The sequence below is a fragment of the Martes martes genome (assembly GCF_963455335.1).
Source record: "Martes martes genome assembly, chromosome: 3".
Taxonomy (NCBI): Eukaryota; Metazoa; Chordata; class Mammalia; order Carnivora; family Mustelidae; genus Martes; species Martes martes.
The window spans coordinates 23,279,035-23,423,213 of record NC_137890.1 but is presented as its reverse complement, the minus strand read 5'-3'; positions in this window follow the sequence as shown (position 1 = coordinate 23,423,213).

The window sequence follows — 144,179 nt, the reverse complement described above, 5'->3', positions numbered from 1 at the left end:
GATGTGGAGGAGGAAGCTGTAAAAGTTCTGTTTTGAGCTGTAACACAATGTGAGAGTAGTTTACATGACATAATACTGAGCATTTTGCCCATCTCACTGACATATTGAACACTAATGTATGGTCTTCAGATGAACACTACAATCACTTTAAAATTATTAATTCCTACTATATAAAGAGATAAATGCAAAGAATGAAAACTCCAAACTTATGCCAAATATGTACTTGTTTATTTTCATTGTTCTCTATGACTATCATTTGCAAGCTTGTATATGCTCTAAAGTTGGATGATTATATTTTACCAACAAAAAAGTTATATTTTCCAGTCTAAAGTACTTGGGGAAGATATAATAGCTACCTTAAAACCAAAGTCAACATGAGTACAGTCTACTTAGTGGTCATATTTAAGTATAAAATGGTAAAAAATACCCAGTGGTTTTTTTTCCCCCAGTGGGAAATCATATGCAATTTTCTTAGATGATCAGATGAGACAGTTGGTTTCTCAGAAGACTGCTTATCTGAACTGATGGTGGATATTACTGGAAAAAATACTGTACTTAAGACTATCCTATTTGTGGAGAAATGTAGCTTCTTCACATATTATAAATTTTTCTGGTTGATATTTTCCCAAATAGCTTAAGAAGTTTAGTTAAAAATTGACATTGAGTTGTACTCTAGAAAATTAAGCATTTTAAATTCCCTTTATTTTTTAAATAGTATGTCATGATGACTATTTTAATCTAAATGATATGTTGTCATGTTCTCTATCAAAAAACTACCCAAATCAGGTAATACACTTTGAATAGTAACTGATAAAAATAAATATTTAGAATTAATTGATTAAGGGAAGCCTGAGTGGCTCAGTCAGTTAAGTATCCAACTCTTTGTTTAGGCTCAGGTCACGATCTCAGAGTCATGAGATTTGAGCCCCACTTCTGGCTTCGCACAGGGTAAGGATTCTCTCTTCCTCTCTCTCAGCCCCTCTCACCTCCGCACTGATCCCTCATGTCTGCTGCTGCTTGCATGCATGCTCTCTCTCTAAAAAAATAAAAAAAATAATTAATTGATTAAAAGAGAGCAAAATGTGTAAAGTAATTTTGTCATTTTTTTGCAAGTATACATTTAAAAATATTTTCTTTTCAAGTACCAATATACAATCCTCAGTTATACATTCTAATATATAGGTATTTTAGTACCTCTGGATTTTTGCTTGCTTTTAATTCCAGGAATACTTCAAATTAGGTAAAGCTTCTCTTTAGGAAATTGATTTCTGACCTACACCTTCAGACATCTTGATCATCTTTTAGTGGCTCTTGTATTAATACCACCACTCCCTCTCTTATTCCCATAGGTTAGGTACTCCTTATTCATCTCACTTGTATTTTTGCCACTTTAAGAAACTGTTGAATGATTACAAATGTGCTTGTTATGGGGCAAAGAAAAGTTATGTAACTTGTTTAAATAGAGTCTAGTGGTATGATAATGTAGTGGTATGACAATGTCTATACATTTCTATAGTAAATGAAGGTAGACATACTGAAAATTTAAAAACTGAAATGCAATGGATTAGGAGCGTGGATCACTTCTTATTACATACAACATACTCCTCATAATTTACAACCTACTAAAGTAGTGATCCAGAAGGCAGATGACCAACAGCACATTCCAGCATTACAATATAAGAAGACCATCTAACAATTTTTCTTCCTTGACATTGGGAAGAAGCAAAGGCTGGGTAGTGCTCACACTTCCATTTTCAGGCTGTGCACCAGAAGATGCTCATATTGTTGTTTGTTGCATTTCACTGGGCAGAATTTTGTCACTCCATGGAACAAATCAGCTGGAAAGGAAAATATCAAATAAGTAGGACATGTATCCAGCTAAAACTTGGCTGTATTAAATTTAATAAGAGGAGTTTGGATGTTGGTGAGCATCTACCTGACTTGCCAGAGTAGAAGCTGAGAAAAAAATTCAGATCCATGTAATTCAAAATGTTATTTATTTAACTTCTGTACTATGCTAATCTCACTTACTTCTTTGCCCTCCTATCACAGCTGGTTCAATTGGTTCTTATATCATTTATCATATATTACTTAATAGTAGTTTTCTTCAAACTATTTTTCTCCCCTCTAATGTTCAATTTTCTTGAGTATAAGTTTAGCTTTTTATGCATATTTAATATTTCCTGAACCTGAGGAAGATAGGTGCTTAAATAAACTGTGTTGAGAGAATGAATACTCCATTTGCTGCAATAATCACATTCTTCAGTTTTTGCTGTTATTGTTCATTGGTAATTAGAGTAGGTTAGAAAAATAGCCATTTGTGCTTACAATACTTTTGAACTCACATTGCATGTTCTTTCGTGTAAAAAACGTTTTGGTGAATTTTAATACAATGTGTATGTTAGTGATTTTTAAAAATAATTGTTTGGATAATTTCTAGTTATTATGCAAATTGTTTGCATTATTGTTGATTTCATTTCCTGCCTAATATTTTATTAGAAATTAGTTTGCTATTTCAGAAGCTAGCGAAATGATTTTTGTGGAGTTATACATCTATCTGATGACAAATTTTTTTCTTTTGTTTCCTGTTGCCCTTAGTTTCTGCAGTTTCCAATGAATAAAACATTTTTCTAGATGATTTATTTTCTGGCTGAATTATTTTTTGATGCTCTGTAGCCATGGTTCTTAACACTGGCTACATATCAGTTCCACTTGGAAACTTTTTGTTACTTGTTTATTTAAAAAGACTTCTGTTTATCACCCCTGAGGATTGAGATTTCATATTTTGAGGATAAAAACTGAGCAACATGATTTTTAAGCAGGCTCAAGGTTGATCTTTATTTAGAACCAGGCTTAAAAGCAACGTATTAAATATGAGGCAGGATGGGATAGTGGTTACTAACTTAGGTTCTAAAATCAGAAACAGGGAAAAATGTTTCAACTCATTAACTATGGATATAGAGCAGTCATCTAACATAAAATAATGTACAGACGTCCTTACTGCAACACTAGATGTGTAAGAAGGAAAACAAAATGCTGTCTGTATTATTATTATTAATTACTTATTAGAAATATTTCAAGAGTTTTTCATGGTACACTACCCTTTCTCTAATCTATCCCATTTGTTACTATCCCCCTCACTTTTAAAAATTGTAATTAATTTTTATTCTATCTCAATTTTTGTTATTAAAGTAATATCCAGGGGTGCCTGGGTGGCTCAGGCTGTTAGGAGTCTGACTTTGGCTAAGGTCATGATCATGATCTCAGGGTCCTGGGATGGAGTCCCATATCGGGCTCCTTGCTCAGCAGGGAGTCTGCTTCTCTTGCTGCCTGCTGCTCACCCCGCTTGTGCTCTCTCTCTCTGACAAATAAATAAAATCTTTTAAAAAATTAAAATAATCTCCAATGGTGGAGAAAATGGTGAATTTGTATAATCTCTAATTCAGTCATTTATTAAAAATTATTCATTTTATGTATTAGGCACTCCATCTAGGCATTAGTCTTACATCCAAGAGTAAAACAGGAGATAAATATTGGCCCTCATGTAACTTACATGTAACAGAGTGCTGAATGAAAACAATCTAAAAAATAAGTTTTGATAATAAGAGTTACATAGAAAAGGGAGACAGGATATAAATGACAACCAATTATAATTTCCATAGTCCCAGAAGACCTCGCTATGAAGATGCCAGCTGAACAAAGACTGAAGACATCACCTGAGTGAGACTATATAGATATGAAATGTATAGATTTCTAGTGAGACATATAGATATCTGGGCAATAGTATTTGAAGTGAGGAAAACAGCTTTCACAAAAGCCCTTAGTCAAGAAAATGTCTGGTATTAGAGAAAAATCAAAAAGGTTAATCTGAAACCTAATGCATGAGGAGGAAAGTTAGAGGAGGTAAGGTCAAAATAAAACCAGGAAAAGTTTTTGTAGATGATTACAGGATCAAATAGACTTCTCTCTTGTGAATACGCTGAAAAATGACAAGTGTGGAAACAGGGAGACCTCTCAGGAGATGACTACAGCAATGCAGGTGAGAACTATTTGTAGCTTTGTCCAAGGTGATAGTAAAGGAAGTGAAAAGAAATTGTCCATTTATAAAAGATTTTAAAGATAGATCACATGTTTTGTTGATGAATTAGGTGCTCAAATATACAGTGGGAGAGAGAGAAGTCAAGAGTATCTGGAGAATTGAAGTTTTATTCTTAAGATGGGAAATTGTTGGGGTGCCTGGGTGGCTCAGTCAGTTAAACAGGTGCCTTTGGCTGAGGTCATGATCCCAGAGTCTTGGGATCAAGCCCCCTGCTTTGGGCTCCCTGCTTAGCCAAGAGCCTGCTTCTCCCTCACCCTCTGTCTGCCACTCTGCCTACTGGTGCTCTCTCTCTCTCTGTCAAATAAATAAATAAACTCTTTAAAAACAAAACAAAACAAAAGATAGGAAATTGTTGATTCTCAGCTAAGAAGTATTTGGCATAATTAAATTTGTGTTGCTATAGCATTGAAAACATTCAATCTGTTCATTCAAGTTAATGGTTAATGGATGAAATGCATAATAAATCAATTCTTTAATGAACCTTTCTTCTGTGCAAACTAAAGTTTATTTTTGGGGTCAGAAAAAAATCCAGCCAATAGAAGGATAAGAAAAAAACATGTTTTTCTCTCTTTTTAGGAGAAAAGCCTGTCTGAGATTATGTTTGTTAAATGGAGGTTTGGATGTGAGAATGGGAAGGCATCCATTGTTCTCCTTTCTTCTTGGTGTTCCTAAGATTTGTGGCCAGGATTTTAGATAGGAAGGATATGTGTGAGGATAATATTGGCAACAAAGGCCAGGGAAACAGAAGGGTGAGAAAATTCTAGAGAGGTAGTTGACCTATGTGACAGGTATCAGTCAGTATCATAACTACACTAATCACTTTCTCTCACCAGGTTGTAATTCTACCATAACTAAATTTCAGCAAAACTTTGAAAATGTTACAATTTATATAAGATGTGCCTTGGAGATTTAATAAATACAAGAGAATGCTGTGAAAGGCTTTAGGGAGAGATAAAGTGGCTTATAAGTCACCAGTCCTGTGATTTTTATAAAATACACTGAGGAGTTGCAGCCATCAAGTGCTCATTCACTGAATAAGGTGACAGGTGGGCATGCAGTATAGTTTTGTGATGCCTGTAAGCATAGCTAACGGACTCCCATATCTACATGGACACGTTAACTGGAAGAAAACTTGAGTTCTCAAGGTCAAGAAAGATGAACTTCAGACTAATATTACTCAACTAATTTTAGGAAGGGAAATTAAAGTCTAGGATTATCAAAGACCAATAGCTTAAAGAAAAAAATACATACTTAATTTCTATCATCTAAGGATATAATTACATTTCTAGTATTTCTCTGTTAAAACTATACCTTACATGATGTAAGTTGTTCATCTACTTACCTAATTTTTGTGCAGCCCATATAGATATAATTAAGAAGAAAACAATGAGATACAAGAGAAGAGGGATTCCAGTCTCCTTCAAAGAGCCCTGCTCTTTCTGTAGAAAGTTTTTTTTACCTGACAAGTACCATAGTATGTCTATGGAAATAGAAATCTCTGATTTATAGGTAGGATATCTGATCCTAGAAATAGTTTAAGAAGGCCAAACTTTCTTTCCTTTAAATTTACCATTTTCCTGTGATTAAGAAGGTGTGTAAGACATTGTACATTATTCTCAATAGGACTCCACTGGCTGTGTACAAGGATGTCAGTAGCCCAGATTCTAGTATTAGATTGTACACCAAGTACTTTTTTAAAGTAATGAGGCTTAATTTTCTGCATTGTTAATTCAGTGGAAATTTGTGAGTCTGTCATCAGATAATGTTTTACATGTTAATAATAAAGATTCCTTGTAAGAAAAAGTGTATTTAGATTAAAATTCTACAATCCCAAAAGTTTGCTCATTGTAATGTTAATTCTATGAGCAACTAATATGGTATTATTCTCACAGAAAAAGTGTTTTCTAGTTGACTTTTTATATTTTTATCATATAGGATATAAATTATGAAATGAAAGATTTATGTCACACAATCTGATATACAGCCTGTTGTACCTAGTTTCACAAAAAACAAATAAATTAAGAAAAAAGAAAATAAATTTAGTATAAGAATGAGAAAATATAAAAAAGAGGTCAGTGTAATTTTGATACATAATGACATTTTCATTTTAGGGTTTTGCTTTTTCCCTCCATTACATTTATTGATTGATGCATGTATTTATGTGTTATCTAATTATAACATTTCATTTTGAGTTGGAAGCCCATTTTCATATATTTTTACATATCACAGAATCTTATAAAAATTTGGGCTTCATCATCCTCAGATTCATTTTTGAAAATAGTGTACAAGTAAAAAAAAAAATTATGCTGTGTGTGTCAGGTATCTAGATGAATGCCAACAGCTTCTTATTTAATTACATTAAATTTTGGATTCCAGATTAAGTTTCAGTATTGTGAAACAGAGCTTAGATGAAAGTGTTATGTATAGAGGTATATTAAGCAATCCAAAATCTGAGGAACTGACTTCATCAGGCTTCTTAGTCTGCTGGCATCATCATTATCATCATCATAATTATCATCATAAATTTTAATGTCTGAGGAAGTTTCAGGATACCTAAGGAGGTACTAAATCCCATAGTGATTCCAAGACAGACAGGTGAAAAAATAGGATACATATGCCTTTTGGAAATTTCTTTTTCTTAAAAGATTTAACTTATTTATTTGACAGACAGAGATCACAAGTAGGCAGAGAAGCAGGTAGAGAGAGAAGAGGGAAGTGGGCTCCTTGCTAAGCAGAGAGCCAGATACGGGGCTCCATCCCTGGACCCTGATATCATGACCGAAGCTGAAGGCAGAGGCTTAATAAACTGAGCCACCCAGGCGCCCCAATGTTTTGGAAATTTCTAACTGTAATTTTATCCTTTTTTCCCCCCGCAGTGATATCTTTTTGTCCCAGCTGCAATCCTAGTGTCCATTTGCTGACACTTCCTTGAAATCTCTATTTCCTACCATTTTCACTTTTACCCTTGCAATTTACCAGATTCTCTTTCAGAGATAGATTCTTTAAAGATTTAAAACTGTGAAGCTTTCTTTTGAAATATTCTTGCTAATGGATATTGTCCAAGCAATTTGTGTAACATTACCAGCTCACTTGTGTAAAAGCTGTAAAAGCATTTGCTTTTCTGTTTCAATTCATTGTAGAACATACCCAGAATCAATACAAAGTGTGGAAAACTAGTACCTTAGGGAAGATATCCCTGTTTAGCAATGTTTGTATATGTTTATTGACAGAAGGGTCCGTAAAAATATGGGTATTATGTTGTACTTTCCTTTTTTTTTTTTAAGATTTATTTATTTGAGAGAGAGAGCATAGGGGGAGAGAGAAAATATCAAGCAGACTCCCTGTTGAATGCAAAGCCTGATGGAGGGCTTGATCCCATGACCCTGTGATCATGACCTGAACTGAAATCAAGAGTCAGCCACTTAATTTTTCAAAGAGCTGGAACAAACAATCCTAAAACTTGTATGGAACCAGAAGAGACCCCAAATTACTAAGGAAATATTGGAAAAGAAAAACAAAACTGAGGTCATCATGTTGCCTGATTTCAAGTTTTACTGCAAAGCTGTGATCACCAAGACAGCATAGTACTAGCACAAAAACGGACACATAGACTAGTGGAACACAGTAGAGAGTCCAGATACAGACTCGATGATCAAATAATCTTCAACAAAGCGGGAAAAAATAAACAGTGGAAAAAAGACAGTCTCTTCACTAAATGGTGCTGGGAAAATAGAACAACTATGTATAGAGGAATGAAACTCGACCATTGTCTTACACCATACACAAAGATAAATTCAAAATGGATAAGAGACCTCAACGTGAGGCATGAATCTATCAAAATCCTAGAGGAGAACATAGGCAGTAACCTTTTCAACATTGGCCACAGCAGCTTCTTTGGAGGCATATCTCTAAAGGCAAAGGAAACAAAAGTGAAAATGAACCTTTGGGACTTCATCAAGATCAAAAGCTTCTGCATAGCAAAGGAAACAGTCAATAAAACAAAGGCAACTCACAGAATGGAGAAGATATTCGCAAATGACACTACAGACAAAGGGCTGATATCCAAGATCTATAAAGAACTCCTCAAACCCAACACACACAAAACAGATAATCACATCAAAAAATGGACAGAAGACATGAACAGACACTTCTCCAAAGAAGACATACAAATGGCTAACAGACACATGAAAAAATGTTCATCATCATTAAATATCAGGGAGATTCAAATCAAAATCACATTGAGATAACACCTTACACCAGTTAGAATGGCCAAAATTAACAAGACAGGAAACAACAAGTGTTGGAGAAGATGTGGGGAAAGGGGAACCCTCTTACACTGTTGGTGGGAATGCAAGTTGGTACAGCCACTTTGGAAAACAGTGTGGGGATTCCTTAAGTTTCAGTATGATCCTGCAATTGCACTATTAAGTATACCCCAAAGATACAGATGTCGTGAAAAAAGAAGAGCCATCTGTATCTCAATGTTCATAACAGCAATGGCCACAATCGCCAAAATGTGGAAAGAGCCAAGATGTCTTTCAGCAGACGAATGGGTAACGAAGATATGGTCCATATATACAATGGAGTATTATGCCTCCATCAGAAAGGATGAATGCCCAACTTTTGTATCAGCATGGATGGGACTGGAAGAAATTATGCTGAGTAAAATAAGCCAAGCAGAGAGAGTCAATTATCATATGGTTTCACTTACTTGTGGAGCATAAGGAATAACATGGAGGACATTGGGAGTTGGGAGGAGAAGTGAGTTGGGGGAAATCAAGAGGGAGACAAATCGTGAGAAAGTGTGGACTCTGAGAAACAAACTGGGGGTTTTGAAGGTGAGGGGTGGTTGGGTGAGCCTGGTGGTGGGTATTAAGGAGGGCAGGTATTGCATGGAGCACTAGGTGTGGTGCATAAACAATGAATCTTGGGACACTGAAAAAAAAAATAAAATCACCAAAAAAAAAAAAAAAAGTGTCAGCCACTTAATCAACTGAGCCACCCACACATCCCTGCTTTGCTTTTAAAGGTTTACAGGAAAGCTATGTCAAATGAAAGTTCTCACCAGGCAAAGACTAGATCACACAAACATGAAGTCAAAGGAATATGCATTAAAATATGTTATTTATTATATTAAATATGAAAATCATATTGCAAATTATGTGTTTAATTGAAAAATATTCATTTTCTAAAGTTTCAGTTTTATTTTGAAATTTGAATAGTGAAGTTAGTAGTCTTTATTATCCTGAGACTATGACAATCACATGTAACTTTGCTGCTTAATTAATTAGTTCAATATTTCATATTAGTTTCTGTTTAACCTCATGAGCAAAGCACTTCTCGATATTGTTTCTGTTCATTTCCTTTTAAAATTTTCTCCTATTTACTTAAAACAATTTAATATTCAAAAGGCCATTCAAAAACCTATACAATATAAATATATACTATATGGTAGATATATCTCCAGATTATAAAAATTGTATGTATGAGTTACCTAAATTAATCCAATTTACAACTCTGTGAAGAATATTTCCTCTTCATATTATAGATGGGGCCATAAAGTTATCCAGAAATTTTGTTCAGGTAGAAATTTAGAGAGCTTTAAGTGGAATGAGAAGATTTATCGTCAACATTTTTCATCACCTGAGAATTTACTCATCAATATATTTTCAAACCTCTTGTCAATTCCAGAAATAGCAAAATTAAAACCATCAAATCAACAAATAGTAAGATTTTATTGTTCATGTGAGAACTGTTGATGAACTGGGAGTTTTCTAATTTAAAACTGGTATGAAACACAGGGACATGAAGTTACAGAATGGCTTATAAAGTGAAAGGGAGGAAGTTGTTTAGCCTTTACAATGATTAGCTACTACAATGGAGATTTCTAGGTGGCATATAATTGGTTAAATGAGATTATCATACACCACTTTTAGGTAAGCGAAATTTAAGTTTTTTCTTCTTTAGCCCAATGCAGGGCTTGATGTCATGACTCTGATTTCCTGACCTGAGCTGCAACCAAGAATTAGAAGCTTAACCCACTAAGCTACCCAAGCAATCTGAAAATTAAATTTCTTTTATTATTTTCAGAAGCGTTTATGAAATAACCTAAGTTTTACTTCTATTCTTGAAATAGGGCAGATTTCGTTTGGCTTACATGGCTAAAATGATTTTGTCTTTGTGCAACTGGGTGGCTCAGTCAGTTAAGCATTCAACTCTTGATTTTGGCTCATGACCCTCTCAGGGTCATGACATCAAGCCCCAAGTCAGGCTCTGTGTTGAGCATGGAGCCTGCTTAAGATTCTCTCTCCCTTTCCCTATGACCCTCCCTACCCTCCTCTGCCCCCCTCAAAAATACATACATACATAAATACATACATACATACATACATGGATTTTTCTGCTTAGGGAATTTTCAAGTCCAGTTTCCATTATGTATTTAATTTTAACACACTGCTTTACAGAGGCTCTCTTAGCTTAACAAACTAATTAGGAAATACAAAGTCCTTCACCCCATTATTAAATGGAGATTGGTGAATGTAGAGGGGAATGTAAATACAGAACATCTTTGTGGTGGAATTGGCTGAGAAAGAATAGAAAAGGATTTGAATAGAGAGAAGCAGATAAAACGGTTGAGAGAAGTAATTGTGGAGTTTTTAAAAGCTATATAAGTCCTTGATCCACTCATCCTTAATGTGTCCCTGAATTCCATAAAGTCACACTGTATATTAACCTTCCAACTGCAAGATTAGTACATTCTGGAGATCTGATTTCAATACCATGCTTATAGTCAATAGTACTGTATTACATACTTACAGTTTGCTAAGAGAGTAGATCTTAAGTGTTCTCACCACATGCATACAGAAATGGATAACTATGTAAAGTGACAGTTTGTTAATTAATTCAATTTCTGTAATCATTTCACAATGTACTTCTAATTTTACATTTATATTTTACATTAAAAGTAAGACAAAATAAGATATTCCTATTTTATATGTAGTTACTTGAAGTTGACTTCTGTAAGTTGCAACCTCAACAATCCAGAAAAGACAATCAGGATATAAAGAAACAAATAGAGAAGAATCATGAATTTCTAGTCAGTGATGAATTTCTAGTCAGTCAAAGAAGTTAATTACAAAGTAATCTAAATGCCTTGCAAATGATGAACAACTTGCAATGCTATAAAAGCAGGAAAAGAGGTAGAAAGGGAACAAATAGGCATTGACCAGCGAATGTGGAAACAGCAGTAAAGATATAAGCTTTATTAGAGTATTAACCCACTATCTTAACACTTACTTTATCATTCCCAAATGATGCCTGGGTAATAATTGCTGAATAAACTTGATCTAAATATAATTGATCTAATATAATATAAATATAATATAAATGTAATATAATATAATATAATATATATAAATATAATAAAGTATATATATTTATATATATAAATATAATAAAGTTAATCTTTGTGAGTGAATTAATTAATTAATGCAATTGATTCAATCAAAATTTATGGACTGCCACCAAAATATTGTGTCTAAGCTTCATGTTAGAAATGAAATATTAAAAAAAAAAGATTAGTTCCTGGTTTTGTGGGGACTGTGTACTGATTAAATTATCATAAAAAACAACAATCTGCCATTGCAATGATGGCAAATGCTGCTAAGGAGAAATATTAGTGCTAAGATTTTTCTGAGATAAGAATGTCAGGAAAGAAAGAAAAAAAGAATGTTAGAAAAGAATTTCTTCCTGCCATTAAAAGAAAAAAAAATAACTTGTTTTCTAGGTGACGTGGAATGGGAGAAGTACTCTATTTGGTGGGCAAATGTGTAACTATTTGCAAAAGGGAGTATAATAAGTAGGTGAGCTCATGAAAAGCCAACATAACTAAGAGATGTAGAGAAATGAGAATCATGGGACAAGTTAGGACTAGGAATATTAGTAGGAGTCAAACCAAACAGCAGCTTGTAAGCTTCATAACAAGAAAGTATTGAAAATTTTACAGATAGGGATATGGATAATTTGGTGAAAACCACAAAACAGTCCAGTGGAGAGACAGTGGTAGCACAAACAAGATATTTAATATTAGAAATGGAGAAATCTATACAGAACAGAGATATATGGGAGATACAGTTAATAGAGAACAATAGGGGCAAATCTTCCATACAGACTCATTCCAAGCAATAAATGTAGGTAGTTCCACCCTCTATGAGGTGAAGATTAAACCCTTCCTCCACACTATGAGCATGAGCCAGACATAGTGATGCATTTCCAGAGAATAGAGTATGGAAATGGAAAATGGTAATTTTACAGTAGAGAAATTGGGCTGACACCATCTTAGCCAAATGACCAAAGTAGGCATCCTTAGTGGTATATCATGTTAACCTCATTCCTTGATATTATTAGAGGAGGAATTGAACCTTTCTAGTATTTTTTCCCCTAAGAGCACATAGCTGCTGTTTAATCATGAGAAGACACCAAACAAATCAAATTAAGGAACATTTTATAAATTAATCTGGCCAATACTCTTTAAAAATGTCAAGGCCATGAAAAACAAGAAAATAATGACTTCAAAAGTGTCAAGGTCATGAAAAACAAGAAAAACAACAGAATGTCATTTGATTTCTTTGATTAAGTGAGGAAAAATTCTTAATCCAGTTTGCAATGTGTTGAGAACTGCATATGAACTAAGTAATTGGATACCATAAGTGACAACAATTCCTTAGCCAGGAACAGGAGAATAGGAGTAGAGGAAGTACTCAGCTTAACATTTGCTATCCTATAAATGAGGGGATTTTTTCCTAGCTGTTGGGTGGAATATCTCTACGGGGATAATCAGTGGAGAGAAAAACTTTCAAGGGGCATTAGGAGAATGGAAAATTTAGTTGCAGTTTCTATGATCTGTTTGAAATTTCTGGCTTCAGAAGTATACTGGGACCCATTTTCCATGCTCTTTTTGTAAACAATGCTTTGGTCCTATGATGTGAGCAGAAAAGGAACAGACACCTGTGCTCACCCATGCCCACGGTGATGTGCAGCCAAGTGAATGTAACAAATAGACTAGTCAAAAGAAATCAGGCTTTTGGCTAATTTGTAATGAAAATTATATAACATAGAACCCGAGGTAGTCATGAAAAAGAAAAAGCAAAACAAACAAAAAAGCTGGTTGGATTTGGCAATTAATTGGTCATTAGCTACTTACAAAAAAATAGTTTAAATAACATGGTTTTGTCTTGTGAGTTTGAGGAATGGAGACAATAGTTTTAGACAATAATCAATCATCCTTTTTACACTATAAGAAAGGAGAGAGATGTTTCTTTAAAGGTAGTGGTTTAAAGCTATAGCTAATTTAACAATTTTTATGTAACTGGATGTTCAACAAAATGTTTACTGTTTTACTGCAATTATCACTAAGCTGAAAACAGGGGGAAAACTCATATTCTAAAGATCACAAATAGATAAATCCTAATAGGATGTAGTAATGGCCAAATAACCCTGCAACCACAACAGTTACTTTGCTCTACCACTACCCTTAATACATACAGAAGATAACCCTTGGATAATTGAGTGGATAAACTTGTAGTTTTCAGGAAGAAAGTGTTCATGATGAAAGGCTCTTTTTCCACACAGAAGGAAGATTAATATTCCCCCAGACTTTGGGAGGAGAGTCCAAGAGTTTTGAAAACAGTTTGGAAGTACCTACAAAAAGAAATGTTATATAATTGTCTCCTTGAACCCTGCTGAATCAAGTGATATGCCAATTGGCATCATGTGCCTATTTTTGTACAAGATAATAAAGCAAAGGAAGACATCAAAGAGGAAGGAGAGAATTCATTAGAAAGGGCTCTTTTACTTGGGAAAAATATGTTATTTGTTTGAAAGTCCAAGTGTACAGCAAGAAAGCTGGCTAGGCTTGAATACAAAAGATGGCATCTTCCATAAGGAAACCACAAGAATTAGAAAATTGCCACAGAGGAGGTTATAGAGGGGACATCTTTTTACAGTGAAAGCCCCATTGCTGACGAAAGAACAGGAATTTGAGCATGGACAGTCAGGCAAGGCCTGCAATAATACCACCTTTAGGTAGGGAATTTGTCCCCCCCCCCCCCATCCTTTCTTTCTCCCTTCTTTTGACCACTGTGAATCGAAGACCCAAAGGAGAAAATATGACCAAACAGAGGTAGATTGAATAAACAGACTATATTATTACCCTATATCCAGTCATTAATACCAGAACTATCTGCCCCTGGGATGATAGGAAAAATACATGCTCAAAGGTTAAATAAGACTAAACTTGATGATTCTATGTTATACATATTAAGTAGATAGTAATAAATGAGATTGCCAAGTATGCTGTAATGGTACTTAAAAAAACGTAGTTGGAAACAGTGACAAAAATATTATTTCACACTGATATCTTACTGAATTTAGACTGTGCAATAAATCAGTTTCATTTGTAAGGTTTTAAAAAGAGGAATAAAAAGTCAAAATTTTAAAAGGTAACAAAACTTTATAACACAGTACCAGAAGAAGTAAGAATGATGACATTAAAAGAATAAGTATAAAAACATGATTTGGATAGAAGAATCACTTTTAATGGAAAATAATTTAAAAATAAAATATCATGAAATTGTGAGAAAAATACAAAAGTATCTGGGTTAGAACTTCTGTGCAGCTAATAAATTCATCATATTCCTAAGATACGGAGCTAATAATTACATTAATTATAAACCATATTTTACTGGGGGAAAGCATTGGAAAATTCTAATATGCAAAGCCACTATCTCTTTCAGGGCCAGAGATATGTTGAGAAGTGGACTTTATCGCTTTCTTAGGTTTCTACAACAGTATAAAGAAAACCATATCTCTATACCAGATATCCGCTTGTTATTCTGAAGTGGGTGATAAAGGGCACTGTCAACCCATGGGACAGCTTTGGACTGTCATGCACTATTTGCACCAATAGTATTAGTAAACCAGGAATTACCTTTATAAAAATACAAGAAATATAATACTCTTTCCAAAGAATCTTGTCTATAAAATTAATCCCTACTGTATTACCTCATGAAGACCAATTATCCCTGTCTAACTTTCTGTGTCAGGGATAATAATCTGGTGTGTCTGTCACCAACAGAGTACTAAAGACTCAGAACAATTGTCAAACATTATGTTCCCCCTCATCTGGGTAAACATTGCTAACAATCAACATTAGATAATCATAGATCATTCCTGTTTTATTTTTTAGCATTAATCTGCATTAACATTAATGACTGGCAGTCTTATAATTGTTAACCATGTTTTCATGTTTTCTTCCTACAGCCAGAATCACATCACTGTATTACAGATATTGGGTATATCGCTTACTTTGTAGATGGTGTCAAATATCATTAATGCTTCATGTGTAAGATTTCTACAGCTGAGATCCTTGAAATTCCTGGGATGCAGCTGAACTGCCATTCCATATTTTTAGCCACACAATGTTGTAGAATCAGATCTTTCTTCCTCTCGTAGTATAGTGTCTATAGCAGACCTAAGCCTCTTTTTTGGGGGAGGGGCTCCAGTTTTTTGAGTATATTTGGTAAAGCTTTACATATGATTTTTTTAGGATTAACACAGTCTTACATATTATTTTGTGTATTAAAAATCATAATTTGTATATATTTTAAATATCATTTGAACATTACCATTTTGTTTTAAATCTGGGGCTAGTCTTCCACAACTTTCTTATCTGTTCTACATTTCTTAGCAAGAGGTAAATCTAAGGCAACATGCTGACAGTAGGCCAGACTGTAAAGGACACAGAACATGAGAAATTCTGTTTGATTTTAATTTGTCAAGTTTTCTCATATGATTACCATAACATACTGTTTGGATACAATGAAAAGCCAGGATATCTCCCAAAGCTAAAATAAGGTGCAGCTGGAAAGAAAAAGAAAAAACAACAACTCAGTCTTGTATTAGCTAAATATCTAATCTTATCTGTGAATATCATAAAAGAATCTTAGATTTGGGGGGGAGGAGTCAAGATGGCAGAGAAGTAGCAGGCTGAGACGACATCGGGTAGCAGGAGATCAGCTAGATAGCTTATCTAACCATTGTGAACACCTACAAATCCAACGGGAAATCAAAGAGAAGAAGAGCAACAATTCTAGAAACAGAAAATCGATCACTTTCTGAAAGGTAGGATCTGCGGAGAAGTGAATCCAAAGCGACGGGAAGATAGACCCCGGGGGGAGGGGCCGGCTCCCGGGAAGCGGCGGAGCAATGGAGCACAAAATCGGGACTTTTAAAAGTCTGCTCCACTGGGAGACATTGCTCCAGAGGCTAAACCGGGGGGAAACCCAGGTGGGGTCAGCATAACCTCAGGGCCCGCGGGGTCACAGAAGGACTGGGGGTTTCTGAGTACCACAGAGCTCACAGGTATTAGAGTGGGGGAGATGGCTACAGCGACAAAGCCGAGGAGCGAGCTCTCAACCCGGGGTTACCTTGTGCCGGTCGCAAGCTGGGTGGGCTTGGAGCGCGGCCGGAGGCCACGGAGACGGAAGCGACAGGGCGCTTTTCTCCAGGTTTCAGCAATTGACTGCTTTCCTCAATGCGTGACCACAGGCCAGGGAGGCGGGGCAATTGGGCGCTTTTCTCTGAGGGAGCACTGAGGAGCAGAACCCCAAGCTCTCGGCCCCTCTGGGCCGAGAGATTGGGAGGCCACCATCTTCATTCCCGTCCTCCGGAACTCTATGGAAAGCGCTCAGGGAACAAAAGCTCCCGAAAGCAAACCCGAGCAGATTACTTAGCCCGGCCCCTGGCAAGGGCGGTGCAATTCCGCCTGCGGCAAAGACACTTGAGAATCACCACAACAGGCCCTTCCCCAGAAGATCAACCAGAAACCCATCCAAAACCAACTTCACTCACCAAGAAGAGTGGAATTCCACAGCAGGAGAAAGCAAACTTATCTGGAAAAAATGACAAGGTGGAAAAACTCATCTCAAAAAAAAGAACAAGAGGCCGTACCGAAGGCTGGAGACCTAATCAATACGGACATAGGTAACATGACAGATCTAGAGTTCAGAATGACAATTCTCAAGGTTCTAGCCGGGCTCGAAAAAGGCATAGAAGATATTAGAGAAACCCTCTCCGGAGAGATAAAAGCCCTTTCTGGAGAAATAAAAGAACTAAAATCTAACCAAGTTGAAATAAAAAAAAGCTATTAATGAGTTGCAATCAAAAATGGAAACTCTCACTGCTAGGATAAATGAGGCAGAAGAAAGAATTAGTGACATAGAAGACCAAATGACAGAGAATAAAGAAGCTGAGCAAAAGAGAGACAAACAAATACTGGACCACGAGGAGAGAATTCGAGAGATAAGTGACACCATAAGACGACACAACATTAGAATAATTGGGATTCCAGAAGAAGAAGAAAGAGAGAGGAGAGCAGAAGGTATATTGGAGACAATTATTGGAGAGAATTTCCCTAATATGGCAAAGGGAACAAACATCAAAATCCAGGAGATGCTAAGAACGCCCCTCAAAATCAATAAAAATAGGTCCACACCTCATCACCTGATAGTAAAATTTACAAGTCTTAGGAACAAAGAGAAAATCCTGAAAGCAGCCCAGGAAAAGAAGTCTATAACATACAAGGGTAAAAACATTAGATTGGCAGTGGACCTATCCACAGAGACCTGGCAGGCCAGAAAGAACTGGCATGATATATTCAGAGCACTAAATGAGAAAAACATGCAGCCAAGAATACTATATCTGGCTAGGCTCTCATTGAAAATAGAAGGAGAGATAAAGAGCTTCCAAGACAAACAAAAGCTGAAAGAATTTGCAAACACCAAACCAGCTCTACAGGAAATATTGAAAGGGGTCCTCTAAACAAAGAGAGACCCTAAAAGGAGTAGATCAGAAAGAAACAGAGACAATATACAGTAACAGTCACCTTACAGGCAATACAATGGCACTAAATTCATATCTCTCAATAGTTACCCTGAATGTTAATGGGCTAAATGCCCCAATCAAAAGACACAGGGTATCAGAAAGGATAAAAAAACAAAACGCATCAATATGCTGCCTACAAGAAACTCATTTGAGGCCCGAAGACACCTCCAGATTTAAAGTGAGGGGGTGGAAAACAATGTACCATGCTAATGGACATCAGAAGAAAGCTGGGGTGGCAATCCCTCTATCAGATCAATTAGATTTTAAGCCAAAGACTATAATAAGAGATGATGAAGGACACTATATCATACTCAAAGGGTCTGTCCAAAAAGAAGACCTAACAATCTTAATTATCTATGCCCCTAACATGGGAGCAGCCAACTATATAAACCAATTAATAACAAAATCAAAGAAATACATAGACAGTAATACAATAATAGCAGGGGACTTTAACACTCCCCTCACTGAAATGGACAGATCATCTAAGCAAAAGATCAACAAGGAAATAAAGGCCTTAAATGACACACTGGACCAGATGGACATCACAGATCTATTCAGAACCTTCCATCCCAAAGCAACAGAATATACATTCTTCTCTAGTGCACATGGAACATTCTCCAGAATAGACCACATCCTGGGTCATAAATCAGGTCTCAGTCGGTACCAAAAGATTGAGATCATTCCCTGCATATTTTCAGATCACAATGCTATGAAGCTAGAACTCAATCACAAGAGGAAATTTGGAAAGAACCCAAATACATGGAGACTAAACAGCATCCTTCTAAAGAATGAATGGGTCAACCAGGAAATTAAAGAAGAATTGAAAAAATTCATGGAAACAAATGATAATGAAAACACAACGGTTCAAAATCTGTGGGACACAACAAAGGCAGTCCTGAGAGGAAAATATATAGTGGTGCAAGCCTTTCTCAAGAAACAAGAAAGGTCTCAAATACACGACCTAACCCTACACCTAAAGGAGCTGGAGAGAGAACAACAAAGAAAGCCTAAACCGAGCAGGAGAAGAGAAATCATAAAGATCAAAGCAGAAGTCAATGAAATAGAAACTAAAAAAACAATAGAACAAATCAACAAAACTAGGAGCTGGTTCTTTGAAAGAATTAATAAGATTGATAAGCCCCTGGCCAGACTTATCAAAAAGAAAAGAGAAAGGACGCAAATAAATAAAATCATGAATGAAAGAGGAGAGATCACAACCAACACCAAAGAAATACAAACAATTATAAGAACATACTATGAGCAACTCTATGGCAACAAATTTGACAATCTGGAAGAAATGGATACATTTCTAGAGATGTATAAACTACCACAACTGAACCAGGAAGAAATAGATAATCTGAACAGACCCATAATCAGTAAGGAGATTGAAACAGTCATCAAAAATCTCCAAACAAACAAAAGTCCAGCACCAGACGTCTTCCCAGGGGAATTCTACCAAACATTTAAAGAAGAATTAATTCCTATTCTCCTGAAACTGTTCCAAAAAATAGAAATGGAAGGAAAACTTCCAAACTCATTCTATGAGGCCAGCATCACCTTGATCCCCAAACCAGACAAGGATCCCACCAAAAAAGAGAATTACAGACCAATATCCTTAATGAACACAGATGCGAAAATTCTCACCAAAATATTGGCCAATAGGATCCAACAGTACATTAAATGGATTATTCACCACGACCAAGTGGGATTTATTCCAGTGCTGCAAGGTTGGTTCAAGATCCGCAAATCCATCAATGTGATACAATACATTATATAAAGAAAGAGTAAGAACCATATGATACTCTCAATAGATGCTGAAAAAGCATTTGACAAAGTGCAGCATCCCTTCCTGATCAAAACTCTTCAAAGTGTAGGGATAGAGGGCACATACCTCAATATTATCAAAGCCATCTATGAAAAACCCACCGCAAATATCATTCTCAATGGAGAAAAACTGAAAGATTTTCCGCTAAGGTCAGGAACACGGCAAGGATGTCTGTTATCACCACTGCTGTTCAACATAGTACTAGAAGTCCTAGCCTCAGCAATCAGACAACAAAAAGAAATTAAAGGCACCCAAATCGGCAAAGAAGAAGTCAAACTATCACTCTTTGCAGATGATATGATACTATATGTGGAAAACCCAAAAGGCTCCACTCCAAAACTGCTAGAACTTATACAGGAATTCAGTAAAGTGTCAGGATATAAAGTCAATGCACAGAAATCGGTCACATTTCTTTACACTAACAACAAGACAGAAGAAAGAGAAATTGAGGAGTCAGTCCCATTTACAATCGCACCCAAAACCATAAGATACCTAGGAATAAATCTAACCAAAGAGGCAAAGAATCTATACTCAGAAAACTATAAAGTACTCATGAAAGAAATTGAGGAAGACACAAAGAAATGGAAAAATATTCCATGCTCATGGATTGGAAGAACAAATATTGTGAAAATATCTATTCTACCTAAAGCAATCTACTCATTTAATGCAATCCCTATCAAAATCCCATCCATTTTTTTTAAAGAAATAGAACAAATAATCCTAAAATTTATATGGAACCAGAAAAGACCTCAAATAGCCAAAGGAATATTGAAAAAGAAAGCCAAAGTCGGTGGCATCACAATTCCACACTTCAAGCTCTATTACAAAGCTGTCATCATCAAGACAGTATGGTACTGGCACAAAAACAGACATATAGATCATTGGAACAGAATAGAGAACCCAGAAATCGACCCTCAACTCTATGTTCAACTAATCTTTGACAAAGCAGGGAAGAATATCCAATGGAATAAAGACAGCCTCTTCAACAAATGGTGCTGGGAAAATTGAACAGCCACATGCAGAAAAATGAAATAGGACTATTTCCTTACACCACACATGAAAATAGACTCAAAATGGATGAAGGGCCTCAATGTGAGAAAGGAATCCATCAATATCCTTGAGGAGCATGCAGGCAGCAACCTCTTTGACCTCAACTGCAGCAACTTCTTCCTAGGAACATCGCCAAAGGCAACAGAAGCAAGGGTAAAAATGAACTATTAGAATTTCATCAAGATCAAAAGCTTTTGCACAGCAAAGGAAACAGTTAACAAAACCAAAAGACAACTGACAGAATGGGAGAAGATATTTGCAAACGACATATCAGATAAAGGGCTAGTATCCAAAATCTATAAAGAGCTTATCAAACTCAACACCCAAAGAACAAATAATCCAATCAAGAAATGGGCAGAGGGCATGAACAGACATTTCTGCAAAGAAGACATCCAGATGGCCAACAGACACATGAAAAAGTGCTCCACATCACTCGGCATCAGGGAAATACAAATCAAAACCACAATGAGATACCACCTCACACCAGTCAGAATGGCTAAAATGAACAAGTCAAGAAATGACAGATGCTGGCGAGGATGCGGAGAGAGGGGAACCCTCCCACACTGCTGGTGGGAATGCAAGCTGGTGCAACCACTCTGGAAAACAGTGTGGAGGTTCCTCAAAAAACTGAAAATAGAGCTACCCTGTGACCCAGCAATTGCACTACTGGGTATATATCCTAAAGATACAAACGTGGTGCTCCGAAGGGGCACGTGCACCCGAATGTTTATAGCAGCAATGTCCACAATAGCCAAACTGTGGAAAGAGCCTAGATGTCCATCAACAGATGAATGGATAAAGAAGAAGTGGTATATATACACAATGGAATACTATGCAGCCATCAAAAGACATGAAATCTTGCCATTTGCGACAACGTGGATGGAACTAGAGGGTATCATGCTTAGCGAAATAAGTCAATCGGAGAAAGACAACTATCATATGATCTATTTGATATGAGGAAGTGGAGATGCAAGGCGGGGGGTGTTGGGGGGAGGTAGGAAAAGAAAAAAATGAAAAGATGGGATTGGGAGGGAGACAAACCATAAAAGACTCAATCTCAAAAAACAGACTAAGGGTTGCTGGGGGGAGGAGGACGGGAGAGGGTGGTGGGGTAATGGACATGGGGAGGGTATGTGCTATGATGAGTGCTGTGAAATGTGTAAACCTGGCGAATCACAGACCTGTACCCCTGGGGATAAAAATACATTATATGTTTATTAAAATAAAAAAAATTAAAAAATAATGGAAAACTGATCGCTTCCCACCTAAAAAAAAAAAATCTTAGATTTGATGATCTATGTGAAGATTGTGAAGTGCCTAGTAAAACATTCTAAACAGTCCAGTTGATATTATTTTATAGAAAGGGACTAAAAATACTAATGATAATTAAAGAGTTAGAATTCTGAGTCCAGGACAATTCCTAAATCTTAGCATGTATAATCATAAAGAAACCATTTCTACTATTCAGATATTGTTTCTTTTTTAGTATAAAACAAATGAGTCACCACTCCAGAAATGTTAACTCCAGTGCTAGGAACTCTGTGCAATTGAATGCTGAACAAAGATACTATAGGAAATAAAATGATGAAGTATAAAGAAAGAATATTAGAGAACACAAATAGTTAAGATAAGGATGATATAAGACGAATGCAAACTGAAGTTGAAATATAGCTATCTTAAATGATCAAAATATTTTTAAAAATTTTATTTATTTTTTGAGAGAAAGAGCATGAGCGGAGGGATAGGCAGAGGGAGAAAGATGGAAACTCAGCAGGATCTACACTCAGCATAGAACTCAACATGGGGCTCCACCTGATGACCCTGATATCTGTACCTGAGCCTAAATCAAGGCTCGGGCACTCAACCAACTGAGCCACCCAGGTGCCCCTAAATAATTAAAAAGATGTTCTTGTTATTTTTTTTTAAAGTCACATATTTTAGTATTATTTTTGCAAATTAGAGCTTATCCAAACAGGAAAATAATCTCCTTTCCGGTGTCTAACTGTTAAAAAAAATATTTAGAAAGTATCTGTCAGAGCTCAGCAAGAAACAGATCATGCACCAAATGTGGATTTTCATGGCAGTTTAATAAAGGGACTAATTATAAAAATTGGTCAGAATTTAGGGTTCCAAAATATTTAAGCACATCTAGGAACTTCCTAAATGATGAAGGGGAGGAAGTGATAACATAGAAAGAGTAGTTGTATCAGGAGGGTCCCCTGAAACCTGTGACACTGGTAAAGGTTACAATTACTAACACATGGCCTGCATTGGGAAACTGGCTTATTAATATTCTGAACAACTTCTACTTCATCTTGAAATCTCATGCAAGGTCTTCCCACTGAGGAAAATCATCTGGAAGCCCAAGGCTAAGGAAGCCTATTGACATAGTCTGTGTTCATTAATCTATCAGAGTACAGGCCAGGGTGGAGAATGGTTATGATGAGATGCATTGAAGACTATCAAGCAATGATAAAGAAATATCAACCTCTTTACAATTTGTATGAAAGACAAAATCTGGTCATCTTTCAAGCAAGAATAAGATGCAACTGAAAATAAAGTTTATGCCTATAAATATTATACAGAGATCAGAATGTTGAGCATATATCTAAATTGCATAATAAAATTGTCTTGGAAGACAGGATAAATGCTGTGGTCATCCTGTGGAGATGAGATGGATCCTTTAACTCCCACCAAAATTTGGTTCAAATGTTGAGACTGATGACATCACACACACACACACACACACACACACACACACACACACCCCAGTAGGGTAGAAAGAAATTTATCATGTACATAATAAGTCTTTCTGGGGAAAGCAAGCAGGCTCTCAAGCAGGTCCAAAAACGGCTTTTTGGGAAAATGAGTAACTATTTTCAAGTTTTATGGTGATTAGAACTGGGGACTGGAATGGACATTTCCATGCCCCTGGCCAGAGTTTGCATTGGTTTGAACATCCTCTATCAAGGAGAGAGGAATCAGGTTTTCTTATCATCTTGCCCAGATTTTAGGCAGAGGAAAAGAGAGAGTGGTGGAGCATTTGAACTACCTGCGGTCAAACAGCAAAACAGAGTCATGTTTAGTAAAGGATATAAAAAAAAAAATTCACAGGAAAACCATAAATAATTAAAATAAGAACAATCAACGTTCTCAGAAAAAAAAAAAGGCAAATATATTTTAGAACACATACAACGTCTATTCCTTCTCCCTGATTTAGCTTTCACTGCTCATCAGCTAACTTAGTATTACTTTTGTTTACTTACTTTGCCTAAATCTTCTTACACTCAAAAGTGTGTTCCTTTAGGCAATGTTCTGTATCTGTTCACTAGTGTTTATATAACTTGAATCTATACAGTGTAGGACACAGTAGGAGCTGTCAGTAGATGATAAATGAAAAAGTTGTTACTTAGTTATCTCTCAAAGTATTACACCTCTCTGCATTTTTGTATAAACAGCTTTCAAAGCATTTCCCCCAAAATTGTTAGCAACAGGTAATATTAAAAGAGATATTTATTCTACATGTTTTGGTGTTGATTTTTATTAAAATATTTACTTACATGTTACCATTGTAATTAGAAAAGTCTTATTTTATAAAAGTCTGCTTTTTTATGTCTGCTTATTTAATTAGAGGAGTTGATAAATGCTCAATATTTTTACACAAATAAATTGTAAAAATTTGCGAGTTATCTTGCGGTAAACTTACAAATAAGTAGTGTGCAAAGGAGTGAATAATTCTGTAGGAAGATTTGTATAGCTATCTGGACATATTTTTGTTCCTCAACCCTTTTAAATGTTGTCAAGTTGTCAACTAGGAGTCATAGTTTATTGAGAAAAAGATGAGAAATATTTTTACATAAATATAAAAATATACATTAGTCAAGCTCTAACTGCCTTAGTAGATAACAAAAGATTTCTGAATTAAGTAGTATAGAGATACACTAAGGTAACAAAAAATTAGTATGGTATAGCAATTTTGTCTCTGAATAAAATTCTAAGCAACAGGTATACTGAAATGAAAATCATTTCAGTTAAACTAGTACTCTTACCCAAAAATATGAGAACATTAAGTAACATATCTACGGAGACATGTTGCTACATAAGTATTATTTTTTTAAAAGATTTTATTTATTTGACAGACAGAGATCACAAGTAGGCAGAGAGGCAGGGCAGAGAGAGAGGGGGAAGCAGGCTCCCTGCTGAGCAGAGAGCCCCCGATGCGGGGCTCAATCCCAGGACGCTGGGATCATGACCTGAGCCAAAGGCAGAGGCTTAACCCACTGAGCCACCTAGGTGCCCCGCATAAGTATTATTTTTAAAAAGTTTGAAGAGCTTCCTAATAGCATGGTTTAATTAACAAGTTCTTTAGATATTTGCAGTTATGTAAAATATGTATATTTAATATTAGGTTACATTTTAAAAATAGTATCAATACCATGAAATGTAATACAATGTATAGTTGTATTATTATATAATTAAGAAAAATATATTTTAAGTTAAAAGATATATTTTTAGCTTTTATGCTAACTTTTATGGGACACTCAAAATGTAGAATTTCTTTCAACATCATCAAATATTACTAGGAAATCTAACATATTTTAAATCATACAGACTGTGGTAATACAGCAGCTTCTTTTTCCTAATTTTTTATTATCATCTAAAAATATATCTAATAAATTTTAGTGTGTGATTCTAAATTTCTATTTGATATTACATAAAGTTAAGTAACTTCAAATTCTACAAATGCTTCCCACATTCTGTAGGGCTTAACATAACTGATAAAAAAGATAATGTACAACAGTCAAAAGTGGTTTAAAACTCAATGGTTTGCTCTCACTATTTTACTTAATAGGTGTCTGTTACATATTAATATATTCAACTTTAGTGATATATTTTTGTGCTTGTTCTTCTTTATAGATGATGTAATTACAATATAATGCATTTTAAGTAAAAATGTGTAATATCAGTTGTGTCATAACAAAGAGAGAATGAAGGAAAATTTTATATAATGTTGGCTGATTATGTGTCCATTCATTTCAAAGGCTGACTCTTGATCAATGGAAAACATAAATATGATTCCTTTGCCAAAATTAGCACCTATAACCTCTCTCCTAGAGTGGGCATCTTAAACTGCATGCAAGATTTAAATTCTAACATTTGATTTTTTAATGCGACTTGGATTTAATATCAAAACATGTACTTCCCCTGATGCAGAATCCAAGAAATAGAGGAAAAAATAGGTGTGTTGACTCTTGTGAAAAGAACACAAACACCACAAACAACCACACATAGAGGCATACACTTGATAGTCAATTTAAGGAATTTTCAAACTATGTTTGATAAAATTTAATTCTTGCTTAATCACAGATTTAAAACCTAACTTCTATGCATATATCAGTTGAAGTGACCATATTTTCTAAGAAAAAAATGCAATTTTATGTCCTAAGTTAAAACTTTGTACTTGTAATCAATTATGTCTTGAAAATCTAGTACAATTTATATTATAATTCTTCCAATAGTCATAAATGATGCTAGTTTTGAGGTGAATAATAAAGATGAGACATCTATAAATTAAAATAATGGTAGAGTCCTATCACATTTTGGTTACAAGTTCAGAGATAAACATGAGATCAATATAAATTTTGCTTACTTTCTTGATTCCAAAGTTTAGAGATTTATTTTAAAATAAAATTTTAATATTTTAAGTAATTATAAAAATGCACATTTTCTTTATTTTAAAATTTTAATTACTGAAGTATAGTCGACATAAAATGCTACATTAGTTTCAGTTGTACAACATAGTAATTCCACAATTCTATACCTTATGCATTGCTTACCAAGATAAGTGTAGTTACTATACAACAGTATTACAACATATTGGCTGTATTCCCTATTGGCTATATTCTCTATACTTTCATCCCCATGACATTTATTTATGACTGGAGGATTGTTATTAGTCCCCTTCATTTAATATGCTCTTCCCCACTCCTTTCCCCTCTGACAGCACCACTTTATTCTCTGTATTATTATATATTCTCAGTCTGTTTCTATTTTTGTTTGTTTTCTCTTCTAGATTCTGTGGAAGGATGCGTATTTTCTATTGATTTTGCTTCTGATATTTTCTATGATTCAGAGAAGTGAATGCATAGTGACAATTCTGGTTTTTTTTTTTTTTATTTTTTCAAGATTATTTATGAGACAGAGAGAGTCAGAGTGCCAGCATGAGTGGGGGAAATGACAGAGGGAGAGAATCCTCAGGTGGACTCCATCCTGAGCCCAGAGCCTGACATGGGGCTCAGTCCCACAACCCATTAGATCAGGACCTGATCCGAAGCCAAGAGTCGACACAACTGACTAAGCCACCCAGGCACCCCCACTGTGACAATTTATGTTTCTTTCTTTCTTTCTTTCTTTTTTTTTTTTTTTTTTTTTTTTTTTTTGTCCTGTATATTTATAGACTTGCACGGATCTCAGATTTGGGAATAAAGAAAAAGGAAACAGGATTACATTTAAATGTTTGAAGGTTTTTTTTTTTCCCCTTAAAGTGACTATTTATTTCTATTTAACTATTTTGTTTGTCTGGCATAATCTGCCACATACAAGTAGATTCAAAAACAGTACTATTAGAGGACATGGGGAGATGGAGAGGAGAAGGGAGTTGAGGGAAATTGGAGAGGGAGATAAACCATGAGAGACTATGGACTTTGAAAAACAATCTGAGAGTTTTGAAGGAGTGGGGGGTGGGAAGTTGGGTGAGCCTGGTGGTGGGTATTATGGAGGGCATGTATTGCATGGAGCACTGGGTGTGGTGCATAAACAATAAATTCTGGTACACTGAATAGAAATTAAAAAAATTAAAAAATTAAAAAAAAGAACAGACAGCAAAAAAAAAAAATAGTACTATTAGACTGGAGTTTCTTTGTATTAATATTGATGCTCTATGATTAAATTTTCATTTTTCCAGGTAATAGTTCTGTTCTAAGATCTGAAAATGTTATGATGAATATTATGAAGATAAGGACAGTGATGGAGATTGTCTATTATTTTTTAAAGTGATGAATTCTATCAAGTCCCCACTGTCAACAAATTTCTGTCACAGTTGCACTCTGGGACTAATAGAAGGGGGATTGTATAGAGCTGAATTTTGTCCCCCCAAAAGGTATATTGAAGTTCTAATCACGAGTACCATGGGCATGTCCTTATTTGTAAATAGGGTCTTTAGGTTGTAATTAAAATGCAAGCTAAGATTAAGTTATATTGGAACACCATGGGCCTTTAATCCAAGAATACTGACATCTTTATAGGAGCATAAAAGACACAAAAACAGAAACAGAAAGGTGGGAGAAAATCATGCACAGACACAAACACATGGAGGAAAGAGGGCTATGTGAGATAGCAATTACAATTATGTGGTTGCAAACCAAGGAATGCGGAAGACTGCTGGCAACCAGTGAAAGTTAGGGGAGAGAGCATGGCCCTGCCAACATTCTGATTTGGGATTCTAGCCTCCAGAACTATGAGAGGTTAAATTTTGGTTGTATTAAGCCCCCCAATTTATCATAGTTTATTAAAACAGTGCTGGGAAACTAATACAAGACATTAATATCACCTAAATCAGAGCTGGTCTCTAAAGTCATGTATCCGGTACCCTCAACATGGACTAAATGAACCAGTCCACCCGTGTGCTATTGTGGTACAGTAAAGACGATACAATAAAAATGGAGAGTAGTGCACCTGTCTTCTGAAGATGCTATTTAAAGAAAGTACGGTCTTAGACTTTTCTCCTTGAATTCCCCTTTTTCCTACCCTCTGATTCTTGGATGCCTGTAAGTTCAAACAAATGAGAAGAAAATATATCCAGGTACCATTATTAAGAAGTTAAGGATGGCTAAACCAAACCATCTAGCTCTTTAGTGGCCTTCTTTGAATAAAAAGAGATGGTTGGTGGGTTTGGGTATACCTCCTACAGACTCTTTGCTTTCCTCTTTATGGAATTGTTTCCTGTAAGCATGGAATATGTAAACATCAAGAGGAAATCTGTGGTTGGATTGCTATACCTGTTTTCTTAGGGAGACACTTATACACATGTGTTTACAATTCAGAGTAGATGGTTAGATGACCTAACCATGCAGTAAACCATTACTGATGGTCTATCAATCTGAGTAAAGATGTATGTTTGTCAAATGCAGGATAATATGCTTTATGGCTAGGAGCTACACCTGAGTTCTAGTTCAGTACTGAGAACATTCAATGTTGCATGCTACCAGTAGTTTAGCATCAATATGGCTGAGAGCTTGACATTCATTTGAATTTGCCTATGTTTACTTTTATCTATAAATCTTGGAGATAAGCTCCCCATCTACCCCTTGTACCAGCAGTTTAGGCAAGATAATATGTTAGTCTCTGTGTGTGGTCATGGGTGACCAGACTAAGCTGTATTAAAAACTAATAACTTCTTAACTGAAAATGCTGTTCTGTAACGTAATGAAACTTCTGAGAGGTTGTCTCATCTTCAACTTGGTTCAGATAAATCTTACTGCAAAATACTAATGTAAAGTTAAGGAGTCATGACTTATTTTTTTTCCTCTGGAAGACTGTAAAATAATCTGTTTTCGTGTGAGCTGGCAAATGGACCACACATTTACCCTTAAATTGGGAGAATTTCTCTAATTCCAGAGCTCTGTGTGCCTAAATATCGGTGGAGTTAACAACAGGATATTCTCATAAAAGTTTCAGATAAGATGTGATATTGGTTATGGATATTTTTTATTCTGTGGAATCTTGAAAAATCGTAATTTTTTATGTCAAGATTTATTTTATTGCTACCTTCACTGCTTTTATGTTTTACTTATATGAAGGTTCTTATTCAGTTTTGGCTGTTTGTCTAATGACTTGGGATAGAGGCCAGAGTAAAATTCCAGATGTAAGATGTCCAATACCTATAAAGTCATTCAACATAGAGAATTCTTTATTGTAGTTTGTAATTGCAGAATTCTTCATAACAATCTGTGAAGTGTCTCTGCGTGCTTCAGATTACATAGATTTCAAAACAGGTCTGGAGAGGCAAAGTCATTGATACTGTTCTCATTCTAGCCACATTGAGTAATATTCAAAGTAATATGCAATGCAAACAATTTTTTTCAGTGTAAACTCATGACAAAATATCATTATCACAATGAAATATTTGCATGTTATCAACAATTCACATTAATCTACTATTAATTCAACCCACAGATGACTATTTCTGGAATGTGGAGAGAATAAAAATATACTGCATGTTTCTCCATGGGAAGGCAAACCTAAGAGGTATAATAAGGTCACATTAGCAATATCCAAGGATGCATACAAATCCAATACCAGGAGTTATTTTTTCCCAATGCTCTTATGATACCAGGCACTTTTGAAACATTATTTGCCTTTTTCATTCTTAAACTTTGATGGTCTACCTTACCCTAAGACTCTAAGCACAACATGACTCCCATTGGGACTGGGTTATAAAATTTGAAGATAATATTGTGTAGCACTCTGGCCTGTATAAGAAAATTTGAAATGACCGGTTCCCCTTTCTACAGTCTAGTTTCAATTTTCCAATTGGAAATACCTTAGAATATAAGCTGTTTTGTGCTGCGTATATTTGGTTGACCTTTATAAAGGTCAAAACCATAGGTGTCAAAGAATTCATCCCAACCAGTCCATGTGATAAATACCCAGAATATCACCATAAACCACAAAGGCTCACAAAAGAACAAGATGTGCAATCCACACACAAAATATAAAATCACAGCCATGTATGTTCCTTAGTATTAAGTTCAGGGATCCTTGGGCCCAACCTTGGGATCAAAGGATCCAAGCCCAAATCTTATGTTTGCCTTCGTTTGTCTTGTTCCCACAATTCTCTCTGCAGTAAGTACAGGTAACAGCCTTGTTATCAGTCCATTGACTGGTCTACATCTTTGTTCCACAAAAACTTGAAAGTTCATTTCAATTTTTTTTTTGTCAGCTCATCTGATTGGTTGATGATCTGAGCTATCCTCTATCTAAGCTGATTGTATTTACCTCTTTAATTTGGTCAGTTCCTAGGTTTTGGCCACAAAACATGTATTCATGCTATTTGTTTGTTTTTCCATATTTCTAAAAGCCCGATATCCTTTATGCAGGCTGATAGCAGCCTTATTATCTGAACTTTTAATTTTAATGTAAATCTACTTCTCCTTCACATTCCTTGCTTGTTTGGAGATTTGGTGTTTGACAGACTCCGCATCTATCACTACCCCATGCCTATAGGCCTAAAATAGACATTTCTGAGGACTCACTTGATCCTCACTAACTGGGCTTATCTAACATTACCTCTGTAGTACTCAGCTCCTGAATTCCTCCCTTCATACCTACTCATGTTAGGAGTAATTCTATGGCCAGGGTTAGAGATGTTAGAGGAGTTTGATAATACTATGATGGTAATCATATTGCAGTATATATATGTATCAGATCAAAATGTTATACACCTTAAGTTTATGCAATTATATGTCAATTATACCTCCCTAGAAAAATACAAAGTATTGTTCATTACCCACTGGAGATGTAGAGAACTAGGGGTGAGTATCCCCCTTAAAAAAAAAAAAAAGACAGAAAAACTACATGTTCAGAAATTGTCTTGGATTTAACCAGCAGAGGTCACAGGTTAAAAACACAACCATCATCTAAGGGAAGATACACATATGCAGGGAGTGATGAGATGATACTAGCTTACCTAGGACAGACATGGTTTAAAATACTTTAAGTTTTATATTTAATATTATTTCTAAATTTTATAATTTCTCACTTGATTTTTGTCCTTTTACATGAGATACCCAGAAGTATTTCTTACTTAATGAATAGGAATTCTCTGATTTAATGTGTAAATTAATTGCACTGTGATTTTAAAAAAAAGTGCTTAGTTGGGTATAATAATAATTGTTTATAATTGAATTGGAATGGCTTTATAATAAGTTATGTGATCAATTTTCTTAAATGTTTTGGGCATGCTTCAAAAATTCTGTGTAGTTTGTACTTCTATAAGATATCATTTTTTCTATTTTTATTATATCAACCTTATTAATTGAATATATTATATCTTATATGTCCTTGCTGATATTTTGTGTTAGAGCTATTAAATATTAAAATGAGGGTATTAAATCATACATAAATATGGGAATATATCATACATCTATGTGATATAAATTACGTATATTGAGGCTATATTATTGGGTCTGTAAAACTTCATATTTGTAGTATATACCTGCTGAATTAAACATTTTATTATTTGTACTGATCTTTCTTCTAAGGCTTTATCTAATATTGAAAGTATGTTCGTTTTATGGGCTTCAAATTTTCCTGAGCTATCTTTGACCTTCACTTGTTTGTTGTTTTGGTGACTTTTTAAAATAGCTGTAATTTATAATTTTAAAAAACTGCATGATAATATTTTCTTAATTTTGTACTACTAGTCCACTTATATTTATTTTAATTACTAATATTTGGAATTATCAACCATCTTATTTTTGCTTTATATTTGGCACTCACTTTCTATTTGTTTGTTTTTTTCCACCTTCTTTTTCTTTTTTTTTTTTAAATTGGTTGATTTTCCTTCCAATGCATTTTGTGTAATTTTTTTAAACTAAATGAAGAACTATTTTTATCATTTTATTGAGTAACCTAGATATTTCAATATGGGTAATTAAATTAACAAAGCATATAATGTTATCACTCACTTTGCCCTTTTCCAAAAACAATCTAAAAACACTAGAACATTTTTTCATTTACCTCTTTTTAATCTTGATATTATTGTGGTCGGTTATTTTTTTGATCACAAACTAATTCATTGGTATAATGTAAAACAGCTAACTGTTTTCCATATTTTGGGGAAAGTTTGAAACTAAAGAAAGCCAAACATTAGGGTTTTGTTTTTTGTTTTTTTTTAAAGATTATTTATTTATTTATTTATTTGACAGAGAGAAAGAGATCACAAGTAGGCAGAGAAGCAGGCAGAGGGGGGAAGCAGGCTCCCTGCTGAGCACAGAACCCAATGTGGGGCTCCATCCCAGTACCCTGAGACCATAACCTGAGCTGAAGCCAAAGGCTTAACCCAAGCCACCCAGGTGCCCCCAAACATTAAGTTTTCTAATTAACTCATTAATGCAAAATAAAGTTCCAAGGCACTCAATAAATTTGGAAGTTCGTTTTTATCATTTTAATTCAACAAGAAGGCTTAATTGAAAATCAAGAGTGTGGAAAATGACACTGTTTATAAGAGCAGTAGTTTAAGTTATCGCATATTCTGGTGTTTTTCAAAACTGAATGAGCATAGGAGTCACTGCACATCTTGTTAAAATGTACATTCTGAATCAATGGGTCTGAGGTGAGTCATGCCATTCTGCATTCACAGGAGTAGATGCTGCTGGTGCTACCGATCCATGGATCACACTTTAATTGAAAGTGTATCATCCTTTTAAGCACTGTGGTAAGAGCGTATTTCATATAGAGGATGAAATGGAACCTACTGCTTCCTCCACTTAAAAACATTGACCAATTTTTATTTTTCTTTAAATATGTTAGTAGAATACAGTCTCTTGATACTTTATTAGATCTAATAAACATGATCTTGTCCATTGACTATCAATACACTTCAGAAAGGATATGACATGAGAACATAGACTATTTCTCATTCTCCCAATTACTCATTCAATGTGTAAATGTCATTAATAAAGGCATGAAAACATTCTGTTTCTGAGTATGCTTTTCACAATGAATAATCAACACCCCATTAATTTAATTGCTTATCATAAAAATAAATTCATAAAAACATATATAAACATTTGTTATGGTTTCTCTTACACTACATATATATTTTTGTTGTGTTTTGTAATCAATAGTAATTTTCAAGAAAATTTGTCACAATAAATGTTAGTAAAATGAGAATAATGAATCACTGTGATATGTCCTTAGTAACTTAATTCTGAAATCAAAACACTTCACAAGTAATATTTATTTATATACTAGATATATAGTTGTAACTTTATATCCAATGTCTTTAAATTATAAATTAATCTACTGTTTTTGGTCATTTAGTTTTTCAAAATAAGATTAAATGTGTCAGTTTAGGTACATATCAGTAATGAGATATTGCACTAGTTACTTTCCAAATTAAAAAAAAAAGAGCACTTTAGGTACTTTCAATTAATCTTTTTCATTTAGTTAGCAATTGTTATATTCTAAGATCATTTAATTCAGAAGAAAGAGTTAAATTTTTGTGCAGGCTAAGTTATCTAAAGTTTTGTTTTCTTTTGATTTAATGTCTTCATTATTTGTGCTGCTTTACTATTTTTATGCTCACAAAATCTATGTTCACAAATTTCAAATGCGTGCTTTCTTAATTTATTGAGCATTTTCAATATTTACCCCAACCTGGAGGACACGTTTATTTAAATTTTATAGTAAGTTTAAGTTCCTTAATTATAAACTTTAATTTTTGAAGAAAGTGTATTCTATATATAAACTTTGACAGTGAAAAACTTTGTCTACAGAAAGGAAAGGGCAAGAAAAAAAGTTTAAATTAATATAAAATATTTGGTTTCAAGGAAAAATCAGGTTGATTTCATCATCATCATAATTAACGCCCATCCCTACTATCTGGTCTAAACTAGAAATAAGTTTAGCTTTACTGATGAAGATCATAGTCAATTCATAATGGAAGATTAGAAATTCATATTTTGAATTTCATTTTTAATAGTGAAAATATATAGAGACAACTATATATTGATTATTTTGAACAATTAAAATGGTTTTCTTCATTATTTATTCACTTATAGGTTTAATTATAAACCTGTTTACGTTGAACTATCCTTAAATGTAATCTCTCCTAATTGATATTAGCTGCACCCACATTTAGAGCATGCAGTCATAGGCTATGTAGAGTCCATATTGATTAGAGGAAAGAATGGGGTTTAAAAAAATAATGCATAGATTTTTACATCAGACACCACTTTCTTATTTGTTCTTTTTTTGCTCTTTTATTTTGTGGAAGTGTAATGTCTATTTCAAGATAAATATAATGCAATACTTATTTGGTAAAATGTAATTAGTCTTTGAAATGTTATATCAGCAAAATATATAATAAAAATAAGTAATTCTTTGTCTCTGTATTTTACTTTATATGGAAAAAAGTGAGATGACAGTATAAAAATTCTTAGCTTATTATTATTTATTGCATCCCTATGTGGAATGGTATCATTTATGTTTAGTAAAAAAGATAGTCCCAAATACATAAATATAGTATTGTTGCTCTGTAGGACATAACCAGTTTTTTTTAATCTAAGCTAGAATTCTTATTCCAGAATTCTTTTTTTAGTTCTTTTTGAATTGTCCTTAGAATTAAATTTAATATCTTCCAGTTCCATCATTGGTGAGAAAGTAAGTGTTGACACATGCTTATTTTATATATTATATGAGTCATGTTATTAACTCTTGGAAATTATAAATTCCAATGCAGATATTTCAATTCAATATGGCTAATAATATTAGGCACGCTTTATTTAACCTGGGAATAATTGTTTTATTAGTTCAGTTCTGTTAGGAAATGTATTCACTTTGGTGTTTGTTTCCTGAAGGAAGACTCTTATGAAATAAATACTATTTTAAAACCATGGTTTTTTATATCACATTACTTTACATTTATATAATGTTCAAGCATCATTCTGGGCTGAATGATGTCTTTTTCTATCATTTCTGTTTGTCCACTTCTATAAGGGTGAATAACATTTCTGGAAGGGAGTCATATATGACCAGATTGCTAATTTGCTTAACTTACTTTTAAAATACTGGACTGATTAAAAAAAAAAAAAAAAGAATACTGGAGTGATTCTGACTGGAGTGATTCTTACCATGTTATAGCATGGTAAGGAGAGATCTAAATCTGTGTACAATGTAGAACCTAGGCTGGCCTGGTGGTTGACTAGGTCAGGAGACATTATGTCATTGATGCTGACACCTCCTAACAAACCACTGTAATTCATGACATTGTCTATCCCTAAGTGACAAAGTTGAACATGACTTCCTACGTGCTGTAAAAGTATGAAACATTAATTTAAGAAACTAATGGGTGCTGGGTGGCTCAATCAGTTAAGTGTCTGATTATGGTTTCAGCTCAGGTCATGGTCTCATGGGTCCTGGGATTGAGCCCCATGTTGGGCTCTGCAGTCAGCAGGGAGTCTGATTGAAGATTCCCTCCCTCTGCCCCTCCCCACACTCTAGTGCTCTTTCTTTCTCTATCATAAGTAAATCTTAAAAAAAAAAAAAAAGAAATCCTAAATAGTGAACAACCCCTGGAATAAGAAGAGAGATTTTAATGAGGCAAGAATAACAATAGTCAATAGTTTAGTATCACTATATGTTCTAAGTACTTTCTGTATATTAGCACCTTTATTCCTCACAGCAATTCTATATAAGGACATTGAGATACAGACTGTGTAACTTGCTTAGGGAAATGGTCAGTGGAAGACATGAAACTCCCACTTGAGTGATCCTATAGGTTGAATTGTGCCTAGCCAAAAATATGTACTGAAGTCCTAACCACAGTCTCTCAGAATACTGACCTTATTTGGAATTGGTCTTTGTAGATTTAACCAGTTTAAGATGAGGTAAATGGGCTGGTCGCTAATCTTTGATTTTACTGGTGTACTTATAAAATGGGGAAATTTGGACACACACATGCTAAGATACACAAGGAGAATCGTGTAAAGACAGAAAACGGGAATGATGCATTTACAAAGGAATGCTTGAAGCAACCAGAAACTAAGGGAGAAACATGGAACATTTTTTTTTTTTTCCTAGTGTCTTTAGAGGGAGGGTGGCCCTGTTGACACTTTTTCAGACAATACATTTCTATTATTATGAGCCGACTAGTTTGTGGTACTTTGTTATGGCATCCCTTGGAAACTAATAGAGGCAATTTAGTATAAAAATCAAAGTGTCATCTCAAGGTCTTTGATCCTTGGATACAATTTCACATTTCAAATTCAAATTTTAAAATCACATAGTAACATTGACAACTTGTAAGACATTTGCCCTTGCTAGAGGTGGATAAAAGAAAATGCATAAGACATTTTGGATATAGTCAATATTAGTTAAAAGATGAAAAACAGGAAAGTTAGAAAAGCAAGAAAAATCACCATAGTAAAAAGTTGTGACTTTATTGACTCTAAGATTAATGCCACTTAATATACTACCTTTAAGATATTTAAAGTATGCTATTATTAAAAACAAAAGGTTTAATCTGATAATATAAATTTACAAAGGAAATAGTGTACTATTTTCTAACACACACAAAAACAGGCCCCTCTAAACGTTGGCTGAAAAACTATTGTATAAATCATTGAACCAAATACTTTGAAACTTGCTATCTGCTGCTGCATTGTAATCTTTTATATTTAACTGCTGTTATCCTGTCAAATTAAAAATAAATTTTATGTAGTTTATCAGTAATTAGTTCTTGGTTTGAAATATAATCTATTAGTTGACTATTCAAATGTCTTTTTTCTAATGCATGTGGGTCAGCAGTGGACCTATGTATTATGGGCTTTCAAGACAGATGGCTTGAAAGTGTCATTACATTGGAGTTAACCACTAAATACCCCATCGGTTTGTCTGATGTATTATGAATGCTAGCTACAATCTTTCCTCTACTGATTATATAATCTATGGCATCTGCCCATTTTCTGCTTCATTGTGCTTTGTCAAAATAGTCATTTTATTTTCAAAAGTTTTATTATCAATGAGAAGCATGCTGAGACTACAGTTCATGCACACTAATGGAATGTCTACAGCCTAAGAAAGTGTGAACATATCATAAATTTGTGATACTAACTGGAGCAGTTTTACACAGTGGAATGGTATACTGCATATCAATAAACTAATGTATAGAGATTGATATACTAGGGTTGTTTTTTACCAAGAGGCATTTACTTTTACCAAGTGGAACCGTCTCAATTAGCTTTTGTGGTCAAAGAGTTTTCACTCTTTTGTTTCAGACAACTAGTCTTCAAAAGGCATTAGCATAACATGAAAAATTCTAAGGTCCTATTGCTTTAAAATGCTTACATTGTAAGTATAAACAATAAAATAAATTAACAGTTAAATTTTATCATGGTATCCACGTCTAACTTAATTTAAATAAGAAAAAATTAGGTGTCAATATCTGAAGCTCAAAGCAGGATTTTGGACAAGGCTGAGTTGACTAAAAATAAAAGAAGATTGAATTAATTTGAAGCAGAGTAAAAAGCTTGGCTGAATGTAAAACCACAAATCATCTTGATGGCTAAGCCAAGCAGAGAGTATAAGAATGTGTGCAGAGAAGCTTTAAAGGTAATAGAAATTTGTAGAAGATTGAAGGTAACAAAAATAGATTGAATGGTTATGACTAACAGAAAGCTACCTCCGTAAATGTTTGGAGCCATTGGTGTGAAATTGCATAACAAATATCCATGAATTTGAAAAAAAATTCAAAATAAGTTACTTGTTATTGAGATTGGTTAGACCAACACCTACTGAATGCCAGTGTGTCATGCATTATTCAAAGTGCTTGGGATACCCTTCTATCATGCTGCTGTTGCCATGCTACCTACCTACCTTCCTTCCTTCCTTCCTTGATTACTTATTATTTGAAAAAGAGTGTGAGAGAGTGGGAAAGGGGAAGAGGGCAACAGAGAGACTTAAGCAGATTCCATGCTGAGCATAGAGCCTGACGTGGGCTCAATCTCACTACTGTGAGATTGCGACCTGACCCAAACCAAGAGTTAGCTGCTTAACTGACTGTATCACTCAGGCACCCCACCCCCCATGCTGCATTTCTAACAGAGGATAGTGAAAGTCAATAGTTAAAAAAAAAAAAAAAAAGTATTAGAATAATGGAGACAGAAGTGGTGAAAGCAAAGAAACTTATTATGAAGTTGATGCTATAAATGAAGAGACAATGGTGACTTGAACACTAATTGTAATGTAACCTAGATAGGATCCTGGAACAGAAAAAGGACATTAGGTAAAAAACAAAGACATTTGAATAAAGTATGGACTTTAGTTAATAATAATGTATCAGTATAGGTCCATTAATTGCAAAAAATGTGCCATACTAATGTAGGATTTTACTCATAGAGGAAATTGTGCATAAAGTTGGAAGTTATATAAGAGGAATTCTGCTTAATTTTTCTATACATTTAAAACTACTCAAATATTATGGTCATTATCAATAAAAATAACATAGTAATTTAAAAATAATAGTAATAAATATACACTTAGCCTTGTCTGTGCAGTCCTCTATATGTTTGTTTATTTCCATTTAACTATTTTGTTTTGCTAATTGTGTTCTTTTGGCCTCTGGTTATCATTGTCTGTAGGTCACTTTTTGTTTTGTTTTGTTTTGTTTTAATCAGTGCATCTCAGTAGTTTTTATAATGTAACACCTGTCTACATGTATTCAGAACTTTATTTCTATTATTTATTCTACTATCCCTCCTGCCCCAATCTATTGAGTCTGCTTATTTTGGCATTCGTACATCAGGGATACTTTTTTGTTGTTATTTATTCTTTGGTGACCCTGCTTAGCTTTCAAGATCAGATGAGATCAAGAGCATCCAGGGTGATATGGCTCTAGGCTGTAATATTCCATCTCCTATCTTTATATTTCCCTCTATTTTAAGAGATTTAATGTATTTCATAATGAATATAAAAATACTTAATACTTCTTCATGTGTAGTTTACTTTTAGTCTACCCGTAGAAAATTATTATGGCAATAATCATATTCTAATTTTAGAAATTTACTATTTTGTTTTCACCCAGTTAAATGTGAATTGCTACCTTCCCTACACTGTTACCAGAGCTATTGAATTAGATAAGGAAAAGCCCATAGTTGTGCAGATTTTTATCAATTTTAATAGGTGACAACAGACTGAAATTTAAAAAAAAAACAAAACTATATCTTTTGAGGGCCTGGTCTTGAATGTATAGGAGTCAAACCACTCCAAAACAGGGTCCCTCTTAGAGTCTGTTTGGTGGGAACATTGGAATGGAAATATAGCTTTACTACTTTCATATTCTGTTTTCCTTACTCATAGTTAGTAATAGGATTGTTTAATAATCAACTCAATCACTCCACTATTCCATTCTCTTGAACTTGTGTTGGATAACACTTATATGCATCTCTTATAAAGCCCGATGAATTATATTATAATGCCTGTTTAATTTTTTTTCCCTCTATGTTAAAAACATTTTGAGTGAAATGTTTGTCAAAAATCCAGGAATAGCAAAACAAAAATCACCAAATCCATAAATAGTATTTAACAAGAGTTTATTGTATATGTAAGAACAGTTCATAAACCAGGAGTTTTCAAAAATAAAAACTGACATGAAGCTCAGAGGCATGAAGTTACAGAATAGCTTATAAAGTATAAATGAGGAAGTTTTTAACCTTTACAATGATGTTAATGCAATGAGGGTTTCCTCACAGCAACAGATTGATTAAAAGTGATTATCTCCTACCATTTTTATGAAGATGACTTAAGTTTCTTTTATGATTATCAGATGCATTTACCAGAAATAACTTGAGTTTTGCTTATGTTCATGAAGTAAACTAGATTTAATTTTGCTTACTTGGCTTAAATGTTTTGTCTGCTCAGGGAATCCTGCTTGGTCTCCATTTTGTACTTAATTTAACATGTTGTAAAGTCTTCCTAAAGCAGACTCTTTTTAAAAAATAATTCTTTTTAATAACAATGTGATAAGCAATTTCTAAAAGTAGAAGAACAAACTTAAATGTTCCATAGACTTTTATTAAAATGTTATTAATGTTGTTTCCAGTGCTTAGCCATTTAGGTGAGGTTTTCAATCATTTGGATATTCCTACACACAGAAGTAGTGCTGATTATTTGGTAATTTTGTATCTGGCAAGAGAGAGTTTGCCTGCTCCCACAAAGCAGTCTGAAAATTGTCCATGATTGGTATCCTAGTAGAGAGAGTATGTACTCAGTGCTTTATTATGCTCTGTAGGCAGGTATTTGGAGACCATCATGGAATTTGGCTAAACTGTGTTTTGCTTTATGTTAGCTAGAAAGGTATCAAGTATTACTTGATTATATATCAGCCATTCTGGGTCTGCTTTTTCTGGGTCTGGGATTGCTGACAAGTTTCCCTATAAGAAGTAGGAATTGGGGGCACCTGGGTGGTTCAGTTGGTTAAGTAGCCGACTCTTGATTCTGGCTCTAGTCATGATCTCAGGGATATGAGTTGGGCTTCCTGCTTAGTGTGGAGAATGCCTGAGATTCTCTCTTCTTCTGCCTCTGACCCTCCTTCTGCTCTCTCTGTCTCATAAATCAATCAACCAATCATTAAAAAAAGAAGCAGCAATTAGAATCAATCATCTTTTCCGTATCTATTTATTGCCAAACAGCATTTAGACATAGATATCAATACATATTTTTGTTGATTGAATAAATAAATGTCTAAAAAATTGACCATTACAAGCTGGACAATATCCAGAGGTTACATAATTTTCTTTTACAAGGTAATTCATGATATTTTACAGATTTTTTTGCATACATATTTAAACTATGATCATATTGAATAAAACAGACAGATATATGGATAATAACAACCTGCCACTAATTACAATGCAGAGCTATTTAATTTTATTAGGCATATTTGAAATTCAGCGTTATTTCAGCAAAGATTAAATTATTGACTCAAATCATAAAACTTTCATTAAATAGTTTAAAATGGGGCACCAGGGTGGCTTAGTGGGTTAAGCCTCTGCCTTCAGCCCAGGTCATGATCTCAGGGTCCTGGGATAGAGCCCCACATCATCTCTCTGCTCAGCAGGGAGCCTGCTCCTCCCCCCCACCCTCTGCCTGACTCTCAGACTACTTGTGATCTCTGTCTGTCAAATAAATAAATATAAACTTTAAAAATAAAAATTATGAGGCATCCTAATGTTCACGATTTTATTTTTTACAACTTTAGAATTTTAAACTAGGGTGTAAAATTTCGTGAAATAGTAACAAAGTTATAGCTCAAAATGGATTTTATGAAAATGTTTTTAATAGAATTATACTGTTATTTGATTTATCACAAGCTTCAATCTTAAAATTACATATATATGTAATTTTTAAGATTATTTTATATAAATTTTGTATTTATTTTATATAAAATATAATTTTAAGATTATTATATATAAAATCTTCTCTGATTGCCATAACTTCAGGGACCTGATTATATTTTAGAGATAGCACTAAATGGGATTCCAGACGGGATACAGCTATTTGGGCATATATTTTCTCATTTAGTTTTTAATCTTGTTAAAGAAACTTGAATCTTAGGGGACTAAATGTATTAACCACACATTATAGAAAACTATGTAATTATCAAAGGGTTTTTTTCAGTTTTGTCATTATATAATTGAAATTTGTTCATATCTTATACTACCAAAGTAATACAAAATTAGGAAAATATATTACCTAATATAAAACTGGTCTCTGATTTTCTAGATTTCAATTGCATACTAAATAAAATATCTGGAATAGCCCTCTTTTTTAAAACAACTTAAATTTAATAAGTTATATCCATTTTAAGCAAAATATATATGATTTTCTTCTCTGAAAAGGTTTGTATTATTTATTTTTATTTTTATATTTTTATTTTTTTTAGTTTCTTTTTTTTTTAGATTTTTATTTATTTATTTATTTGACAAACAGATCACAATTAGGCAGGAGTCAGGCAGAGAGAGAGAGAGAGAGAGAGGGGAGGAAGCAGGCTCCCTGCTGAGCAGAGAGCCGGATGCAGGGCTCGATCCCAGGACGCTGGGATCATGACCTGAGCCGAAGGCAGATGCTTTAACCCACTGAACCGCCCAGACACCCCTTATTTATTTATTTTATCCTTGGACTTTACCTTATATCTTATCATTTTTTCTTAAACTTCCTTTTGCCCAAGCAACATTTGCCTCAGGAATATAGATTATCTATCATGTATACAAAAGTTATCTGACTACCTAATTTATTAGTCTGAGGGACAAAATGCATTAATCTGGTTGTTTAGTTTATCAGCTAGAATCTTTGTGATTGTTGGGATCACAGAATATCAAAAGAGAGACTATTTACTTTAGTAAACTGTGGCAATTGACATTTCAATAGAAGCATAATATAATTTTAATCAATTCATTTCTTCTTTGATTATTCAAACTCAGCTATTTTTCACCTTTGCAGCTGCTATGAACAATAACAACATATTGCCACAGAGATTTCCTATAATGGAATTTGCATTTTTACTTTAATTAGAAAGTAGTCTTTCATGCTTTTCTTCCTAGGAAGCTGTTGGCTATTTTGATAGCTGGTTTTACCTAATGACCAATCTCTAGGTAGGTAACATAATTTCTCATTTATAGATATGTTTCTCAATCTTTTTAGTGTAACAGCAGTCACTTCTTAAAACATTTCTGTATGTAACATTTGACTGTGATTAATTTTGTTATTAAAATATTTTCACAGATTTTATTTCCAATTTATCATTAAGTGGTTATTATTAATTTACAATATTAAATATTTGTATAACTTTAAAATAATCATTATGTGATCTTAAATATTAAATATTTTTTATCTCCTACCTATCTCAATAAATTATTATAATGGTATATATTTAAAGGTAAACATGGATAAATATGTACTAATTAATCTATTTTATATTTCATTAGTTAATTAACATTGACCTGTAGTTGACTTACGATGTTGTATTAGTTTCAGATGTACAACGTAGTGATTTAGTAATTCTATACATTACATAACTCACATCATGAAAACTGGCATATTTATTTTTAATATATTTAATATTTTTGATATTTGGCTGAATACAAAGAAATGCATCACCTTTTATATTTTTGTGATGCACACCTAATTGGTTCAGATCTGTGAATGGTGTTCATCCTTTAAAAATGTTCAAACTGGGGTGCCTGGGTGGTTCAGTGGGTTAAAGCCTCTGCCTTCGGCTCAGGTCATGATCCCAGGGTCCTGGGATCGAGCCCTGCATCGGGCTCTCTGCTCAGTGGGGAGCCTGCTTCTCCCTCTCTCTCTGCCTGCCTCTCTGCCTACTTGTGATCTCTGTCTGTCAAATAAATAAATAAAATCTTTAAAAAAAATAAAATAAAATAAAATAAAATGTTCAAACTGAAATTTCTTTACAGGACTTTCTTTATAATTAAAACCGACTTATAATTGCTTTTGTGAAAATGCATTATGGTCTTATATAACTTTAGTGATTACATCATAAACAATTTAAGTAAGGAATACTACTCCTCAGATGTAAATCTTTTTTTGTAGTTGATGCAGTAATAGCTAACACTTTTATAGCCCTTACTATGTGCCAAACATTTCTAAGTGCTTTAAATATTTTCACATAGTTAATCTTCGAACATATTTAATCTTCTTAATGGCTATATGAGTTAGTTACCCTTTGAAGTTGAGCAAACTGAAGGACAAAGAGTTTAAATAACTTGCACACTATTATGGAGGTGAAAAAACAGGATTCCAACCCAAGTATTTTAGCTCTTCTTTTTTGAATGTTATCTTAGTTGTGACACTATGCTAACATTTTTTTCCCTGTCTCATCATATTTTGATCCATATCTCACTGGGATAGAGAAAAGCAAAGAAATCTACAATACAGGGGCACCTGGGTGGCTCAGTGGGTTAAAGCCTCTGCCTTCGGCTCAGGTCATGATCCCAGAGTCCTGGGATCGAGCCCCGCATCGGGCTCTCTGCTCAGCAGGGAGCCTGTTTCCTACTCTCTCTCTGCCTGCCTCTCTGCCTACTTGTGATCTCTGTCTAATAAATAAGTAAAAATCTTAAAAAAAAAAAAAAAAGAAATCTACAATACAATTTTCTAATTTTAGATGAGAAAAGTGTGATTTTTGGGTGCTAATAATGAGGAATTCAGAATTCTGGAAGATGAGGTTAAGATTAGAGGTCTATGTACTCAAGGTCAAATGTTTACCAAGAATTTTTAACTTGGGAGGAAAAAAGGCTTAAAAAAAAAACCCCAAATCATGAAAATGTCAAAGCTTAAAGAAGTTTACTGATAGTTATGAGTTTGGGAGCTACTATGGATTGGTATGTTTTAAGGAATAGAAAAACTTAATTTCAGCAAACAAGTAAACAACTATAATTATATACTTAAACACAATTTGAGGAAAATCAATCAATACCATATTTAAAGATAAATCCTATAAAGAGAATAATGTACTTATGCATGCATTAATGTGCATATTGAAATAATTGTCACGATATGTGTATATGCAAATCATGCACATACAAACATGTATATGTATAATATATAGGGAACATTCTTCATCCAACAATAGGATCAAAATTTGATATAATCACAGTGAAAATTTTCATCCACATAAATTCTTATAAAAATTCCTACAATTAATTATTTACGTAGTTTATTAATTCCTATATACCTCCATATTTTAGCTAAAGTAGTATTCTGCATTGAAATTTAATATAGGATTACTTTTAAGACTAAGATATCCTAAAGGAACTTAAAACATAGTAAAAACAACTCAATAGTTAGTCTTTGATAAAATTATGCAATTCATATAAAATAATTTTCTTTAAAATATCAATACATCCAAATATGACTAAATTCTTCAGAAGCAGTTTGAAATATTTCATTATTTATTTTTACATTATTGGTTTAGTTGGTTTCCATTTGTCTCCAAATATTTACTTTTCCTTTTTTAAAAGATTTTATTTACTTATTTGACAGAGAGAGAGAGATCACAAGTTGGCAGGCAGAGAGAGAGGGGAAGCAGGCTCCCCGCTGAGCAGAGAGCCAGATGTGGGGCTCAATCCCAGGACTTTGAGATCATGACCTGAGCCTATGGCAGAAGCTTGACCCACTGAGCCACTCAGGTGCCCTGAAATATTTACTTTTTATATGTAGTTTGTGTTAAATGAGAAGGCAAAACCCACAACAGTTATTTTAACTTAAGACATTTAGTGTTAACAGTTCTTAACTTGATAATAAATTTTGAGTTAGGTAACTATAAAAGTAAATAGATATGATTAACCTGCCCCTCGGGATTGGGGGAACCAAAAGGAGGAGAATGGAATTATTAGAACATTGAAGTTTGGAAAAGGGGCCACAAAGAACTGGAATTCAGATCTGTGAGGTGCTGCATCTATACCTAGAAAAGGGGTTTTAGGGTCCTGTGATCCAGACTTTTTAGATGTTTCTCATATAAAAAAGGTAGGGTCTATGTCCTCTTCCTCTGCATAATTATCAGACCAGTCACCAAGAGAATGCATCAGAAGTAATGCTATGTAATTTCTAATGCTATGTCTAAAAATCTTACTTCCCCCTGCTCCTGTTGGAACGCTTGTGGGGAAGTTATCTGCCATGTAAAAGATTTTACCGAGACTGCCATGGTGAAGAGGCCACTTGTATTCACTGTAACTTCAAAGGTGTTTCAGTTCATATTTCTAAGGAAAAGTGGAGCCAGTCTCAGGAATTTGCTACAGATAAAGCCAAAAATAAAAGTAATGGTGATAGGTAGTTATTCTTAAGCTTTGTACCGAATTTAAGGACTTTAAAGAATGTACCAGTCTACCATTAACATTTGCTTTAACTGTGAAAAAGATAGATACATATACAGTGAAATAATGTAGAGCTAAAAGATAGTAATATATTATCATGTTTAATAATTTTATTATATAAAATTTAATTTTATTATATAATAATAATATAATTTTATATTATCATGTTTAATAATTTTTGTCTAATTCATTTGGTCATAGTAGAATTGAATAGACAATTTCAGCCATTTAGAAATTTTCCATTTACTTTTTAGTAAAACTGGCTTAAAGAATGAAAATGAGCAAAATAATGAGATTTTGGTTATGTAATATAGGTTTAAATTTTTCTCAAAAGGACAAAAATCAAAAAAGAAATGTAAAATTCATTTTAGTTGAATGTGACTGTTTTATTGTTACTTTAGGAACATATTAACAATTACATCATTTATTAGCAAATTAATTTTGAGTGCCACAGGTGCATAAATTGTTCTCATGGTTAGGGTATGGAGTCCAGGAGAAATATAGACTACACCACAGTAAACTTATAATATATGGGTTTTCAAGAAATGCACATCTGAGCTTTTTATTTAAGTCTCCTCGACGCTTTACTAATGCATATATTTCAGTATTCCAAGAACACTATTGAAAACATTCTCTTTTAAGTTACTCCTAATTCACTAAGCTGACTCATTTTTTAAATGTTGGACCCATCGATGTATGTGCCTATAGCTGGATCTACCTACAGCTTGTTTAAGACCAGTGTCTGTCTTGATTGGGCAGGAATTTTTAATATTTCCCCACAAATCCTATATATTTAATATGATAAAGTGGTTGAAATGGTCATTTCAGATTATTCCATTAAAAACACTTAATGATATTTGAGCATTATCGTAAACATAGAAAAATAATGTTCATATAATCTTAATGATTATAATGCAAAAATGATATTGCTCTATTAGAACCAGAATAATTTTATTTTTGAGATTTTGCAAGATTCCAACTAGATGGCATTCTGGGAAAGGCAAAATTATAGAGACAATAAAAAGATCATTGCTTTCTAGGGATTGGAGTATGGGAAGAGGGATGAAATCATGGAGCACGGAGGATTTTGAGGGCATTGAAATAACTCTTTATGCTATGATAGTGACAGATACAGGTCATTATACATTAGTCAAAACCCAGAGAATATACAACAGAAAGAATGATATGTAGTATAAATTATGGACTCTAAGTGATGATAATGTGTCCATATAGGTTCATTGATTGTAACAAATGCACTATTCTGGTGGGGGATGTACCGTTATGGAGGAGGCACTGCATAATGGGAGCAGAGGTTTTCTAAGAAATCTCTCCATTTCTGATCAGTTTTGCTGTGAGTTTAAAACTGCTCAAAAATGTATTAAAACAAAGAGGGCCCTATACATTTATTTTATACTGGGTCCCACAAATCTGTAGTTCAGCCCGTCAGATTAATAAAGGGCAACCCAGGACTATAGCATCTAAAGTAGAGATCAATCATTCTCCATCGGAGCAGAAGGATGCATGTGGAACTCCAACGGTCCTTTTCCTAAAGTAATGGGGGAAAAAAATATATTATTTGGTATGTTTGACTATATAGGAAATGTTGAATTCTGCCAGAAAGTAAAAGGCTGAATAAATGATAGCTATTTATTTTTAAAAAGAAATAAAAGAGAGATAATGTTAAGTGTGGGAAACACAAATGTTCTTTCTTTTGTTGTGCAACAAATGAAAAATATAACCATGGTTCCTGACATTCTTGCCACAAAGGTTGGTTGGAGGGTCAGTGGCTCTGGCATCATTTGAGATGTTTTTAGATATCCAGGATCTCAAGTCTCAGTCAAGATTTGCTAAGTCAGAATCTTTAAAAATGCTCCAGGAAAATCTTGTTAAAATGTAGACTTTGATTCAAATTTCAGGGATATACCCCAACTGAAATGCTGCCAGGTGAGGCTGATGCTGCTGTCTGCTCGTAGCACTAATCAACATTTCTCAGCTGTTAACCATATGTTTATAGATAGAAACAGTAATATAAACAACAAGCATTGACTTTACTTTGTGGCAAACAATACTGGTAGGCTAAATAGAGGGAAAAAAATGCATGAGTGGGTTTGGTGTAAGAGAACTTATGTCTTATTTTGCACAAGAGAACATGAATCAATTATTTCTAAATTAGAAAAATTGTTTATTCATAGTAAGATCTTTTATTGCATGAAATATTAACATGGTCAGCTTGAAGACTTGAGCAATTTTCAGTACAGCAGTTCAAAAGTTACCTCCTCTATATTTACCAATATTTCAATCTATAAAGTTATGCCATTGAAGTTTATGAAAAAGAAAGATTTGCAAATTAATAATTACACATTTGAAAACACAATTTGGTTGCATCTTCTAGATTAAAATATAAATACTGTAAACTCTGTTATGCTATGTATTTTGGATTTTGGATTGTCTAGGAAAAAAGAATCAGTTAAAAAGACAATCTGATTTTTGAACCATATACATAAGAAAACAATTACTGGACCATTATATCTGATTAAAACAAAGTGTAAATGCTGGTATCCATCTATGCTAATAATAAAAGGACATACCCTAGTATTATAAGTAGTCTCAGTTAAAAGAGTATTAATTTTTAATTTGAACAAGATTAGAGAATGAATAGTTATGTTTAATCATTGAAAAATACATATATATTTAAATTTATTTTTCTTATTGTAAAATGACAAAATATTAAAATAGTTTGAACAAAATAAGTTTCCTCCTTATTTTCAGTTCTCTGGCTTTTCCAGGGATATCCAAACATGTGTAACTTCTTTTGCTTGGCAAGAGAATAAGCAAAATTATAGTATGTTTTAATAAAATTTTGTGGTGGTACAAGTCCAAATTTTTGTGAAGTTCCAGAAATTTCAAATTAAGTATTCTTTAAACAATAATAATAACAAAAACAACAAAATAAAAACAAGAGCAACAAAAATCCACATGGTCCAGAATGGAGCAATAAAACATTTCCTTTCAGCTATGTTTGCTTTATACATCCATTAGCAAAACTCTTACCACACAAGAAGCACAATGCTGTTTTTATCCCTTTGTGCTAGGCAATGAAAGTAAAACTGGAAGATACACAATTTTCACTCTACATTCTTTCTTTGACATTTTCTGCATTAAGCTGAGATGAATGTAAACAAAGACAGATGTCCATAATCATAATGTCAAAATATGTTTTCATTAAATCTTCTCAAAGGAAAATTATGTTGCACATTATAGTGTGGGATGATGAAAAGTATACATTCCTTGAACATGTCCTGTAAAATCCCATGGGCTCCAACATTCTTTGAAATGAGGCATTATCTTTACAACATGACTTCATATAAATAGTTTGACAGAGGAAGTTTTCCAAAATAAGTGATGAGACTTTTTTTTTTTTTTTTTTTAAATAAAGTTTGGACCTAGTCACTGGCTCTGCAGATAATCTGTTGACAGCTCAGGAACCTGAAGAACTCTACATCAATACAGATAGTTTACAATAAAGACATTTATGGTGTATAGTTATTATTTATTTATTTATTTATTAAAGATTCTATTTATCTATTTGACAGAGAGAGATCACAAGTAGGCAGAGAGGCAGGCAGAGAGAGAGGAAGAAGCAGACTCCCTGCCAATCAGAGAGCCCCATGTGAGACCTGATCCCAGGACCCTGAGACCACCACCTGAGCCGAAGGCAGAGACCCAACCCACTGAGCCACACAGGCTCCCTGGTGTATAGTTATTTTATATTTCCAGTTAAATTGTACAGATGTTCAGATTTGTGACTCCTAAGTCAGAACAATTCACATGCATCTATAAACTTCTAGCAAAAAAACTACTTTGTAATTTTATAGTTGTTGTTGATGTTCTATAACTTATTTTTCAGTAAAACATAGGAAAATGGGATCTTTAATGTTTAATAAATATCTGTTATCTGCTATATTCTCAGGCTTTGCTTAAAATAATTTCCAAATTATCATAATAAATTATTTAGTTGATTGTAGAAAACTACCCAAAGTGACCTAGATATATATCACTGCTATTCATATCAATGACTAATTATCAGGCCTTTATTCCCCAACCTGTGTGCTACAAAATCTCACTGAACTATCATTCTGGCGTCTCTGGAACAAGTGCTCTTTTATAATTACAACTCTACCTGCTTATTTCCTAGCTACACCATGTCCTTTTTTGCCAGTATTCTCCATGACAACATAATTTCAGCACATGCCATTACATTCCACTAGTATCCCTAAAGCTCTATACCTCCATAAGGTGTGGTAAAAGACTTTCTGCAGAGCTATGTCACACATGGCCATCTGTGACCTAAGCAATAGTTTACTCCAAGACCAGCAACCTAAAACCATCTAGCACGAAAGAAGAAATACTAGAAATAACATTAGAGGATGGGAATGGAGCTACAATCCAATTACAAATCACATGATCATGCTATTTATCTATTTACATTAATTTACTATATAAGGGAAGCATGAGTTAAATTATAAAATTAATATATAATTTTTAATTATGAAAATAACATTAGGAGTGCTGGGATTGCTCAGTTGGTTAAACTTCTGACTCCCGATTCCAGCTCAGGTCATGATCTCAGAGTCATGGGATTGAGCTCCAAGTTGGTTCTGTGCTAGATGTGGAACCTGCTTAAGATTCTCTCGGTCCCTCTCACTCTGCCCTTCTCCCTCACTTGTGCACTCTTTCTCTCTCTCTCTCTCAAAAAAAAAAAAAAAGAAAGAAAGAAAGAAAGAAAGAAAGAACAGAACATTTGTTCACAGTGTTCATGTTAATGCTGAGACAATATTTTATTGTAACCCATATAGACTTACCCATCTATATAGAGTTGTTTTAATGAAATTATCTTTCCAAAATTAGTTTCTAATTTTGTTAAACCATAATAATAAGGAATTTGGAACATTTCCTCCATAGCTTTGATTTTCCTAATGCTCCAAAAGAAGAATGATAAATTTCAAAATGTCTTTCAGAATCAAGTGAAAATAAAGACAAGAATCAAACCCTCCTTTAAAATTTGATAATCATTATTTACTACCTTAGGCAGTATTTTCTATTTGATTCCTAACAAGTACACAATTTTGGTTAATTGGTGTATCATACTATGAACCATCAATTTAGACACTCACAATCTCTTGCTTGTTACAAAGTCTCTTGATAATAAAGTATTCATGAGCTTAATTTTCAAGGAGGTTTTAGGCTTGCAGAGTGGTAGTGGTGCTGGTGGAGGTTTTGATGGTGATAATGATGGTGGTGGCAGTGTGACTTTTATATGTGTCATCAGATAAGGTAGTTTCAGCTCATGAAGAACCTCTTCCTTTTCATTCACTTTAGATTGACTAGCTATTGAAGATTCCATGAACTTTAAAAAAATGATAAATAAGGCAATTATCTCCTGATTTCTACTATATCAATAAATACGCAGTAAATAAAACATTTAAAAATACTTATGAATGAGGTGTTCAGAAATATACAAATTTGAATGGTATAGTGACTAGAAGTTTCTTCTAAAACAAGGATATCTGAATTCATAAACAATTGCACCATTTACCTACTTTGTGATTCTTGAGCAAGATACTTAACATCTATGAACTTGAATTTGACCATCTCTAAAAAGTAGATGATAATAATATCTTAAACATTGGTTTAATAATATAATTATATAAAATGGGCCATGTAAGAGGAACTGAGTTTCAAAACAAGTTAACTATTTAATAAATATTGTTGTAATTGCCGATAGTATTGCTGTTTTGTTTTTATTGCTGTTATGAAAGAAATCATATGATCATATCAATACATACAGAAAAAGCATTTGCCGAAATACAGCCAGCACTTATAATAAAACTATCATCAAAATAACAATAGAGAACTTAGTGGAGTTTGACACTTCCTCAATTTGCTAATGACATTAAAAAAATAAAACCCTCTATAGCTAACATCATATTTGATTTGAGAAACTGGAAGCTTTCTTTTATATATATTTATTTATTGTATTCAATTAGCCAACATATAGTACATCATCAGTTTTTGATGTTGGTGTTCAATGATTCATTAGTTACATATACACCCAGTGTGCATCACAACATCCACCCTCCTTAGTACCCAACACCTGGTTACCCCATCTCCCCGCCCACTCCCTTCAATAACCCTCATTTTGTTTCCTGGTGTCCAGAGAAATTGGAAGCTTTCTAATGAATATCAGGAACAACACAAAGATGTTCACTCACTGCTTAAAAATATTACTGGATTTTTAAAAAAATATTATTGGATTTTTATTGGCATGGTGGATTAAGTGTCTGACTCTTGGTTTCAGCTCAGGTTATGATCTCAAGGTCGTGAGATTGAGCCCCCACATAAGCCTCTCAGTGCAGAATCTGCTTAAGACTCTCTCCCTCTCTTGCTGCCCTTCCCCTCCTCTCTAAAAGAAATACATAAATCTTTTTTTTTTTTAAATTCTACTGGATGTCCTAGGTAATGCTATTAGACAAGAAAAGAAATAAAACTTACACAAATTTGGAAGGAAGAAATGAAATTGTCTTTGTTCAGAGATGACAACTTTCTGTGTAGAAAATCTCAAATAACAAAAATACCCTGGAACAAATAAGCAATGAGAGCAATATTGCAGGATACAAAGTGTATCTTTAAAAAATTAATTGCTTCCTTATATGTTATCACGAAATAAGTTGACACTGAAATTAAAAATACACCACCACTCATATTGCCACAAAAAAATATAGCATGTTATTAAAGCTTACAGTTCAGGCTGCTGGCTGGCTAATGAACTCACAAGTATAGCTAGTGTGCTACATGAGGGGCAAGTCTTTCACCAACACAAGGGTCTCTGGTCCAATGAGTGGGGTTTGGTAATGTCTTGCTACAAGTAAAAGAAAGAAAGAAAAAGGGAGAAGGAGAATAAGGAGAAGAAAGAAGAAGAAGAAGAAATAGAAGAAGAAGAAGAAATTTTATAAAATGAAATACTTAGCCATACATCTAACAAAATACATATGAAATATGTATGTGGAAATCTACAAAGTTCTAAAGAAAAAGAAGCTCATAAAATTAAAAAAAATAGAGCAAGCAATTTGCATATTTAGTCTTTTCATGGAATAAATATGGTATGAGAAAATAAAATGAAAAAACCATAACTTCTCTTTAGATTTCTACTTTAGAAAGCAAGAAAGCCATTATTCTAGGTGAGGCATGTGAAATGCACCTTTTATTATCACTACAATTTTCAATTTAATGTGTTCATACATTTCCTTTTTATTACAGAAATTAGCATTAGGAAACCACTTTTCTTTAATTACCAAGTAATGCCTCAGGTAAAAAGAATTATATTTCCTGTGATAAGAGTTCAATGGGGAAAGAAAACATTTATGCTAATAACTGTTTAAGTCTTCAATTCATAGAGCTCTCACAATCAGGAAAGATAGTTTTAAGCCTTAAGCCTCAACAAAACCAGCAACTAAATTTTAGAACTAGAATTAATTATATTTATAGCATAATATGCATTTGAATATTCAACTGGTTTCTCTTTACTCACAAATGTTTATACTCCCTTCTCTTCCATATTCTTTGTAAGCCTAAAAATCAAACCCACTGAACCAGCCAACCGTTAACACTATTGTTTCTGATACTACTTATAGAGGAATAATTCAAAACCCCATAGCTATAACTGATTTTTGTGAGACATTGAGTTGTTGCAATATAGGACCATTATATTGCTTTAGGCCAATCTTTAACAAGGTTTCCCAAATAACCTCCTATAGAATAGGAAAAGAAAATACTGAAAGGGACTTTATTTAGACTCCATAGCATGACATTCAGTACACATAGCTATCACATACTAATGCTTTTTAAATTGGAAAATACATTATCAAGTGTTCTGGCTGTGGTCCATAGCAGACCAACAGGCTATTCAAACATTATTTTCTGTAAACTAAGATCTTTCCAACTATGTTGGGAACTGCTAGAGAATGTTTAGGCCAGATGTGCCTGGGGAAGGGAGCAGACAGATACAAACAAAAAATCTTTACTTTCTCCAGGTAATGGTTTTCTTTTTTACTGAAGCATTCTACTAGTAATCATTACTTAGTAATTTCTCACTTGCAAAGGAACAATAATTTTGCTTGATTATGTTTCCAAGCATGATGCTGAATGGTAGAAATGCACAGACCAATAAAGGCCAATAGAAAAAATCCCCTGCACTATAAGAACTGAAGTGGGCCATAGACACAAATACACAGTGAAATGTGAGCTAAGGGAAACAATATGTCATATTATTCAAGACATTTGAGTATTTCACCAAACTGCCTGAATTAGAATCATTACTCTGCCACTTAACAGTCATATGTCTTTGAGCATGGGTATAATGTTTCTATGCCTTAGTTCCTCATTGTAGTGACAGAAATAACAGTTCCTCACTTCACAGAGATGTTGTGAATTAATGAATTAACTTGTAATGTTGGTTTTAAGAATTGTCCCTGGAATATTGTCACTGTTTACCTTTTATGATGCTTTGGCCTGAATATAACTGAAAAGCACTAAGGCAAAAGAGAATATAAGGTAAAATGAGATTTAGGTTTGTTTGAAATAATGATTGAATGATAAAGTAAAACATTTATTTTTTCCTCACTCTTCTCGGTCCAAAGTGATACAATTCAACTCACTGTGGAAGTGGCAAAGGCAAGAAGGGTAGGGAACCAAAATTACCTGGAACTTAGAATTGCATTGGTGATACAGGATGGGAGTAGAAAGTATACGATAATACTACTACTAATAGTAAGCATTCAACCACAATATCCACTATAGGAGATAGGTATAGAACACACAAAAAATACATCAAGAAGGGGAAAGTATTGCACTGGTGGTTTGGGGAATAAATTGGAAAAGTTTTCTCAAAATATGAACTGAGCTTAGAAGAAAGATCTGAGAACTTCAAAATAATGGAATAAGGGAAATATATGATAGTTGTAAATGTTATGATATGCAAAATACTTTAAAGCAAGTATATCTTATCTTTAAGTCATAAATTGAATATTTAAAGAAATAAAAGCTTGGGCATAAAGGTGAAACTGATAATTTTCTTTGTCAACTCATCCTAAGTAACAATTAGAATCAGATTGTTTTAGGTGTCTGGGTGGTTCACTTGGTTAAAATTCTCACTGTTGACTTTGGCTCAGGTTATGATCTCAGGGTGTTGAGATCAAGACCTGCACATAGGGCTCTACATTCGGTGGGGAGTCTGCTTGAGATTCTCTCTCTCCCTCTGTCCCATCCCACTCCCATGTTCTCTATCTCTAAAATTAAAAAAAAAATCTTAAAGAGAAAATTAATACTCAAATTGCCTTCCCCTTACATATTCTTAAATCTCCAAGATTATACAATGCCAAATTATTTCTTATTCTTATTTTTACTGTGTAGCTCGACTCTTCTGTTTAGTCTAATGGGTCATAATCACATTTTCAAGGTAATATTAACTACCTAATGGAAGTTTATATTATGGACAAATGAAGATTATCTGTGATTTCTCCCTCTCTTCTATCTCTTTACTGCTTTTATTTTTAATTTACACCTTCAATTCTATAATATAAAAAAAGGAAAGAAAAATTATAAATCATCATGGTATTGGTGAGGCCAAAATATTGGATCATTTTTTTCATTAAACCAAAATATTTTAGTTGATTTATTTTAATCAATATGAAACTTAATTTAGCCATATTTCAGCACATGATATTCCACAAATAATGGTATCTATAGTAAAATACCATAATTTTATAATCAAATGATTAGGTTTTAATTCTTGGTTTGCAATTTATAAGTTGAATAATGTTGGCTAAATGATTTAATCTTCCTGAATCAGTTTCCTAAAATACCAATATTTACAATAAAACTTTTCCCAACTACCTAGCAGGATTAATATGAGAATAAGGTGAATTAAATAATTTTAGTGATTTTATTACTATATCAATAGAATAAGAATTATACTTCAAAGTGATCCAATTAATATAATGCCAATAGTTTAAGATAAAAATGAATATATATTTCTTTTCTAGATGGAAAATAAGCAACTCAGAAATTTTCAAGAAAGTAATTAGAAGAAATCGCTGATCTGCTGCCATGGATGGATACAGATGTCTGTTCCTACAAGAAGCAGGGCCATCTGTGTATACTACAGCTTCACTGCTCTGTGACAACTTCCTGCTGAATGCAATACAGCTAAATCTAGAGCAAATTGAATAAGTATGTATTCATTTTCAAGTATGTTAGTCATTTATTTTGCTGTCAGGAAATATTTTTATTTGTTGTTGTTGAGTTGGTGCTATAGTGAATGGAATTGATTCTCTAATTTCCTTTTATTTTCATTGTAACTGTATAAGAAAGCAACTGATTTCTGTGCATTAATTTTTGTATCCTACCACATTGCTGAATTGCTGTATGAGTTCTAATAGTTTGGGAGTGGAGTCTTTTGGGTTTTCCGTATAAAGTATCATGTCATCTGTGAAGAGAGAGAGTTTGACTTCTTCTTTTCAATTTGAATACCTTTTAATTCTTTTTGTTTTCTGATTGCTCCTGCTAGGACTTTTAGTACTGTGTTGAACAACATTGGCGAGAGTGGGTATCCTCGTCATGTTCCTGATCTCCAAGGGAAGGATATCAGCTTTTCCCCATTGAGAATGATATCTGTGGTGAGTTTTTCATAAATAGATTTTATGAAGTTGAGGAGTGTTCCTTCTATCCCTATACTTTGGAGAGTTTTAATCAAGAATGGATGCTGTATTTTGTCAGATGCTTTTTCTGCATCAGTTGAGAGGACCATGTTCTTCTTATCTCTTCTCTCATTGATTTGTTCTATCACATCGATTTGTGAATGTTGAACCATCCCCTGGCAGGGATAAATCCCACCTGGCCATGGTGGATAATCTTTTTAATGTATTGTTGGATCCAATTAGCTAGGATCTTGTTGAGAATCTTAGCATCCATATTCATTAGGGATATTGGTCTGAAATTCTCCTTTTTGGTGGGGTCTTTGCCTGGTTTGGGGATCAGGTAATGCTGGCTTCATAGAAAGAGTCTGGAAGTTTTCCTTCTGTTTCAATTTTTTTGAAACACTTTCAGGAGAATAGGTATTCTGTCTTCTTTGAATGTTTGGTAAAATTCTCCAGGGAATCCGTCAGGTCCTGAGCTCTTGTTTTTTGGGAGGTTTTTGAGCACTGCTTCAATCTCGTTACTAGATACTGGTCTATCCAGGTTGTCAATTTCTTCCTGTTTCAGTCTTGGAAGTTTATAAATTTCCAGGAATGCATCTGTTTCTTCTAGGTTGTTCTAGGTTGTTTCTTCTAGGCTGTTTCTTCTCTAGGTTGTTTAACTTATTGGCATATAACTGTTGATAATAATTCCTGATGGTTGTTTCTATTTCCTTGGTGTTAGTCGTGATCTCTCCCCTCTCATTCATAATTTTATTAATTTGGGTCCTCTGTCTTTTCTTGTTTGGCTAGTGGTTTATCGATCTTACTGATTCTTTCAAAGAACCAGCTTATAGTTTCGTTCATGTGTTCTACTGTATCTCTAGTTTCTAACTCACTGATCTCTGCTCTTGATTATTTCCCTTCTTGTGTGTGGGGTTGGCTTAATTTGTTGTTGATTCTCCAATTCTTTAAGGTGTGAATAGAGTTGGTCCATTTGGGATTTTTCCAGGTTTTTTGAGCGAGGCTTGGATGTCTATGTATTTCCCCCTTAGGACTGCCTTTGCTGTATCCCATAGGTTTTGGACTGATGTGTCTTCATTATCATTGGTTTCCATGAATTGTTTAAGTTCTTCTTTGATTTCTTGGTTGAGCCAAACATTCTTGAATAGCACTGTCTTTAGCTTCCAAGTGTTTGAATTCCTTCCAAACTTTTTCTTGTGGTTGAGTTCCAGTTTCAAAGCATTGTGGTCTGAGAATATGCAGGGAATAATCTCAATCTTTTGGTATTGGTTGAGCCCTGATTTGTGACCTAGTATGTGGCCTATTCTGGAGAAAGTCCCATGTGTGCTGGAGAAGAATGACTATTCTGTTGTTTTATGGTGGAATGTTCTGTATATATCTATGAGGTCCATCTGGTCCAATATGTCATTCAGTATTCCTGTTTCTTTACTGATTTTCTGCTTGGATGACCTGTCTATTACAAGAGTAGCATGTTATGATACAATTAATGTATTCATATCAATATGACTCTTTATCTTGATTAACAGCTGGCTTATGAGTTGGCTGCTCCTATATTGGGGGGATGAATATTTACAATTGTTAGATCTTCTTGGTGGATAGACCATTTAAGAATGATGTAGTGTCCTTCTGTATCTCTGACTACAGTCTTTAGCTTAAAATCTAATTTATCTGATATGAGAATCACTACCTCAGCTTTCTTTTGAGGCCCACTGGCATGAAAGATGCTTCTCCATCCCCCCACTTTCAGTCTGGATGTATCTTTAGGTTCCAAATGTGTCTTTTGTAGACATCATATGGACAGGTTCTGTCATTTTATCCAGTCTGCAATGTTGTGCCATTTTATGGGAACATTTAGGCCATTCATATTGAGAGTGATTATTGAAAGATAAGTTTTTATTGATATCATGTTGCCTGTGAAGTCCTTGTTTCTATAGATTGTCTCTGTAAATTTTTGATCTATGTCACTCGTGGGTTCTTTCTTCTTTTACAGAACTCCCCTTAATATTTCTTGTGACCACCATCTTGGTGGTCACATACCCTTTTAAATCTTGTCAGTCTTGGAAGCTCTTTTATCTCTCAATCCATTTTGAGTGTCAGCCTTGCTGGATAAAGTATTCTTGACTGCATATTCTTCTCATTTAGTACCCTGAATATATCTTGCCAACCCTTTCTGGTTTGCCAGGTTTCTGTGGACAGGTCTGATGTTATTCTGATGGTCCTTCCGCTGTATGTAAGGAATCTCTTCCCCCTAGCCATCCTTAAGACCTTTTGTCTGAAATTATTATTATTGAATTTCACAATTAAGTGTCTGGATGTCTTTCTAGACTCGTTGATCTTGAGGGTGTTCTTTCTGACTCTAGGACATGAACACTTGTTCCATTCCCCAGATTAGGGAAATTTTCATCCAGAATTTGTTCAACTATATCTTCTTGTCTTCTCTCTTTCTCCACCCCTTCAGAGATCCCAATAATTCTGATGTTGGAATGTTTCATGGCATCATTTATTTCCCTAATTCTGTTTTCATGGCTTCTAAGCTGATTGTTCCAGGCCCCCTCCTGATCCTTCTTTTCTATCAGTTTGTCTTCTAGATCTCTGATTCTATCTTCTGCCTTGGTTACCTAAGCTGTTAGAGTATTTAGATTAGATTGGATCTCATTGATAGCATTTTTAACTTCTGCCAGTTTGGCTCTCACTTCCACTCTTAGAAATTCTATATTGTCACTGATGGTCTTCTCCAACCTAGCCAATGCCTGGATAATTGTTACCCTGAATTCCCTTTCTGACATACTGTTTAAGTCCATATCCAATAGTTCTGATGGGGAGAGCACAGTCTCTGAATTTTTCCTCTGTTGGGTGTTCCTCCTCCTAGTCATTTTGGTGAGAGGTGGTTGAGGGGATGTATAACTGAATATATCAACCACAATCCAGACAAAGTGCACCCTGTAACATCTTTAGGGATGGTCTTCTAACCTGACTGGTAGGGCCTGGGGAAGCTACTCTGGTCGAAAGAATCCTGGGAGACTGACAGGAGACACCATGTGGAGAGAGAATCAAGGCACTACTTTTTAAAAAAAAAAAATTAAGATTTCATTTTATTTTTATTTTTATTTATTTATTTACTTATTTTTTAAGAGAGAGTGAAAGCAAGAGAAATCACAGAGAGGGAGAAGTATAATTGCCACTGAGTGGAAAGCCTAATGTGGGGCTTGATCCCAGAACCCTGAGATCATGACCTGAACCGAAGGCAGTCATTTAACCTATTGAGCCACCCAAGCATCCCTCTTTTACCTATTCTTATATACTTTTTGCATTTGGATGATTATGGCAGTTACTTTTCTGTGTCAATTGATTGGGCTAAGAGATGACCAAATAGCTGGTAAAACATTATTTCTGGGTATGTTTGTGTCAGAGATAAGCATTTAAATCAGTAGACTGAGTAAAGAGATCCATCTTTACCAGAGTGGAGGTTGGGGGCATCATCAAATTCACTGAAGACCAGAATAGAACAAAAAGGTGGAGGAAGGGCTAGTTTTCTTTTACTCTTGAGCTGGGGTATCCATCTCTGCCTGCACTCTGACATCAGAAATGCTCTCAGGCCTTTGGATTTCTTTGTACTTTGGATTTAGATTAGTTATTCTCACCGTTAAATTCTCGTAGATTATACTACCAGCTTTCTTTGTTCTCCAGTTTACAGATGGCAGATAGTGGAACGTTTAAGCCTCCATAATCACAAGAGTCAATGGCATAAAAATATCACTTCTTATATATCTCTATCTATCCTATTAGTTCTGTTTCTCTGGAGAACCCTGACTAATAGAGTAGATACTGTTCTCAGGTACCATGTCCTTTGCATACTTCCCCTGGTTTCTAATATTTCATGTATATAATTTCATGACACAACAGATTCCATTTTATAACCATTTTTCTGAACTTCAGCATTTTATTTCACATGGATTCCCCCTTTGAATGGAGTGCCCTTTAGAGTTCTGTTGCCAAGAACATAATATACTCCAGCTAGTTTGAATAGAGCGAGATTTCCTAGTTATTAGGAAGATAAAAGATTCCTTCATCACTCAATATCCATCAGTTGATAAACCTTTTTTTGGATTTTACTTTTAAATGTTTTTTATATAGTTTTGCTCATATAAGTCATCCTAGTTCTAAACTATAAAACATATTCTCAGCCTTTTAAAATACTTGCCAGATTGAGCACAAGTTCTAACTATCTCTGAAACATCATTAATCAAAATTTATATATGACCATCACATTTCTGTGGAGAAAACACACACACACAGACACACACACACACACACACACACACACCATTATGGGGAAGCAGGACTGTCTTTTATACTCATAATCAAATTCATTTCCTAACTTGATTTATTAGTTTCTTTTAATTTGCAAAGAATACAAGATATGTGAATTACTCCATTTGTAAGAATTAGAAGGTAATCTATTCAGTAGCCAAACAACTACGTTCAAGGCAAAAATTATCATGAGTTCAGACTTGTATGCAAAGTTACTTGAATATTAAGATTCTCCCTCTCCTTACTCCTCTGCCCCAGCTTCCTGATCAGGCTCTTGCTCCAAAAAAAAAAAAAAAAAAAAAAAAAAAAAAAAAAAAAAAAGAGAGAGAGAGAGAGAGAGAATTAAGCTAATTATATATATATTTTTCTTTATCAGATCTCCAAAGTGGTAGAGCTTAAATTTATATAAAAGTATTTTTTCTTTCTAAATTTTAGCATGTCTTGTATTCTCTATCAACTAAATATTAAAGCATTTATTAAAAAAATTGTGCTTCTTAAATTTTGGCAAGAAATGATTTTACATTTTTGTATAATTCTCTTTCAGAGAAACACATGTAAAAGCGGGATTAAGGAAAAGGAAAGATTTTGTTAGTTTCTGACTTTCTTAGACCTGCCAAAATATGTGTTAGCCTTACCCTATAATTGCTAACTCAGTTCCTAAAATAAATGGGTTTTAGATTTTTCATTATCAGCAATATGTAAAGTTCAAAGATACTATTATTTTTGTTCTAGAGAAAACTTACAAGTTATGTCAATTGGATGGTCTTGGGAAAAAACAAAACAAAACAAAACAAAACTTATGCTTCTTTGCTATTTGTATCACTGTTATGATTTTTGCTTTGCTTTCCTGATTAGCATTCTGTATGTTTGTATAGCTTGGAAATTGCCTTAAACCTATGTCCACTTTGTTAAGTTTTTGACAAGAGAATTTAGTCAGTTCCTTCCCTGAAAATTTACTTTGCCAATTTTTCCTTTCTTCTAATCATGCAGGCAGCTGACTGTGCCTTAGCTGGAATTGTTTCCTGGAACCACATCAACACAACCCTACTTGCTATGTATTCTCCAAACTTAAACACATTTCCATGTCCAACATCTATCTACTAGATCTCTTTGAATAGTTTTCTAACAGGAAAGTGAAAGGTTTAGTTTGCCACAGAATCTTTGGACATAATATGTGATTCTAGGCTACTGATAGTCCCTTGGAGCCAACTCTATAAAAAAATTCTGTATCTTTAGTCTTGGACCTTTCCAGTAGTTATATTGTGGTGTCTGCAATGGATGCTATGAATGCTTTTAAGAAGTGAAGAAGAGGGCCACAATATTGACAAAAATGTCTAAAGAGGAAATGGGAATGCTACAATGGATTTATTATAGAAGACCAGATAACCTCCCACCTGATTATGTTATCTTGGAGTTTCCAAAGAACATTCTTTTTATTTAAGATAATAAAGGGTCTGCTGACAAGGGAGATAGCAACATCTCTGAGAATCTTGATGATAGCTGTTCTCTGCATTGTGTGATTTTTAGTTGGAGCATAATGTAATGTACTACCTAATAATCAGTGGATATCATGGGATTTTGAAAAGGCGGAGCAAGTAGCAACACTTTACCTTCAGAGGCAAGGGGGGAAAAATTAATACATAGTGAGTAGGATGACCTGAGTCTCTATCAGGATAACTTGATTGTTAGGACTCTGTGATGATGACTAAATAGATCATAGGTTTCCTAGGAGAGAGATAGACAGTCAACTATTATATATTTTGACATTTATAATAAAATTTGATTTGTATAATCTCAAGAGCTAGTGAGCAACTATGGAAAAGTGTGGTCCTTCTTCCAGTTTTCAGATCTAATGTAGTTAAAAAAATCTAAATATATTCATAAATCCATGGCCTGTTGTTTGAAATTGTGGTCTGGTCCCCTTGAGGAAGAATCCTGAAATAGTAAAGGATATGGAGGCGCTTTCAGTAGAATTAATATAGACAAAGAAAAATGACAAGGCTTTCAAAGAAATGTTTGATTCTTTTTGTCGATACTGTCATTAAAGAACAAGAAATACCACAATAGTTCCCAATTAGAGTTAAAGCTTTGGAGGCTACCTGATAAATATTGTACCTATTTTATTTTTATAGTTGGGACAAATGGGTCATCTATACAACTTTGGTTATTTACCCTAAACCCAAATCTCTCTACTTTATCAACATAATAAATCAGCAGCAATAACACATCCATGAGGACTTACAGTGATTAGTAACACTAACAAAGACTTGAAGATTGCTAATGTAGCTGTGCCATATCTCCCATTTAGTTGCCTGTCTGTTCAGTGCATTAGCCAGATGGATGAAGGCATATATCTCTAAACCTAACCAAGTATTGGTTCCAGTTGCTGCTGCTTACCTGGAGTTGTTTCAGGCATGGTTATTTTTTACTGGAAGAGAACAACAAAACTTTTGGCATTTGGTATGTGAGCAATGAATTAGTGAATAATTACTTATTGGTATTCCTCAGTAGGGACAATCAAAAGCAAAGGCAATTAATGGTGCCCTAGAATGGGAAACAATACATATTCATTATCTCACATCAAAGCTGTTAATTCCTTTATTCTCTATTACAGCTTAGTCTCCAGGGACTTTGTTCAATCTAACCTTCTATAAGATTTTCCATTAGTCCAATATATTGATCATGTCATGTTAATTATATCCAGTGAATGGGGAGTGTCAAATATCCTAAATTACCTAGACACATATGTGTCAAATGTTGGCAGGTAACTCAGCAGAACTTAATTGCCCTTCACAATAACGAAATCTTTAGGCATCCAGTGGTCTGTGAGGTCCTAGGATATGCTTTTTATGATAAAGGACAAGTTTTTACACATCTCACCTCCAATGTCCAAGAAAGAGGCACAATGTTTCATGAAGCATTTTGGATTTTGGAGACAGCATCTACCGCATTTGGGACTATAACTAGAACTAATTTATTGGGTAACTCTGAAGGTAGTTGTTTTGAGTGGGACTCAAATGCTGTGGAGCAAATCAAGGCTATAAGGAAAACAAACTTGTCACTTGATCCATATGACCTAGCATACTTGATGGTACTTGAGGTATGCAGAGTGGATAAGGATGCTGTGCAGAGTCATCAAAAAAACCTAATAGGAGAGTCACAGCATGAAATCTTAGGGTTCTAGAGAAAAGTGACAACTTTTGTAGCTGAGATTTTTTTTTCTCTTTGATAAAGTTCCTGATATGCTACTAGGTTATATTAATGGCAATAAGAGACTGAAACCCAAGCTGTATATTCATCATTTCATAAGGTTGTACAGGGATAGTTGAAATTCATTGTATGATGGAAGTGTGCTTTAGAGCTCAGGCTCGGACAGATTCTGAAGTCGTTGTAAATTACATAAATAGGTGTCTTGGACTCTCATGTGACTTTCTTCTCTTCCTCTTCCTCAATTCATATCTCTGGCCTCATTGAGAATTTCCTATAACCAACTGACAGAGTTAAAAAGGCGTTGGCCTTGGTTAAGAGATGGGTTAGGGCTATATGTTGGCACTAGACAGAAAGAATTGCCATTTTACATCCTCTTTCATGAGTGTCACTAAAGGACAGTGGTAAAGAGAAACCTTCCACTGGAAAGAACTAGGATGAACATGGCCATCAAATTAATACGAGAGGAGAGACAGCTTGAAGGACTGATGCACACTACTAGCAGGCACTGATAGGTAACTTGGTCAGTTAGATTAGGAGTTGCTAGAGAAAAATACTGGGAGATCTGATCAGAGAAGTCCAGGGAAAGAGTTAGGTGGATGGATCTATGGGAATGGATATAAAGTGTACATAAATATCATTTTATCTCACATTAATTCCCAACAGAGAGCATTTACTCCCAGGACAAAGAATAACCATAACTTCTAGAGAATTTCTCAAAACCCACGTAGACAGAACAGGGCTAATTCCATGGATGTGTGTAATTCATGTAGTCACATGTGGCTCCACACCCAGAAGGCTCCATGTCTGGTTTAATGCACTGCTATCACCTTGAAATTCACAGGGACTTTTGAATGAGGGTCCTAAGTTTTCATTTTTCCCTGGAGCCCACAAATAATGTCATCTATCTCAAACAGGATGAGTAGCCCCATGGGTCACAACTGGCCTCTATCACATGCAACTCCAGTATTTATCCAGTGGGCCTCATTATTAAAGTTGTGCGTTTGACAGTGATAGAGGCTATTAATGGCTTTCAAATCCCAGTACCTTATCATCATCAATTCTGATCTTGCTACTTGCACTTTGAATATCCAATTAGATAACAGCTAAAATTGTCAGATGATATATATGATGTCAACTCAAATGTGAATTGTAAATAAACAATAGGTTCTTTGTTTTGGTTTAAGTATGTGGAACATGTTTATATTAAAAAAAAATGTGCTTCAAGTGTGAAATTCAAATTTGACTGTGTAGTCTACATTTTTATGTGTTAAACCTGTCAACCTTATCAGTATTACAAACAAACACTAAGTACTCAACTGAGCATGATTCTTTGGTGCACCATCCATTCAGCTACCTGGTATTAGGTTGATTAAATTAACCAATTCCATCTTGGAAGTGAAAACACTATATTCTTATAACAATCAATATATATTCTAGATATAGAATTTTTCTTCCTTATCTGAAATGTTTCCATAAGTACCATTATCATTACAGACTGCTTGATGTATGAACATCTTATGTGTCAGATGCACTTGGGTTAATGCGTTGATTATATTTCAAAGCCAGTGAGACAATAGGATCTTGACCACAGAAATCATTGATCTTATGTTGTTCTCCAGAACCAAGAGACAACTGTCTGATAGAATGGTGTAATAGCTCACTGCAGGCTCAACTAAGGTGCCAGCTACAGAGATCTATAGTTTGGGATCTGAGTGCTGTCTTCTAGGATATGGCATATGAATCCATTGGTAATCAGGTTACACTATGTCAGTAGCAAGAATATATTATCTAAAAGCAATGGAGGAACCTAGAAGTAACTCCTTGTACTATCACTTACATGAGGCACCTGTATAATGTGTGCTTTCTATCCCTAAAATTTAGCCTTTTCTGATTGAAAGACCTTTAATTCTGATTATCAAAGAGATAAAGGTTGCTTTTGTGCCTTGAGAATTATGTCTACAGTCAAGAGAATTCACTTGACACTTTCTTTTTGTTTGTTTACTCAGGCATTAAAAGAAACAAGCAAACAATAAAATATTATTTTAGCAACTAATTACAGTATCCAATTCCTCTGACTTTATAATGACAAAGTCCTGGGGATATTTTCCCAGCGTCCCTGAAAGTAAGAAGGGTGGATTTTAACAGTGAAATGAAATTGGAATTTCCAGTAGATATACTGTTTACTTCTCTTCTACTAGAAGGGCTATTCCAAGATGCATTTGTTTTGAATGATCTTTTAGGAGATAATCCAGCATGGCCAAGCAATCAGTCAGCTACATTTGTTCAAAAATCTGTGGACAAGTTTGCTGCAGGACTTCCCCATTTTCCCTTACTCTTATGTCCCTGGGACCATACCCCTCAATAAAATTTTAACAAACAAGGTTTGACCTAGATTCTGTTATAAAGAAAACTATGTAAAGAGGCTGATTTTACTTTTTTGCTGAATTACAACTTTTTTTTGAATTATTACATCATGTTTTTTTTTTAACCCTCTTTTCATGGTAAGTGGCCCCTAAACAAAGATTCCAGTTACTCATATGTAACAATTCTATGCCAGTAGTAGAATTTCAACGTAATGTTGCTTCAGTGGCCAAGTGCGCTATTTCTTCTACAATTCACTCACATAATCATTATTATGCTTTACTATTAGCAAAACATAAAACTATTAGAGTTAACCATTAGAAAAAACACTTTCCCTACTCATCACTATGTCCAGGCATTTTAACAGAAGTTAAGCTCCAAGATGATCCAGAGAAACAATTTTAAGTTTGGCTCCCAAAGGAGATATATCGGCACTAAAGGATTTACTAGATCCTTCTAACTTGTATCAGCTGACATTGGAGAATTGCAGTGGAAAATGATTCTAAAAGGATGATACAAAGTTGGACAATATAAACTTGGATAGGGTTGAATCTATTAAATTGGGCATTTATAATTTAATGTATTAACATTAGTTATGGGATCAAATGATTGACTTCATTGATTAATTGAAGTCTAAATTAAATACTGGCCTGCGGTGGGTTAATAAGGTTGAGGAGCGATAGCACTGCAAATGAGTTCATATGCAACCTGCTCAATCACTTCAGTCACCTCTGGATAGTGTAGATAAAATCCAATTTCAATAAAAGGAAGGAAGGAACAGTATAAGTATAGTTAAGTAAAATTAGAGTTTGTCAGTTTCTTTATACCTGTGTTGTTTTGTTCCATTTGTTGTGCATCCCCTTACATCTAGTAGCGAGGAAGACATTCTATAGTATAACTTACACTGATTATTATTTCACAGATCCCTCCTCCTCTCCCTGCAGTTCTCTCTTGACTATCTGAAGAGCTCTGGAGCTAACAAATGTTACATTTTATGTTTTTGTAGTGGCTTAATGATTTAATTGGCATCATCCCATGGTAATTTGATAACTTATTAGAATTGTATCTACCCTTTATAGAATATGATTTTCTTAATTTGGAACAAAGGAAAAAAAATAAAAAGCTAGATGGCAAAGGCACACTGTACCTTTTCCTTTTGTACCTTTCCATATTCATTCTTTACCATTTGCTGTGCCCCAGGGGGCTAACCTCTACAGACTACATTACTGTTGCTCCCAAAGGGCTGGCTTCTAGTTATTTGGGTTAATGGCAGGCCACCTGAGGGATCAGAGGGAAGGAGGAGGGATAGCTCTTATCTATCCTCCTTGTTACGGGCAGCACTCTGACTGTGGCTATATCTACTTACCTCTATAGCATCCCTTGCCTCTCTTTCTGATTCTCTCTCTCTCGCTGAGCTTCAGTGGCATCATTTTCTCCTCTGTTTTTTTCTGATTCAAGGTCAGTAATGACATATTAGTATCTGAGTACCTCAGCACGCCTTGTTATTCCTATAACACTGCTTACTCCTGTAAACATTTCCTTTGCTAAAGACTCTTGAAAAATCTGAGTGAAAAATCTTTCCTTTTGGGACCTTGACTGATAACTGCATCTACCACTTTCAATAAGGTGTTTTGGGAATTGTATAGAAGCATGAGAGGCTGAAAAGAATACAGAGATTACATGTTCTACACTTTGTAACCTTAACCCTGACCAAGGGAAAGGTTTCTCATGCTTTGAGCTCTTCAAAAGAATCTATATAAATCCAAGGCTTCTCCTTATAATTCTTGTTTTCTTTGAACTTGTTAAAGTTTAAATCCCTGCAGCAGTGCCAAGCAGGGGGCTCCAAATAGACCTCTGCTGTTTTAATAAAAGGAACAGAAAAAGGAGACAAAAATAATGAAGTAAAAGGCCCTGAAAAGTGACTCAGTTGTGAGATTCTGGGGTGTTGGAAGGGAAAGAAAATCAGTAATAGAAAAAAAAAAGAAGTACTCACTAAAAAGCTTGTGTTTTATTTTAAAATACAATCTTTTTAGATGTGATTTTTTGGCTATTATTTATTTACAGTATTTATAAAAGTTAGATTTATAGAAACATTTTCATTTGTTTTTAGGAACTTACTTTTTAAATATCACAATGCAGATAACACTATGTTTTAAATTTGTACACTGGCAACTGTAAAATACGGTGTTCTAATCTCTGTAGGTGCTGAAATCACAAGAGCTGTAGGAGAATCATGTCATTATATATAAAGTAATAGAAATCCTGGCCTTATTATTTTTAAAGCTTTGATCTATCTAGCCAAATAGGTTAATAAAATAAAAAAAAAACTCAGGGTGGATTTCTCTTTTAGTGAAAAGTCTAAAACAGAGTACAGTTGGACAATTCTGAATCATTATAAGATTAAAGGGACATCTGCAGCTTAAAGGCAAGTTTTATCCACATAAAGATCCAACAGAGTGGTGGTGGATGCCTGTCTTGTCATGTTACTGACATTTCTTAAAAGAAAGGATAATGATTACAGTATCTTGGTTGGATACTATTGGGAAAGTGAATTTTCTGGTAATTTTGCTCACAAGAGCAAAGCTAATGATCTCTCATTGAAATTAAACAATGTACAGAGCCATCCATAGGACCGGTCTGCAGGTGGATATCAGCTTCATTTTTGTGATGACGTATGCATTAAGATACTGTTAAAACATAATGGTATAAAAAGTCTATCTGAACTTTGAAGAATTAATCATGCAATATGGTGTCCTATCATAAAACTTGAATTTCAATTTTTGGTTTTTTTTTTTAATATTGTCTTCATAAGGAAAATTCTGACTTTGGGGAAAATGTTTTTCTATACAACCATAATTTCAAAAGCATCAGGAAGGAGTGCCATGTGAAATTATGTTAATGATAGAGCACTGTTCAACTCATACCATTGTGATCTAAGATAAAACACATTATCAGTAAAATACTATGTTCTATGCCAGATTTACCTTGTGATTTCCTTATAAATCTTTATCTGATTTATGTTTTTTTTCCCCCTCTAAGGTTTTATGTGTTTACTGAAAAGAGAGAGAGAGAACAAGTGAGAAAAGGAGAGTGCATGAGCTGTAGGGAGGGGCTTAGGAAGAGGGAGCAGCAGGCTCTCAGCTGAGCAAGATGCCTGGCTGGATCTGGGTGTGTTGGAATCACGACCTGAGCCTAAGGCAAATGCTTAAGTGACTGAGCCATCCAAGATCCCTATGGGTTTTTTTTATTACGCCTTTTAAAATTTTTTTTATCAATTTATATACAAAGACTTAGAATACTAAAGTGACTACCATTCTTAACTCCTTTTCATGTTTTAAATTGTAACATATATAAGGGGTTCTAAACTTCTAGTGCCTTCTTCAGTGTATTTAGTTTATTGAAATATAGTTAATGAGAGACTCTCTTACCAAACCACAGTATTTATTCTTGGAAAGATTTTGAATCCATTTTCTTTATAATAATAACAAGAATAGGAAAATCTAAAAGAACACCTGAAGTTTCTCTCACACATTCCTGACCTTAAATGTAAAATTTTACACCTTTGTACTCTACTTTCAAATGTTTGTCTCTTTACAAATTTAAAGTGTGGAACAACTCACCCTCATGTTTATCAATTATAAAATGCAGAAAATAATAGTATTAAAATAATGAAGTATAGGATAAATGATATAATGTATATAGTGTTTAATACAGAAGTTAAAATACATTTTAACTATTCAAAATCAGTGGCAAATCCCAAGAAGAATCCTGTGTTTCCCAGAGCTAATGAAGGCGCAAGAATTTCCTAAGTTCTTAAAAGGCTATAGGACAAGTGTCCCAACTCATCATCTCACAGGATCCTTCAGCTACCTGAAGTCTTTCATACTTCAACTCCTCCTGATAATGGCATCCACTTCAACTTCTCCTCATGCACCTACCATGCTGGGATCCCAATCTCTGATGGTAAGAGGAACTGAAAGATGGTAGTAACAGGGATATCTGTATTTACCTATTTCTCATTGTACAGTTTATCTACCATACTCACCTCTACCTCATTCTGACAGGAAGATAGGTAGGTTATTAATCTGAAGCAGACAACTAACTTGAAATATGTGAGGACATTTTTTTTCCCTTCCACCTGACACTTGAAAGCTGAAGAAAAGCTCATCATATTGTGAAGTAATTATTTAAAGGACACATCATCAAATGTAAAAGAAAATGGCCTGCGCCATATTTGCAAACCACAGAATATATTTTTCTTCTTCATGTCTGTGATAAAATAAAGCTTAGTGGAAGAAGGGAAATAAAAGTAAAAAGGTACGAAAAGAGCCTTCTTTCTTTTTTTCCTCCTTTCCTTCCTTCCTTCTTCTTCTCCTTCCTTTCTTCCCTCTCTCCCTCCTCCGTCCCTCCCTCCTTTCTTCCTTCCTCTCTCTCTCCCTTCCTTCCTTTCTTTCTTTTCTTTCTCTCTTTCTTTCTTCTATGTCTCTCTCTCTCTCTTTTTAAGTGAATAGAGGAAATAAATAGAACTCCCAGTCTCCACCAACTGGGTTTCAGCCCTCTGCTGCCACATACATATACATGAGGGCCAAGGTTTCCTGTAGTGTCCAATACCATTTTGTCAGAATGCCCTTGGAGAGAGAGAAAGGAAAAAAAAAAAGAAAAAGAAAAAGCCAGAATTGCTGGTAAGGCTAAGGCAGAAAGCTGAAGCAAGGTTAAATCTGAGCAAAGCTGGCTGAAAAGCAATGTCTATAGTAAATGGTGGCTTATAGTAAATCATGGCTCATACAGACAAAATTGGAGGGAGGGCATAAGAGATTTTTGATACACAAGTCATGGTTCAGCCACTCTGGACATCTCTTATTTCCTCAACATTGTCCAGTTAGTTCCACAATTTAGGGGTTTGCAATGGCTATTCTTGTGCTTGGAATGCTGTATCTGAATGTCACATGAGTAGATCCTCCTTAGCATTTGTGTTTCAGTTTTAGAAAGCATCTTCTGGCCTGTCCATAATAGTATCCATCCTGTCTGTTTGAAATCATTGCACTTGCTACTCAGCATAGCATTCATCAGTCTTATATTCACGTAATTTTTCTGATTTTCCCTTTCCCTTAATGAAATGAGCAGCATCCTCACAATCTGTGTTCTGTATTAGATCCCAGTCCTAAAGCAATATCTGGCATAAAATATTCTTTCAATGACTATTTCGCCAATTGAATACATAGAGATATGTTTTTCCAAGTTGTAAAAGACATACCTGTAAGGAAAGGGTAATCTTTGTCAACAGATCAACTTGGAGGTAGCAAAGAGATTGATGCAGCTTTTAGCCACTTATTAATTCCCAGATAATGAGGAGCACATTCAATATTAGAGGAGTACCATGAGGATACGTGGGTCTCACCCAGTCCTCTGAACAAAGGTCAGAAGAGATGCTTTATCAACATCAGGAGCCAGAAGGGAAGCAGAGAGGAAACATTGGACCAGTGCATGGTCTCCTCCAACAGATAATATGTGCTTGTTAATGAAGTCCAGAGCTAACTCATTCCTTTTACACTGATATGAAGGATAATTATGCTCTAGTTGTTTAAAAATGGGACCTAGAGAAGCTTAAGGAGAGACCAATGGACAACTTCTGAACTGTACTGGGACTGATTTATTTATCCAGAGTCAATAATTTTACAATCATTTTGAAATGCCTTGGTTGGTTGCATATACATTAAAAAATTCAGGTTGTTATTGCCAAGAGGGAAGATTGGGGGAAAAAATCAGACTTGGGAATTAAAGTGAATTTGCCATTAAGCCAGTTCCTTTTAAAAAACCTGAGGTTTATGGATTCTTGTAAATGTTATTTATCATATATGTGAATCAATTTTTCCCAGTCTAAATTCATATTGGTTTTCTAGGTCACAAAGTTAGACAGCCTTCCGCATCTTTACAATTTTCCAGGGGATGTAATTTGTGCCAAGAATAGGCTTTTCTCTCAGGAATTAGGAGTAAGTGGACTAGTACACGAAATCATTCATACCTTATTAGGCATTGCCAGATATTTTTCTTCTACTTGCTGTTGAATAGAGTCTCCAAGGAATCCACATATTAATTAGAAATATTGGCAAACTTTAAGACCTAATTTTATATAATGTATTCATTCATTATTTAGAGGTGCATATTCATTTCATTCAAGTAGGTAATGTTTTTTCTTTTCACTTTTTATATAAGAAATGAAAAACAACTTCCAAGTTTCTCTTAATACAGATCTTAACTCTATTTATGGCGGGAGGAGGAGTTTTGTTTTTTGCAACAGATGTTTTGTTTTAATGCTAGGTTGTGAGTCTATCTTTAGTTCGACATAATGATGCAGGAAACAATTATCTGAAAATTGTTAAGATTACAAGAAAACAAGGTAGATTGGCTTTAGTTAAATATTCAAGCAGGATTGAATGACTCGAGGTCACCGATTCTCCTAGATTTCATAAAATAATTTCTTTGATTTACAGTAGCCCCTTTTCATTGCCAAACAGTCCTTGGTTTTTTGTTTTGTTTTGTTTTTGTTTTTGTTTTTGTTTTTGTTTTTATCTTGGCCTTTGCTTATTAGACACCCTCCTCTTAATCCCACCTTGGTCCCAGTCATCCTCTTCAGCTTGATGACATCTCATTATGGATTTCAAAAGGTCCTAAAAGTGTTCTTCTGTTTGGGGTATAGAATAGTAACTTAAACTAGGCAAACTACTAACAGGTCTGGTTTGAACTTTGGCAATGTTTAACTTTAACAAGTTTTGAAACCTGACTGTAAGTCATTTACCTGTTTCTTTAAAAGATTTTATTTATTTATTTGACAGAGAAAGAGATCACAAGTAGGCAGAGAGTCGGGCGGAGAGAGAAGGGGGAAGCAGACTCCCTGCTGAGCAGAGAACCTGAAGCAGGGCTCAATCCCAGGATGCTGAGATCATGACATGAGCCGAAGGCAGAGGCTTAACCCACTGAGCCACCCAGGTGCCCCACCTGTTTTCTTTAAAGAATATAATGAACTATAATGATAGGATGTTTCACTGAAATTTAAAGCATCCAGTAAAATTCACAAAGTATCACATTCCAACTTATAGGATATTTCTGCTGTTTGGTTCTGGAGAATGAATATATATTTGTGGAGAATATATATATGTATATACATATATATATTTGTATCATATGTATTATTTGTGTGTATATTTTATATACACAAACACATATACACAAATATATATATACACAAAATATGTGTGTGTATATATATATGCATATATATATATATGTAGAGAATATATCTATAGATAGATATATCTATATCTACCAGTAAAAATCCTGGAATTTAATGCTCAATTAAAGGTTTCTATACACCCAGTCTATATTGTATGACCTAAATGGCAATAGTTTAACAGTTAAGTCATTTAGCTTTCCCAGTAGAATAATCAAAAAAAAAATGGGAAATGAGTTTCTGTAACAGTAGAACTTAGCCAGAACAATTACTGAAGTAGATTTCCACAGAACAATCATTTAAAGGCATGGTTACAAGGATGCATTTAAGTCACTTTTATTATCCTAGACATATTATTATTGTTTATAAGTAAATTTTTTGTACTGTTATTTCTTGCTTCTTTCCTTATCAGGTATAAGGGCTAATAAAAAAAGTAGTTATTTTATATTTACTTGTCCTAGAAAATAATATTTTATTTCCACTTACATTGCTATTTGCTTCACTCATTTATCTTAGGAACAGTGATATTTTCTAAAAGGAGCACTTTTCCAGAAGACTTTTGAATATTTTCCAACCACATTCTCAATATTCAGTAACAAACAAATTGAAGGATTTTAATAAGAAATATTTACCTATAGTTGATGATGTTTATAGTTTTTAAATTTTTACCTTTTTGAAGATTTTATTTATTTAATTGAGAGAGAGAGAGAAAGCCTGAGCACGGGGTTAGGAGGGGCAGTGGGAGAGGGATAAGTGCACTCCCTAATGCAGGACTGGATCCTAGGATCCTGAGATCATGACCTGAACTGAAAGCAGATACTTGACTGACTGAGCCACACATTAACCCTATGTTTTTTAAATAAATGGTAGTAATAATAATTCTAGTGATGTAAAAATGAATCATTTTCTTTGATTTATATGTTAGCATACCACTATGTATAAATAAATCTAGACATTTTAGAAATCCATATACAATTCTGACTTAAGCAAAAAGAACTCTCCATCAGGAGATACACATTAAAACCTACAGCACGATGTGGATTATAAAACACTTATACGAAAATCATGTGTCTAACTTTAGCCATTCATGCTATTATCTGAAGGTCTGCACTCTTTAATCACATATTTCCAGTCTTGGGAATTAATCCGTATCTACATTAGTGATCTTTTAAAATATTTATTTATTTATTTGAGAAAAAGAGAGAACATAAGCAAGTGTGGGGAGACTGGCAAAGGAAGAAGGAGAGAGGCAGACTCCTGGCTGAGCCAGGAGTCTGACATTGGGGGACTCCATCTCACAACCCTGAGATCATGACCTGAGCTGAAATAAAGAGTCAGATGCTTAACCAGCTGAACCACCCAGGCACCCCTGATTTCTTTAGATTTTTGCAAGTATAAATGTTTTATAAAATCACAAATATGGAGGGGAGCCTCTCTCCCCTTTCTATCCTTTCTCACTTCTTTTCATCTATAAAAGAAATTCACAGATACATACCAGCATGAAGCACAGTGTTTGGTGATAATGATATTTGTTGTTGTTAGTAGGGCTATTATCACTGTTGTCACTGTTTTCATCGCTTAATAAAAAATAGTTTTGACTAACCTAGATTGAAGATCTTGTCTAGGTTATATTGCTACTACTCTTTATTTTCAAAGAATATTCATTCTACTATTATCTGACAGGTTTAATTGATGTTTTAGTATTGATACTACAGATAAAATGTTCCTATTCATCATCATTAACCTAATCTTCAAATGGTCTTCCTGCTTTTATTCCTTTAGTTTCTTCTATTCTCGTAACTTTATTTAAGCTACTAGGTTTCACTGAATAAATATTGAAAACGTATAGATATTTTCAGCCAACAGAAAGGCCTGTTTGCCAGCAGAAATATCAGAAGAATATTCATAAGAATACTCATTCCTCCCCCACCCCTTTTATATGCAACTTCTCAAAAGAAAAAAAAAAAACTATTTTCTATGGTTCTTCTTGATTTCCTAGTCTTCTCTGACTCCAATAAACAGTTGGCTTTCAAACTTAAGATGCTATCTTAGAATTCTTACTGTTACATTTATTTCCTGCATATTTTTAGATCTCATATATATAAACCTGCCCATAGTGAACATTTTGTAATAATAAATACACACTAATTTAGAAAACTTATGCTTGGAATTTATTATACCTTGGGCATAAGTAATATTTCAACATAACTACGAATTTTCTTTCCCTCTCTCCTTGCTCCTCCCCTCTTTTCCTTCTCTTCTTCCTTCCTACTTCCCCTCTGTCCTTCTACTCTCCCTCATTCTTCCTTCCCTTCCCATCTTTCCTCCCTTTTCCCTTCCTCCTCCCTCCTTCCCTCTTTCTCTTCCTGTCTTAGTTCCTTTCTCTGTGATATAAATATCTTTTAAAATATGATAGAATTCTGTTTTGCTTTTATTCTGGAAAAATCTCCTTTCTCTCCTATTTTTTTTTTTAAGATTTTATTTATTTATTTGACAGATCACAAGTAGGCAGAGAAGCAGGCAGAGAGAGAAGGGAGGAAGCAGGCTCCCCGCTGAGCAGAGAGCCCGATGCGGGGCTCGATCCCAGGATGCTGGGATCATGACCTGAGCTGAAGGCAGCGGCTTTAACCCACTGAGCCACCCAGGCGCCCTCTCTCCTATGTTTTACATTAAAGGAACATATAAAGAACAGGAAGGAATGATTCAATAACCCAATCTACTTTCCATATCTGAAAATCAGGGGTTTAAATGGAACCCATTACTTGCCACCACCACCCTATCAAAACACTGATAAATACCCTAATCTGAAACAGGTAACATTTTTATACAAGTTTACTTAGTTTACTATAAAAGGAAGGTTTGTGTGTCCTTCCCAAGAATATTTTAGAAAGCAATGAATATCAAAACAAGAAAGAAATCACTTTATGCTAAGAAATTCATATTTTATAAAATACTTTCACTTCTTTCCGATCTTATAGTAAGCATTGAATTTATGTCCTGGATATTTTATGACTAAGCCACATTATTTTGTAAACATCTGAAAATATTTGCATTGGTAGCAATAAATTTACATTTGTGCCATATGGAAATGAATACTAAGCAATACAATCATTTTTTTAAATTTACTTTTTGTAGCAGGTTACTATAAACAGAAGTATTTATTTTAGTTAGTCTTTACTTTTACATGCTGTCTTAAAAAGTATTTAGAATATATATCACTTAATTGAGAAGTTTCCTTTGAGCTTTTGAAGGAAAAATATTTTGTATTATTTACTGTCTAAAAGGAAGAACTCTTCAAACACTTTTAATGGTGGTTTTCATTTTTGCTGCTGCTAGACCCAGGTTTTTGAGGTAGAAGAGATGAAGTGTTCTGCCTTTGTAAACTATACATCAAGGTAATTTGGCTCATTCCTGTTTATACAGCTATAGTGCAACTTTCTTTAAATAATTGTTACTCTTATGAAATAAACTTTGCCCCTTCCTCACAAACGTGACCAATTCCCAACCACATTTACTTTCAGTAACAGCTCAGTTAGGGACTCAGCTATACTTTGTAGACCACCATGACCTGGATCTGGCCTATACCTATCTCTTATCCCCCATAATAATTGAAACAATCATCTTGATAATTGTTTCTAGATCCTGGAAAAATATTTTTACCTAATATGCTTTAAGATTTGAAAATATTTTGTTCTGTGTCTGGGATAGTAATTTCTCCAGTGTTTTCACAGGATATTAGAATTTACCATTCAAATATGCTTTTGGACTTCATGTTCTCTCTTGTTTCATTATATTTGGGCAGACATTATTGTTGTTTTATTTTGTGCCACTTTTAACTCTTACCATGGAATCTACCACATTGATTTATAAATGATGCATTTACTTATTTTTTTTTTTTGGAAATTACATAATACCTATTTTTCATTGAAGTTTTTGATAGCATGTGTATATATTATCTCTAAATTCTCATTTCCTTAAAAAAAGTCCCTTAAACACTAGGCATTTAATATATGAATGTGGAAATATATTGCCTCTGTTGAAATGTAGAAAATTCTGCTATGAAACAAGAGGTATATAAAAATAAATAAGGCTTTAAGTCATCCATTGATTCTTCTTGAACTAGCAACCACTATAAAATGCTCTCACATTTTTATACCAATAAGGAAAACTTCTCCCATATACTTTCACATGATGTAATAATTCTCATGTTCTTTTAATTGTGAGAGTTGCCTACTCATTTTATAATGCTGAACGTCTTCTGTTCTTTTTTTTTTTTTACTTATTTATTTGTTTGACAGACAGATTACAAGTAGGCAGAGAGGCAGGCAGAGAGAGAGAGAGAGGAGGAGTCAAGCTCCCCATTGAGCAGGGAACCCTATGCGGGGCTTGATCCCAGGACCCTGGGGCCTGAGCCGAAGGCAGGGGCTTTAATCCACTGAGCCACCCAGGTGCCCCTATCTTCTGTTCTTGTCTTCATAAGCCCCTGTCATTCTTGTGCTCCTTAAAATGCTATTATCGTATACCTTTTCCTGATAATTCCAGTGCAGATGACAGATTTCTTCTTTTTATTTCTCTGGTCATTTATCCTTGCAGCAAAATTACTATGATCTTCCTTGAATCAGTCCTTATTGAATTAGCTTTACCATAAGAACTGTAGGTTTCTATATAACTTAAAAATTCCCTCAGATGTCTAACAAAAGGTGTAAAGATTCTAACCCTCTGGCTAGAAAAGTATAGCGAGACAGAGTAGAATATGGCTATTCTTTGCCCTTAAAAACAGTGGCTGTTTATCTTTTCCATTTCTTATCTTGTAGATAACTTTATAATTTAAGTGGGTAAGAGTAATTTTCAGTGTTCTTTCTGTTTCTACACACCTATAGGTGAAGCTATTTCTGTGACAGAGTTGTATGAGAAAATTACATTTGCTGCAGTTCTGAGACAACTGTTTCTAAGTTTGCAAGTCTCAAGGTGAGTAATTTCAAATAAGGTCAGTAGAGTTCATGTTTTTATGAAGGTTTTTGAAAAACCTCTCCCCAATCCAGTGTCTTTTTTCTCCTGACTACTATAATACTTAAAAAGAAATAGACAAAATCATGCTCAATCTGTACATAAATATAATGTAGAAACATGAAAACAGAATTTTATATCTTTTTTGTTTGTTTTGAATATATCCCTACCAGTGTGGAATGTTTCATTATGACTTCTAGTTCTGATGCTTGAAAGGACTGTTGCATAGGATGTAACTCTATGGTTGCATAACTATGCCTCTCCTTACTCATCAGTCCCCTTCAATATTTCCAAGGTCATCAACCTCCTTCAGTGTTTCAAAGGAAACTGGGTAATGAAATATCCCTTTTCCTCCCCTCAAATATAATGAAATTCTTGAATTAAATCATTTATATATCACAAGCCTTGAATAAATTCCATGAAAAAGAGAGTCATTTCTACAGTCTATAGAGATGTAGTAGTAATTGCACTATTATAAAATAGCATGCTATTACTCCTTAGAATCTATTCCACCATACGAGGCCATATTTCTGGTGTCTAGCTACTTCTATTACCCTATAGTCAGAGAACTATATAAATACTATATATCAGTGAGGAAAATTGAGCTACCTTATTTTGGTCATCAGTTAATATCATCAGCCTAGTTTTTTAATTTTAATTCACTTTGCTTTACCAAGCATAATAGTACCAAGATGTACCTGGGTTACTTAAGAGATGTTTATACAAGGTCATTGAATAATATAGACTTTGGGGGTTATGTTTGGGTAATATGCTTTTTTCAGTTTTAACACTAAATATATGGTAATTTTACAACATTCAAAATCAAAGGAATATATTTCAGTGTCATAAGGGAAAGGTATAAATAGTAACACTCGGATGATAGATATTTAATATATTTTCCACTGAGTATTTTAACTTTTATAAAAAAATGAAACCAGAGAGGGATATTTTAGTATAACTTTTATAAAAAATAATGAAAATAAGTTAAATTTTGATAGTTTACTTTAATATCTGGGTCAAAATATCACACACATTAAGTCTTAAACTTTTCACATAGAAACAGAAATGATCCCCTTGAAAAAAGTTGACTCTCCTTCTCTGATTAGAATTTATCAATGACTACCATTCATATTTTTAATACAATGTAAATTACTTTCTATGGCCTGTAAGATTCTGCATAATCCACTCTCTGGCCACTGACAGACTCTCTCCTTGACCAAACTTTAGTGTGAGTCTTCTCCATAAGGACTCTATCTTGTCCCATCTCCATCCCCATTCTGTACAGTCACCCTGTATTGGGTGACTATTTAGTTACCAGTACCCGCAGTGCGTGTATTTGTCCATGAGTTGTTCTGAATTTATTATTTAGCATTAATTAAAACTCAAGTGTTGAATTAAACTTTTCACTTGGGTAAGCAACTTTCAAGAGAAATAATGAATGGAAAACTATAGGTACAAATGTTTGCTGTATTTACAGTGGCCTAAAGTGTATTTTCATTTACAGAAAACCAATCAACAAAATTCAAAAAATTCATTCATTTTTTTTTATTTTCAAAAATTTAAATTGTACTATAAAGATTTAAGAATATTTACAGGCAAGTTGAGTAGAATCTGCGTGGAATATTTGTTCATGACAAAACACACATTTTTAAATTGAAATAATACATTAACTATATAATTCTGTAAAAAGTTTTAAAGTCGAACTTTGTAAATAACTTCCTCAATTCTCTACTTCACTGGGAATATGTAAACAAAATCATAGAGATAGGGAAATAGATACACAAAACCATTCTGTGATATATATGCATTCATAGATTTGAGAGATTATTCTCTTAACAAATATGAACCATTTGTTATTTAATTTCATATGCTAACAAACTATAACTTCCTGGTTTTAATAAAATATCTTATAAAGACATTCAGAAATTTTGTGGACATCAAATACCTCCTAAAACACAGTACTTTTGTGAGCTGAGTGTAAATGAATCAAAACCATATGGCAATCATTTCTTTTAAATGAAATGCACATGGTCAAAATACAAAAGAAAGACCTGATCAGAACTCATGTACAAGTAGCCTCTGGATTTCTAAAGTTGATGTTGGCTTTTCCTGGTACTGAGAAAATAAGGACTAACATGAAGGACCTCTTCTTGCTTGGGACTGGCATAGCAATGGCTGTATGTCTTCAGTTGTCTCCATTTCATCAAAACACTTTGCTTTATAGATTGTGTCTCTATAAAACAAATTTTTCCAGCCATTTTCATTTTCCGTAGTGTAGCTACATGAAAAGAAGTGCATAGTGTGAGTATAATCTGGAGTGAGGCAGCCTTTTAGAGTAGGAAGTGCCTTTAATATTATAGCATACAGAATTTGGAAGAAAATGTGATTACAAAATTCTTCCTGTGGTAAAAAATTTTTACATTTTGTGAGATGAATATCTCTACACATACCTTCTTGTTTGTTCCTTCCTAAACCGAATGTTTTGTAACTGCTAATGTAAAACCAAAGCATGCATAAGTTCTTACAGTTCATCACAGGGAGTTTCTTCCCAGAGTTTAGTCTCTGATGCATATTATGTGTTCAATTTAACATAAAACTCACAGAACAAAAACTATTAGTGATTAATATCTTATAACTTTACACTGACATCTTTTCTTGAAAGAAGATTTTGAATCAACTGTTCTCTTAAGCCTGCCCTAAAAGTTATTGCTTTGCCAAATGTAGTTATTTTACTCTGAGAGGGAAAGAAGTAGGACTGGCTACTTAATTTGGGAAGGTCTGTGCAAAATGTAAAGTAAATCTTGTTAAGAAAGTTACTAAAAGTTGAAGGTGGTGGTAACAGAGTGTAAGTCACGTGTGGCACCCCTCTAAAACATGGGGTCCTATGTGACAGATTACATGCCCATGGTGTAGACCTAGAGAGAATTCAGAGAGAAAAGCAAGAGACTGACTTTAGGGAGATTTTCTTTACGTGATCTGCATGGGCCTTTTTTTAAAATGTAAAGGTGTTAAGTAAGAGTTATAAAGAGGACTTTACATCACAGTTTGGTGTGGAATTTTTAAGACAGAAGGTATAAAAAGTTTTATTTCTTTATTTTTTTAAATGTTGCTTCTGGTTGTTACATGGGGATCAATGGCCACAAAACCCCTCTAGAACTAAAAAGGTTATTGCTTTATATTTTACAGCAAAAATATCTTCTAAATGAAGTATTTGTTAAATTTGATGCCCAATTATGCTCATACTAGTTACAATTGTTTGTTTTACATTTAGTTGCAAAAATGTTACTGAGTTCAAATAAAACAAATGAATAGTTAAGGACATTTCTCCCCTCTCAGTTAATTACAGGACCTTAAACTCTGATATAATTTAAAGATGGCTTAAGCTCTCTTATTCGGGGTGTCTTTGAGTTAGTGTGCTTGTCCATGTTTACATTCTGCTTTTTTTTTTTTTTTTTTTTACAAGCCTGCTTGTGGCTCTTAAGATAAAACCCACTAAGTTACTTGAGAGGTATTCATCTGAAGGATGAAGGTACTGAATAATGACTGAATAATGAATAATAATGACTGGACAAACATTAAGCTGCATAGAAAATGTCCATTTATTTAACATTGGGAAATGCAGAATAATGTGTCTTTAATTTTCAGTATCCTATTCCTGACTTGTCATAAACAATTACATTTAAAATTTTATTATCATCAATTTTATTTTTTGTGAATACTTCTAAATACCTATTTGAAATTATATGAGTTGTTTACTTCACTTGTGTCTCCATAAGTGGGTAAGAGCAGAGGCAACGCACTTGTGAAAAAAAATTAAGCCAGAAAATTACTAGTGTCATCTACTCACCAAAGAGAGCCAGGATCAAGGACAGATTTCAGAGTACAGAGCCAGGAAGAACAACAAAAAGAGTCAGAGAGAGGAAGGAGAGGTTGGATATAATGGATAACAACGAAGGTACATGATGGATAACAATGAAGGTACATGATGGATAACAATGAATTCCCCAAATACCAGGATTTGTTTGGGTGTATCACAAATATATATATACAGTTAAAGTACATATACCTTAACCATTTAAGCAGTGTTTTCATATATTGATAAAAAGGATTCATTTCTTCACTATTTAATTTCTGAATTCCTGAAATAAGTGTTTCTTCAAATTGTACCTTCAAAGTGAAGTTTAAGTACACCAATTGTTTGGGCATGGTGTTGCAAACATTAAGGGGAAATATGTGAACAAATGGATAAATACATAGCTGCATATGAATCATAAACTAATACCATAATGTCTTGATGTATGGGTTAATCCCCTAGGTAACCCCTTAGATTTAGGAACCACTCATATCCCAGATCATAAAAGTTGAGGTAACATTATTTCTGAACATTCTTTGGAATCTTAGCTGCATGCTTATCATTCCAACCTCATCCATGAGCTTCTTTTTTGAACGCTAAGTATTTTAAGTCATAAAGAAATCTGTTTAATACCCCCACGTGAGCAAACAAAAGAGTTTCTAGATTGCCCTAATGTCTTCCAACCAGACTTTCCATATTGGTGGTGGTTCCATCATGTTTTTTGGTTAGGTCATACAGTTATATTAAATTAAATCCCTTTGTTCATGGCAAAAGCAAGCTTAGTGTAGCTGTCTACTGTGCAGTTGATTGGAACTAATAGAAAAATGTCAATCAGTGTTAAGATGTGTCTGAATTCTCATTACTTCTCATTTATTTGCATTTCAAGAAGTTTCACATGGAAGAAGTTTTAAGATATGAGACTGGAGTTCAACTGCAGGGACTTGGGGGATTTGGAGGGATTTGTGATGAGGAGGAAATTTAAGACAAGTGTGTCATAACTTCTCAGTTTCAACATATATGATTTTAACTATTTTGTGTAGAGGCTTACTCTAAGGAATAATTCTGAGTCTTAGAAGTGTGGTGCTCAATGTCTCATTATTTCTAATTCTTCTGGCAAAAATATGTAGTGTGATTTAGAGCATAATCTGTGTTTTGAAGTAAAACAAAGAACAATATATAATCATTTGTAGACTGCCTATGTTGGGTTAAATACCATAGTAGTCATATTTATCACACTTAATATTTGTAAGAAAAATGTTTTTAGGTTTTGACATATGTTTTATTTATTTATCACTTTACATTTCAATTATATAAAGATAAGCATGCAAGTTTCCTGTTATGTCTTGTAGCTTGGGAAGAATAACTCATTTGTCCAACGTTTTACAGTTAGTTGTGATATATAGCATTTAAACATGAGTTTTTCTTACATCATGCAATAATTGTCTGATATATCATTTATTAATACATAAATAAGAAGTTACAGTAAAAAGTCAACTGTAAATATAACTTGAATTATTAAGTCATTTGTGATAAATTAATAGCTGCTAGAGTGAAGTTAAATAAGAAATTAAACTAATTAAATAAGGAATATAAAGGACTAGCTAACTATACTTGCTGATTAATTGTGGGTGATCATTATATTCAATTCAAAAATTTCCAATATTCAATGTGTCATTATAAAATGCATTGAGACTATTCTGAAAACACTGTTTCATGAATTCACTCTATCTTAGCATCCTATTTTCAACTGTAATTATTTTTTTCCAATAAGATAGGGTTAGGAGGCATAGAAGAATGAACTAAATGTAGAATTAACATGATTTTGAATTAAACCCTTCTCTTTAATGTTTTCTAAAATTTAGATTCAATTGATATTGGTTGCTAACTATCTTGCCAAGAGCTGTGCTGTGTGTTTTTACATTAATTATCTCATTTATTTCTATCCACAATCCAGAAATACCAGCAACCAAAATTTAACAGTATAGATTATAACACTGAAACTCAGATATAAATGATAATAAATGACATCAATGATAGATTTAAATGATATATCAACATTCATGGATAATGACAATGAAGAGCAAAAACTCACACTCTGGTATTGTGATTGCAAGACCACTGTTTGTTTAGGTTAAGATCTTACAAAATGTGTAACATAATTTATAGACAAAAATTTACCTTTCAAGCTGTTTGAATTTGACTCAAGCAGATTTTTTTTACCAGATATTTCATTTGCTTTGTTGATGTTTATTTCAAAAGAGTAAAAAATAGTTCATAATATAACAAAAGTTCCAGCCACAGAATAATCAAACTGTTTGTGTTTTAAATAAAAATGAAATAAAAATTTTAAAAGTAAAAAATACAAACACACATAAAATAATCTCTCAATGCCATTTTAAGTAACCTTGGGGAAATCATTGGCTATTTTTTTCTCTTCTGAGTTTATGCTTTGCAAAATTTCTCCTTTTATTTTCTTATGCCAGCTGATTCACTTACCATACATTGAAATATATATTCATGGTTAATTAGTTGCGGGTCAAAAATTGGGGATAGCAAAACATTTTGACAAAACAATCACATTTTAAAATCAGTTTTGTGATAAGTCACCTTCCAAATATGTAACCTATTTTTATATGTTTATGTAGTTATTTGTTTGTTTAAAGTACATTTTTCAGCACTTTTAATTAACATATTTATAGTTGTTTACATTTTCCAACTATATTCCCTGGAGTACTTTGTGTGAATTAACAATCTTGTATTTGGAGACTTTATGTGAAAGTTCCATGCTACAGAATAGACCTGCAAATACATGATTTTTACACAGAGCAAAAATAAATACAAAATGTATTAGAAAAATAATGTATGCCATGATAAATAGTGAATAAGTAGATGAAGGAAATAAGTCAATAAGTGGAGAGAATGGAAGCTAGGTTTTCAGTTTTTCAGAAAGAAGAAACTAGTGACTAGCAGTGAAGAATAAAATGAACATGGAATTTCCAGACAGGGGTGGGTGAATAACACATACAGATTTAGAGTGGGATGTTGTATAGCAATAATGGAGAAATAATTTGTCACATATAGAAAACTCTTACCAGACTAATTACTACAGGCATTTTATTGCAGGAAATACAAAAACTTTAATTACTATAAGGAGAATGATATAGCTATATTTTTCAAAAATGGTGTTTTAAAAGAAGTAATGCAGGAGGGAGGCATAGAAGAGAGACTGCAGTGGAAAAACTGGACACTGCAGTCTTTCCTCTAGCGGAAAAAATTGTCTAATGGAATTAACAATTTAGAATGAACTACTGAATAGAGCTACTATATGAACAATTACAGAAAGAGGGTATACAGAAAGAAGAAAGAAAAATTGACAGTGACTAACAGAATGCTATTAGCCAGAGGTTTGAGGAACATATTTGCCTGAGTGATAGGAAAAGTAGTGATAGAATTGCCTGAATTAGGATACCCAGTGTGGTACATTAGACCTTACCTTCTCCATCCCATCTTTAACTTCTGGTCACATTTTGAATTCAAAGTGATAACACCGTAAGACACAAGTGGAACTTTCCAATAAATATTCAGAGGAGCAGAGGAGAAAGGAACACGGTGGATATGAAGATGAAATCACTTATGAATAAATTTCCGCAGAAGTAAATGTGTGCATGGTAGGATAGGCTTACCATTACTAAATGGGAACTGAAATCTATATTGTGGGCCCAGAACACTGAAACATGGCTAGCAAAGCAAAAAGAAAATGAAAAAGATATGGTAGCGATTATGAGATAGTCTCTGGTGTCAGGTTGGCTGGGCATCTGTAAAATGGGATAATATTAGTAACTTCCTCATGATGTTGATATTAGGTTTAAATACTTTAATACAGAACATTTCCAGGCCTGTAGAAAGAGCTCACAAAATCACCATACATGGATAAAAATAAGAATTTCAAAAGGGGGAAGTATATTCAATAAAATTGGCAGCTAGAAAAAAAAATTCTTTCAAAATTAAGATGTAGCTCTTCAGTCTTCTTCATTAACCCTCAAACGTGGACCATGTCTTTCTATTCCTTTTTGTGAAAGAGACAAGAGGAGGCCACATTATTAGGAATGGCTATTAATGATGGGTCAGCATGTTTGGATAGTATTTTTAATATATAAGACAGTAAGGAACAACATTCACAAAGATCTTCTTTGTGTTTCTATAGGAGTTTTCTTATCCCTCTTGTATTTAAAAACAGGGTACTGTAATTGTTTATTTAGTTTTGTGTTTCTGTGAATATTGTATCACTAAATTTTCCAGTTCCAATTTAGCAGACATACTGATTAGGCTAGACATAATATTGACCTGGTAAATACGTTGACATTTTGAATATAAGGAATGATCCATCTTTCCCTTCCTGCTTATGGCAATTAATTCATATTACAAAATTCATCAATCATCTATCTCACAAAAATATCAAACCAATAAACATTTCTTGCATAAACACCATGGATGAGACAGTGAAACAATTGCTATAAAAAAGAGAATGTTGCATTCAGTTACTATCGAGAATATATATTCTCATGGGGAAGATAAAATAAACCACATACATATTAAATAAGCAGAAACATTTAGTTAAGAGCTTGAAAATAATGAGACATTTCAAACATACACAATTTATAAAGAAATGGTTAAAGAATGGAAAAGAAAAAGGAAACATATCACATTGTGAAATGTGTTCAAGATAATGTTGTAGAGGTGATAGGTTTTAGTTTGTCCTCAAGGGTAGGATTGAGTCTGATTGGACAGTGAGAAGTAAGGAAGATGTTTTAGATGATAAACAGGAAGGTGATTGTTAGTCATATATTTTCAGAGGAATGTTTTGCCAAAACTCATCTGATCTCATTAAAAAAAAATCTCCATATACACTTTGAAATTGGTACTGCACCTTCTCCTCATCAAAGTAAGGATATTTTATAAAGCCTACATTAACCCACAATTACTATTAAATTAAAGAATCTGTTTGGAAATAAAGAGCAGGGGGATAGTTTTTTTTTGTATGTAAAATGTTAAAAAGTTAAAACAGTTTTCAATATATTGGTTTTGCAAACCTAATCATAGCCAAATTTCTACTTCCCAGGATCCTGACTGAGAAAAACTAGCTTTTGCTACCTCCTTCTTCTGGAGATTTTCACCATGATAATAATAATGGGATATTCTCAATGCATAAATAAGTAGAGTGAGTTGCTGCTGATGACATTTTTTAACTTGCTGAAAAGTAGCATTGGAAAAATGTTTCTATTGTAATTTAAACCTAATGGAACATAAACTCATTTACTACTGTCAAAGTCTCATTATTTGGATAGTTGGAGAAAAGCTGGTGATTACCACTGAACACATTTGTATCTTTTAATTGTTGTTTATCTCAAAAGTTTCAACTGTGTATAGAAACAAAAGAAAGCAATTAAAATATCAGTCGAGGTTGGCAGAGCAGAAAGTAGATAGCTCTTGTCAGGAATAAACTATCAAACACAGTAAGTAATAGGAAAATGTTCCATGGTCCAGTAATCATGTGAGAGGAAGGAATGAATAATAACTTTCTTCATGGACTAAAATTGCAGACAAATTTCAATACTGATTTGAATTTGTCTGGTATGCAACTTGCAAACTTACATATGTGTGCATGTGTGCATGTATGTGCATGCATGGACATATATGTATATTTTAATTATGGTGACTCCTTAATATTTCTAGGCAGCTCATTTGAGATTTAATTTTTTTATTAAGAAATTTGTACAGATCACAGTAAAAACTGCTAAACCTCTTCACTTTCTAGTCAAACTCTCAAAAAAGCTGAGTGTGTGTGGTATAACAAACAGCAATAATTGGAAGTCTGATTCCAAATGAGAGTATCTCTTGATTTTTGACTCACATCTAATTCATATTTATTAACTTATTAACCTATATTGCAAGAGCTGAGATTTCCAAGTACTTTGGGGAACTAAAACTACATGGATCATTTCACTTATTCCTTGTAGATCTCTTCCTCACATAAATATACCACTTATAGACTGGCAACTCGCAGTGATTTATGGGAAGTCATCCTGAGGAGGTGATGTGATTATGGCAGTTTCCTGGAAAACACGGTGGCTCCAAACTTCTTTGACTTTTCTTAGGGAAAGCAACATTATGGCTACTTTCCTTCGTGCCACAAACTTTAGGGTTGGTTAGTGGAAAATGAAACCTATCTTGTGTAGTTTCAGGTTTGGTAGACAGTGGGTACTAAGTATTTAAATATCTGTGATGATAACAAGATATAACTTAAATGTGTTATAAAAATGATACTGTAGGATATAAAGCCAATCTGTTATCATAATGAAACCATATGTCCAGGGCTTATTCACTTTTGTGGCTTTTAGAGCACTTGCTGTAAGTTCTAGCTAGAATTTTCAGTGCATGTTAAAAACTATTATGGTTTAAACTTTAAGGAGTTGATCAGTGTATCAGAATTAGAAAAATCATTAAAGTAGATCTCCCCCGTGACTCTCCTCTCTGTTTTTCAGTTATCTGTTACAATTGGGTAGTAGTTTCAATTAGTACTGGAACAGGATTGAGTCCTGTGGAATGACAGGAAAAATTAAACTGGTTTTTGAAACCACATACCATGATGAGGTCAGGGAAAGAGCATCATTACTTAAGTTGAATTAATAAAGCAGATATGTAAATTCAGATCCTACCTGAAACACAGCAGCCCTAGAATTAAGAAATTCTTCATTATAGAATCACCGTGATATTTATTAGTTTGCTCCAGAAACAATTTAAATCATTTTAGAAGAATGCATATAGAACCACTGATAGATAAAATTAGGAAAAAAAGTGTGTGGGAATACTAGGACTGAAGAAAAACAAGAGAAAGATAGATAAAACCAGAATGAGTCTAAAGATCAAAATTCATGTTCTAACAAAAGTGAGGTACATTTTTGGCTCTAATTATCATGTGCATGTGAGATGATTATAATGAGATATCACAAATGAATTTCTGATTGAAGGCATAATTTTGAATGGTGCTGATAACAGATTCATTCATTCATGTATTCATTAATTCATTCATAAAAAAAGGTATGTTGAGATACAAGGTATTTCATCTATCTAAAGAGGAAATGAGGGGTGCCTCGGTGGGTCAGTTGGTTGGGTGCTGACTTTGGCTCAGGTCATGATCCTGGAATCCTGGGATCCAGTCCCGTGTCAGGTTCCCTGCTCAGCGGGGAATCTGCTTTTCCCTCTGACCCTTCCCACTCTCATGCTCTCTCTCTCTCACTCATTGTCTCTCCTTCTCAAATAAATTAAAGAAAACTTTAAAAAAAGAAGAAATGGTATATTATATAATGTAACATTGTATCATATTGGGAAGAATAGGCAGAAAATTATTCTTAGTTTCAAATTAATAACTAGACCCAGAGAACTAATCCTTATAACTTTCAGAAGTATGGAACATGGCAATGCAGGTAGAATTCAATAAAAATATATTGCATATATATCATTGCAGTGATCTGTTTAATTCCACCCTTTAAATTGCCTCTAATAACTGGTACTAAGATTTTGGACCTCAGGGACCAGTAACATTGGTCTAATAATGGAGGGATGCCATACGGTTACTAACTAGGAATACAGAAATGTATCAATTTTTAGCCTCTTCAGTCATTGCCACTGTTAAAAGAAATGCAAACATTTTTATTTACTGTTTTCTGTTTTTTGTATTCACTTATTTTCTTTTAAATGCTATGCTTCTTTCATTACATTCTGTTTAATTTGCATTTTTATTTTTGTTTTGTTTATAAAATTTGTATTTTATGTGTACTTTTACTTTATGTAAATGGTACTCCAATATATATTTTACTTTTTCACTAATACTATGTTAAGATATCCTATATTTTTTCTCTATTGACTGAGAATAAAAATTAAAACCTTATTAAAGGTTTTCCTTAGTTTAAATATATTTACTTTAAGAAAGAAACTATGTATTTCTTACTTTTCTCATTTTACATTGAAGTCAGTGGACACTTCTGGACTGGGTCTGTTCCATGAATGGTTGCTTAGAAAACTTCAGATTTAGGAATTAATGACTGCATATGCTTCAGTTAATCCTCCATAAATATATTTATGTTAGGTTAGCTTTAATAATCATTGACCAGTCATAAGTCCAAGATTTAACAGTACTTGAGAAGCAACTGGAGGCCATCTAATTACATTGCTGGATTAGTAAACCTATATTACAAAAATATTTTTTAATTTATTTTTAAATTTCTATTTATTTTTTTAATTTCAGTGCTCCAGAATTCATTGTTTATGCACCACACCCAGTGCTCCATGCAATATGTGCCCTCCATAATACCCACCAACAGGCTCACCCGACTTCCCAACCCCTGCCCTTCCAAAACCCTCAGATTGTTTTTCAGAGTCCACAGTCTCTCATGCTTTGTCTCCCCCTCCGATTCCTCCAACTCCCTTCTCCTCTTCATCTCCCCATGTCCTCCATGTTATTTTTTATGTTCCACAAATAAACAAAACCATATGATAATTGACTCTCTCTGCTTGACTTATTTCACTCAGCATAATCTCTTCCAGTCCCGTCCATGTTGATACAAAAGTTAGGTATTCATCCTTTCTGATGGAGGCATAATACTCCATAGTATATATGGTCCACATCTTCCTTATCCATTCATCCATTGAAAGGCATCTTTGTTATTTCCACAGTTTGGCGACCGTGGCCATTGCTGCTACAAACATTGGGTACAGATGGCCTTTCTTTTCACTACATCTATATCTTTGGGGTAAATACCCAGTAGTGCAATTGCAGGGTCATAGGGAAGCTCTATTTTTATTTCTTAAGGAATCTCCACACTATTTTCCAAAGTGGCTGCACGAGCTTGCATTCCCACCAACAGTACAAGAGGGTTCACCTTTCTCCACGTCCTCTCCAACACATGTTGTTTACTGTCTTGTTAATTTTGGCCATTCTAATTGGTGTAAGGTGGTATCTCAATGTGGTTTTGATTTGAATCTCCCTGATGGCTAGTGATGATGAACATTTTTTCATGTATCTGTTAGCCATTTGTACGTCTTCATTGGAGAAGTGTCTGTTCATGTCTTCTGCCCATTTTTTGACATGATTATCTGTTTTGTGTGTGTTGAGTTTGAGGAGTTCTTTATAGATCCTGGATATCAACCCTTTGTCTGTATTGTCATTTGCGAATATCTAGCATCATCTTTGAAATCTGAGAAGCTTACTAATTAAGAGGCCACTGACTACCCCACAAAGGTAAACTCTTATAAAACCATGAACAAAGGTAGATTGTGGTAATACCCAAAAAAAACTGAGACCATCCTTGTAGAATGATTTTGGATCAACTCTAGGATATACAAAAGGAGATCATGAAAACCCCAAAAGGATGTGATATAGTTTATGGCTACAATGAACATACACCTTGCAATATTTTTAAAGCAGATGTAACCAAACTCCTCTAATTCATTAAAAAACAATCTCAAATAGTGATGATAACTCAGTAAACACCAAGAAAAGATTCAGCCTCGGTAATGTAACTTCCTATGTGTAAATTCAAAAATAAGTGGATTGTGAAATGTACAGTTATATAACTGAATAATTAACTCTATGATTGTAAAAGCTGAAGAAATCTTACAGTGGCTTATCTAAGGATATTTTCAGTGAGTGTATTTTTTTTTTTAATCTGGAATTAGTCTGAAACTGGAATGCTAGGTAAGTGCCCCTTTTGCAACTATCTCAACTGCCAAATCTTAAGAGTGCTGGTGTTTATTTTAAGTTTTTCCTCCAGGCTTAAAGTAAGTCTGCAAAACATATGTTATCCAAGCCTATTGTATTATTTGACCCAGACATTTTTTTCCTCAGCAATTTAATTAGTCATGAGGAAAACTGCAAGCAATCAAATTGACATTTGTAAAATAAAACCAAATCTGAATAGAAACAGAAAATGGTTATCAGTCCATTAGAACACAACTCCAAGAAAAGGTAGTAAAGGGACATTATGGTTTTGCAACTCCAGCCACCCTGGAGCAAAGCTCAGCTGTTGAATGAATCATATTTTATATTCTTAACTCTGTCTCAGTATCTGTCTATTTATAGAATGGGCTTTCCATGCAGAGTGTGTCTCAACTCAGAACTATTTAACTCTTTAACCTTTAATCAATAATTGACATTCTAAAATGATGACACCTAACTTTTACTAAAAGCAATTTGAAAATATGTGTTATGATTCTTAAAGGATCCTTTAAGGTGTTTTTATAGTTAGAGTACATAAGAAGGGAAAAATTATTGATTCAGCCAGTTCTACAAATGACTTAATCACTGTCATATTTATGACAGTAAAAATTTGACACAAAATATCTAATGACAAGAAATATTTAATTGTAATGCATCTTATAAAATACCATTTCAAACAATTTTCAAAAATATTTGATCATTTAAAAATATAACATTATGTGGGAAAAAAATCAACATACAAACACAGGGAGAAAAAGAAAATTTTATATCCTGGGTGGATAGGTTCTTGTGTGATTCTAGAGTCAAGTATAAGGAACCATGGGAATTCTAGATGAAAGTAGGCATTTGGGAGTGGGGCCAGGACAAAGGTAGTTTTGAAATATCCCTGGATATTTCTAATTTTCAATTAGGGTTAAAAACAAACAAACAAACAAACAAAAAGGAGTGCCTGGGTGACTCAATGGGTTAAGCCTCTGCTTTCAGCTCAGGTCACGATCTCAGGTTTCTGGGATCAAGCCCTGCATAGGGCTCTTTGCTCAGCTAGGAACCTGCTTCCCCCTCTCTCTCTGCCTGCCTCTCTGCCTACTTGTGATCTCTCTCTCTCTCTCTCTCTCTCTCTATGTAAAATGAATAAATAAAATCTTAAACAAACAAACAAACAAACCAAAAAACCAAACTAACACTGGGTTATAGCCTTCTGCTTTAACCTCCAAAGTTTTGATCAGGTTCAGAACTGACAATATTAGAACAAAAATTCTAGCAACTGATATTTCAAATCAAGGCATCCTTTAAAGCTTATGCAACTTAAAAGTCCCCAAGGGAAGGAGTAAAGATAGAAAGAGCCAAGATGCAGGGTTATAGGGATGATACGTCTTCTCTCCAGCAATGCCCAACACAGCTGGTTGCCAAGTTCAAAGTAGCAAAGAAGTAGAAGGCAATTTGAGAAAGAGGAAGCTTACAGTTAAGTGAGTCTTGATCAGGTTTTCCCTGTTGTCCTACTTTCAGAGATATTTCACTATCCCATTATTCTTTTACAGTCTAGCAGAGCCAAGATTAAATTACATCTAAAATCTTATAGCTCCCTTGAACTTCTCTGAATTCCTTTCTAACCAACACCAGCCAAGGTTGCAAAGTAGGCTGAATTATTACTTCTCAAAAATTAATCTTAGTGCCAGTGAAAAGGAACATGGTTTCACTAAAGCACAAGCTACACATATAGTTTAGTGATTTTTGTGATCCAACAAAGAGAAAAAACATTCTAAAATATGCATATATTTTAATGAAGGAATACTAGGACTTATAGGACTTTGAATCACTGAGGCAGAGCTGTGTACCTTAGCCCAAAATCTCTCCCAAATCGCCTATAATGCTTTTCTAAGATCTTAATCTCAGATATTTTTGGCAAACAATTATATTAGAATTTTTTTTAATAAAACTGACATTATTAATAAAATTGTATTAATTATTTCCTCACCATTTTTCTACTCTAGAAAAGAATTAATACACAACTTAGAATATACTTATTTTAATGTAAGCAAGGAATCTCATTTTGTCCTCCTTAGATATAGAAAATACAGTTAAATAGCTTCTGTGTTTCTTAGTTCAACATGTTAAGGAGCAGGGCTTCTCAAGATATAAGAAATGAGAAATGAGAATAAAACAGCTGTCTTTGGAGAGCTCCTCTAGCAAAATAAAAAAGCATCTCTCAGGGATATGACTAGGATAAAGGAAATTAAAAAATAGAGCTATATGCTGGCTAACTGAACATAAAAAAGATTTTAAAAAATCAGTGCTAATGTTAATGAAGGGGCAATAGTGGTATATACATACCCATTAGGTACTAATGGACAGAAGAAAATCCACTTTATATAATTAATTTTATCCAATTAATGACTATTTTTATAAGCCTACTTTTAAAAATTGGGTCAGTATAGACTGTTGGTAAATGTAATGGGTTATGGCATTTAGAAGTTCACCCAGCACCCCACCTCACCATAAATAATGCTGTAGCCTTGAGATCCTCAATTATGAAGTGGAGATGGAAGTTTAATTATTTGATAGGAATTTTGTGAATTTTACATAGGTAGTAAATGAAACTTTTGTCACATGTTTGGCTTTTAGCAAAACTCAATAAATATTACATACTCTTAGTGTTCATATTTTACTATGGTTACTTAAGTTTATAATGTTTCATCTCTTCTGTTAATACCCAGTCCAAACCAGCAAACTAAAGATCATGTTTGGAACTTTAATATTAGAATAGTAGGATATTAAACAGATAGTTTTAAAACAGACAAATGAGTAGAAATAGAATTGCAATTTTAAAGTAAACATTCTATCTTCAAAGTATTGGGGCAAAAATGGCTACGTGTCTGGGGAGAGAGAGGAGAGGAATTGTAGTAGAATTTTTTTTTTTTTTTTTTTTTTAAGTAATCTCTATCACCCAACATGGGGCTCAAACCTACAACCTCGAGATCAAGAGTTGTGCATTCCACCAACTGAGCCAGACAGGTGCCCCAGCAGACTTTTCAATTGGTTTGGTTAAGTAGAGTTTGCTGGTTTGCTAAAGTCCCAAACACGATCTTTAGGATACTAAATAACATAGATCTCCAGTCTGTGTTTTGTCACCATCAAAATTGGTGGAGCATGACAAATAATATAGAGGACAAGGGTAGATGGAGAGGAGAAGGGAGTTGAGGGAAATTGGAAGGGGAAGTGAACCATGAGAGACTATGGACTCTGAAAAACAACCTGAGGGTTTTGAAGGGGCGGGGTGGGAGGGTGGGGGAACCAGGTGGTGGGTATTAGGGAGGGCACAGATTGCATGGAGCACTGGGTGTGGTGAAAAAACAATGAATACTGTTACGCTGAAAATAAATAAAAAATTAAAAAAAAAAAAAAAAAAAAAAAAAAACTCCCCCCAAATCCTGCCAATATGTTTAGCCATTGTTTATTGAATAAATAAATAACCTCCACTGGTCTTCTCATTAGTAACCCCCCCACCTAAAACTCGTAATATACCCCTTTATTCCATCTGCAAATCTATTTATCCTTCACATTTGATCTTCACTTAATCAAGTAGTCTTCCCTGAATACCCCAACCACACTCCAGAATAGTATATGTACCTAAATTATCTATCCCTTTATGACTCTCTACATACCATCTGTAACACTCATCATACTTGTATTTACTTGTTCTGTACATATCTTCCCTCTTGGTCATGTGGTTTGCTTTGGCCAGTGGAATGAGTAGCAGATAAGGAAGTGCTTGAGTTTTTAATATCTGGTTGTGCTTATCCTCTTGAATTTGTGTCTTTTGCCATGAGAATATCTTGCCTTGATTAACCACTTGTTCAAAGATATGAGTGACATGTGGAGCAAATGTGAGATCAGTCAAAAACTTGGAACTAATCTCTGACAGGGCCAGAAAATATCAATTTACCAGGAGACAGGAGATTAAGAAATGAATGTTTGTTTTTTAATGTTTCAAGTTTTTACTTAAATTCTAATTAGTTAACATATAATGTAATATTACTTTCAGGAGTAGAATTCAGTGATTCATCACTTATATATACCACCTAAGCGTATCACAATAAGTGCCCTCCTTAGTACTCAATATCCATTTACTCCATCCCCCCACCCATCTCCCCTCCAACAACCTTCACTTTGTTCTCTACAGTTTAAGTATCTCTTATGGTTTGCCCCTGACCCTCTCTTTCTTTTTTCTTTACCTCCTGTTCATCTGTTTTGTTTATTAAATTCCACATATGAATGAAATCATATGGTATTTGTCTTTCTCTGACTGACTTATTTACTTAGCATAATACCCTCTAGCTCCATCCATGTCATTGCAAATGGCAAGGTTTCATAGTTTTTGATGGCCGAATAATAGTCCACTGTATGTATATACTACTTCTTTATTCATTCATCAGTTGATGGACATTTGGGCTCTTTCCATAATTTGGCTATTGTTGATAATGCTGTTACAAGCATCAGGGTGTAGGTGCCCTTCAAATCAGTATTTTTGAATCCCTTGGATAAATACCTAGTAAATACCTAGTGCAATTGCTAGGTGATACGGTATTTCTATTTTTAACTTTTTGAAGAATCTCCATACTGTTTTCCAGAGTGGCTGCACCAATTTGCATTCCCACCAACAGTGAAAGAGTGTTCACCTTTCTCTGCTTCCTTGATAACATCTGTTATTTCCTCTGTTGTTAATTTTCACCATTCTGACCAGTGTGACATGGTATCTCATCAAGGTTTTGATTTGTATTTCCCTGATGATAAGAGATGTTGAGCATCTTTTCATGTGTTTGTTAGCCATCTGTATGTATTCTTTGGAAAAATGTCCAAAGAAATTAATGTTCATTGTAGCATGCCAGTGAGTTCTAGTGTTCTTTGGTGTGCAAAATATATGTTTGATATGTGTATCTATATGCATATATATATACTTATATGCATACATATATACCTCAAAGCAAGATAACCAGGGTTTGAAAATATATTTAATTTAGTAGGAATTTTTACTAGGGAAATAATATACCTGGGAAGATTCATTTTGGAAAATATATATGATGCATACATTCTGGTCCTAATCTGTCCATTTCCCCAGCTCAACCCCCATAACCAAGAATTAAAAACAAAACAATCAAGGAAACAATATTGGTGGTATAGTTACAAATTTGGTCCTATTAGAGCTGGGATACTGTGTGGGTTTTCTTAAGTCTTGGTAACCTGATTCTGTTTTGAGTTCTTTCATACTTGTAGATTTATTCATGACAAGATTTTACACAACAAAGACCAAGAATATGACATTCTAGCTTTATTAATATAGGACTGGCATTTATGCCCAGGTGAGAGACCTAGAGGTTATAAAGCACCCACTCCCATATAAAGAATTCACCTTTATTTTGGCTTGATAGTGACATAAAAGTCCACAGTCTTCATGTGTAATAATTTAACTTATTAAGACTTATCATCCTCATAATATGCCTAAATGGCTTTTTGTTTAAAGTTTAACTTTTTTTGAGCAAAATAAAACATATAAATTAATTCTAGTAAACTCTGTCTTGCTATAATTATTTCATTGATTTAGGCAGTCTTGTCTTTTATGGTGTCTCTGTTGGGGGAGGGTGTTAATACATATTCTATTTCTCAACATTTCTACTTTTAAATTTTTCTAATATTTCATCTAAATGAGCAGCATGACATCGATGTAATACAATGACTATTTCATGAAAAAGTGAACTGGATAAATCTAAGCATATCACCAGATGATACCACCATATCATATTCACTAATATCACTAGTTCAGGAATTATTAGATATTATTGGTTTTAACTGTTTAAGTAATTAATTCAGTTTTTACTTCTAGTTCATTGCAGTAGTAAATGGGCTGATTTGGGGTGTTTAGAGATGCTTGCCAGTGTTAATTCTTGCAGGGGATACACATCTTCTAAAAACAAATTATCCTAAATCCTGAATGTTTGAAAAATAGTGTCTTTTATTATAAATCTAAGAAATAATGCTGTGTCATTTCTGTATGTTCTCATGTAGTCAGTCTGTATACAATGAAGAAAATAAGAGTATGTTCTTATTATAATACAGGTTAGAATGGATAGCTTTTCAGGGCATTCATAGTAGAGTTCATAGCTATTTTTTAAATGGTGCATAATAAATATTTTAATCCCTCTTATTGCCATATATTAAGTCCACTTCAGGAAAAAAACAAAAGTAATAAGCCATTCAAATGTTTTGAATGAACAAAGAATTTCTCTTTGTTCTCTACTGTGGTGACGACTAGGAATGGCAAGGACAATTGCTATAATGACTTTTCCGATTATTTTTTTTCTTTTCTTTTTCTTTTTCTGATTATTTTGATGCATTGACAATGATACTGAAATATTCCAACAGGTTCTTACTTGAGTGATGATACATTTGTTATCATTAGTTCAATTCAGAGAGATACATATTTTTAAATGGTATTACATTGTTCTTTATGCTTGACTAATGCCTAACAAAAGGATAATTTTACATTTTACTGGAGTTTTGATTTGATAAACACTGCTATACTGTTCAAAAATATGTATCAATTCTCTCCTTATAAAATATTATATTATGAACTAATTAGGGGTCATCAGTGTACTAAGCTACATATAACCAAATAGCTATTATTTGTAAACTGCACTTTGGAAGACAAGAGAGAAAGTTTGAAATTCTGCTATTTAGTTCTTGATAGTAAAGATAAAGTTTCATCATCAAAAATAAAAGTAAAGTACCCAAAACACATGAATAGATATTGGTTTCTTACAATTGCTTACTGTGACACACTTCCTAAGCTACTCTGTTGAAATATTTTGTCCTGAAAATAGTAAGAGATGGTGCTTTCCACATTAATTATGAGTGTTTTAGGAAGAGGGAGAGAAATATATCATGGGTTAGTAATCACCAATAAAAATGAAATAAATTGAAAATAAAAGCATACTGTGTACTCTACAAACGTAACAGACTTGCAGATTGGGAAGCTTCTTTTATTCTACTTTGTTATTGATATTCCTCAGCTTGTTTCTGTTATTAACATCAAGGAATTGGCTTAAACTTTTATTTAATTCTTAAGACTTATCTGAGGGGCTCCTGGCTGCCTCAGTGGGTTAAAGCCTCTGCCTTCGGCTTAGGTCATGATCCCAGCGTACTGGGATTGAGACCTGTGTCAGGCTCTCTGCTCGGCGGGAGCCTTCTTCCCCCTCTCTCTCTGCCTGCCTCTCTGCCTGCTTGTGATCTCTGTCTGTCAAATAAATAAATAAAATATTTTTTAAAATAAAATTAAAAAATAAAGAATTTCTGATGTCTTTTTTTTTTAAGATTTTATTTATTTATTTGACAGACAGAGATCACAAATAGGCAGAGAAGCAGGCAGAGAGAGGAAGGGAAGCAGGCTTCCCACTGAGCAGAGAGCCCAATGCAGGGGCTCAATCCCAGGACTGTGGGATCATGACACTTGCCGAAGGCAGAAGCTTTAACCCAGGGAGCCACCCAGGCGCCCGTGAAATTCTTTAATATTTGTTTCATGATGCAAAAGAATCAAAGAACACCAAGAAACAGCCTGATGCCCTTAGAAAGAAAAAGCACTTTCAGAGGTGCCTGGGTGGCTCAGTTCATTGAGTAGCAAACTGTTGATTTCTGCTCATGTCATGATCACAGATTTGTGAGATAGAGCTTCCCATTGGACAACATGGTCACTGGAGAGTCAGCTTGAAATTCTTGCCCTCTTCCTCTCCATCTACCCCTCCCCCCTGCTTCAGATAAATAAAACCTTAAGAAAGAAAGAAAGGAAGGAAGAAAGAAAGAAAGAAAGAAAGAAAGAAAGAGAAAAAAAAAAGAGAAAGAAAGAAAGATAGATAGATAGCACTTTGGGAACTTCGATTTTCTATAAAACATGATTGTGGGTTAGATAGATCCAATTAAAATGAAGCCTTTGAATATAGGTTAACCCAGCCTCAAAAGAACAGCATGTTCTTCATCATTTAAAAAAAAGAAGAAAAATAAGAAAGTGGGTAGAAAAGTAGGATATGTATAAAAATAAATAGTAATTTGAATAACTTAAAATATATTTAATATATTTAGAAATTATTGTGATTAATATTTAAGTTCCTAAATTGTTTATAAATTATTTGAAGTTTTGATGCATTAAAATGCATATACATTAGAGAAATTTGAGCAGTGAAAGCTGGTTAAAATGTGATTACATGAAAACTTTATGCAATCACTTCTCCAAAGAATATGCAACTCTCCAAACAACCTTCTCCCATGCCCCCTCCCAATAAGAGAGAAATGTTATTATTGCATCAGAGAGAAAGCCAGTGTCCCTATAATGACTATAGCAGGCAAAGCAAAATGAATTTACATGGAAGCCTGTATCTTGAGGGGAGAATAATAATTTTATAAAACAGCAACACTAACAGTGTTGTCATCAACTTCTTTATTTGCAGCCCTCTTCAAAGCACTACAGTTGATATGTACGACATTAACTCATTGTATAGAGTGTATCAAATGTCTTTTACTAAACTAATCTTCACTAAAATGACAACTGACAAAAATATATTGCCAAAGAATCATACATGAAAAGCAAATTTATTTATGTAATTTCCAACAACAAGGCAATGGCAGAAATTGTATTTTTTCCTATTCCTACAACAACCTCTTTGTCAACCATGTTCCAAACAAAGTTAGCTATTTGAATATTGTTATCAAGAAGAATATTTCAGAAATATATCTAAAATAAATATCACTAAGAATAAACCTTGCTGTATTGTATATTTCACCTTGAGATATTAAATATGAATAGGATGAAGTTATTATGATCGTATAACAACATTCAAAACATTAAGAAAAACTGTATTTTCAGTAATTTAAAAAACTTATACTATACTATTTTCTATTCACAATATTTTATTAAATTTCTTTTTTTAAAAGATTTTATTTATTTATTTGACAGAGAGAGAGCACAGGCAAGGGGAGTAGCAGGCAGAGGGAGAGGGAGAAGCAGGCTCTGGAGCCTGATGTGGGGCTCCATCCCAGAACCCTGGGATCATGACCTGAGCCAAAGGCAGACACTTAACCCACTGAGCCACCTAGGCATCCCTAAATTTCTGATAAATGGTTATGAAACACTAGTTTTCTCACTTAAGGAAGAAAGCACAAAATGGGACAAATCATTAAAGAAACCATTGTTCTTTTGACCATGGCGAAAATAGGAGGTATAACATACCAGAAGTATTAAATTGTACTTCTCTGCAAAATATTACTAAATTGAGAACATAGTTTGCTAAGGTTATGAAAAAGTATTAAAATTTAACATTATATTTGCAAAGTATGCTGAAAATATGTAAACAAGTGGAACTAATTATGATTTATGAAAATTATAGAGTTGGTTGTCATAGAATAAGCCTTAGGATTTGCTTTTCTTTGCTTTCTTACAAATTTTTGGTGTTGTTAATAAAATCACTTTATTAAAAGTAAATGTTCAAAAGATCTCAGTTTTCTGTATCAGAATTTTCTTTCTTGCTCTCATTTTCATTCTCTGAATACATCACAATCTGAATATATCAGAAATCTAAAGTTGTCTACATAGATTGAGCCACTCTTACCTATCTTTTGGATAGATCATTTTCTGGCCTTTTATAAATGTTCAATTTTACAGTTCATTTTAATAGAGCTTTAGGATAGGTACTTACTAGGGTTTACATTTATTTCATTATTATTGTTAAAATTTTAATTTATATAAAGTAAATTCACAGTTTAATTGTATATTTTTTATTTAGTTATTTTTAATTTTTTAATCATACAGTTTTTACAATTTTGGTAAGTGTATACAGTCATGAAACCACCACCATAATCAAGTATAGAACTATTTTACTACCCTTGTCCCTTTGTTGTCAAATCCTCCCTTAGGCCACTTGTAGCCACGAATCTGTTTTCTGTTTCTATAGCTTCGTATTTGCAAAAATGTCATATAAATAGAATCATACAACATGTAGCCTTTTGAGTCTGACTTTTTTTCATGGAGTCTAAGGTGCTGAGATCATCTGTGCTATTAGAGGTATCAATAATCTTTCCTTTGTATTGTTGAATATTAGTCCATTGTATGGATGTGTGACAGTTTGTTAATTCAAATCTAGCTAAGGGTTATTTGGGTTATTTCCAGTTTGAGGTGGTTACATATAAGACACTATTACTATTTATTTTTAAGTTTTTATGTAAATATAGATTTTATCTCATTTGGCTAACTACAAAGGAATAGGTTTACCGGGTTATAGGCTAAGTAGATTTTTACATTTATAAGAAACCACCAAATCATTATCCAAAGTTGCTGTAGTATTTTACATTTCCATTAGCAGTGAATGAGAGTTCCAGTTGTTGGACATCCTCTATAATATTCAGCACTATCTTTATTTTAGATCTCCTAATAGATATATAGTAAAATCTCATTGCATTGTTTATCGGCGTTAATGACTAAGAACGTTGAACATGTTTTCTTGTCCTCACTTGCCATCTCTGAATCATTTTTGGTGTGATGTCTCTTCCAGTTATTTGCCTGTTTCTACAGTTGGGTTATTTAGTTTTAGTATTGAGTTTTGAGATATTTTTAGATTCTGGATACAAGTCCTTTATCAGATACATGATTTGCAAATATTTTCTCTGAGGCTCTGGCCTCTCTTATAATTATTTTAATAATTTATTTCATAGAGCACAAGTTCCTAATACAGATGAAGTATAATTTATCATTTATGGGCTATGCTTTTACTGGTACATATAATTTTTTTTGTCTGACCCAAGGTTAGAAATTTCCTTAGTGTTTTATTCAGGAAGATTTATAGCTTTAATTTTTAGATTTTGGTCCATGCTCTATTTTGAATTAATTTGTACAAATTTGAATTAAGGGTCACTTTTTGTACATGGGCATCTCATTGTTCCAGCACCATTTGTTAAAAATGACTGTACTTTATTTAAAAAGTTGCATTTGCAACATTTTCAAAAATCAATTGACCATGTAAGGTTTATTTCTAAACTATTCTGTTCCTTTCATATAAAAGTGTATTCTTTTTTCACTATAATAATGTCATGATTGTAGTAGCTTTACACTGAGTCTAGATATCAGATAGTAAGTCCTTCAATTTGATTCTCCTTTTTTTCATAATTGCGTAAATTTGAATGAATATGTCATATGTCTTGAAATAACCTTGTTAAATTCTATAAAATATTCCTGCTGAGATTTTGCCTCAAATGCATTGACCCTATCTTTATAGGAATAATTGATATCTTATCAATATTGAGTCTTCCAATCCATGAAAGTGGTACATTTCTCCATTTACTTAAGTATCCTTTAATTTCTTACTTTAGCATCTTGTTGTTTTCACCACACAAAGCTTACACATATTTCATATTTTTTGTACTTAATAGCTGTGTGAATGCACTATTATCAATGATATTGTTTATATAGAAATATGATCAAATTTTCATATTGATTAATCCTATAACTTTGATAAGCTATTAAATATTTTGTTAAAAAAGAATGCTTTCAAAACACAATGTCTGCCAATGATTAGACATAGAAATTGGAAATTTAATGGTTAAAATTATGAATTGATTAGGAGAATCAGTAAATTTGAGACACTTTGAGCTCTTACACAATATTATAAAAATGCAATGTTATAGAGATTAGTTGTAAATATAGAATTTACATGTGCCTTGAAGATACTAACAAATATAAACATCAGTCTTCTTGTTCAGTTTAGACCTGTTACTTGTGTACTTTACAGAAACTACAGTGACTGACTTTGAGATAAAATTATTTTTCACTGATTAATAAATGAAAGAATGTATCTCTGATACTTGTGATATTGAGGGAACTTGCTCTGCTAGCTTACCTCCACTTTAGCTCTGAGTTATTTTTTTTTCTGCTATGTATTAACTTGGTTTAAAAAGATAAATAACTTCATGCAGATAATTATAAGATAAACTTGACATCAGGAAATGTGCTTCCTTCTGAATTAATAGGCCATCAGATAGTCATATAATAAGAGAGGTAGAGAAAAAATCTCCTTCTTCAAAGGATGTGTGGGTTCTCTTCTAAAAATAAAATTAGATCAGGTTAAGATTTTAGTATTTTTAAGGTCATTTTTTTAAGTAGTTATTGAGGATGAGTTCCAACTTGATTAGGTCAATTAAATAGACTTGCACATAGTTTTGTGTTTATAGTGTGAATTTTCTTTGGTTAGAACTTCAATAAAATGTAAATGAGTAAATTTATTAAGAAATTATTAATAGAATTAGTTTTTGCAGAAAAGAGAAAGCAAGTTGTTAACATAGTTAAAGAGTATATATTAAGTTTCCTTTGTATAAAATAATGACTAATGTTTTTCTGGGGCCACCATACCAAAACTTATTTTGTCTCATCCCTTCCTGGGGTAAGGTCAGTGGTGATCTCCATTTGAATGTCTTCCCCAGATCTTGAAGTTCAGTGATGAAGGCAGGAATGAATGGTCTGATGCTTCCTCATATATAGTCAGTTTGAATGTGTTAATAAGCAAAGAACTTTTACCTTTTAAATTTTGAGGTAAATCCTAATCAGTAAAAGTAAAATTATCAGCATCATTTTAAACAAATTATCCTCCAAGACAGCAACTTTCCTTTCCTTTTGTGAAAAATGGAGGAAAGTCCAATTTTCACGTGAACAATTTTCATGTCCTTGCTGAGCTGTGACTTTAACCAGAGATAAGTAAACAATATTTCTCCCTTTTTCTTTCTTTCTCCTTTTTTTACCATCAGATAGAATATCAACTTTTTTTAATTAATCAATCAACCTAACTTTCTGAGGTATAATTTTCAGCAAGTGAGAAAGATTTAATTTAAAGACAGATCTTTGAAACACTATACTAAAAAAATGCTTTCCTTCCTCACTCTTTCCCTCCCTCCTTCTTTCTTTCTTTCTTTCTTGTCTCTTTCTTCTTTCTTGTCTCTTTCTTCTTTCTCCCTCTCTTTCTCTTTCTTTTTTTTCTCTCTTTTCTCTCTCTTTCACTATTCCTTCCTTCCTTTCTTTCTTTTGGATTCTCCTTTCTAAAAGGTGGTTTTCAGTCTAGAGAAAAGGGTCAAAGAACTACTTAAATTAAAGGTAACTTGGACATTTTGTAATTGCATATTCCAAATGCTCTTTATTAAAAGCAAATTTTATGCAGGACCTTTAAAACTAAGAATTAGAGTTATACTATTGCATAAGAATGTATAATATCAAGATAATTGGATTTTAATCCAAAATTCACTCAATACTTCTAGGTAAATTAAACTCTTCAGCAAATTGAATTTTTAATGGGCTTTAATTTAAACATGACTATATATTTTATTCCTATTGCAATAGTGCAGTTAATGGAGAGAAAAATGGGTTTATAAGCATGGCATTTACTTCATGCAGATGTTTGGATTTAGCACAAATGCTAAAAATGGGTAAAACTCTTTTAAAGATCATATATTTCCTTTGTAGGCCTAGTAGGTTGTTATCTAAACTTGTGTTTGGAAGAAAGATTAATGTATTTTTATATGTAAGTTGTTATAATTTAAATAATGTCTTATAAAAAAGTTCTTTCAAAACTTGCAACAAAAATAATCTGCAAATTACACTCACTTTTACAATTGTTCTTCTTAAACAGACATTATGGACCTCTCTATATACATATTCATGTATTTATATTTATATATTGTATATCATATCCCATATATATTAATAAATTTAATTTCTCATATTTTTTATATATTTTCATGTTAACTTTTCACATTGAATTTTAATAGTATTCTGGAAATATTTTCTGAAAATCTAATCGAGCTTAAGAAATTTGGGAAAATGCAATACCAAGATAAAGTAAAGGTGAAGACTCTCAATAATTCAAAATGTGTACTTTTCCAATTTACGATAAAAAGTTGCACAGTTAAGACCAGTAGGGGGGTATATATTAATAATACATTTGCATATGTGAATATGAATATAATCAGGTAACCAGATATTAAATTTTAGACCACAGACAAATGAGTTTTAGAAACAAAATTCTAGGGTGCCTCGGTGGCTCAGTGGGTTAAAGCCTCTGCCTTTGGCTCAGGTCATGGGACAGAGCCTTACATTGGACTCTCTGCTCAGCAGGGTGCCTGCTTCTTCCTCTCTCTCCCTCTGCCTGCCTCTCTGCCCACTTGTGATCTCTGTCTGTCAAATAAATAAATAATGATCTTAAAATAAAATAAAATAAAATAAACAAAATACTATCAATCAATATAAAAACCTTCAATTTATCTTGTTAGAATACTATCTTCTCTTTTTAATCAAGGATGATACAAGTTATAATAAAATGATTTTAATAGAACCTGTTTTTTTACCATCAGGTAGAATATCAACTTTTTTTTTTTTTTAATCAATCTACCTAACTTTCTGAGGTATAATTTTCAGCAAGTGAGAAAGATTTAATTTAAAAACAGATCTTTGAAGCACTATACTAAAAAATGCTTACACAACAGTTTAAACTTGGAAGTATATAATCATATCACTCTCATTATGATATTGTTAATAGCATTATAATGGTGGAAGTACAGGTTACTGTCATTAATAAATATTTAGAATTTAGGGGCGCCTGGGTGGCTCAGTGGTTTAGGCCTCTGCCTTCGGCTCAGGTCATGATCTCAGGGTCCTGGGATCGAGCCCCACATCGGGCTCTCTGCTCAGCGGGAGCCTGCTTCCCCCTCTCTCTGTCTGCCTCTCTGCCTAGCTCTGATTTCTCTCTGTCAAATAAATAAAATTTAAAAAAAAAAAAAAAAAAAAAAAAAATAAATATTTAGAATTTAATTTTATCTTTATCTCACTCTTAAATTTTTATTTATATGTTTATTCCATCATAATATATTTATATCATAGAAAATATTTATAATTAATATGCAGTATTTGTGTAATTGAATATGAGCACTAATGAAAACATCTAAAAATAATTTAAGCTTATTGATTAGCAAACTCTTGTTATTCCTCTGTAGCTATTTCTTCATCTCCAGCTCAAGAAGAACAAGAGCAGTCACCTAGGTTGTTCTTTGGTGCCTCCTAAAAATCTAAAAGATTGGGATATAATAGTTACTTGAAGTTTTTGTTGAAAAATAAGTAAAATTGTATTTAGTGTTTAGGACATTCAAGAGAGTTTATGTTACTCTAATTCCTTGATCTTTAGTATTTCACAGGCCAAATTTATTTATCCATTTTCCCATTTGGCAGCACTTGAGTTCCTTTCAATTTTTGCTATCACAATTAATGCTACTATAAACATCTTTGCACATGTATCCTTGAACAACCAGATAAAAAAATTTAACGGATACGTATGTGTGTGCGTGTATTGGTTTAGTGTAGTTACCTCAACAAGCACAAATTCATGTACATTGCCATGAACATATATTTACACAGCTTAATCTTTACATTGCCAAGAAATTCTGAGGTATAGGCAAACGTTCTTCAGATGTATCTTACAGTTTTATAGATAGCTATTTTATTCTGTAGATAATTTTTCTAGATGTTTCTTTCAATTATTGCCAAATTTCTAGGGATGAGAAACTCCCAGTCTCAATATTTCTATGATCCTAGCATCTAAACAATTAAACCAACATTTGCAGCCTTAATCATTTCTAAGTGTTCAAAATTGACTCGCGCCTCAACTGGAATGAGATCTATATTTTCATACTATCATGCATTTGCCTTTTTTAATAGGCTGTGATTTTCAAAGATGGCAACGAAGATCATAACAAAATTAAAAATTAGAAACAAACATATAAAAGAAACATTCAAAAATAAATAAAAAATAACTCAATTAACTGAACAGCTTATAGATTTGCCTATTAAAAAATCAAAGTTGGCTATGTATTTGTAATTATTTGAGAGAGGAAAGAACATAAACATACAGAGGTTATAGGAAGGGGTAATTTGTTTTCATCAGATTTTTTAAAAATTTTATTAAACATGGGTCAATTTTTTCCTGAGACAGTCAATTTCCATACCAAAAAGCCCAAAACATCATAGTTTTACTTGTAAAACACTTTAAGAGCAGATGTTGTTACTAGACATTTAATCATAAAAATATGGGTGCCCCTGAACATTTCACATGGATTCATATTTTACTTAGTAAGTTGTGTTTTATAATTCTAGTAGTAGAATAATTTTAATTAATAATATGCAAATAGTACTTCATACTTGAGTCCAATGGTATATTGGAATACATAGTAAAAATCTGGAAATATATGTATAATGGTATATTCTTGGATCCCTTTATATAAGATTTAGGTAAAATATTACCTCAGATTTCATTGGCCTTTTCAGGAATCGCTAAGGAAACTAATTAGTTAAAAAGAATATGAACATAGATACTGATTGTCATGATTATAAATTCAATAGAAGTCATTTCTTCTAACATGATGTGATAGAAGAGATAAATCACTCTTTCCTAACAGGGCAGCTCAAGAAGAGCTTAAGAGAATTTTTTCCTTTCACAAGATTAATTGTAATATTAATGAGATCATTGCTCTTTGCCATTTTTCTTCTCAAATTCTGCATTCCTTATGTGAGTCCAGAAACCTATACATGAAACTGAGTTGGTTAAATGTCTGCCTTCAATTCAGGTCAGGATCTCAGGGTCCTGGGATGGAGCCCCATGTTGGGCTCTCTGTTCAGTCTGCTTTGCTTCTCCCTCTCACTCTCCCTCTGTGTTTTCCCTCTGTCTCTTTCTCCCAAATAAATAAATAAAATGGTTTTTTAATAAAGTCTTTTTTTAAAAAAAGAACTTATTGATAAAGTACCTTGAGGAATAATATCTATACCCATATCTATATCTACTTATACATCTTCATCTATTTATCAATACGTATCCCCAAAAGTATATACAAAATGACTAGAGACTGAAAACTTTACATTAAAAATTATAAAAATTGATTTTTTCAGTGTTAGCAATTTATTAACAAGTAAGTGTATAGGCTGTACACCAAAAACAATGTAATCATTTATATTTTTAATAAGAAAAAAACATGATACTATTTTATAAAACTGTTTTAATTCTTTCCCCTCGTAATCCCTGTAACAGTTTAGTATAATTCAAATGACTTTCATTATTTGAGAAAATCAAATACATTCAATGTGAAACACAGTTCTAAACATTTGTTTTTTATTTAACTGTGGTTACTTACAAGGAGATTAAATTCCACAATAGGGCCAGCACTTTTGGCAATTTATTTTTTTGATGGATGTAGAAAAGTATTATAAATAATGTCATGTGTGAGACAGACTGGAAGGTGACCCCCCTCTTCGTCACTGCCTCTAGTTATTTGTGCCTTTGTGTAATCCCCTCTACTTGAGTATGCAAGACATGCAACTTGTTTCTAACCAATAGATTATGGCAAAGGTAATGCAATGTCATTTCCATAATTATATCAAATTATATAACACTGAAGCTTGCTAGTGGACTCACCCTACTGACTCTCCTTGATGGCTTGATGAACCAAGTGGCTACATTGGGAATACTGTATAGCAATAAATTGAGAATATTCTCTAGGAACTGAGGATGTATTACAGCAAAAAGCCTGGGCATTCAGTCTCACAATAGCAAGGAAATAAATTCTCCCAACAATCCCAGTGATCATTGAAGAAAGGCTCCAGATGAGAATGCAGTTCAGCTTGATTATGGCCTTGTGAGACTTTAGACAACCCAGATGAGCCACGCTTAGGTTCATGAGCCACAGAAACAATAAGATAATGTGTGTTGTTTTAAACTATTGAGATGGTGGTGATTTTTTTTTCTTATAGTGATATAAAACTCATGCGTGTCCCAATGAATGTATTTTCAAATCTAGTCATTAAGGGAACATATTTAATGTGTCATTCTACATGAATCAAGAACCATGGTAGATGGGAATGCAACAGCAATGAATAAAATATAACCCTTGACTTTGAGGATCTCAAATTAATAGAGTGGATCACATAAATGAGTAAATCTTATGCAAAGTATTAAGTGCTATAATAGAAGTTAAGAAATTGATATTACAGACACACAATAAGAGTTCATGGGGAAGTTTCTATCATGCTTTGCATTTGTTGATTATTCTCTTAAATTCTTATAATCAGAAGGATAATTGCTTAATTTTTACAGGAAAAAATTATTGTTGAAGAAATCAAGTCAGTTTTGCTATGCATCCATTCATTTGCTTCTTCATTACGCTATTTAATGTTTTCTGCTGTCTCTTGCATTTCCTACAAATTGGATTTAGTTCTAAAAGCTTGATTAGATTCAAGCTCTTTTTAGTTTTATTTTTGCAAGAATACAGGCCTGTACAAACTGTGTGGTTCATATTGTATCATATCAACAAAAACCAAAACAAAACATAATATCTGTATTATCTTCTTAAAAGTATCAGTGAGTTGGTGACTGATTGATCCCTTCATTGTAAATTTTCTCTTCAAATTTCCATCTTATAATTTCATCTATTGATAGTTTTTGCTTGAATCACTTATTTCGTTAGTGGTTACAAATGACAACTTTCAAATTCTCATATTCTTTCCACATTTACTAGTAGAATTTCTTTTTGTAAAACAAACTTTCTCTCACCAGCTAGTTTTTGATTACCTTGAGATATAACTTTTATACAAAGAAAGGCAGAATACATTATTTTACCCTGTAATAACTACATTTTAGAATAAGAAGTTCCTGTTTCAATGGTGACCATCAAGTTTTTGTTTGTGTCATCTTTTTTTTTCTTTTTAAAATTATAGAAATGTCATGGATTTTATATATGCTCAATTTGTTTCATTTGTTATTCACAGTCTTTTTTTATGTTAAACTTGTCTCATTTTGGGCCACCTGAATACTTCATGTTGATGTCTTTCTCCTTCAGTTTGCTTCCTTGCTCTGCCAGCTTTTTCACCTTCTGACACATGTCTTATGACCACCGTTGTCATAAAGAGCCCTGTGTCTTTGTTGTGAGAAATTATATTTAGATTCCACAGTTTGAGCCCAGTAGTTGGTGTTAATTGTAACTGAGAGTTATTCCTTGTCCTTCTGAGTGGTCAGGGAAAAGAAATATATAGTTTTGAAAAACAAATTATATCCATCTCAATTTTAACATTTCAAGGCTTCTGAAATGAAATGTTGTTAGCCTTTTTTAAAAAAATAAACCAAGGCACATTAACAATTTTAAGAGTTTATTTGAGCAAAACTTGATTGGAACTGGATGGTGCCAAGATGGAAGTGGTTAGGGGCCCTCTGCCAACTGGAACCATCAAGAAAGTATGGAAGAAAAGAAAACAAATTATTTGATTGGCTGGAGCTTTAAGCTTAGCTGGCTGGTTGTGATGGGCTGTCCTTAGTGTTTTGATTTTGTGACTTTGAGGTATTTACAGGTTTAGATTTTGGTTTCGTTTGGTAGGCCAACATGGCAGCAGAGCCACATCAGTCCAGTCACTTTGTTTAATTAGTTTAACACCATTGAAAGTATTTTTCTTTTTTTAAAAAAGATTTTGTGTATTTATTTGTCAGAGAGAGAAAGAGAGAGCACAAGGAGGGAGAACAGAGGGAAAGGGAGAGGGAGAGGGAGAAGCAGGCTCCCTGTTGAGTAAGGAGCCCCCATGTGGGACTTGATCCCAAGACCCTGGGATCATGACCTTAGCCTAAGATAGATGCTTAACTAACTGAGCTACCTAGGCATCCTGAAAATATTTATTCCTCAAAAAATCAACATATATATATATATATATATATATATATATATATACATGATAGTATGTCAGAATTTCACAATAATATCACTTTTGAAATTACTGAAAAAATAAAAAATTTAGTTTCAGCTATATTTTTTCTATATTTTTTCTTTGAAAATATCTCACTAAGGATATATAATCAAATAGTGCATTTTTAATCACTTGAAATATCTTCTGTATGTGATTTTATTACTAACTTGAAACACCAGTTCACTTATTTTGTGTTATTTTCAATTTTAGTGCATTTTTGTCTTTTTAAAATTTAGTTGTATGGTTTAAATAAACAAAATGTTTTGCATAGTTGCAAATTTAAATATCTCATTCCTAGGAACATCCCCTTAGAAATTTCAGCACTGAACAAAACTTCAACAGACTTTGTGTGTGTGTGTGTGTGTGTTATCATTGCTAGTAAACTGTAATATCCACAAAGATAGACATTATGATATGCATCTTTGTATCTGCAGTAGCACTGTACTGACATCCAACAGGAACTTCCCTTCATTACTGGTAGGAATGCAAAATGGGAAAGTTACTTTGAATGATACTTTGGTGATTTCTTACAAAACTCTGGTCACCCCTGTGAATGTGAAGATGGGATTGAATTTTCTTTTCACTCTTCTTATTCTGTCATTTTTCCCATTACTGATCATATTGGAATATTGTCCCTTGGATTCTCTATGATGAAGATATTCTTGGTAGGAGTCCATTCCTAGATGCCACATAGAGACAAGGGGTTTAGCCTAAGCTATTTAGTGTTAAGGAAACTCAAATTTTAAAAAGGCATTTTTAAATCCTTCAAGCCAGTATGACTGACAACTCTGAACTTAGAGTCTCAATGTGATAAACACACAAGGGGTAGGAATGGGAGCAACTTTCTCACCTAAGAAGGGAGAAAAAAAATTATTTTTCCTCTCTTTTCATGCCTATTGAATATTTTGTTAGAGATAAATATAAATATACTCATGCCAATGTAGCCTTATAAAATGAAAAACAGTCTCATAGACAAAGTGATTCAATATTGCCTGTTTGTTGTTAATTAGCTTGGGGATATGGGATCTGTTGACATAGTTTATAATGGCCTTTTAAAATGGTTTTGTGGTCACTGGCCTGTTTAAATAAAGGTCTTTTCACTGACTCAGTGTCTGATCTTCCCACAGACTATTAATAATGATGTAGTACGTATGACTTATGTCTAAATCCTTTCACATTTTAACTAATGTTCAGCAATTAAAAGTGTTCACCTTTTTTTACTATCAACCTTAATTTTCCTTTCAGTCTCCATTATATTCTTTAGTAGAACTGTTACAACATTCTCTATATTCTTTAGTAAAATATTAGAAATAAATATTTCTGGAAGAACACAGAGCATGGACAAAATCATCTTGCACTCTCTTTCTCTCTCTCTCTTCCTCTCTCTGTCTGCACACACACATACACTCACTCACTGTGATTTTAAACTGACAGGTATGTTCCATCCATTAAGACTTTCAACAACACAGGATTTTGTATATAAAGAATAGAGACTTAAATATAAAGTGCTTTCTTTTTCCAGTAATTAGTGGCATAGACTTTTTTTTAACCTCTCTTAATGATTTTTCTTTCTTTGTTGTTCTTAAAGTAATGAGCTACTCAAGATTATTCCCTTACCATTCTATATACTATAAAAGTACTCTGAAAAAATTTGCCCTTTCAATGTGAAGCCTAAACTGAGATAATGCTCATGTCTTCATATTTATATAACCTAACTTCTACTACTCTGTTTTAAAAAAGACACTCACGGCGTGCCTCGGTGGCTCAGTGGGTTAACGCTTCTGCCTTCGGCTTGGGTCGTGGTCCCAGGGTCCTGGGATCGAGCCCCGCATCGGGCTCTCTGCTCAGCAGGGAGCCTGCTTCCTCCCTTCTCTCTCTGCCTGCCTCTCTGCCTACTTGTGCTCTGTCTGTCAAATAAATAAATAAATAATCTTAAAAAAAAAATTAAAAAGACACTCACATTCATGGTTTTAATTAGCTATTACTGTACGTTGTTTTTTCTTGAGAGGAGAGACTTTAGTCATCATTGTGAAACTTGCAAATATCTAAGTTAGGTAAGTCCCACTCTTAACTGTCAGTGGTCTGTACAAGTAAAATGGTCTTTCATGGAAATGCAGCTATTCAGCTCACAATTCAAACAATCTTGCAAGTTCTTTTCTTGTGACAGAAGAGCTATAGTCAGACTTCTTAATTTTACACAAACACTATTAATACAATATTTGCTCAGAGACCAGGAATTAATAAAATTAAGTAAGTAGCAATAACTAATAAATGTTTACTTAATAAATTTTCACTAAGACTACTCTTAATTGAAATTGATATTTTTCTTCTGGCACTACTTAGGGGTAAAGAATACAATGGCTAGTATAACTGTCTGGTTTCACTGACTTAATACCTGCTAAGCTGCCAGCAGTTTTGCCCACCACTGTTTATGCATTGTCAGTGGAAATATCAACAGTGAAAATTAAAAAAAAAATCTTACTCTTATAAGGAAACAAATTTTGACCTCACCGTCCCTCAAGTGCCCAGTTGATAATCAGTGATTCGCAGACCACATGTTAAGAACAAGTTGGTCTAGGGAACTTGGCTATGTCTCCTGTTCTGCATACTTAAAATATTTGAATATGGAGTAGCTTTTGTCCCTGAAGTGTTCTTTTCTTTTCTTGGAAGTAGTTTGGCATAATAAAATAGAAGTTTATTTCTTGCTGAATCCAAGTCTCTTGTGATATGGGTGAAACTCCAGGGTAGATGTGCTCTATTTGGCAGCAATTCTGGCTGCTTTGTTCATATACTATCTCTTCTCAACACATACTTCCGACATCGCTGAGATGAGGGAAAACAGTACCAGAGGCAATGGTAATTAAAAGTCTTGGCCCGAAGTGGCACTTTATTTCTGCTAATTAATTATCCATTGCTAGAATCAATCATATAATACCACTAAATTTTAAAATCACTGGAAATGTAATCCTCCCAAAGCCCAGACAGCAGGAAGAAGTAGATAAGAGCACTAAAATCCACTTATTAAGGCTCATTGTGCTTTCATTAGTGAAATGTTATTGGAGTTCCAATATGTACCTGGAATTTGGCTGGACATTTTTTATGGAGAGACTACAAAAGAGGTGTTACCTGTCCTCACTCCAGGGAAATGGAGATAAATAGGTAATATAATAAAATGTGATGAATGTTATAATAAAGTAACTACATGCAGTGTTTCACATGCTACTGAGAAATGGTGCTGGAAGAGCACAGATAGACTCATTGGTTTTGACTACCTGGAGAGGTTGTTAACCCTCACAGGAGCAATTTCTGTGGAGCCATGATTATCCAATTGGATTCTAGTGAAATAAAGAATTTGAGAAAGCTATACAGAAGGTGTATCTGTAGAGTAATTTTAAATGAATCTGGGGGAATAATTTGAAGAATTTTCCCAGAGAAAAGGAAAAACCATAAGGCCAGTGTGTTTGGTAAAACCGTGAGAAAGTAGGAATGGTGAAAAACTAGAGTACAACAAAATAAAGCCTGCTTTCTGCATCGTTGGTCATCATAGTTTTTGGTGAAATGCCAATTTCCATATACTAATCAAATCATTTCTTTAGAATTAAAGGGTTTTTCCCCATTTTTAGTATCTGTTATGGATGCTGAACATGCACTTGAATGTCAAAACCTTGCTTTACTTTGATCATGGATGGAGTATTTGTTTGGCAAAGAGACTTGAAGTTTAAACTCTCAACAGAGGCTTTCTGCTGAAACAGGAGATGTATGCTCCTCTGTCAGGCAAACAACAGAAGGGGTTTTGTATAAGGCCACATAAGCATAAAAATGGCAGATGCCCTTACTTTCAACAGCTCAAAATGTACAGTCTGAACAAAGCATTCATCACTGGGCACACAATGAGGACTTCTAGATGTCAAAGGAAGAGATGGTTGGATGATTAGGGTGCCATTTTGTCAAACAATAGACTAGTTTCATTCACTTTCAGAATAATTGTCCTTTTTTCTTAAATTTCATGGCACTATCTCTTCACTTTCAACAAAACAAAGAACAAAGCCTTTGATTGTAAGCACCATTTTTAATCACAGTCCAAACAGAAAAAAAAAAGTTAATAATTAGTTAAGTAGAATGGTATCAATAATTAAAGTTTACTTTGCTATTCAAGTGGATTTTAAAAAGGAACACCATTGTCTTTATCAAAATATGTGTAAACATTTTTAATACAAAGTTGCCTGATGTTATCAAAGTTTGCCTTTGTGACTTTTGAAAATATGTTTATATTTAAAATAAACACAGGATATATCTGCAGTAATTACATTATAATGTCATAATACCTGAATTCTGTGAGAATGAGATTTATTTTCACATGTGTATGTATGTTTGTGTGTATGTTTACTAGCTTTTATTTATATAGAATAAGAATTTCTGTACTTCTCTGATCTCTTGTTAACAAAACCTCTTACATCAGTTAAGATGGAAAACTAAAGTTCCCTTATTTCAGAAAAATATTAACTAATAACATGACTGCTTCAGTAACTTTTTCAATTTATCTTTTATATCAAATCACACTCAACTCATTCCTAATTTTAATTTTTCAGTCTTGAAACATTGCATATTTATCTGACAACTTTTTTTTTGCCAGAAAACAATGTTCTTTTTCAACTTCTGATGAATAAAAATATGTCAATATGTCTACATTATAAAGTGAAAATAAAGGTAATTTGATGTCATCCTCATAAAGTGTATCCCTCTTTTACAATATAATTGCCATCGTTATTGTTTTCAGCAACCTCAACATATTGCAAAGATGGAGAATTTTGGAATCAGACAGACTTTTATTCATACCCTTAATCCTGTACTTACTAACACTTTGACTTTGAATAAGTTACCTGATACATAAAGTGGCACAATATGTAACTGGCAATAAAAATTTCTTGATGCATTTCACAGAAAATATTTCAAAAACTATAGGCATACATTAAGCATTTAATAAGTCACAGTTATGGGACGTCTGGGTGGCTCAGTGGGTTAAGCCTCTGCCTTCGGCTCAGGTCATGATCTCAGGGTCCTGGGATAGAGCCCTGCATCAGGGCTCTCTGCTCAGCAGGGAGCCTGTTTCTCCCTTTCTCTCTCCCTCTCTGCGTACTTGTGATCTCTCTCTCTGTGTGTCAAATAAATAAATAAAATCTTTAAAAAATAAATCACAGTTACTATTTTTCCTATTAGTATCATCTTTGACCTGAAGAACAGACTTATCCAATGTAAATGTAATGTAGAGAATGTAAAGATACATAAAGGGAGTGCTTTAGAAACTTGAAATTAAAACATACTTGTTTGAATGTGATCATTTACCATGTTCCCTGCTCAAGTATTAGTAACAATGATGATGGTGATGATGTATGTAATATGCATATCATAGGAGAAAGAGGATAAGAAAAGAAACAGTAGACAGAGACACAGTAAATGTTTTGGTAAGAAGATAAAATGAAAGGTAAGTGCTTGCACAGAACAATAGTAATCAGAAGCAAGAAAATTTTTCAAAGTCTTAAAAAGACTTAAAGAACAGATACCCAAAATCGTGAAGATTGAGATAAATTAAAAGAATAGAATGAAATTACGTGTATGAAGAAGTTATTCTTCTGAATTACTTCCCTAATTAATTCTGATAATTCATTCCTCCCAAATACACAGGAGACCTGATACTTAATCTCTGGAACATGTAAACCTGAGAGATGCTAGATTTAGGTACAAGTAATACAAATAGTGCTGTTGATGTGCTACACCAAAATCTGCTCCAGGAGAGCAAGGAACACATTCTAGTCCAAATTCTAGTCCAAAAATATTGGCAGTAAATTGTAGACAGCCAAAGAAATGACACATTTTTTTCTTGAAAAACCTGAAATTATCCAGATACATAAATAAACCTGGACATTTGGAGATCTTATAATTGGGGGACTTTTTAAACCCAATCATTCTAGGGCACAGACCTCAAACATATGCCTAAGAATAGGCTATTAAGTTATTTATAAGACATAGTCAAATCCAAAGATTGCTAAACATTCAGGAGATGCTCCCAAAGTGAAGACAGACACTAAATATCAACAAAAAATAAATAGATAAATAAATAAGTAAATTTAAAGGTAACCAGAGAAAATGTAAAAAGCACAACTAAGCTTAAAACAAAAATAAGTTCTCAGTGAAATAATAATCAATGCTGAATTTAAATTATTTGGGAGAAACTAGATCATTGTGATAGAAAAAAAAACTTCAGTGGCTTAAGAAAATGAACATATATGTATTTATTATTATTATTACTAATCATTTAATGTTGTTTTGGTATTGATGGTAGTAGTAGTACTACTAGTAATAGTACTACCTGAAAATTCACTCTGATTGTAGATGAGTCTCAGGGTCACACAATATCCAAGTGGATAGAGGCTCCAGAACCTAGAGGAGCACTACCTGTACACATGTTTTTTTAATCAACTGGGCAAGAAGTGACATTACTGAAAAGTTTTATATCAGTAATTAAATGTTCAGAAATAAAAGGAAAACACATTAGTGTTCACAGTGCATATCTTCAAAGGGAATAACAAAGTAGAATCCTTTCATTGACTTGGGAAGTAAGCATTTGAAGTTACTAACATAAAATTTTAAATACAAATACAATGCTAACAACTAAAATATCAAAAAGGAAGATACAGTTCTTACATGTAATTGTGACGGAAGAAAACAAATTCAGCTGTGAGAATGGAGAGTAAAAGTGTGAAGATCTCCCAGGTTACAGAAAAAAATATTGGAGTGCTCACTATAATAAAAGATAAAAAGAAAAAAAGAAAGAATATCAAAAGGAGAACACAGGGTTATTAAAGAAATAATACATAGAAATATCTTGTCTGAATTGAAAATGCTCATTCTCATTAATGAATAATGGTTAGAAAGACACACTCCAACATATGTTATTGTAAAATGTTAGAACAGTGACTTCCAGAGAGGAAAAAATCATTTTCAGAATAACTGAAATAAAAATGAAATGTCATTAGAATTCTCAAATGCAACATTGGATTGTAGAAGATAATTAAGTAATTTCTTCAAATTGCTGAGAAAAAATGATTTTGAAATTATTTCACTATCATCATTCTCCTTTGTACGTATAATAAAGACATTAATAGAATGATGACAAAGAAGTAAAGATTGCCTACTTTATCTTTTCGTAGGAAACTCCTGGAACTTAAACTTTAACAGAAGAAGGAATTAATTTTTGTAAAAGGGAGATATACAATCAAGAAAGAAAAGAAAATCCTGAGGGATTACTATACTATATATAGTAGAGTCAAACTAATCTAGCTGATAGCAGCAAAGTAGTAGATGAAGAAGAGAAGACCCTAGCATTAAAAGCAATAACAGAAAAACCAGAAACAAAAATTGGGGGAAATAAAAAACAAAAACAAAAATAAAAAACCAAAGTAACTGACACTGAGGATTTAAAACTCTATTTGATCACTCAGGGGGAAAAATATTAGAAACACATGAATGGACTGTATATAATAATATAAACATCAAAAGATTTTGCCCTAATTGTTATAAACATGTATGATAGGATATGGAGAGAGTAAGCCATGTGAAGAATTTAAAATAAGTAAATATTAAAATACCAGAAATAAAGTAAATAAAGGTCAAAAGCGAATTAATCCAATCATGTCAATATAAACAAATTATTTAGAAATGTAGAAGGAAATTAATAGAAAATGACGATATATTATGGCAAGTCAAAAACACCTTGTCACAAATACATCACAGATTTGTATGCAACTTCTCTTTGCATGATAATATTTTATACCAAGTGGAAAAAACTAATAAAGCTCTACAATAAAAAGAAAAAAAAAGAAATAGCTAAAAAAGTGGAATGTTAATGGATCTAAATTGAGGAAATATGAGACAGGAAATATGCTATGCCTTCAGCTCAGACCCTGAACCCAGAGATCCAGTCCAGTATTGGGCTCCCCACTCAGCAGGGAGTCCACTTCTCCCTCTGACCTTCCCCCACCTCCTGCTTTTTCTTTCACTGTCTCTTTCAAATGAATAAATAAAATCTTTAAAAACATTGTTAGATAGTTGGCTTGCTACCATTAAGGTTATTATAAAGGCCAAAAAAATAATATAAACATAAAACCTATTTTTTGACAATTGCCTTCCATGACTGCTAAAATAATAAGCTGCTTCTTCCTTCCTTCTGCTGTCTATATGATGAGCCTTAAAGAGGTGACACATTAAGTTAAAGGGTATTTTGGGGGTGGCATTTGGGGGTAACTAGGTAGACTAGAGAAGGCATTCAGAGGGAAGAGTAATTGAGTTTTATTAAAAAATAGACTACTCTTTCTGTATTTTTTTTAAGCACATGGAAGAGATTGGTAAGAAAAGGATATTATTGTCAACTGAAGCAAATCTAATTTAGTAACTAAAATCCCTGACTTATTATTTCTTAATGAATAGATTAATATATGAGTTGGCAAAATATGGCCATAGGCCAAATCTGTCTCCTATTTTTTTGTAAATACTGTTTTGTTGGAACAAAGCCATGGTCATTCATTATGTATTGTCTATTGCTGCTTTTCTGCTACGCAGGAAAAATTGGTCGCTTTGTACATAGAATGTATGCCCCAAAGAGCTTGAAATATATACTCTCTAGTGCTTTATGGAAAAAGTTTACCAATCCTTACACCGACAAATCAATGATTACTTTTGATCTAGTTTACTTAGTCTGCTTCATTTTCAGATCACTTTAAAAGAATATCTGAAAAAAAAAAAGAAAAGATTGCTACAATTATCTTAACATTTCAGTCCAAAAACAAAGTTTATTCAAACTTGTACTGTGGTAACTGGAACCAGTATTTCTTACTAAGTCTCTCAAAATAAGTTACAAAGTGAGATTTTTTTGTGAGAAGGAAGTGTTAGATTTTGTTTTGTATTTCTCTTGAGCTCATTTTTTCAGGAACAGAATGAAAAAGAAAGTTAATCTGTTAAATTTGAATAAAGAAAATCAGTACTATTGCTTCCAAATCAATGATATTAAATGCCTCTAAATAGAGTGAAAGATTGATAATGCAAAGAGAAGAAAAATACTTAAATGGCACATCTATATATCAGTAAAGATGAATTATAATTACAAATAAATTGTTCCTAGTGGGATTTTCTTGAAAATATTCTAGTTCTATATTCATGGCCAGCATATATGCTGAATTGCAAATTCAAGATGTAACAGTGAATTTTACATTCTTTAAATTGTATGTTCATTGGAAGTCTAAATTTTTCTCATCTACAAATAGTTTTATTGAAGTGTTTGATTCATCTACTCACATCATCAAGATTCAAACCATTGCCTGGTTTGAATGGCAAAATGTATGTAATCAGGAAAAAAAGTATATCATGGATTTTAACTGGTTGGGTGGCTAGACATTGTAAAATCTTTCAACTGCAAATAAAATTGGTCCAACTGATTCATTGTTATCAAGAAGTAAAACTGAAGATGTACTTATTCTTAGTAGAAATAATAAGCATCGCAATAATTAGCATCAGTCCCCAAACAGTTTGCAATGAAATTCCACATACTTGAGAAAATATGTGTCCATTGGATCTTTTCTTTTTACTTGGAAATGCAATATAATTGAATGATTTTCTAAGAGGGATGATATAATGTTATTTCCTGGGTGGAAATCATCCTATTTCTAATATGGGATGGGCCATAGTTACCCTTGGCCTTGCTGAAATACACCCATCTTGTGTGCCATGGAGTCCTGGAAATAGTGCATTGCTTATAGCTTCATTGTCATTTTCATTCATTGTCTTATTGTTTCTTATTGTTTGTGTTCTTCAACAAATTTTTCACAAATATTTTAATCATACTAGACATATATGCTTTTTTAGAACCCTAGAAGCTATTACCTATCTTTTGGGATAAAACTACTGTTGCTGAGTTTGTCCAAGTCTTTTCTCTAACACTGTTTCACTATGTGAGGGACACTGAACTGCTGGCAAAGCAAATAGATTAAGAAAAGGAAAAGGCTATCTCTTTGTTATAACTACCCAGTGAATCGATACTACATATAATCATAAGAATTATTTTGAAAAACGTGCTTGGATTTTATCCTAGAAGAATAGACTTTGGAAAATGAATAAAAGTTCAAAGTATTGAAATGTTTTCATTTTGAATTTCAAATTCAATAAGATAGAAATAATCCATCCAAAGAAATGAGAGTTTTGGTGCTATACAACAACAAATCAGTTAATTACTTTTTAATATACTAGAAAGATTTGCATCATGTTCAGAGAGTAATGGATAATTGGTTCATTGAAACTTAAGATAAACTTGATGCAGTTAGCTCAAGTTCTCTAAATAAATTATTAACAATTATTTGAAAAACATGCATTGAAAAGAAATTTGTCATACTTTCATTATTTTCACAAAACAATTCAATTTGTGTGTATCTCTAGAAAGAAGAGATATTTTGTTTTTGAATTTAGATGTGATTAGTCTAATTTTAAAAAATGAAATTAGGGGCACCTGGGTGGCTCAGTGGGTTAAAGCCTCTGCCTTCCGCTCAGGTCATGATTCCAGGGTCTTGGGATCGAGCCCCGCATCAGGCTCTCTGCTCAGCAGGAGAGAGCCTGCTTCCCTTTCTCTCTCTCTCTGCCTGCCTCTCTGCCTACCTGTGATCTCTGTCTGTCAAATAAATAAATAAAATCTTAAAAAAAAATAGAAAAAATTAAAAAAATGAAATTAAAGACAGATGTTAATTTATGTTCATTTAGGAGAAAAATGAAAATGAACACAGTTCTCTTAATTTTTGGAAATGTTGCACATTTGAAGTATTCCAACTGCTTATATGTATTATGATTGTAATTATTTATGAAAGAGATGTAAGTGCTGAGTTTTGTGATGTAAGTGCTGAGTTTTGTGATAAATCATTCTTTATGTAAAATTTCTAAGAGCATTCCTATACATTGCAAACATTCATAGTCTTAGAAAAAATTATCTTAAATTTATTTAGGAAAAATATTCCTTAGGTACTAGAAAGACCTAAATTTTTCCTATTCCAATTCCATATGTCATCATCTTATAGAAATAAAATGTAATTTTTAAGGAAGTTATTATACTATTCATATCCATATCAAAGCCTGCTTCCATAATTTTCTTTTCCTAATATGACTCAGACTTGTTTCTGATAAAAAGTGATGATCAAATGCTGAGACTATAATAGTGTCATTATCTCAGTTTCAAGGAAGAAAAAAATCCTTTAAAAATATAATGGGACAGTATCTCTTAGACCTTGCCTCAATCCATTTTTAGAAAAAACTGTCCGACATCTTATTTTTATATGTAAAACCTTGTGATATAAAATTTCTCACTAAATGCCACAGGTCTGCAAAATATCCTCTATTGTAAGGGTCTTGTGTCGCTGGAAACACTATGGCTATTGATTTTAAATCACAAGAATGTCTTTTTAAACATTTCAACAGTGACAAACAAATACAAATACAGAATATAAGCTACCATATATTAATTTAAGTATATATAAAGCTATTCAAATTAAATCTGATCCATCAGCCATTCTCAAGTATGTAGGATAAACACACCCTTCAATGAACTGGCTGTTAATAGCAGAAAGTAAGATGTCATAAATTATCTTAATATATAGGTTTTTAGCATTGCTAATCCATTAGTAGTTTTCATTGGGTTTATGTATCACATTGCCATGAGGTTAAGGCCCTCTTGTAAGGGGAGTACAGAAGACAGCATGTTATGTCTGACCCTTATATGTGTATCATTTTATATTCATTACAATGGCCATCCAGCTGCACTTGATATTTGGAACTGGTTCTGTCTGGAATTCAAGCAAGAGTATAATATGCAGGTTATAACACTTAAAAGAAAAGGAACAGTAATTGTTACTAGAACAGGAGGTCTTTCAATCCATGAATTATTATTTTGAAGAACAAAAACTTGAAATAATTAATTTTTCCTGGCCATAGGATAGTGTTAAACAAAAGTTTGCTTTACATCAAAACTGTCTACTGTAGATTAACCTGAAACTTAGAGGAAGGAAAAACAAATTTCAAAAACTTAACTGGGTAGAATTCAATGTAGAAGGAAAACAAATTTCAAAAACTTAACTGGGTTAAGTTGGAAATTCCCTGAGAAGTACATAATAATTTGACGTTTTGAGCACAGAATTTCCCATGACTCCACTTCCCAGTTTGCTGTAAAACTTACATGTTCTATCTTTCAAAGGGTAACCACTGGTTTTCTTCATTTATTTCTGTTTGAACTCATTTTTTTGAAGGAATTACAATTTGTCATTGGGAATTAGCAATCATGCTGTGGGAGAAATGGATAGTTTCAAATCATTATTACAAATTCCAGTCACAAATTCTCAATTACATTCTGCAGTGGTTTGAATTAGCACATGAATGATTGTTCCCTTTTTATTTTAAGCCTCCAAGACTAAATTTGGAGAAACTCAAAGATAACCAGATTTCCTTACCATCCCCCAGACCAAACTTCTACCCAAACCATCTGGGTATTACCAAAAAAAGGAGATAATTTTTAATTATTTAGTAATTAATTACTAATAGGATATTAATATATTTTTATTGATTCTAAACAAATTTTAGTTATTTTCAAAAAAATCACTTAAAATTAAATATATATATATATATGTAAGACTAAAGGGCACCATTTTTAGAGGATATGAAAATCATATTTCATACTTTTGTCCTTTCTCTTCTTACAGTTCGATTTTTGTAACAAGATGTGTTTATTTATCTGTACCTCAGTTTAACTTACATATAAAGTAAAGACATATTTTAATTTTCAAAAGCAAGTTGCAGAAAACAGATATAATGTATTTCATATATGTAAAACACACATTATAAAACATCTTTCATGGTTTCTATATGTACATTATATGTGCATTATCCTTCATATAGCTTGGCAGCAGTCATTGGGCTTAAAATTCAGATGATTGCTGGAATGAAAAGTACGTCTTAAAAAAGTCACTAAGAGGATAATTTGCTTTTTCTATATCAAGGACGTTGTAAGAATTAACCCATATAGGGACAGTGGAGTGGCTCAGCTGGCTGAGCATTGGACTCTTGGTTTTGACGCAGGTCATCATCTCAGGGAGGTAAAACGGAGCCCCATGGCAGGCTTGCACTTAGCAGGTAGTCTGCTTGAGATTCTCTCCCTCTCTCTCTGCCCCTCCCTTCTCACTGACATGCTCTCTGCCTCTCTCTCTTTCTCTAAAATGAATAAATAAATCTTAAAAAAATAAGAATATACCCATATATATTCAATTTAAAATACTGTTAAGTGACAGCAAATAAATGAATATAACTCATCCTAATAATTTATTATTGAAAATTCCATTAAAAATAATAACTTGTCATATATATATATTATTAGACTTAATAACTTTCTAAAATTTTAATGCATTCATGTTATTGGTAGACATATGGAACATTAAATAATGTTTTACAAATTTGCCCATCTTCCAACCCAATTTTATTTTGTGGGTTTCATTCACTGAAGCCAATTTTATTTCAAACTATAACCAAGAATGTTTTTTATTAAATTCCATGACATTATTGTGCTAAAATTAGATAAATGCATGTTACATTAATTTTGAAGTCTCACTGCATGTCAAATGAGATCATACAATCCTTTGGGATAACTGAGTTTGCCATTAAATACTGAATCTGAAAGTTCACATTAGTTCAGAGTCAATTATCCATTCTTTCCCATGATGAGAACTCTTTTTGAATAATATATAGTTCATTGTTAATTGTGAGAAATTGCTTTCTGAATTTTTTAAGTAATACTCATTGGCTTATTATTGAAGAATAAAACTAAATATACTTTAAATCATAAATATAATTAATACATTATTTGATCATATTATTCTATTTTATTAAATATTTCAAGTGTAATATTTTGTCAAAAAATTATTTTATTCCAAATTTAAGTATTTGTAGAAATAAAAATAAATACAGGCTTTGTGAATACACAGTTGTCTTTTTACCACATAGTCTTGTCATTAATGTGTGCTTTTTGTTATAACTGCCATAAGGTTTTAAATAGAGTTCTCTAGGTGTATTTAATATAATGACTAAGTTTAAAAGTCTTTTTCTGAAGTTATGTTGGACAACTGATTTAAAAATTAAATGTTCATGCCCAGGGAAGAAAGTATATTAAAGACAGCTTAAGTTAAATGATTCAACCTTCAGAACAATATATTTGCATTTAGTAGTAAATAAAATATACAACAACAGTGAAATTTCAGGAGGAAAAGAAAGAAAAAGAATCTAAGTTATATGGTTTTGGTAACCTGTTGGGCATCCTCCTCACTTTGTTACATTTGAGGAAAATGATTGGAAAGAAAAAAAAAGGTTGTGTGGTAATGATAAAGTTATAAATCCACTTAGAGAATTTTTAAACAATGAAAACTGCTGAACAGTGGTATGAAATTCTCTGTTAGTAGTAAATGAAATTCTTGGCACTGGAATGGTGTAGAACCTGAAGCTTTGTGAAAAGGTGAAATGAATTCCAGGAGTCTTCTTGCCCTGGGCAGATGTTTATCATAGGTAACCTCAAACATCCCTCTAACATGAATAATACTGTCTAGAACACAATTGGAGAATCTCCACCATCAAGAAAAGCTGGAGCTAAAATTAAAAGTGAAAGGTAGTGTTAGATGTTTAACTTGTTAATTAATGTGTCTCTCTTTTATTTGTAAGGTGAAAATATGAAATAAGAAAACGTGTTAAATATGACTAATATGGATAATACAAGATTTTCTAGAAAATTAGAAGATTTGATGTGAGGCTTGATGACAGTGAACCAGAGCACCAAAGAAAGGTGTTATGAAGGAGGTAGGGACTTGAGCTGAAATTGAGTCTTGGGTAGGAAACTTGGAGGAGTCTTATTACGAAGGCTGTTAGTAATATCTGAGTACTGAGGGACAATAAAATAATCTGCTTGATTGAAACAAAAGATTCCTGTAGGAGAAGAGTGGATGATAAATTAAAGTTAAAATTAATTAGAGGCATACCTTGAAGATATTGTGGGTTTGTGTCCTGACCACCGAAATAAAGGGAATATACTACTAAAGAGATCAGATGAAATTTTGGTCTTCCAGTGCACATAAAAGTTATATTTACACTATAGTGTAGCCTACAAATTGTGCATCAGCATTATGTCTAAAGAAACTGTATGAAATTTAGTTTAAAAATACTGTATTGCTGAAAAGTGATGACTATATCTGAGTTTTTATGAAGTCATAATCACTGACCCTAGATCACATTAACAGATATAATAATGAAGAAAATGTTTGAAATATTGTGAGAATTACCAAAACGTGGCACAGCTATACAAAGGGAGCAAATGCTTTTGGAAAAATGGCACCAGTAGACTTGTTCAATGCAGGGTTGCCACAAACCTTTAATTTTATAAAAAAACACAAAATCTACAAAACACAATAAAGGAAAGCACAATAAAATGAGGTATCCCTGAATTTCTAAGCAATTTATTGCGAAGAATATTAAATACCAAAGTTTAAAAGTATGATCTGGAGCCACTAAAGGTTTTGGAACAATGGAAAGGCATTTTCTTCCTGACCCAGATCTATTTGGTAAGTCAAATCATTCAGAAGATCCCTGGAAGAGCTACCTATGTTTTGGGTTTTTGTTTTTGTTGTTGTTGTTGTTGTTTTTCTGCTTCAGGATTAGGATTTACAGCCTGACCAATCCTGTCAAGACCTCACCAATTATTGCTTGGAGTAATGTAGAAACAAACTATACATATGGTACCCATTTAAGGAATTACTACATATTGCATGTACTCAGAAGCTACCTTAATTGTTTTCCACTTGCATCTTCCAGTAAAATCACCTTTTTCAATCCAACAGAAACAATGTCCATATATCCTTGTGAGCTCTGCAGTCTTGCAAGACTGACTGTGGGAGATGCTCTTACGTAGCTGAGGACACGACACTGAGACTGAGTGGAACATTTAATGGTCTGATGGCATGAAAGAAAAATTCCTGAGCTCCTCTATTTGAAGGGGGATAAACAAAACAAGCTCACTCGGCCATCTCTTCACCACAGGATGTCAAACAATGTGACCCTTATTCTAATTATTAAATACTTAACACTGTCTCTTACAGTTGGATGTGCACAAAAACTACCCACAAACTCTCTTTAAACATTTATATTCTCATCCCACACTCAAGAATTCTGCTTCAGCTTTGGACCGGGGCCCCAAATTATTGTGACTCAGTTTGCCAGTAAAGTGGAATTTGGGGAAAACAACACAAGACAAAAACAATATTTGCTGTATTCTTTAAAAAGTACTAAATACTTTAAATTTCACGTTTACTTTGCTCCAAAAATCACTATATCTTCAGAATATCTGAGCCTGAAATATGTACAGTAATTCAGCAATTAAATTACTAGGTTAAGGAAAGCCTGCTGCACATACACAGAATGGCAAGGTTAAGGGTAAACAAAAGTTCTTTGAGACAATTGAAGTTACATTTTGTAAAATATGGCTTGCTTTTCAAGTAAAGCATTAAACTCATGTGATAATACCTACCTGGTATTTCCATGGTAAATTCTAATTTCAAAGTTTGACTTCAAGAAAAACTGACAGAGAGGCCAAGAGCCCAAAGCCAAGTACAGCTTCATGAATGCTGAAATAATAGGTATAAGTACAGTGGATCAGGAAATCCTTCAAAAATATTATTATAAAAGTCATTCTTGCCTTTGTTCAGAGATTTGAGTATCAACTGCTGCAGGGCCCAATTACAATTTACACATGGATTCAGGGAAATTTTTTAAAAAATATATTTTTCTCCACCATTATTTATTAGGCATCATCTCACGGACAAATGTTTATCTCCAGTGTAATGTAAGAAAAAAATAACAAAAGTATCTCAGTCATTCAAGAAAAGAGTAAAGCTTATTCAAGGAAAATATGTTATATTTAAAAATAACTTCACAACAGATGAATGAATAAGGAAGATGTGGTCCATATACACTATGGAGTATTATGCCTCCATCAGAAAGGATGAATACCCAACTTACGTATCAGCATGGATGGGACTGGAAGAGATTATGCTGAGTGAAATAAGTCAAGCAGAGAGAGTCAAGTATCATATGGTTTCACTTATTTGTGGAGCATAACAAATAACATGGAGGACAAGGAGAGATGGAGAGGAGAAGGGAGTTGAGGGAAATTGGAAGGGGAGGTGAACCATGATAGACTATGGACTCTGAATAACAACCTGAGGGTTTTGAAGGGGCGGGGCGGTGGGGGGTTGGGGGAACCAGGTGGTGGGTATTAGGGAGGGCACGGATTGCATGGAGCACTGGGTGTGGTGCAAAAACAATGAATACTGTTATGCTGAAAAGAAATAAAAAATTAAAAAATAATAAAATAAAAATAACTTCACAGTAATGTATACAAGGTAATGATTATTTCTAAAAATATTTTATTAATTGTAATTCTCTGTCTTTATGTCTTATTTTTGCATATTGTTTAATGCACTAGAAGAGGAAACCAATTGCATAGAGGGGTTTGTATATTTAAAAAAAGTATCACTTATAAATATCTACTTTTCTCTTTCAAGCAAATTTTTCTCAAGGCTTGGAGCTGAGGCCTGTAACACCATTAGAATAGGTGGGAGATTTCAGATAGGTAGACAAAGAAGGTCTAAAGATGGGGAAGAACTATTAAAAGGAGGAATTACAGATCCATATCTATACATTTTTTAAGATTGTTTTCATTTATTTAGACAGGGAGAGAGAAAGAGCATAACCAAGGGGGAGGGGGAGAAGCAGGCTCCCCACTGAGCAAGGAGCTGGGGTGGGGCTTGATCCCAGGACCTTGGGATCAGGACCTGAGGCAAAGGCAACTGAGCTACCCAGGTGTTTTGTATCTATACATTTTTATCTATACCTATATATCTCTAGCTAGAGAGAGATCTATTTTTCTACATGCGTGAATAAATAGGCATAGAACCAGATCCAGATATATATCCATATATATATTTGGATTTGGCAATTAACCAGATTTCATACCCAATAATACCTTGTATTTGTAGATACCTTCATAAATGCTTAATAAGAATTTGAAAAGTTATCTTAAAATTGATCAGCTCAAATGAATTGGGACCAATAATTCAATGAGTTAATTCAGAGGAGATATTTATTGTAAGGTCTAGTGATGCATTTTAGGCATATAATTTAAAAAAGAGATTGTATGCTATTCCACGATGATTAAGATAAATTAAAAATAAAATTTAACTACAAATTATAAGAACAGTTTAATAGTTCTGTAATTTTGTGCACTGATGTTCCTATATAAATGTATTTTGTTGAATTATCAGCATGTATCATTTTGTGCTTCTAAATTGTTTATTTGCCATTAGACGGTTCAAACAACTTAAGTAACATAAAGTAAATTCTGAAAAAATGGGTACAAAGGTGAATGTAATTAGAGTCAACCTAAGGGAAAATCTGTTTGAGCTAGTAATAAAGTTCTCAGGAACATCTAAATGCAACTTTTTGAGCTTTCAATAGGTTTTAAATATTGCTGCTGTTCCCTGAGATATGTTTAAATGTTGTTAAAGTTTAAAATGCTGATGATTAATTGTTTGATTGCCTACTTCTATGAACACATCCATGTTTATCATCTGTTTCTTAACATCGGCATCAAAGGAACATCAGTAGATGGTCCAAAATCCTAATATGTTACTTTGATTTGTTCATTATGGACTTATGGCTAGCTAGCTAGTGCCTGTTTGAATTACTCCAGAATCTTTCAGTGAAGCAGATCTTGATGGAATTTAATGCAAACTATTATAGCTTAACATTTCTAAATATATATATTTGTCTTTTCATTGTAATTTAAATGTTTATTCCTGTAACTGTTTCATTTGAAAACAGTCCCCTTTATATCGATTCCCTGCATAGGTCAGGAGTCCCCAACATCATTCTCACTGCAAATTCAGAGGTCCCCAAGATTACCTTCTTATTTGATAATTCTCTAGCAGAACTCACAGAATATTTCTAAGCTGTTATACTTGTGATTATTATTTTTTCACAGTGAAAGAATAGTGGTTAAAATTGGTCATGGGAGAGCTGCATAGGGAGGGTCCAGGAGAGTTCCAAGCATGAGCTTCTAGTTCATGAAAGCTCCTAGTGCAGTCATGCAAACAGTACTTGCCTGTCCCTGCTGTTATGTGTGGTAGGTAACATGCATGGGATATTGCTGACCAGGGAAGATCACCTGAGTCTTGAGTTCAGAGTTTTTATTAGTGTTCAGTCATGAAGATATGATAGACCACATGAATAACTGAACTCAGTCTCCAAGCCCTCCAGAGGTCTGGAGGTCAAAATGACACCACATAGTCCAAAGTTCCCACCATAAATCGTATGGTTAACATAGAGCATTTAGTTTGACCCAAAGTACCAATGTAAACAAAAACACTCATTAGGAAAGAGGGTCTATTGCTTAAAGGTCACTTAACAGGAGATGAGGGAAAGGTTAGACCTCCTTTTGTCAAAATAAATTCTTTACTGCATGGAACTCTTAAGCTTAATTTATTGAATCATATATTTGTATCTATAGCTTGGAGAGCAATATGAAAAAATATACTTACAGGTTTTCATTAAAACCAAAAGCATCATTATTTTTTTTTCTAATAGTCCTAAGTAAAAGAATTTGTAGAGAATTTCACCACTACAACATTAATTCTACCTCTTCCCTAGTTTATAAATAAAGGAGATAAGTACAATTAAAAAAAAAAAAAAACTCTTGACCTGATACACATCGAATTCTTTTTTTTTTTTTAAGATTTTATTTATTTTTTTATTTAACAGAGAGAGTTAGAGAGAGATCACCAGTAGGCAGAGAGGCAGATGGGGGGGGGGGAGCAGGCTCCCTGCTGAGCCGAGAGCCCGATGTGGGGCTTGATCTCAGGACCCTGAGATCATGACCTGAGCCGAAGGCAGAGGCTTAACCCACCGAGCCACCCAGGTGCTCCACATTGAATTCTTTTATCTGAATACATTATATTTTACTCTGACCTCCCAGCATATAAAGAGAATGACAAAGAAGAATGAATAAGAAAATACAACTTAAAAAAAAAAAAGAAAAGAAAATACAACTTTAATTTTAAAATTTTGCTGAAAGAATTAGGAGACTGGAAGTCTTATACTGGCTTTTTAACTAATTTGTTATATGATTTAGGCAAACAGCTTAACCTTTCTTGAGCTCAATTTGTTCCTCTGTAATTAGTGAGTAGATTGAACTAAATTGATTTTAAATCCCTTCACCACCCTGAAATTTATGCATATTTATACTTCTCACCAAAGAATAACAAGAGGTCTATATAAGATTTAACCCCAAACAAAGATAAAATAAAGTCAGTAAAAGCAACTTCTTTCATATATAAAAAAGTACCAGAGACAAGTATCTGAGTCATTTCTTTGTCCTTATCATGATTGCTGGACTGATTTTTATTAAAAACTCTCCTTGATATGGCCTAAGAAATTAAAACATGTATATTTAAGATGAATTCTAATACCATTAAATCAGATAATTAATAAACTTATTTCAATATTCAGGGTTAAAATATAGCCCTTTGTTCAATATCCTTGAAGGCTGTTGATTTTGTCATAATTTTCAGGTTATTTATACAATTTTCAACCAAATATATAGTTAAGGTGAACAAGCTAAAATACTATAGTATAAACATATTCATTCTTTTATTATCCAAATGAACTCTTACCCAGTTTAAATATGTTGCTGAAATATTAGTCATAAGATAAATAATATTGTAAGGTAGCTACATAATGTGTACTAATTGTCCATTCTTTACATATTTTATGTTCTATCTACAATAATGTGTTTTTCTTGTATATACCTTGAAATGGCATATTTATCCTGGCAAGGATTTCTCAAGTAAAATATTTATTTCTGTGAAGAAAATGTTTTATTGGGGTATTTCCTAATCGACCCAATGTTAGTTTCAGTAGCAAACATTTGTTTTTCCAGAAAACATTTCCAAAACGGACTATTACTTTCAAGGGTTTTGGCAACTGTGTTGTATGGGCAGTAGGTTTAGCCAACTGTCTTTCCATCTGCTACTCTTGCTTCCCTGCAAATTTTCCCCAATTAGCCAGAAACACTTTTTAGAGATCCCAGTGGCCTCCCGGAAAAAAAGCATATTTAAACATTTGTTCCACTAAGGTAAATCAAACGTTTACAACAATCCATACTTAGTGCACACTTACTAAGAGATATTACACATTACATGAATGATTTTGAAGTTATTGAACTTCCTGCAACATTTCCTTTTGAACTGAATATGTAGCCTTTTAAAATTAACCTATTAGAGCATTAAGTAAATCATTAAAAATAGTTACACAGATATCTAATACTAAATTAGAAATATAGTATTTAAAAGCTCAAAACCAGGTAATTGAATTTGCTAGTAAAAATCTAAAGTAGTTGCATTTGCCAACAAAATAAATATATATTCACCAATTTTTCAAAACTACAATACAGGAAGTGAAGGAAACATGTTATTTTTAAGATTACTTCAATTTTTAACCATTTCTGAAATAAGAACAAATGAAATTATATATTAAATATTCATGAAAAATCTATTATTTTGTATCTATTTCATGTAATTTTACCTGGATGTCTGATTTGGCTAGATTTACATACAAATTAATATTAAAATGAATTTAACAAATGTATTCAATCAGTTGATGAGGCTTTGGTAATTATATAAGTAGAGTTTGTAGAAGAAATATTTAGGGTACATTAATTTATATGTCCATCACAGAGAGAGAGTGGCAAGTACTGAGAGAAAGGGGATTTGTTTCCCACTTATTTTCCTAGTCCTTTAAAACATAATACCTCATAGAACAACCTTGGCTCCTGCCCCTGTCTCGAGCATGCCAACAAGACTGGTCTCTGAACCTTATCACATTGCTTCCCACTCTCATATTCCTGGTTCCTTCATTCATTGGCTCATACTTTGATACCACAAATCCACTTTGGCCTTCTTCCTATTCAGACTCTCCTCTCTGGTTGATTGAATTCAAAGCTAACTCCAAACTCCAAACCCTAATTTGGTGTGGTCTCTTAATACTGAAGTGTATGAGGTTGCCTGAAACATTTGATAAATAACCCTTTTTCCCCCCTCCTTTTTGTTTTCCTTTTTTACTCTTTTGTTCACATTTTCTTTTCTTTTTACTTTTTCTTTTCTTTGTTTTTCCTTTTTTTAAAATGCTGACATAAAACCTCTGTGTGAAAGGATTGGAAATATAATTCAATTTCATTGATTTTTTTTTGATGGCTTATATATTGACATGAAGATATTATGCCCTTGCTCAATAGAGTGAAATGAATATCCTCTTGTTAGGGTTTTGAGAGCACATTAAACACCAACTTCTTCCTCCTGTGGGTTCTGAATCAATGGAGAAATAAAAGAATCAGTAGATGGAACATAAACCATCATCATAATTGCTAATAAATTGGATTAGATAAGCCTAGAGCACAGTTAGCATAGACTAACTCCAACTCTCTCCACCTTCAGTCCAGACCTAGAATAGATAACTGAGGATAATCTCATTTCTATAGAGTAGATACCTTTACCTATCCCCCTGCCTCTCATTGGTTCAGTAGAAAAAAGGAAAGTCTTCACATTGATAATTTTTAATAGATTAGCTCCATCCAGCTGATCAGAATAGACAAATTATGTCCACTTATTAATTGGGTAATTGGATGAAGAGTAGAAGTATAGAACAGACATCAGGAATTTAAAGGAAATTCCTCTTTTTAGTGATCCAAACTCCCAATATTCTACTTTAATTTCTCATCATGGAGTTCTTGGTAAGAGCTACCAAGACTGATTGCACTAGTGTTCAGTTATGAAACCTTATTCTCCAAAGTATCAACCAGCAGAGTCACCCTTATTTGGAGGAAAACTCTGTATTCTCTTTCACAGCAAGTTATTAGTATGAATGGGTTACTTAGAGTTTGCCTTTTAGACAAGATGCTGCAGGTAATGGGAATAAATTGAATATGCCTGAGTTTCAGAAATTTTGCTAGTAGGAGCTTAAATACATACTTCACATCACTTTTATTATCTTTGAACATTCTATCCCTGGGCAGGTTTACTAAAACAGTATCTCTGAAAACTGTAGATTAATAAGAGGGAAAAAAAAGAAAAAAAGTATAGTTTCAAGATATGTAAGACAGGCACCTTTTTAGACACTTATTTTTCAATCCTTAAGCAAGCATCAGTTCTACAATTTCAAAAATGGTCACATCTCCTCCCATTAATTATACTAGAGCAAGATAGTTATATGAAGTACAAACAAATTTTATTTGAGAAACTGTATTTACTAAAAAGTAAGATCTATAAAGAAAAAAATTAGTGTTTGTTTTCTTTTAACTGTTGTAACTCAGTATCTAAAATATTTCCTGACTCACAACAGGAAACACCTGTTAAATTAAAACAACTGAGAATATGTCATACTTAATTTGATATTTTGAATTTCATTTAGCACATTGACCAGATATTAAACTTTGTATCTTTCTGATTTTTTATGTGGGAACTTTGATATGTGATGTTGTGAAAGTGGATATTTCAGAAAATGTGTGTGTGTGTGTGTGTGTGTGTGATCATTTGTTACTGTATGTGACTATATTTATTATATCTTTATATCTATCTATCATCTATCTATCTATCTATCTATCTATCTTAAATTAGATGGCATGAATAGGTTGTTGATTTTTTTTCCTAGATGTGTTAATACAGGTTCTGTTTCTCTGGAGAAACAGAACCAATAGCATACATATGGATACATAAGAGAAGATTCATTATGGGAATTGGCTTACATGATTACAGAGGCTAACATGTTCCACAATATGTTGTTTATAAGCTGGAGAACCAAGCAAGTCAGAGTTGTAAATAACAACAACAAAATTAGTCCAGGAACTTCTTGGGTTAACTTTTTATTTTTACAATTTTAATTGTCCTTTATTAAGCTTATCAACTTTGTTCTAGGCTATTTTTTCCTAGGCATTCGACACTGATTTATGTCGTTAAACAAAATGACAAAATTACAATAGTGGTTTGTAATTTTTTCAGGGATTTCCATTCATTTTAGTTTTGTAGCTTTACTTCTGCGGACCGAATTATATCCTCCAAATTCATATGTTGATGTCCTAACCCCCAGGGTGAATGTATTTGGAGACAGGACCTTTAAGGAGACAATGAGGTTAAATGAGATCATAATGGTGGGGCCCTAAACTGGTAAGACTGATGTCCCTATAAGAACAGGAAGAAGCATTAGACACTGCTCTCTCTTAACAATGTGCACAGAGGAAAGGCCATGTGAGGACACAGCAGGGAGGTGATTTGCAAGCCAGGAAAAGGGGCCTTCATAAAAACCAAACATATCAGCACTTTGATATAAGATTTCCAGACTTCAGAATTGTGAGAAAATAATATTTTCTGTTGTTTAAGCCCCAGAATACCAGTCTGTGATATTCTGTTATAGCAGCCCTAGTAAATGAATGCATTTGTTTAGATGCTTGAAAAAGCATCAGAAATATAACAGTTTAAAATTGTATTACTCATTTCCTTTATCACCATACTTTGTCATCATCCATTCTTCCCTACCCCAGGAAATTATAGCCAATCCACCCAGTGGCTCAAAAAACATATGTTAAGTTTGTATTTGAATAATCTATTTCTCTTACACCCACTCATATTCAATTTATAACAAGTTCTGCCCAATTTATTGCAAGCCCTTTTTTGTTTCCAATATATCCCAAATCCATCTATGTCTTCTATTCTCCCTTGACACCAATCTTCTCCAAACCAACCTCACTTCCCATTGAGAATCTAAAATGGCTTCTTCACTTATTTCCTTCATTCTACCGTCCTACAAATCTGGCCTTGGTAGGTTAATTAGTGGGATATTTAGAAAATATAAACCACATCATGCCACAATGCAGCTAAAACGCCTCCAGTGACTTCCCATTGGTAAAGACCTTTCCCCAACCTCATTTTCTACTTCCATTTGCCTTGCTCAATACACTCAGCCACTTGAATCTTGACTTGATGAAATAGATTTGATGAATCTTTGATTTATTAAATAACTCACTGGTTCCATTATGTTAATAGAGCTGTTCTATCAACTCTGTTCTCATCTTATGGTGTTCTTCCTGATCTTCTTGTTCAGCTCAAATTTTACAGCCTCAGAGAAAACTCTGTATCTTTTCTATCTAAAGATCTCCCTCATCCTCAATTACTATTTAACTTTTTGCTAGGTTTCTATGTGAGTTCTTAACACTTAACATATCTAAAATTATTTCTTTACTTGTGTTTACAGTCAATGAGTTAATAATGAGTATTTATTGAGTGACTGGATAAATGAATATTCAATAGTTATATTGTCAGTAATGACAAAATGACACAACTGGAAGAATATGTAGATGTATGGACATAAACCATATACACACAAAGAGACAGAAACATACAGACATATGCACTTATATGATATGATTAAGGCTGAGAGAGAAGTCTTGCTCAAATTAAGGCTATTTTGGTTGCATATTAAACAATAAAAACAAAGGGAAACATTAGAAGAATACAGGGATATTGAAAGAGTTGGGTACAAAAAAAATCTTAACAAAAGTAAGTTGGGCTTGAGGGTCAATTATAAGGAAAGACTTGGATAAAGTTAGTTTGCTCATTCTCTCTCACTTGATCTCTCTCTCTCCACACCCCTTTCCTTTGCTTTCACTTGTTTTAGCCCAGTGGTTTCATTTTCTTTCTGATAATAGAGGAAGCCCATACTATTGTTAACTTAGAAGTTCCGTAAGTCGGTTTTGTTCTCACTTCCAGTTTAAGAATTATGAGGGACTATTCTGAGTGACTATATTAGTGTCTATGGCTTATTCATACTCCAACACTGTGGCCAGAAAAGAGAGGCCAGGTAAAAAGGTGGGATCCCCACTATAGCCACATAGATATGCAGATATGTGGGAGGTAAGGAGAGCTCTATTTCTAGAAGTGATCATCACTAGTTGTACTGTGTCATGGAAGTCCTTTCCAACAAGGTTACAAAAGTCATTATTCACCAAAATGATCTCCAACAGAAGTGTAAATCATGTGATCTTTCAAAACTACTATGCTCTACTTCACCACACTTCCTTTATTCATTATACGTTTGGCACAAATCCCAAAACTTGAGTTGGCTAAAGATCTGATTTTTACACTATTTACTGATGCTTATTCTAATTTTATCCATGAAACTGTATTGAATTATCCCACAGTTTTCTATAACAAAATATCATAAACTGGTGGCTTATGAACAACCAAAATTTATTTCTTATAGTTCTGGAAGCTGGAAAGTCCAGGATAAAAGCACAGGCATATTGTCCAGTGAGGTCCTTGCTGGCTGTTCTCTTGCTGCATTCTCAAATGGCAGAAGGGGTGAGGCAGCTCTCTGGTGTCTCTTTTTTAGGAACATACCTCTTTTTGAGGGTATCACCTCATGACAAAAGGCTTACTTCTTAATACCATCACAGTGGGTGTTAGGATTCCAATATACAAATTTGGGAGGGATATACAAAACTTCAGTCTATGGTGTGAATGCTATTTATATAGGTGTTATTTTTATAATAAATTATAAGACACTACATTAAAATAATAATGCATTGTTACAAAATGATATTGATTCTAGTAGCACTAGCAAAAAGGTTTTGGAATAACTTATCAGTAAGATTAATTTATTTTTTTATTTTTTATAAGATTTTATTTATTTATCTGAGAGAAAGAGAGAGAGAGCAGGATTGGAGAAAGGGGTAGGGGGAGAAAGAGAGAAGCAGACTCCTGGCTGAGCGCAGAGCCTGACATTGGTTTTGATCCAAGGACCCGGAGATCATGACCTGAGCTGAAGACTGAGCCACCTAGGTGCCCCCAAAAAGATGAATTTTTAAAAATTATATATTTAAATAAAAGAAGCAAACCATCCTTATTCTTTGTCCTATATGAAATACTTTAAGCTATGCGATGAAAACTACTAACTCTCATTAGGCTTAATTCTATAATGTGAAACCTAGACAAGTGACTTAGCACATTTTATAATCAATTCACTTAGCTTTTAGACCTGGTTTTTACTTTATGATATGAGAATATTACCTTTCCTATACCCTATTGTTTTGATGTAAAAATGGATAATAAAATAACTATGAGATGGAAAATAGCTTATACTGTTATATTCCTGCCCAAGGGAAACTTTGTTTTAATATGGTTTTATCTCTTGATTAATGTTCTGTCAAAAGGAAGTCACATTGTTTGTGATTTCCGTGCTTGATAACATGAATCATGTTCATAGTAAATATAAATTTTCAAAGTAATATCTATTTGTTATACCCAGTTAGGAGAGGGACACTAAAGTATTTAACTGTGACATAAATTTTTTTCTGTATTTAGTATAAAACTACCTTGAACTAAAGATGTGATGATAATAATAGTTGATAGAAGAATATAAACAGTATAATTTGCCTGCCCAATAACTTAGTTCCTTTTGTTTCAAAAACAGTATTTATTTAAACATACAAACATTGTCTAAAAGCCCCCTGTTTCCACTACTTTGTTTTCAGAGGCTTTTTTTTTTTATTTGGTAAGCTAACCTGAAATATTCTGTACTAATTTTGATTTTAAGATTATATTTTATTTGATTTTTTCTATACATACAAGATAATTATAGCTTCTGATAAGTTTATGTTATATACTATTTTTAGGGAGGAGATATGAAAATGGAGAAAAAAAGAGGAAAAAAGCTATCATTATCATACTTATGGGTAAGAAACAGTTTATTCCATAACTTTATTCTAGTCTATTTACTCCCGGAAAACATTTTGCTTTTTAAAATAATATTTATGCATGGAAATTTTTGTGAACTTGGGAAATGTCTCAGTAAAATTTTGACTTGAACTGGGAAACAGACATGATCAAAAAAAGCTGACCTTTTAATATCCTTACTTGAATGTCTTTCTACTGCTTTAGGATAAATGTTAACCAATCAAAGCTCATAATGTTCCAGCCCTCACCAATCTCACTGTCCTAGCTGTAGGCAATTTCATTTTCTACACCATAGTCATACTGTTTATCAACTGCTGCTTACTTACAATTTTTCACACGTTCCCTCTATCAGATGTTCACACAGCCACCCTGCCAATTTTGTTTAACCACCGCCCTGCCAATTCACCTAAATCCAGCTTATCCTAAGATAATTAAGGGGTCTACTTTGGGGTTCATATTTCATATAATTCATATAATCAAGTCTATCTACTGTATATTCTCACCACTCTTGAGCTTCTTCAACTTATGTTTTATAGCAAAATACTTAAATAGATAAGAGCTATTTATTTTTCTGATGTCAATCTTCCATGGTGTGGTAGGCAAAATTTTACTTCTCAGATACTAAATTGGCCCAAGATTCCTCACCATATTTTTCTAATTAGGTTACATGATGTTACTCAGTTGACCTTTACATAGATACATTATATAGGGAGACAAATCATATGAGCCCTTTAAAAGGGAAAGAGTTTTTTTTTCTCCAACTGGTGGCTGGAAGAGAAATCAGAGATAATTGGCGTGTGAGCGGAGAAGCAGGAGAGGTCCTTTACTGCTAAATTTAAGGAGGACATTGGGAAGGACTAGAAACCTGCCTCTAAAAGCCAAGAGAAACCATAGGTACAAGAAAATAGGATATCAGTCCTGTATCTGTAAGAAATACCCTATTTCTCTTTCCTTTCTTCCTTCCCTGTACCTTTTCCCATGTTTATGGCTGTAACAAGGAGAACCTGATGCCCTTTTTAATACAGTAGGTGCCACGCATCAAGTGGTCTATGTTCCAATGATCTAGCCTAGTGCCCATATTTAAGCAAAAGCAAAAGAAAAACAGAACAAAACAACAATAACAAAATTCAGAACAGTTTTGATGAGCTGAAAAGAAGAAAATAATTGGCTTACCTATAAATCTGTGCTGGCAGAATGACTTATCAATGAAGGGTAGTAATACATCTACCTGTTTACTTACTATGTACTTAAACAGAGTCACTCTATATAACCTCATAGATTATAAACAGTGAGATTTCATGAATGGCACCCCTTGGATTTGTGTGATGTGTAAATTACAAAATTGCATGTAAATATAGAGAACATGTCTTGTTGCACTATCAAGAAGAGTATCAATCTGCCCTTTTTGCATTTCTTTGCATGTCCTGGATCGCCTTCCCTTAACAAGAAAGTTGAAATACTTATCTCTGTGAATGTTTGATTGCTATTGAGGTAGGAGTATTTTTGAAAATAAGTCAAAGAAAGCCACATACTCAAATGATCCTCTGAACATGTGGTCACTCGATATGTTAGGAGAAATGACACATAATTTTTGCATCTTCCGACATCCCATTCCTTATCATTTTCCTTTTACATTGCCTCTCTCTTTGGACATCAGTATACAAAAATCCTACTATAAGCTATTTATTTAAAGTTACTCTCCAGTAGGAATCTGATAAACGTTCATACAAAGGGATAAAAATGAGCTATAATTAAATATGGTATTTAATATAGGCAAAGCATTATAGTATTAGTAAAAATAGAGACACATTTATGTAGGAAGATGTTCAGATCATAAAATCACATAAGAATCCTAGGGAAAATGGGTATTTATTTTAAAATATATAAATCTAATGATACTAGATAAAAACTGTAATTAAATAATAATAACTAGGGTCAGGGATTCATTATGTAGAAATTAGATATGCTTGGATTATGAACTTTCTGGGAAGTAATGCGACCTAAATTTAGAATTGCACAACTTAGGGAATGTCTTTTTTTTTTTTTTTCCCTGGGTCTGTTCATATATGATACTACTTTGCATGCATCACTTCCTTCAGAATACAGTGTATACAGCATTAAAATGTGTTAAAGTTCTTTAAGGGAAACTTATTTCAGTCACAATTAATTAAAGTTCAAATTTTTATTTCTGGAAGATTTTGTTTCCACATCCATAATTTGAATATACCATTTTAATAAAATAAAAATAAACATGAATATGTAGTTCTCTAAACACTAATTTCTCTAGGTTTCTCAGCAAATGGTAGTCGTGAAGAGTATATGGATTTTATTACTGCCTTTTGCCACATTCTAACCATCTGACTGTGAGGAAGTGACTTAAATTGTTAAGAGGTTTCTAAACTTTTATAGTTCTTCCAGATAATATTAGTTTTTTATTCATTTTTCAATTATCAAGACAAGATATAATATGGCAAACATAATATGGATTTGGATTACATAATAATTACTTTAAATGGTTCATTAATTTTGCTCATATATTTATTGTTAAGCATGCATTTATTGAACAGAAAATGTTTACAACATCATAGATAATTGATAAAATATAAAATATTTACATGTTAATGCTAACATAATTTAAATGTATGGGGTGTTTTTAAGCTCTCTCCTTTCTAACTGCAGAAAAATGGATTTTCTTTTCTGAAAATTACTACTGTGGAAAATGTGAAAACTTTGTCACGTTTTTTAGAACTGTCATGACTGGGAGGGAAAAAAAAATGGATTGAATTAATGTTGGCACTTGCATTTCTGTTGCATAAGCCAAGAAATAGCAGACACAGTGGACTGACTGAATACGTCAGCTCTACCTCCTTTAATAACATCCTTATATTTTCTTAAATAATTATATGATTCTCTGAGTGTTGGTGAAAGAAAACTTAATGTTCAACACTACTGAGATGTGTGCAAACCTGATTAAGAGTCTAAGAATAATAAAACCAGAATTTGAAATTATATTTCCCTCCAGACTACTATCAGTTTTGAAGAAAGCCATCCATCACAAAGATAAAGAAATGTCCTCTGAAGATTTAATTTAGGGAAAATATGTAATGTCTCATATTGTGATGGCTCCAAGGAACTGATATGAAGACTAGAACTTGCATAAGGAAATAGTAGATGAAGCTCTTCTTTGTTTCCTTTTCATTTCCAACCACTTTATATAGACTTATTTAATAATAAATGAATGTGTATCTGTGAACTCATGTGTCTAGTTTGGAACACTATAGAAGAGGGTAATAATTTTGCCATATTTT